Source organism: Leuresthes tenuis, unplaced genomic scaffold (assembly GCF_036924035.1).
Source record: "Leuresthes tenuis unplaced genomic scaffold, fLeuTen1.0.hap1 SCAF_2, whole genome shotgun sequence".
Taxonomy (NCBI): Eukaryota; Metazoa; Chordata; class Actinopteri; order Atheriniformes; family Atherinopsidae; genus Leuresthes; species Leuresthes tenuis.
The window spans coordinates 37,029,573-37,173,751 of NW_027325356.1; the positions used below are offsets into that span (position 1 = coordinate 37,029,573).

Sequence of the window (144,179 nt, forward strand, 5' to 3'; positions counted from 1 at the left end):
TCAGACAAAGTCTTTTGACCACTAAATATGCATTCTGAATACACTAAATCAGCAAGATGAGGTGATGGGAACTTGATGCTACTGGAACACAGTGGTGCCAGAGTGGATTAAAAAAGTCATATGTGTCAGGAAATTTACTGGCAGTCTTTTGCTGCTGCCTTAACAGCGGCATCTCCACCTCAGGCATGCTCCACTGCTGCCAAGCAGTCACACAAACACTAGAGGGCTCCCTCCATGGACAGCAGCACGGGCCCCCTCTGCTGTCATTCATACACTCTACCGCACTCACACGTTTAGAACCAACTACGCAGTGATGATCATAACCTTTTCAGTAACTGTCTTAATAGGGCATGTGTAACACGTTCCACTCTGTTCGAGTTTTAACAGCCAGAATTTTTTTTCCGTCTATTTGAAGATTTCCTTGATTGAAAGGATTTCCTTTCGAGCGTCTCAAACGCAAATAAATCAAACCATAGATATCAAGAGATCCTGGATAGTATAGCTCTTGGTTTTTCTTTCTGCCAACAGGCCACACCGCGTGTTTCCATCTGTTCATTGGTTAACCCTATCAAATTACTGTAAATGGGCAGCCTCGGCTCAGTTTCACTGGCCGTCTGGTCTGCTTCATTTTCACAATTAACCGGTAGTGAGAGGGGGCAGTCCCCCTACCCCAAATAAAAAAGAGTTGGGGAAAAAAGACAGTAGATGTAGAATTCTGTGATGAGAACATTTCACCTGCACGCACCATTTAAAGATCAGCTGTAAGCGGCGATGTGAGACAATAACCTTTGTGAGTTTGAGCCAGGGTAGAACAGCATGCATTCATTTGTGCGCCTGTTGACCCGACTCCTCATCAACCCAATGAGCGCAGTGGAGGGAGGCACTCTCTTCACCACCGTGCATCTCTCTTCCATCTCCTCCTCACTTTTCCAGGCGGCCAGTAAGCCTGTCGGAGCTCTTAACTACAAGCCTAACACTGTCACTGCTCGCAGGAAGGATTTTCTAGCCTCTGGCTTCTTCGCGTTTTCGCTTATTTTCCCTTCCTCCTCGAACGAAACCCAATGGAGTTGTTGGCTTATTTTGAGGTGAGAAAAGAACGATGAAATAATGCAGCAGCGGAAAAGGATCCGAGTCTCCCGAGTAAGTACAGCCCGACACCATGATGTATATAAACCTAACAGGTAGACTGTTAAGAATAATGCATGTGCGGTTGGACAGGACTTCTCGTCTCTCTACACCACGGAGCTTCAGTGCGACTTAGGCTGCCTTTTTTTTTTCTTTTTCAAATTCACCTTTACCCCTGCTTCTGTCGCGGTACAGGTCAGTCATATGCACGCGTTTTATTTTCTGTAAATTTCACTGTTTGTGTGCTCTGGTCACCACAATTGCTGCGCAAAGACGGTCTGATTCGAGACAGACAAAGGGTAAAACTTCAGAGAGGGCGAATGTAGTTAGTGATTGTAGGTGCCGCCGAGTATCTCAGAGGCATTTAAGGCAAGTAGGAGCCTAAAAAACTTTCTGCATTTGATTTTTGTTTTTTTCAATTATTAAAATTGTGTGGGGGGGATCAATTGCTCTTGCATGTGGCTTGCCGACCTTGGACAGCTCCTTCGCGGCCGGAACTCCGTTTGCGGCTGAGCTGTCAGCACCGGGAGCTGTCCATCCTCCCATGGTGCTGAAAAACTCGTATTTTTTTTTGTTGTTGTTTAGTTTTTTGTTACATTTGACATTGTGTATAATTATATGTATTGCCCTTTCTGTATTTTTTTCCCGTCTGCTTTTTATATACGTGCTCCTACGTTTTTTAGTCTCCGGGTCACATCAGCTGTGAACTGTCCCGCTTTATTATACTGCGGCTGACTCCAGGTGTTATTTGTTACTTCTTATTGTCCTTGGAAATGCACTGCAGTAACCGTGTGGCATATGACCACAGTGACACGCTGCTTGTAGTTAAACTTACCTGAAGAAGCAGTGACACTGCTGGAAGCAAGCCGTTCGGTGCTCTGGTAACATGTCCACCTGCATCAGTCTGAGCTGGAGACAACTCAAAGCCGACACTCTGTGTCTGCTTTTCATCTCCTTCTGTAGTAAACTGCAAATCAGACTGAGCTGGAAAATAGTTCCACACAAACTGAACTGTCTCTGATTAAAGGGCAACATTTACATTAGACTGCTCAACTTTAAATGTTCAAAAGGGGTTATTCTGCAGGATCTAATGTTTTGTTTGATTACAGATTGTGTCTTATAATCAACAAAAAAACCCAAAAAACTTTGTGTTCATGCTTATCATGTGCAACAGCAGCTCATGTGTAACTTCACATTTTGATTCAGTGAGTAAACATGCCTTGAAATAACTCAGCAATGATCTCATTCGGATTACTTTGATATCAGCGAGCTGCAGCACTGTTGACATGGTTCACCTGCAGAAAGACTACCTCCCTAAACCTGGCACTACTGCATGCATGCGTGGATGTCTGAGGATTGTGACTGGAGTCTGTGACACTCAACCTGACATGCATTGTTACAACATTATTCACAAGGAACATGTGATTTCCCAAAATCTTTCTGGGATAATCCCCTGAACAACAGATTAAAGCAAAGCAATCTGATATTGTGGGCTGGATCGCCTCAGAGTACAGGCATTCCCATTTGTTGTTAAGTTGTAGCTGAATAATGTGGAGACAATATTGTGATAAAGGTTTATAGCAACTACAGATGAGTCATTTGTAATGATGAAGTGACATGTTGATTTTCCCTTTTTTTGTTGTTTTAAAGATCATCTAGTTTTGCTTCCCTCATAAACAGATTTGTCTCCTTTCTGCCAGTCACATCTAACTTCAATGTTTATTTGACTCTATATTGTTATTCCTACCCCCCATCTTTCTTCCCCAGATCCTGCCAACTCCTCATAAGACTAAGAGACAACTAACAAACTGTGATTGCTTCCTTTTAGGTCTCCCCCTCGGAATAACGCCAAATGGACGCCGTGCTGCGAGCCTTACCCCCCTCACCAACTGTTATGGAGGCATGCCAAGCCATGCAAGTGACCTTTATCACACCATGAATGCAAGCTCCGCCGTTCAAAGAGGACACAAGTAACCTTTTCTTGTTATCTAAGAAGGAGCTGTTGATCTGAAGAGAGGAGGGGAGGGGAAGAAGAGACAGAGGGAGAAGAGTAGTCTCCTAAAACAAGCAAACAAACAAACAAGCCGAACACACAACGACAGGATGCCAAAGCGGTCCGAGGAGATGCTCATGGATGTGTGGATGTCCTTGCTGCTGGTGTGGATTACTAGTGTTCCCTCCATCTCTATGACTCCCATCACAGGCCAGTCCAGAAGTATACAAACTGGTGGGTCCGCAGTGGTGGCGAGCGGTCTTGGCGAAGGACAAAGATTACTGAGCCGCGCCAAGAGAGGATGGGTTTGGAATCAAATGTTTGTGCTGGAGGAATTTTCTGGACCTGATCCAATTCTAGTTGGCAGGGTGAGTGTTGTGATTGTCAGCATTATATTAAGCTCTCTTATCATGTGGAAACATTAATTCGGCCACTGCATGCTCCCTTCATTTTTTCTTTCTTTTTTTTTTTGTTCTTCCGCGATGGGAGGGTACTGGTTGTCAAGGGGAAACATGGTAAACGGGAGAGAAAGGATGGTTGGTGGGGGGTGGGGGTCACAAATTTCTTTCGAAATAATTAAACTACACTCAAGTAACAGTGGCACATTTATAGCTTTTGTATTTGGACACCCTTGAAAGAAGCACATTTTTACTATTAAACCACAGTTTTCTACAAAAAGAACAGCATCTCGACGATGCTGCTTTTCCTTTTAGTTTTTTCTTACTTCACCCTCTCTTTTGCCCTCTAATAGCACATACATACACAATGTACTTGCCATACACAAATAGGTATGGTCATATTTTCCATGGCAGCTCTGCAATGAGCAGAACAGCAAGGCTTATTCTGCAGCTCGGGGCCACCTGCTCCCTGGCCTGTGTGGAAGTGTCAGGCAGGCTTCAAGGGAGTGGAAGGCTGCTGGTCAGCCTGGCCAAAGCAGCTTGTTCACAGCTCTTTGCTGGGATTCACCTGGGGAGAGTCAGCCTGGCAGCCACGCTTGCATCCCTCCCTTAGAATATCATCCAGCCACTCTGGCATGGAAAGGCACGCAGGCCATCAAGCATAATATTTGATCTTGTTTGGTAATAGCTTTTGCAAACAGTTTATCGGCACCTAATATTTGATAATTGCTATTCCTTTGTTGTTTATGAAATATTCCCAAAGAATTTAAATGTTTTATTCAACCCCTCAGGCATGGTAGCTGGCAAGCAAGTTTATTTTTTAATTTTTTTATTGCACTAAAAAAATAAGTCACTCAAGTCCAAGTAAATACTTTAAATGTAACTTCCAATTGTTTCATTTGATTTGATTTTTTCTTCCAACCTGATCATTGTCATTTGGCTGCATCAATTAAACATTTGCTATCTTGCGGGAGTTGCACCTGTGTTTTCTGAATATTGCACAAACACAAAAATGCTGTTAAGTGATGCATTAATTTTTCAGGCGAGTCAATTAGGCAGCCTCTGCAGGATTCGACAATGGCTGCTCATCAGGAAGCTGGAAGAAACAAACACTCTCAGGGGCCACAGTGTCCACATATGAGTTTGAGGTTTTTGATTGCAGCTGTAAGATACTGAACATCACCGATTTGACGTATCACCTGGCAAAGTGTTATATATTATATATGTTATAACCTGTTTTGCAACAAAAAAATGTGAAAAAGAGAAAAAAAGATAAAACAATATGTGATTAACAAAGCTGTGGTTCCAATCCCAAACGCTTCCATTGAGGAGTTGCTGCCTCTGGTCAGAGTGGGAACTGTCGACAGAGAACTAGCGGTACCAAATCACGTTAAGATCGAACTTATGAACCATGTGTTCTCTCAGTGCAGTTGTTAGTGCAGTGGAAATGTGACTTTAGGACATGTTAGTCACAGGTGTGAGCAACATCTTCCAGTTTAAGGACAGTGCAAAGGCTGGGCGTGGGGTACGGGGGCGGCTCTGGAGGAGGGCGACCGCGGCTTGCCTTTTTGCAAAGCGATGATGATGGGTTGCGTTCACTGCAAGGTTAAGTGCTCATGAGTATGCCTGGCAGAGCCAAGATAAGTTAGACCAAGATGGCATTGCACCAGTTCAACACTATAAATCTGTCTTCCCTTTCAGTTCATCTGTCTCCTTTCCCCCTTTTCTATGTGTTTCTCACGCTTAATTAAAAAATTTATCAAATGGGTGGGAGGTGTGATTCAAATGGGTCATGCAGCTCTTTGAGTATTTTGCCCAATTTTCTCTACAGCGTGTTACTGCCTGTGTCTGAGGTAGCCGGTCCATTATCAAGGAGGTCCAGGCCAAGGTTGGACTCCTTCCATCTCATAGTTTTTTATTACTGGTGCACTCCGAGCTTTAATTATACTCGCATCCCCAATCTTTGTCTGCGACAAGACTTCCCTCAACTACACCAACAATGAGAAGGGGAGTAAGAGACGATATTGGTGAGAAAGATGGTACCATCGATTTTTTTTTTTTATGACGGTGTGTTATCTGTGGCGCTCTCCCTCTCTCTCTCTCTTTCTCAACAGAGCCGATTAGCATAAAAGCAGGAAAGGAGGGGGAAAAAGGGCGAGGTGGAGGCGGAGGTGTGGAAGAGCGAGAAGGACGGCCACAAGGCGTGACAGCCCCCCCTCCCCTTTGCCTTTTGCTGTTCTTCTTCAGCGCATCCTTTCTTGACATTGTGATTCAGCGAGCGGCGTGTTCGTCAGCCCCCGTCAGTCCTGTTGGCGTCGGGGAAGCAGACATGCAGTACCTGTTAAAGTGAAGCAGGGGAGACAGCTGTGAAAGCTTGTTGCTCGGCTGTAGCTTAAAAACCTACACAGAGCTGGAAAGGATTTTAGGATTACTCATCATGAGTCAAGGATGGTTCCGAAATATCTTGTCATTAACAGGAATAGGTAAACGCGTGGAGGTAGATAGCCTATAACTGTTCATATGCACAGGGCTTAATTCTAAAAACAAGCCGGAGCTACCAATGCTACATGAGTAAGTGTAAACCTTTGAAATGTATAGAGGGTCATGCTGCTACTGACGCACCTCCACGAAAAAATAATTGCTTTGGTTTTTCAATAAAATATAAGTTCTGGAGTAATGTAGAAGATCCTCTTTCACTTTGGTCTGAGTCTTATCCAAACAGCCATGTTTTCCCATATTTTTGCCTCTTCAGTCAAAGATACTTCAATTATTAAAACGTACAACAAAGCAACTCAATTACTTAGAACAAAAGACAAGCAGTGAACAAATTGCCGTTTTTGCGCCAAAGAGATATCAACATTTGTTTTCTTTGTAGTGAGCAGCAGATTCATGGCAGCTTAAGTTGGAATCTCTAATAGTCTCAGCCATGACGTCTTTGCACCCCATAACTTCGAATCCATTAACATATGGTCATATATAATTGCTAATGATGGATTTCAGTGCTGGAATGTACTGCGGATGTGGTATACTGACTGATCCTTTATCTCGTTGTCCAACTCTTTCATTCACCACAGCAATGTGTGTTTCTGAATAAAGAGAATTGATAATCAACCATTAATATTCATCCATTTAGACTGAACTGCAAGATTGCAAGGACTGACAGTCATACAGACAGAACAAAAAAAACGCTTTGATTACTGATTCAGCAAAGGAAACGGCTATGTCTAAGAAAAAAGGCTTTGTCTTTCCAAATGGATGCTCTTGGGGAAGGAAACACAAGATTTATTCTTTTAAACAAGCTGTTTGACAGGATTCTGAACAAGAGTAGCATCAGAGTGGTGGTGTAATGGAAGTCTGCTGGAAGTAGGCTTGCAGAAGATAAAGATGACATTATTTAGCAGTTTTCACCTCAAAATCAGAAGCCTCTTTTCTAGAACTGTGATGTGATCTCGTGACATACCCACATTTCTCCAGATCAGAAAATGCTGTATCACAATGAATGCCCTCAAACAGTACAGTTCCTACGTTTGGTTGTCTTTTGTATTCTTTAAGCTTTTTTTTTTACTCTTGCCTTGGCAATAAAGTAACTTCTTTACTTTACTTTACTTTTTTGCTCTTATCCATTAGTGGTTAATGTTCTGAGTTAAAAGTGCATATGGGGTTAGCAGTTATGAACATGGTTAGGGTTACTTGTTGAAAACGAGTTGAAAACAAGCTTGTGTTTGAAAAGTAATTTTTTTTACAGATTAAACAATTTAATACTCATTGATTTAGATTTGTGCTACATGAGACTAATGTTTCTCTATATAAACTGGTACCTGGCTTAAAAATGACTTATTTGATTTTTTTTTCTTTTTCTCTTTTTTCCATTAAGTGTGTTCGGCAGTAAGATTTAATTACTTCAATGAGTTTGTTGGGAAAGCAGGTGTATATCTATTTATTTTGCTGTGTGTCTCACACGGTGAAAAATTGCATGGCTCATGTAAGGAGATTTCTATTGCTTTTTTTTCTGTGAACCACTCTGGTTGGGAACTTATATGGATATACATATATATCTATATATGTATATCTATATATTGACAGATGATATTATAATATATTCATATTTATATTTTGGATTGTTTTCCATGTCTAATTCAAACCTTTTTTGTTGCTTTGTTGCTCACTACACTTTGGACTGCTAGTAAAAGATGTGGGACAAGAGCTGATGTGAGCTGCTTCTGCTCATCTGGATTGCCCCTCTCTGTCTCTGTCCTCCACCCCCGCCTCCTTCTTTTTCTCTTTCTGTGTGTGACGGGGTGATTATGGAGAGAGCGACTCTTGAGCCCAAGTAAGCCTGCCCCGGGGCCTGATGGGGTGTGGTACCGTGACATTGTTAAATTTTCTCCAAGTGTTTGGCGTCGGCAGTGTGAGGCGGAGAGGCAATGCTGAGGTGAGACTGAGCTCTGAATGAAGCGTGGGACTCTCTGGTCCTGCTGCTGCTGGTTTACAACAGATCAAAAGATTGATCGGGCTTCTTGACTTGAGTATTGCCGATTTGGCTCGTGACGAGTGCCGATGCCCCACCTCTCTCTCTGCATTCACCTCGTCTCCCCTGAGGTTGAGCTAGTATCTGGCTCTACCTTTGATTGATGGGTGAGGAGTGGGAGTTAATGAGAATAATAGCCAAATTATTGCCCGTGATTGATAGCCATTATGACACGTAAATTACAAGCATTGGCTCTGATATAATACATTTCTGAAACACAGCCCAAATTAGACACAGGTCCCGGTGCCACAGTGAGAGGGATGAATCAAAAAGCTGTTATTAAATCCAAGAAAAGAAAACCCATCAGTGTTTGTTGGACTTCATTCCATTTCCATTTGGTTTCTCACACCCACAACAGCTCCTGAAATACAAGTCTATAATCTCTTTTCAAGCAGCACCACACAGACCTGTATTGAGCGCCAGTCTAGCAGCAGCTACTCTTTCTCTCAGCCCTTAGATCTCCATCCCCACCTCATGTGTAATTTAGAAGAAAAAAAAAATCAACAAAAATGCATGCTCCTTTTCTACCCTCCCCTCTCCGGTTCTGTTACCACACTCTCCTCTTTCTCCCGGGCTCACCTATATACTATATCACTAATGCCAGCAGGGCCATTATATCAATGGACCATGGTCACAGTCTCCCTCTTCCTTTCCAATCTCTCTCTGTGTCTGTCCCTCCTGGTCTGCAATAAAACACTGGGCACAACGATGGCTCTGATAGAGCTGTGGGATCACATTAGTGCTGCCCTTGAAGAGCTTGACAGGTTGTCTATGGCTTTGTATTGTCGTCCTGGTTCCCATTAACAAGCTGAGTGTATGTATGCGCATGTGTGCGTGTGTTGCTCGGCAGCCCATTCGGCGATGTGGAGACTGAAATTAGATGAGCGGACACAGGCCTGGATGGAGACACGAGGGTTATGTGTGCAACAGTAAATACAGTGTGTCCGAGAGGCTTTATAGCTGGTGTATCTTTGCAAACATTTGCCGAAGTGTCGGCCTGGTCGTGTTTATGACAGATTTCTCTCCAAACTACACTGCATGTGCTGGGAGCAGAAATTGCAGGCTGAAATCTGTGGCACTTCAAATTTACAGGTGACCTTATCCTCACTGCATTATTACTTTTCCCATATGTTGATATCGTTTGTATCTTAAAATGTTATTGCAAAGTATTTTCAATCTTATCTTATATGCCTGTCTATGATGATTTAGTTGACGTGCTGTAGTGTTTATTTACATTGTACTTTTTGGCAGATGTGTCATCGCTAAAATATCCCTCACCCCACCTTTTTATGTCTTTTAAAACACCCCTACACTTATAACTATGAAGCTCATGCACCTAGCAACTGCTGCGTATTAAACTGCAGACTGCATTCTCTCTGTGCGTATCATAAGGGAGCTGAAATCATGTTTCAGCTCAGTGTATCATAAGGAGGCACATGACGCTTCTCGTCCGCGCTCCCCTGCCAGCTCTCCTGTGTACATGCATCAGCTGCAATAATAATTTAACAGGAAAGCACATCCATTCGCACGGTTTCAGAGTCCCTGAGCAAAATAACAAGCTTGCTGCTATCACTCACATCTGTGGCTCGGCGTGATTAAATCCATGTCATACAGTGAGTAGCTCATGCGGGGGCCACTTTTCCAAGCTTATACATCGCTGCTAATTCGAAGCAAATGGCCCCTTTATGGTTTTTACCCAGGACTGCGTCGCCACGATTAGCACGCTCCCATGTCACCGTTTGTCGGTCAGCTGCGTCCAACTCTTCCAAGCTGAAATCGAGAGAATTCCCGGCCTCTCATTAAGGATAAATCTCCACCCCTGCCCTCCCTTCTCATCTCCTCCCGCCTGCCTCGCTCTCCGTGGCTCACCGGGCTTGGCCTGTGCTGGCTGTGCGGAGGTGGAGCACTTAGTGGGCTAAATCATCTGGCTCTCTACCTTGAACTTTGCTCTAACTAATTTATAGGAATTAAAGCAGTTCACCTCAAAGGCTTGGCTGGTGCGTTGGCTTGTCTAAATTAATCTATTTTTTTCTCAAAATATGGGATTTTAGCTTTGTTTGGATTATATCTTTTTAAAGCATCAAAATATTCATTTGCAGTCTAACAGACTTAAGCCTCTTGGCTTTTGTCTTGTGCAGAGATTAGAATGATTGTTGATTTCTTAGGCAATACATTCCCCCATTTATAATCATATTGTAACAGTTTAAAAGCCTAAATTAAGAAAACAAGGGAGCAGAATGATGTTGGACACTCTGCTTACTTATGCATATGGACTGTATTTCCTTGTCACATCTCGGGCCAAGAATTAGTTGCTGTAAATGAGGTTACAATTATTCAAATCTGATTATTCAAATCAAAAGATTATGATTATCTGAAACCTGCTAATTGGCCCTTGCATCTGACATAGTTGTTGTGGGCATAAGCACAGCAGCAGAAGTAGCTACAGATTCTTGCTTCCTGTGCCAGTGTGCTCTTGTGAGCTCGATGTTTGGCTCAACTCCCCAGGAAGCTCCTCTCCTATGGATAGATCCCAGTGTATATGTAATGCTGCAGGCGGCTGCAGGCGGCTTATCCCTGCGCCTCTGCTCTGAAACGCGTCCCATCAGCCAAACTGGGACTGCCAGAGTAATCTTGTTAAGAATGGATGTTGTTATTGTGCGACTGGATGTGCAGCATTTGGCTTCATGGTTTGCAAGGAGCACACGTGGGCTGGAGCAGGAGAGACAATGGGGAGGGAGCTTTGGATTGAGTCGGGGGGAGGAGAGGGCCTATTTCTGGCACTTAAAAGATGACAGTCCTCTTTTCCTCTGCCTTTTTACTTTTCCTCCTCAATTCTCCCGTAGCTCCTCCTCACTCTCATGCAGTAATAGCAGCACAGCGGCATCAGTAAACAGTGGATGTGGCATTTACCTGGAGACCGGTGTCTTCACCTATAACAGGTATTAAAGATGATGATAATCATCACTGCTGAGTGGAATGCAGGGTCGCTCACCTCAATCAATGCGTTGACAATAAAAAAATAAATAAAGGAGAATCAATGGCCCTGTCCTTTGCACTTTTTTCTCCCTTAATGCAAAAACTCTTAACTCTGGTGTCTGGGTGCCAACAGACTATGGCTTTGACCTTTCTCTCAAATGAATTTTTTGGTGTAATGATCCTCTCTGCACAAAGAACAAAATGATAGCTAAAATAATAGGTATGGGGAGGGGGGGCACACCTACCTCCACCCCCACATCCTTTCATATGTTTCTTTTTAATACATATTCTTCAGCATTGCTTAGACTCCACCTGAGAGGACACCTGTATCTCTCTAATAATACCACTTCCATGTGTTTGTGTCTCCAAGGTGCTTGTGATATATCCAGGCTGCACCTTATAAATCAACTGACTTGAAGAAATAGTACCCCGGATAACGAGCAGGTGGTGGTGATGGAAAAAAATGTGTGCGTGTGTGTGAAAGTGACATCTTTTTAAAATTTCTCCCTACTTCAGTGTTTGATTAGTGTCTTCTTTTTTTTCCATTCACGTCAAAAAAATGGGGAGGGAAGTAGAGAGGATGGCGGTGGTGGGAGAGTGTCGGGGGGTCTGCATTAAAAATTCAAAACGTTATAATATAAAATCCAGATGAATCATGAATGCTTAATGGGAATCAGGGCCGAGTGTAGCGGATGTCGAAATTGTTCTCAAAGAATCGTATGTGTGTCATCTGCCAGCGCCGTATGCACATCGAGGGAGACGACATGTTACCTTGCCCCTCTCAGCTGCTCTCTCGATTGCAACAAAATGAGGTGTTGAGGGAGTGAATGGAAGATACCGGAAACATGTGAAAAGCTTTTAGGGGCTAGAGACCTTCTGTTGTTGGAGTCTGGCTAATTGCCTTCATCCCTTGTTGCAACTGCTTGTTGTTCTGCTTGTGGAGTGGACATGCACTGATGGTCTATCTGATGAAATATTAACAAATCTTTGCTAACACCCATCCTCCTCTGTTGTTGTCGAATGAAAGTGCCAAGGAAATCTTCTAATATTATGAATTATAGAATGTTCAATTAGTATAACGTTATGATTTGAGTATGATGAAAGACTCTTATCACAGAGGTCGAATAGCAGCATTGCAAAGCTAATGTACCCCTTGAGTACTTTTATCTAAAAAAAATACAAACAATGATGTGATTCTTAGCAGAACTTAGAGTCAAACTGAAATGTAAATTTGCTATGGGATATTAAGCCCTGATGGTACAATTGATATTTTGCAACTTATTTCTTGTTTTCCAGCACAGGGTTGGTTCTACATCTGTGGAAACAGTGTTTATGCTCCCATAGCAGCAGCTCATTGATATCAGAGAGCTTGAGCTGCTCGCTGACTGGGTGTCCATGGTGACCCACTGAGTGGTAAAGGTTATATTCAGTGTTGTTCAGTGTTGTTAAAAAAGCTCGATTTCTCCTTTGGTTATTTTGACTCAAATGCTCAATAACCAACTAAGCCCCTCTTTTAATTTATGTCCATGTAGAGTAATTTGATCAGTTGCACATTTCTCTAAAATGTGTCTGTCTGATCTAGAACAAACACTTCTCAGGGTTGGGCGAGGTGGTGTACACCCTGGACAGGTTGCCAATCCATCACAGGGCCACATAGAGACAAACAACCATCCACACTTACGCTCACTCCTAGGGTCAATTCAGAGTCACCAATTAACCTAACATCCATGTTTTTGGGCAGTGGGAGGAAGCCAGAGTACCCGGAGAATACACAGGGAGAACATGCTAACAGGAAGGCCCAAACTGGGATTAGAAGCAGGAACCCTCTTGCTGTGAGGCGACGGTGCTAACCACCACATCACCGTGCAGGTGTGTGATATACTCACAACACAGAAAAGTATGTATTAATGCTGATGAAGATGAAATCTCATGACTTCAGCAGGACATCTGGATTGAGTGTATGGCACGTTTTGTGTATTCGGTGGAAGGGGTGGGACCCGGTAGTCAGAAATCCATGGAATGGACATTTCGATGCAGTACATATGGTTTTAATACAAGCCATGATGTTTTAACCTGAACCATCTGACCTTAACCAAGTAGTTTGTAAAGAGTATAACAGCAATGAAACAGCCAGTGAGAAGGAAAGGAAAGAAACTGAGACTTAAGGTAAACAACAATTCAGAGTAAAGTTATGTGAAGACACCATTGATAAAAAAAGGAGATTTCTTTGGTTAAGTTCAGGTGAGGACTGCCACCCCCTCCGACCTCAGAGTGTGGACTTTTAAAGCCATTAAATGTGATGCAACAATCAATATGCGACATGTATCTGCATTGATGTGTTCAATAAACCACTATACACTTACAATGTCTGGACCAGTTACTGTAGTTCTGTAAAAAAAAAGCTTCATCTCATACTGGTAAAGTTCATATTCTGAAATGCCTGCTAAAATGTAAGGAACTGCAAGTAAGAGCAAAGTAGAAAAGTATAATTGCCGTTATGCAGACGTCTCAGTCTACCAATGTCTCGTATGAAAGTCTTTATAATCGGTTTGTTTACATGAGACTTGCAAAAAACCCCAGACCAACTCTTGGCTTTTGAAATATTTTTAAACATGTTAGTCCAGCTATAATTGTAAAAAATCTAGGTTCTCAAAGCCAGACTAACACATCTAGATCAAACATCATTCTTGCATGTGTGCACTCTCCTGTCCAATAAACAGAAGGAGAAACCAGTAGCAACAAACAATAAGCACAGGGGATGAAGTAGATATAAGTGTATTTTAATGTATATTGATACATCTGATTTCCCAATAGAACTGCGCTCATTCACAATATTTTGGTTTCTTTTTTCAGAGGGTGAAATCATCTGGCTCTCTACCTTTTTCAGAGGTGTTAGAAACTGTGACTGAAAATCAGACTACTTGTTTGCGATGACTTGGAACTTTTCCACACTGTCACTGTGCTCCAATAAAAAAAAGGGTCATCTGACAAAATCACCATTTAAGTAACTTAAATGCAACATCTGTGTAGTGAATTCAGCTATACTTTTATGTGTTAGAAGTTAGAAAAAAAATACCAAATGTGGCTATGATTCTCCCTGTGTTTCTACCAACATGACAAAGGGAACACAGTTAAGTTTGACTTCCACTTGAATGAACAAAAGTCTGACAGCTTGGCAAACTCACACAGATTTATACAGTGGAGGTCTACTCTCTAACTTCAGCAGTTCCTTATTTGGAGTTGATCATACATTATCCAAAGCATGGTTGTCTAGGTGTAAAAACCACCAGCTAGTTTACTGTGTGGTCATTGGAATTAAAGCAAAATCATTTTTATTCCTCACACACACACAATTTGTAACAATCAAGTTACATCATATTGTCAAAAATGCCAAAATATATTCCTGCTGGAGAACACTGTCAGAGCCTTGTTTGTTTGAAATGCATGGCTACATAAATTCATTCAAACATAGATAATATTCAATATTGATTTTTCGTTCAAATTTCCAATCTTAAAAAGTGTTATCATATGTAAAGACTTTCTGACACAAATAATGCTTCTCCTGCTCAGGGTCACAGGTCACAGGAGCCTTGGACCCCGCCCCAGAATGCACTGGGCAAGAGGCAGTAGATAGCCACCTTTACAGGATGACAATCTATCACAGTTGAATGCACACCCATACGCACAAACACATGCAACAGATTCAATTAATTCCGTCAATTTGGAATTGCTCATGCAACCTATGTGGGTGGAAACTGGAGAATGGTGCATCTTTTATTTATACATCTTATTTTTACTTTGAGGTCTTTTGGCTTTGTTTATGTTTATGTCAAGATATTGTTTGTGTGTGTGTGTGTGTGGGGGGGGGGCAATGAATGATTAATTCATTGAACTAATATTTAGTTTTGAATTATGTTTATAGAATTGAACTGAAAAAAAAACCTCAGCTTTGCCCACTATATCATCTCCTGCAGAGATTATAAATTCTCAGCAGTCAAATCAAGAGGCCTCTTTTAAAACATATGAGGAGCTGTGTCTTGGCAGGAAACTTCCTCTAAGTCTCAAGAGATGACTCTCGTCGCTTCTAAGAAAAGGAACTCTGCCAAATGGCACAGTGCCCTTTTATGTTACTTCCTGTACTTTATCTGCATCATGAAACCATGTTAGCGGATGAAGCCAAGAAGCAGCTGTGGTGAAGCAGCAATAATGGCTCCACAGATCTTTCATTGGTTTGCCATCAAGGGGGTGGGTGGGGGGTGGGGGGGGGGGGGGGGGGGGGTGGTTGACCTGGGCCAACCTCAAACCCACTGTAGCCTCCATCTGGATGGAAGAAGTCACACAGGTCCTCATTTCCCTTCATCTCAATCTGTGCAGTGCTCTCAGTGTTTACAGAAGCCGGCACCTGCTTGAACCACCACTTGCCAAAGATGTGGTGTGTTTATCAGTGTCTCTCTGCACACAGCGACACGCCAGGCCGTAAACACAGATGCACATGCAAACGCACGTTGTCTATGTGCCTCTTTGAGTGGACAGATAAGGAAACATGACATTATCTTTTTGTTATGTTTGCCACCATTGCATGCCCACTGACACACATGCAGTACATACACATCCTCAGCACGTGTACATTCAAAATGCTAATGCTGATATCCAGGGATGTGTAATTACTGCAGCAACACTCTGCCTCTTTATTAGTTTTCTGAAAATGGCCATCCCCTCGTCAACACTGAGGGTTGTGTGTGTTTGTGCATTTTGGTGTGTGAGAGGCTATTCTGTTGTTCGGTCTGCACAGTTGAATCCTAGAGGACATGAACAGTCCTCGTACTGCTAGTCACACAAATCTGATGAAGACAAAGGTATGTACATTTCAATATATATGTCAGTTTAGCTCAGCAATAGCAGTAACATCCATAGTATCTAATTTTCTATGCAGGTATTCATCTACAGGAGCTTGTTAGAAATAATCTCCAGTGATTCATAAATGGATCATATCCAGTCCGACACACAGATGAAAACAGGATGAAGGGATTTAACTGCGTAGATACCTGAGCGTGCTATATTACCCTACCATATACCACATCAGATCAAGTTAGGATTGGGATCAGGTGTCTTCAGCTGGATTTTTGCACACAATACATGAGCTAACATTTACAATGCAAAAGTAGGAACGGGATTCCTTTCTTTGTTGCATCACTGGTGCGGAGGTAAAAAGCATGTCAAAAAGGTGTCTGTGTATGCGTAATGGGATCAGGCTCTGCACCGGCTTGGCAACAGTCGATAAGAATCACACTCCCAAGGTTCAGCTTGGGGGATTAGGGCAGAGGCCGTTTGATCTTAGTGGTTTTGCATAAAAATTGCAAGTCTCTTGAATCCTGTGGCAAAGGAGCTGAGTTGGCTAATTGAGAGGTGCTCCAGCACGCTGGGGTGTACTAAAACCGTGCTTTACACAGCGTCCTCAAGATGCCTTTGACAACACGGCAATTACAGTTAAGTCAGAATTCTGTGTTAATGATGCTTTCAAAGTGAAAGAGAATAGAAAGGTATTTAGAGTTGTGGAGCAAATGACATGCTGTAACTAGACTTTTAAACAGAGCTAACACACACTCACTCAGCACTGTGTGCATCGGTCCAAAAGGGAATTTATCCCAATCACAGCAGGCAATCAGACAGGAAACTGAACTTATCCATCATTAAATAGGAACTGTGGTCAGACTAGGCATATGGACGCATATACTAAAATGCTCTGGAAGCTGCAGTCATGGTCCCCTGTGCCCTACATTCGCCTGAGAAGCCAACACAGCAAAAGTAGACCAGGGTGTGCCAGTTACGGAACATAATTGCTACTAATGACCATTAAGAGTTTGGTTTTCAATCTCCAGGGGCTGTAGAAAAGGCCTTCTGTCTTATCAGTTGATTAGAAACAAATAGACGGGCCGGATCCTGCATATTAAATAAACAGGGGGCTAAAATGGTGCTACTCTATCAGGAAGAAGCCTAATGGAGTGGCTGGGAGCCCTGCCTCTGCTAAAGTGTCAGTAAATGGACAAGTACTCACAAACCCCAGCTCCACTTCCCAAACATTGGTAAGCTTTTGCAATCTTACCAGTGGAAATTTTATCCAAATAAAAGAGGAAAAGAAAACAGCCAAAAAGAAAAAGAAAGAAAAAAACATTCCATCAGCCTGGGGCTTAGACTCTCTTGGTCAGACCTTTGTCCTGTTCTTTAGTAAAGGCACTTGTACTTCTTCAGCAGCATCCAGCTGCCACTGATGGCAGCAAAGTTGTTTTTTTTTCCTCTCAGAGGATTCATTTGCATTATGCAAATGAACAATTGATATGGATCTTCTCCCCTCTGATGAACATTTTGCACAGCAATTTGCCAGGCAAGTAATTACTTATTGACAGAATGATATTACACAGGAAATTGTCGTGAAAAATGGCAAACTCATCTCATTGTAATGATAGTAAAAAATAATAAGAATAAGAATAATAAAATTAGAAATCATCAGTTAAATGGACATGAGTTATGAAGGCTCACACTCATCACGCCTGTTCTCGCAGCGCTCTCCTCACCGCCACCTGTGGTTGCACTCTGGGCTCGTGGTTTTGCATTTTAATTAATTCCTAACATTATTAAGGACACAATTCACTGTCTCACTCTGCTGCACTACACAATGTAGTTGAGCTGCAGGAATATCAGCAATTATCCATATTGTGATGGAATATTTTTTTCTGTTTGTGTGTGTAACCTGCATGTCATATTGTGCTGTGACTAATGATAAAAGTTTTTTTTCTTTTATCATGGTAAAACTAAAGAGTTATAAAATATGTTGGTGTAAATTAAAAATTAAATCAAACGGCAGCAGTATGGCCTGAAACTGGATGTGTGCAAAAGTCAGTTACTCTTGCTCATGCTTTTTTACGTGATTCCCTCTGTTGAATTATAAATCACAGACTGCATCCAAAAAGATGTAAATGCATTTAGAATTTACTTTACAGTGCATATTTCATGAGCCACTCCTCAATTATTTTTACATTTCCAGGAGAACATGAAAAAGGTAAAAGAATTTATTGAAACAGGAAAATTCTTGAGCTTGCAAGTTGATGTTTGATTTGACCACTTTTATTCTTCAACACCGCCTAAACCCTCTTTGACAAACATTCTTGTTATTTCTTTAAGTGGGGATTTTTAGCCCAGTTCTTGTGTCATTTGTCATACCTCAGTTTTTTCTCCCTGCTTCCCTTTCTTGAGAATGGTTTCTTGACAGCCACCCTTCCATGGAGACAATTTCTGATGAGGCTTCAGTGAACAAAACTAATGGCCTGGTTGCATCTCTCAGGTCCTGTATCAGGTCTTTGCTAGACTTCTCCATTTCGTCAAGACTTTGTTTTCAGAAACTGTTCATAGCTTTTTAGACACGTCTTTTGTTCAGTTTTCTCAAAGTTTTTAAGGACACACCGCAGACAGTGCTGAGATAAGACACGTTTTTCAGGTTATATTTCTTCGGGAGTCACCTTGTTGTTGCCAAAATACTATTTCCTGTCTGTGAAGAAGCGTTATCTTGCCTATGGATATAAATCATATGTGACAGATCTTTTATGTGTACTAGTATGCATACACACCTGTTATTGGTTCTTCTCTTGAGTTAGGAGCCTTTTTATGGTTGAATGGTTCAAAGGTCATTGTGAAGCATCTTAATAAAAAAAAAGCAAATAAAAATAAAAACCCATACAAACACGTCTGAAAATGGTCAAGTATAAGGACTGAATAAAAATTTAAGAAAAAGCTGCCAATGTCCAAAGAAAAACTGAGAAAGACCTTCAGAAATCCTGGAGAACTATTGTTCAAGACCACTTTAAAAGACCAGAAGAAAGTCTTGCTCACTGGAAGCAATTTATGAATAAATAATAGGTGGCCTGATATTTTTTATATGGTTTTCTGCATCCATCCATCCATTTTCTATACCCGCTTAATCCAATTTAGGGTCACGGGGGAGCTGGAGTCTATCCCAGCCATCATTGGGCGAGAGGCAGGGTACACCCTGAACAGGTCGCCAGTACATTACAGGGCCACACAGAGACAAACGATACAAACAACCACACACACGCTCACACTTACTCCCAAGGACAATTTTAGAGACACCAATTAACCTAACATGCATGTTTTGGATGGTGGGAGGAAGCTGAAGTACCCGGAGAGAACCAACACATACACGGGGAGAACATGCATACTCCACACAGTAAGGCCCCATATGGGAATCAAACCTGGGACGCCTCTGTGAGGCGACAGTGCTAACCACTACACCACCGTGCAGCCCGTTTTCTATATTATTCTTTGATCATTTTTTCACAGTTGGTTTTTGTAGCAGTAGCAACTATATAGCAACCTTGACACAACACCAGAGTTTCCAAAAACAATAACACTAATATATTATAACCTCTGCTAAGACAGAAAGAAAAAAGTAAACAACACAAGTCAATAAAGCAATTAATATCACTCCAATAGTATCTGTGGACAATGACAGAAATGTGTGGGAGGCTTCTCTTCAGTCTTTCACTTCATAATGACCCAACTCACTTATATTCCTCTTCAATGGTTTCCACCTTTGTTGCACAAAGAAATGATTTCCCAGCATGTTTGCGTCAGCGCCGTTCCAGCTCTAATATCGAGCATCCCCAGAGTTTGGCACCTGGAGGAAAAGAAAAAGAAAAAAGGGCTAGTGTGCAGCTGCATTTTCTTCTTCAGTAATCGAATCCCTCAAAAGGGGTCCATTTTTCTTCATCTCCCCAGGTCCACAGGACCTTTAAACAGAGCAAGGCGCCAAAAGAAAGCACCATAGAACACAATTATAATTCCAATATAGTCTTGTAAAGAAAACGTAAACAGATAGCCAAGCTGCAAAGCTGCCCCCATTTCCCCACACGACTGGTAATAAAGTAGAAAAGATGTAATACTGGAAGAGGCTTTTTACCCCTTGTCCTTTTCTCACTCCAGAAATTGAAAAGTGTGGCTTTCTTCAATGATGCTGGTGGAGGAAGAGATGCTGAGAGATTTATGAGAGATTTAAAGGGGAGACAGAGGAGGGGTGGATTTTACCAGAGGCATTAATGTGGTTTTGCAAATGAACTTTAATGCACAAGTATTGATAAGAATAAATGGTGCTCAGCAGTGCGGGTAGAAGCTCTCTTTCCAGAACAGTAACTGAGCATGTTTTGTCACAGGCTTAATTTCTGAAGCCTCTAGTCTCTGACATGGGGACACAAACAAGCCACCATCCCCTAAAGAAATGTGAGCAAGAGCAAATTGGTGGCAAATTTTGATTTGTAAGAGCGTGCAGTTTTGCCATTGGCGAATCTTGAATTCTCAGAGCAAGACATTTTTATCCCTTTCCATAGAGTAGTTTCCCCATCTCTTGAATATTCCGTTTGTTGTGTGTTGTCTTGGGGGTTGCATTTGTTTTACGCCCAGTTTTGTTTTTTCGCTAGTTTATTCTCCAATCACTGGAATGCAGGGAAAACAGCACTAGGCTGCTTATGATAATTTCCTGGCAGTGGTTGCAACTGTCCTAATAATTATTACTGGTATTCTGTGGAAGCCAGTCAGGCACATAGCTCAGGGGTGTGTGTTTGTGTGTGTGTGCATACAGGACCAATTGAATGCCTGACATTCACAGCAGTCATCACAGTAACCTTAATGCAAATGAAGAATGTTATGTTTGTAGAGCAAGCTGCAGGGTTAAATGACATTGTCAGGTTTGCAGATATGTTCCACACTCTGTGACTTGTTACTAAACTAAAGAGGTTCAATGGAGGTTCACTGTTGTTCTGTAACATACGGTCTATGTGTCAAGATTTGGTAGCATGACAGTGAGCAGTACAGAGTAAATCTAGTCTTGTAGAGTAACTCACTTTGCCAGAGAGAGGAAACACCCAGCATTGGTAAGTAGATGACTGTGCGGCTACACTGCTTCTCGCTGAGTGAAAATCACAGACAGTAAGACCCCATATGTTTGTTCTTGTGAGAGTGTGAATGTATGAATATCTGTATCAATTCTTGTGTGCGCAAGTGAATCTCAGACTGGGTGGGGGGGGTTGGGGCCCCGGCAGGCCAGGAAGGCATGGAGGAGGTGGTTGTGACAGTTTAGTTTAGTGTGTGGGGGGGCATGGTGCTACTGAAGCCAGTCATCCGTCTGCTGTGACACCCCGCGTGCATGGAAAATGTCCCCGGGACTCTGCAAAGGCACAGAGGAAGTGTGGTTGTGCAGAGGAGTGAAAGTGTCACCCTTTCTGTAAGTGTCACTCTGTCGCTGCTTGGCTGTCTCCTTGATGCACATGGCCAGTGGGTCTGTGCTCCACACTTACTGTCGATTTCCGAAAGTCTGACCATATAAATGCATAAACACTTTTTTTATATCTGCTGAATCCTGGACTATCCCGCAGACCTATCAATTATGTATGTGTGCTATATGTTCTAAGCTGTTACATTTGAATAACAGCTCCTGTCGAGAGGGCGGAAACTGGCAGTGTTTCTTGCTCACTTTCAGTTGTTACTTCTTATAATGAAATTCAAGAAACTGATAAAAGGTTCCGTGCCGTCATTATGTCTTTTATAGATGAACGACTGCAGGCAGAGAACCACCGCCACCCGCCACTGCCTTTTCTCTCTTTCTCTCTGTAGGGAATTAATATGAAAATTCAGGGTGTGAAACTCCTGTGTTCTAAATGGTAATGGTGATTTCTGCCTCCCAAGACCCAAGCAAAGCCTCAGCATATTCTATTAGTTGACATGAGCAAAAATACAACATTTTCCACCCTTCTACATAGGTCATGATCTATTCTTTACATTTTCCTTGAACATAACTGTTTATGATGCAACAACATGTAGAGGGAAGCGTTCAATCATTGCAAACATAACACAGACATGAGGAGTGTCAGCGAAGAATAACTTATTGAAGAACATATTTTCAGTTGTTTTTGTCTTTAGTGACAGGAGACACAAACAAGGAACACGAGGAGAGGAAAATTACAAGAAAAAAGTTTCCTGTTTGGATAGCAGCGCGTCCCTGTAATGTCAAAGCTACTGATTATGGAATTAAAAGCATTTACAAAATGTGAACTTATTTGTTTTTATGTCTGACGATTTGAAGCATCCAACATACACGTTCAAAGTCCAAATGGAGAGGGATTCCTTATTCTAAATGTAAGAACTTCTATGAAAATATATTCTAAGTCTTGGATCTGTCAAACAGTATTCTCCTATAAAGTGGAAGAAATCATTTCCCTGTTCCGTTACATATCTTGTAATTTGTATATGTACACTCAGTTGCAGTTTTGGACAGTGCGGAGAGCAGCTGGATGACTTTTGATGCAACCAGATCACAATGTCAAAATTTTAAACTGTCAGGGAACCAAAATCACAGTATTCATTCTGATAGACAGCATTTTTACATTTTTGTTCCTAACACCTTGTCTGACTTAAGAATAATGTATTTCAGTGGGAAGTTTCCATCATGTCTGCACCGCATTTGGGTACGTTGCAGAGGGAGTGAGGTTGTATGTTGTGATGTGATGAAAAATCTGTTTTTAAGGCAAGCGATGATATTTTGTGAACTCTCTCCTTTTAGATCCTTATGTCTAAACTTAATCTTATAGCCACTGAGAGCATAAATATGTGTAGAAAGCGCGGGGTTGGACGTGGACAAACTGAATCGCTTGGCAGACAATTGTTTGTGACTAAAACATCAAATCCCTCCAGCCTAAAAACATGAACTTGTTGATAACCACTCCTTTTGTGACAGTGTTACATTCTACACTGAAACTAAAATCCTATAAACAGTTTTGTCCATGTGCACAACAAAAAACTGAAATTGTCCCAAAACAGATCAAATGCTGTAAGTTTCACAAGCTGTTATTTTTCTAAACTTATATCTAATATTGATCATAAGGCTGTACCGCAGTGTGACAATACAAACACTTGATTGACAAGTGAAAATCAGGCTTTTAGCACACAGCAATGTCCTGTTAATAAAATGTCAGTTAAGTATAAAAAGAAAAATTGTTAACCAAACAAACAATCAAATGTTAAAGTTGTCCACGTATGTCTGTGGCTGGGCCCCAGCACATCACCAAAGTGACAGCTACATCAAAAGATGACTTCACAAAGTCAATTTGTAAATTACATGCAGGATTTGAGGCTTGTTTCCTCCATTAATTGCTTAATGAAGCCAGCTGGTCATCTCAAGTTAGAAATAAACTGTATAGGATGTCACTTGGATATCTTTCCACATGTTTAGGACATTGGTGTTTTGAACACAATATGAGAATAAATTACACAGTATCTCAGTGATATATGCTTTTCTGACTGAGTCCTCGCAACAACATTAACTAATGAATATGAATCAGCCCACAGACTTTGTCTTTGTACATATTTCTCGATATTAATATTATTTTCTTTACTGGTAAATGTACATTGTTTCATTCTACACAGAAACGTGAGTGTGCACTTAGAGAAAAATATTATTTCTTCAGTTTTGCACACTCCCAACTGTCTCCGGAATGACTGATTGGTTGGTAGAACAGAGAGATGATCTTTTATATAGTTTGTCAAAAACTGTGAGTCTGATTTTTTTAATTAGTGCACACGTGGGCGTTACAACCATGAAACCACAGAGACCCCCACATATCAAGTCACAGTTCAATCTCTATGAACCACTAATATACAACTGTATCCATTATACACAAAAACATACTATATTTAAGTGTATTGCTTCTGAGCAAATATGTTACCTTACACGATGAGTGTAACTTGTTTAGTTGGTAATGATGAAAAAAAGGGTTATTTTATTTTTACTCATTTAATTCCAGTTTGCCAAGCCCTAACCATATTTTTCCATCATTACAAGCACAACTTATTAGCTGTGTTACCTTCAGTATCAAGTCTGTTGCAGGGGTGACCCAGTTGGGAGATGGAGAGAGACAAAAAGACACAGAGATACTGAGGGGGGAGCCAAAGTTGTCAGGATTTTAATGGCTCCTGCTTGCCAAGTGTGGTCATGAGCCTTCAGAGCACAGACAAGCCTAATCAAAAGCCTCACACCGAGTGAGTGACAGCATCAAAGTGCATCTGCATACTGAGGGGAATTCTCCCAACTTTCTGATTTCATCACAATTAAAGTGGGTGCGGGAATGGAAATGTAGGCTGTGATGATTTCTTTCTCCTCCTTTTTTCACCCTCTCTTTCTCTTCTTTTCCACCGTAAACAACATGAGTGGTTTTCCCCTTCTCCTGTTATGTTTGTGTACATTATTTCGCTACCCTCAGGAGACCCGGTGGAGTATTCTGAGACTTAGAAAGGGAGAGGAGGAGCTGGGGAGGGGGGAGAGAAAATGGAGGAGAAAACGGAGCTGCGTTTTCACACCATTACTATTTGAAGAACATTTTAGTATCATGAGAAACTACACTATGCCAAAGAAAAAAGAGAAAACAGTGCTACTGCGTGAGAACATCTCTCTGATACAACAGTGTGACCCACTGCAGCAGTGGTTGACCAACAGCTATACACACAACTTGAATGATTTTCCATTCTAAAAGACTTTACACAGTCACTTGTCTTTGTTCAGTGGCGTTCATGTTTCCCTCTGTGTGTTTATCTGCTGCTGCATATTCTGCCATAAATATTTCAGACACCACAAGCTCATTAAAAACTTTTTTTTTCATTTTTGGCATGGTAGGAAGTAAAAACTCCAGCAGGATAAAATGTATTTGTCAGGTTTATATTTGCTCTTCTCTCCCATTAGTGGATTGGCTACTCATGTGTTGTTTCCTATCAAGGGAACTGTAAAACTGCACAAACAAGAATGATGAAAATTACTTTTTTGTTGGGAACTAGTTACAGACCAGGCACTTTTTCACATTCAATAGCCTGCATTCAGCCTCTCCTTCATATTTTGGGTCGGCCAACTCAGTGACTTCTGGTGCTACTTTTAAGATGGCTGTGGCATTTTTCACTCAAATGACTCCTGAAATGGACAAACAGTTAATGATGCTAAATGTATCAATCAAGAATTATGGCATATGCCAAGTATGAAAAAGGAAAAAGGGTTCAGGCTTTGTTTCAAGCTAAATCCACAAGTACAAAGGCATTGACTTTATATTACATGTTATGTTACATATTGGCTGGTTGGACGATAATAGCACCCCTGCCTGTGTTCACATCTGTCACAGTTGCCATAACATCAGTATCAACCTTAGTTTAAAACAAGAATTTGAACAAGGAAACTAAATAGCCTTCTTTGTCATATTTTGACAATTTGATTCTGTGTAGTAGTTTGTTGACATTTAAACTTCAAAATTTACATTGACTACATTGACTGAGCTGTCTAACACTTAATTAAAGTACATCAGTGCTGTGTGCAAATACATACCTAGTTTGGTGCATTTACAAAGTCAAAAGAAGTGCTTTGTGACAAAATTTTACTTAGTTTTTGGAAACGCTGTTAATATTTTATCTCAGCTACAGTTACTAACTCTTCTTCCATTGTGCACATGGAACTTGTTTTGAATGTGTTGGCATTGTTTTATACGAAGATCCTGATATACTCAGAGTATGTCCTAACTTTTTCTACCAATGACTCCAAAGCTCTTCCATTTAGCTTTGATGTTATTAAATGACAAAACCTCAGATTTCCGTGAGTACACTGGCGCTCAATGGCAGCCTTTGGGAACACACCAAATTCAATTTATTTTACTGCCAGCCTAATGACGGTGACGACCTCGTAGAGTGAATGCAAAGTTAAACTCTTTTTGTGTCACTAGCTCTTACCGTAGAGATCATTCCTGATCCTGTGATGTCCTTTATTTTTCATCCGCCTGTACCGACAGCATAGGTCAATAGGTTTGGCCACCCCGTTTCTGTGTATGTAAGCATTTTTGCCAGCATCTGGAGCTGCTAAATGGAAATTGGAAGCTGTTGCCAGAGCCGAAAGAATGTTGGACAATGGTTGAGATTGATGAGTGTTTGGGTGCTTTCCCCGCGACCCCACCGCATCTGGCAGGAACAAAGTCAGGCAGGTGTGACAGCCAGCATCCATCTACTACTCAGCTGTAATAGGGAGGGGGCATTTGTACCTGAAAACGCACACACAATTACACACAAGCCAAAAACAGAGGCTGTGTTTTCCTCAGGTTTCAGCAAGTAAGGATTGCTCGTGTGCATCTTTCACACACACTCACATACGTATAATACATGCAGGAGAGTGAGGCAGTATGCCCGCATTCATTCAGGCACAAACATGTACAAACACACACACACAAATAAATAAATAAAAGCTTTCCTGGCAAGCCTCACTGTGTGTCTTTCCAGGAAGAAGTCGTTTTGCAATGCTGACTTCCCTCAAATGTCTGTGAGCTCTCATGTCTTATTACGGAAGATAAATGGCATGTCGTACCGACGTCGTGTCCCGACTCGTTAGTTCTGGACATGACAACCATCACAACACGTCTTACTGCATGGAGTGGTCTCCTTTGTTGGTTAAACATGTAAAACAGTCAGAAAGTACACATCTTTGGACTGGTTATGTATGTATATATATATATATATATATATATATATATATATATTCATAAATATATAATTTGGATATTAAGTTTACTAATACTATCAGTTATTTGTTTTCTCTAAGTTAATATTTATCCTCAGGTTTGCCTTAGTATGCTCTGATTTTGAGGCACCCAAATTTAAGATTTTAGCAACACAAGGAATGAGCTTTCTGTTTGTATTAAAAATTACCTTAGAAATGAGAAAACAATAGACATAGTCTTAGTTATATTGATGATGGGGCTGTGAACCACCCGTCATCATGTATAAGTGCACCTACGTTCTTACAAACTGTTCAAAATATCTGTTCTCACAAAGGCTGGAGATAAAACTTTGACTTTTAAGTGCATTTTGGAATTTTATTTTATTCATAAGAAGGACTTAAGAGGATATGCAAGGAATGCTACTTGTGATTTGATGAGTTTTACTGATGGACATAAACCTTTAACAGCTGAGTTATTATTTAACATGACTCCTGTGTAAAGGCCAGTGAATCAGTTCAGACTGATAGCAGGGCGTACAGTTTGAGTTTGGATTTCACTAGATGTGAAAATCTTTTACAGTCATTGTACATGTTAAACAATTGCTTTGAACTCTTCTTTTTTCTTTTTTGCATTTCATTCAAGTAACATATACTGTAAGTTGTTTTTCAATCCTGGGGAAAGCGTAATACAGTTTTTCACTGTGGCATTGTGGTTAGGGCTTAATGAGGATCTGAACTATGGATGATGGGAATATTGTTCTAATGAAAGCCTCACAAGGTAAATGCAATATTATAAGAGGAAAAGCCAAACCATTCAGATTACAACACTGCATTGGTTTACGTTTGGTTTGGTTATTCTTCCAGGCGGGAAAATGGGTCCATTAAAAGGAGGTAGGAGGCACATTTATGGAGCCTATGCATGAGGCATAATTAGCATTGTAACTGTATTTTCTATTTTTTTTGTGATCATCAAAGACAAAAACATGTTCAGATCTTCGAAACAGATTACTGAAAACCTTAGCAAACAAGCAAACCTATCTTCATTGACTGAAATTAGTTCTTCCCTATCACTGAGGTTGGAGGAAAAAAAAATCAAATTAAAAATGAAGTATTCAGTTTCTTTATTTTACCTACTTTAAGATATGTTGTGGTGTTTTCGAAGTGGGGTTGTGTGAGGGATTACGAGTGGTCAGTATCTTACCAGCAGTAGACAGCATAGTGCTCTTAATTTGGAGAATCAGGGAGGAATTATTTTGAGAAAGCGAAACAAACAGTTACTGAGAAATGGTGCCATTAGAGGAGTGAATTTTCACCAATATTTGAGTGAAGGCTATATATTTTGCCTTTATATTTTTTATTTTATCAGGTATTTTTTTTGCTTTTTTTTATGTTCTTCACCAGCAATGGCGACGAACATCATGAATCATTAATCATTAATCATTAATAATACTACTCGGACTGTTGCAATTGGAGCCATTTGTTACTACGGCCCAATTCAAGGAACAAAGTGACTGTGTCCACACTTTTCACCTCTTTTGGGCTGTGACTCTAAGTCTATCTAAATAAATGATTAGTTTCTGTATTCATTGTAACTATCTGGATTGGAATTAATACGCCTCATCAACGCCACTAGATGTAAGAGAATGTATCTGTGTTACCTTGATGTAGTCAAAACTCTATATGTATCTTCAAAATGGCCAGAAATGAGCAAATAAAAAGTTCAAGCCTTGAAAAAACATACCAGCTTCTGATGCGTACTTAATACTACCATACACAAATGTAGTCTGTACTGGAAACAACTCAGTCTGAACTGTGTGTTATCGGAAGGGGGTGGTGACATTTCAGGAAGCATCCATGCAGGTTTTGTTAGCTGTAAAAGCATCTCCCAACCAGGTGGTTGACGCCACCATTGTAAGAGTACCTTACTGCCTCAAGCCCCAGGACACTAGCTACCACCCCGTCCTCCACTCACCCGCCACCACTAACACCTTTACTGCTCCCCTTCCTTTCCTGGCTTGGAAAATCCCCCCCCCCGAGCCTCTTTTCTGATGTAAATCACAGGTAGGGTAAATATGAGGCCCGGCTGATGCATCGGCACTGTGCTGTGAAATCTCTGTTGACATTACCGATGGGTGATTCCAGAAAAAGACACACAGTGAGAGCAGGAGAGGAGGGAGAGAGTGATAAAGAGGGAAAGGGAGCGAAAGAGAGAGAAATGCGAGGAGACGGGAGTCACTTTTTACTTTCTCACATTTTGACTCTTTGCCTTAATTCCCAGAATGAAGGACTGAACTTAGAGTGCTGTGTGCTTGCACCTCAAAATCTCTGTGATTTCACGTCTTAAATATTTAGCCTTCCACTTCATTCATTCCTTTTTTTTACTTTTCCTGGGTAACCTTTTAACAGATAAATGTTGATATACCCCCCCCCCCCCCCCCCCCCATCAGTAGCTTTGTTATTTCATAGCAAGATGTAACTTGAAAATTGAGTGAAGTAAGGGGAATCAGGGAAATGGGTTACGAGAGGCAATTTCAGAGCAAACACTGAAAAGAAGAGTAATTTCTTTAGAGTAAGAAAATAATCAGTTGTACTCCAACTCATGGAGGAATTTGACATAATTTCTCTTGCTACTTGTTGGATGTTGTGCTTTTTAGATAATGCACTTGTCGGAAAAAGTTAGCCTTTTAGCCAAAAGATGTTCCGTAAGCAAGAGAGATGTTTGTCTGATGTATCAGAGGAAGGCTGGAGGACTGTGTCTATGAGCAATGTGGCACTGCACTCTGTGGTTGCCCATGAGGGGTGACGGGAGGGATGAAAGGAACGTGCCATTGCTGTCTGCTGCTCAAGACAAGATGAATCTACCTTTTTGTGCTTCTTTGTTCATTTGTTCTCCTTCCCCGCTCTCTGTCTCTGCACTCGGCAGTATGAAATGTGTAGCAGCATCATGACACACAGAGGGAGTGCTTGTGCTCATAGCTGCCGTCCACTCCAAGGTGATCTGACATCTTAAAGCGATGCTCAGCGCAACTGTACATTCACTTAGAGAAGCGTGTTGATGTTGCGGCCTAGCCAAAGGACCCTCCTGCACCCCCCAGCCCCCTCCTTATGCATCAGAAGCTGGCTGCCAAGTGCTTCCGCGAAGACGATGGCTTAATTGTTTCTGCCACAGCCATGCCTCTTCTTCATTTTTCTCTCTTTTCCTCCTAATCCCAGGGACGGGAAAATAGAGCTGTTATTTGCATGTCTAATGATACTCGATATCACAGCCCTCACAAAGGAGAAGGCACAGATGATTATTAATATAGCCAATGAAGCCCTCATTTACACTGCCTTTTGTTCTAAGGTCCAAATAAATACTGCTTTCCAATACCTTTCTCTTCTTAAAAACTGAAGACCGTGGTGAGATATATTGGTCCTTGTGCATCTAACTTTGACAATCTGGACACTGGCGTAAATTTCTCAATACAAAGATTCTTTGGTGTAGTTCATTTTTGTTAGTTTTTTTGACAGCAATTTGGTCTCATTACAAAACCTCAGATTCAAGTCACAAACAAAGATTTGAGCAATTATATTTTAGGCACATGAACCATTAACATAGTAGTAGACTAAGAAAAAAAAAGAAAGAACAGTTCATAGCCAGAGCTATCAAAGTCCAGTATCCAAGCCTCCATACAGAAAAATATTGTATATGGTACCTGAAGAAATCCTCTACACCAGCAATGCATGCCCTACCAGCGCCAGCAGCTGGCACTGAAACTAGCTCATTTGCAAGACTTCTCAGGTTGAGAACAATGACTTTGACAGCTCGAACAGGCACAGTGGAGCACATCTGCACTTCTCCGCAGGAATAAGTCTTAAAAGAATGGCTCTGACTGAGTGTGCCCTCCAATTATGGAAATTTGAGCATGTCTATATATACGCTATGAAATACGTCTTGAAACATGCTAATTGGAATGCAAAGAAAATCAAATTGGGATTCAAGTCCACTGCAGATTTGTTTGCCAGATTTATTTTCACTTTACAGTTTTTAATTTTTAATCATGAACTCACAATTAGATACCACATTCTGTTGTCTCAACTTGAAATGTGATATCACAACATTGTGTGGCATTGCAACTTTTAAGGTGTGAACAAAGGTTTTCTTTGACCCTTGTCCTGACTTTGAAAGACTGCAATAGCTTTTCAACACGATATGGAGGTTTACAACCTTATGACCTTTTTTTATTCATTTCTCTAATCAAAATCTTGAAATCTTAATTGAACTACGGTTTGCGAGAGTGAGAAATGTAATGAAACCATAAAAAGCTGACAAAGCTGCCCTCTGCATATGTCAAAGACCATCTTTATTATCAGTGATGTAATTAAGGGTTGTCTTTTTTTGTGAGTTTCAGTTTCATTTTACAAAAGCTGTGACTCGCCTTTCTTGCCTTTGTCACGTCTGTTCGTTTGTTATGTTTTTAGTTCTTGTTTTTTTCTGTCATTATTATAGTTTTGTTTTCATGTTTTACTCTTGCTCATCAGTTTCACTCACTTTACCTGTGCTTCCCCCCTTAGCTGCACTCCATCACTAATCAACTCCCTTCAGTATTTAGTTTCCAGGTTTCCCCTTGCACTTTGTCAGATCCTCACCGTCATTCATGTGTTCAGGTTGATCATGTAAAGTTTGTTCCCATATTTATTAACCACAGTATTATTTCACAGTTTTGTTTTCCAAGTATTTATTTCATAGTTAAGCTTTTTGTCTTCCGGCTCAGCCGCACGTTTTGTTGTTAATTTTTTGTCTGTATTTAAATAAATCAAGTTTTAACGTTAAAATATATCTGCATCCGGGTCCAAATCTCCACCACACCACCTCACCTTTTGTGACAGCTTTCAGCTCCAACATTTCCACCATGAAACTCACCAGTCGGAGTGTGTTGTTTGACATTTAACAAGATCACAAGATCGCCTGTTTGACGGATGAGTTTGTGATACTTATCCACATCAACGCACATTCACTCCAAAGATAAACTATGGATGAAAAAAAAAGATTGTGAAAGAAAGAAGGCGGGAGAGAAGTAGGGGGAGTAAAATGTTAAAATATGAATTACAAACCCGAGCGGCACCATCTGGACCGAGAAAATACACATCATAGTGGAGAGCTGGCGCATTGAATTAAACTTGCTACGGGATCCATCTGCACCTCGTGAAATCAATCTCAAATCTTGATTTGATTAGGTCAATCGCACAGAAGAAAGAGAAAACTGTTGTGCTCCTTGATTAAGCTTGTTTTGTTTAGCACCCCTCCAAAGCCACCCACCTTAGGCACGCTGTGTATACAGATGAGTTTAGGGACCACAGGTAGGGCACTGACAGTAGGTGAGGTTAATGCTAAAAATTCCCCCTCTATTTAACACACAGCAGGTGCGCCATATCCCCTGTAGCTTAACTTATTTGCACTTTTTCACAGCTCTGTCTCATTATTGTTCACAATGTCTTTTTCATTTGTTTGTTTTGTTGGAATTAAAGGTTTTTCTTCCAAAGGCTTTAAGTATGGCTGCAGAGGACACATGTGGAGGTGCCATGAAGACTTTTTTTTCTTGATGTTGATCGGCTGCCCAGCAACGAACAGTCTGATTGTACAGTGTAATGCTCTCATGTTTAACAATAGGATATAATGAGCAGGTACTAAAAATCTATACTGAAGGCAGCCTCCATACAACAGGTATTCTTGAAGTGAGTCTTGATGTAGCCGACAGCCTGGATGCATTATGCAAGATTGTTTTTGTCTTTCCGTTTCTCGCTCTGGCACTGCGACCCCACTGAGCTATTTCACGATTAAAATGTATGTAACCACGCTCACGAACAAAACACCTTTCATGGGTGGCTAAATCTAATTGTGTTGCCCTCTTCTGAAAGGTAGCTGCTTTGACTTTGACTTATTCTCCGGAAGCAATAAAGAGCCAATGGCAATGACTGCAGTACATGTGCCATTGCTCAAAGTGTAGGGATGGACATGGAACACATTAGCCTTAAATGACCTTGGTACAGATTGCACACAAATCCAGCAAGAATGCCCCCCTTTTTTTTCTTTTGTTTTTCTCAATAATTCGTGGTTGTACAAAGGCAGAGAGTGAAAGCTTGCAGATGATTTAGTTCTCTCTAATAAAAGAAAGAAATTGTGAGGTTTGTGTGTATGAGTGAGTGTGTGGAGATGATATGACACCGGGAGTCTCTGTGCTGATTGTAATTGCTGTACCGTTTCTGAGTGGAGTTGGATTCAATTACAAACCATCACCTTTGTGTTTGTGGGGGTCATGACACCATCTCTTTTCCATTGTCTCAATAAAGAAAGAGTGTCTGCAGTGACAATAAATGAACAAGAAAACATGTAAGGCACTCATTCCTCTTTTTGGCCTCCATTAATACTGTGATTAACCTATGAAAAAAAGCAATATTGATTATTGTTCTGCAGCAAAAGACGCTCACAAATCCTCATAGTTTCATATTTTGTGGCCAATAAAAGAGGATAACAGGTGTTCTCTAACATAGTCGTAAGAAAATTTATATTTTCTCACCAAAGATGTAAAAACAAGTGAATATCATAGCAGTTGAAAGTGTTTACCTGACACTTTTACGTTTGGCTTAATTTGTTTTTTTTCGACAAGTTGAAGAGCTAAGAATATTTCAGGCTGTATTATTTAAAGGTAAAACTTTTAATTTCAAGTGTCTATCACAGTATTACTGACATATACTATATGGTTTCTTTAAATAAAGTCTGCAGTGGTTGGTTCAAAACAGAAGGGAACTTTTCTGTCCAATTTGATAAACCGCTTCGTGCCATGAGACATACTGAGGGGAAAATGTTCCTAAGAATAGCTAAGTGTATCATATATCATGCATCGTACCATCTGTTCCGTACATTCAAAATGTTATTGCAATATTTAGAATTACAGATTATTCATGTAGGTGTAATTAACAGAGTCAAAATCCAACAAATGGGAGGAAGCTGCAATTAATTTGCAGATATATTTGAGCAGAATCTATCTGGAGTAACTATTTAGGCTATAGTTGCCGAAGGGTGCACAGAAGCTCTAATTTTATCAGTTTTGGCAATGAATTACCCGCTGTTGATTCCTCATTGCAGTATGAGGCCTTCTCAAATGAACTTTTTGGATTTGTTCTGTGAAACTGGATTACATTGACCAGATAAGAACTAGGCCATAATAACTAAGTGAGCTCAAATGAAAAAGGTCAACATCTGGCTGTTACAAAGGGTGCTATGTAAACTAGTTCAGATAGTGCATGGCCTTGGGGTTCCCATACATTTTACATAACAGCATGCATCTATTCCATTTTTAATGGTTAACATGACATTTCCCCCCTCAGTATGATTGCCTTGTCTGGTTATGCAATCAAACAAGACGACCATCTTTACCATGTCAGAACTGACAGCACGAATCATGACAATTAGAGTCAACACATGAATACAATATAAAGAGGCTTTCTATGCCTCTCTCAGCTTTTGCAACATTAAATGTGATCCAATGCTATATATGCTGTAAAAACTTTTCAGGTACTAATATTTTGGCCTCTTTAAACCTCTACTTATTTAATTTTAAAAGGTTGATTATATGTATGCAGTAGTACTTTTTACCTTACTATATTATTATGAAGCCCAGGTTGAGCTGAAATAGATATTTGTTTTAAGTGTGGTACATCACACCAAAACATACCACTAACCATCTAACTAAACAGGAATGATTAAAATATCCATCCATCCATCCATCCATCCATCCATCCATCCATCCATCCATCCATCCATCCATCCATCCATCATGTGCCGCTTGCGGGGCCAGCAGCTTGAGCAGAGAAACCCAGATGTGCCTGTTCCCGGCCACTTCCTTCAGCTCTTCCGGGGAGACCTCGAGGCGTTCCCAGGCCAGCCGAGAGACATAATCTCTCCAACGTGTCCTGGGTCTTCACCAGGGTCTGTCCTCAATGGCACATGCCAGGAACACCTCACCAGGGATGCGTCCGGGAGGCATCCTAACCAGATGCCCAAGCCACCTCATCTGACTCCTCTCGATGGAGGAGCAGTGACTCTACTCTGAACCCCTCCCGGATGACCGAGTTTCTCAGTTTAGAGATACTAAGGGAGAGCCCAGACACCCTGCGAAGGAATCCCATTTCGGACGCTTGTATTCACAATCTCGTTCTTTCAGTCACTACCCACAGCTCGTGACCATAGGTGAGGGTAGGGATGTAGATTGACCGGTAAATCGAGAGCTTCGCCTTCTGGCTCAGCTCCTTCTTCACCACGATGGGCCGGTGCAGAGCCCACATAACTGCAGATGCCACACCTATCTGCCTGTCAATCTCCCGTTCCATTTGTCGATCACTCATGAAAAAGACCCCGATATACTTGAACTCCTCCACGTGGGGAAGGATCTCGTTCCCAACCCAGAGAGAGCATTCCACCCTTTTCCGGCTGAGGACCATGGTTTCGGAATTGGAGGTGCTGATTCTCATCCCAGCCGCTTCACACTTGGCTGCAAACCGCTCCAGTAAGAGCTGACTTTCACGACCCGACGACTCTAACATAACCACATCATCTGCAAAAAGCAGAGAGTCCAACCCTCACAGGGAACACGTCCGACTTACTGCCGGCAATGTGGACCAAACTCTGACACTGGTCATACAGTCCCTATCGAGGCACCCGGCACTACCTATTCCCGGTGCACCCCCCACAGGACTCCCTGAGGTACACGGTCGAATGCCTTCTCCAAGTCCACAAAACACATGTAGATCGGTTGGGCGAACTTCCACGCACCCTCCAGGACCCTGCTGAGGAACAGACCTTACCAGAGAGGCTGAGGAGTGTGATCCCTCCGTCGTTGGAAGACACCCTCCACCACCCAATCTGCCATGCCAGAGGCATGGGCACTGTCCCCGATGTCCACTGCTCAACTCAACTACGTCCCAAGTTGAGGTCAGCAGAACATGGTTGAAGCTCTGCTGGAGGAGCGAGTTAAAGCTCCTGACAGGGGATTCTGACAGATGTTCCCAGCAGACCAGTTTAGGCCTGCCAGGTCTGTTTGGCATCCTCCCCCATCAGCGGAGCCAACTCACCACCAGGCAAGTGTCCAGGACATACGGCCATAAGTCCGACAATACAACCACAAAGTCAATAATCGAACTGCGGCCTAGGGTGTCCTGGTGCCAAGTGCACATATGGACACCCTTATGCCTGAACATGATGTTCGTTATGGACAATCCATGACGAGCACAGAAGTCCAACAACAGAACACCACTCTGGTTCAGATCGAGGGGGGCGTTCCTCCCAATCACACCCTTCCAGGTCTCACTATCATTGCCCACATGAGCATTGGAGTCCACCAGCAGAACAAGGGAGTCTCCTGCAGGATCACTCTCCAGTGCCTCCTCCAGGGACTCCAAAAAGGGTGGGTACTGTGAACTGCTGTTTGGTGCTTAAACACAAATAAAAATCAGGATCCGTCCCCCCACCCTACAGGCACACAGCCGGGAAGCAATGAGTATGCCCACACCTGCTCTGCACTTTTCACCACGGGCAACTCCAGAGTGAAAGAGAGTCCAACCCCTCTCAAGGAGACTGGTTCCAGAGCCCAGGCTGTGCGTTGAGGTGTGTCCAACTATATTTAGCCGGAACCACTCAGGTTCACGCACCAGCTCAAGCTCCTTCCCCAACAGAGAGGGGACGTTCCACGTCCCAAGAGACAGCTTCAGTAGTCGAGGATCAGACCGCCAAGGTCTCTGTCTTCAGCTGCGGCCCAGCTCACACTGCACTGGATCCCCTTGGACCTCCCATGGGTGGTTAGCCCATCGAAAGGTGGACCCATGTTGTCTTTTTGGGCTGTACCAGGCCAGGCCCCATGGGTATAGACCCTGCTGGGCCCCACCCCCAGGCCTGGCTCCTGGGGCTGGCCCCGGTGACCCATATCCGGGCAAGGGACAACGTGTTCCAAGTGTTTTTCTCATCATAGGGGGTCTTGTGAACTGTTCTTCGTCTGGTCCCTCATCTAGGATCTGTTTGCCTTGGGTGACCCTGACAGGGGCTTAAAGACCTGGACAACATAGCTCCCAGAATCAGTGGAACACACAAACCCCTCCACCACAGTGGGGTGACAGCTCATGGGGGGGATTAAAACAACAACAAAGAATATGAAACAGGTTTCAAAATGAGAGGATGTCAGAAGTGTGGCTGCAATATTTTAATTAAACCAAACTGCTGGAAACAGAAATTACCAAAGCAGACTACAGCTATTCAGTATTTCAGTCACCTTCCAGGTTTGGACTAAGTTACCAACATTGTTCAAATGTGAACCTTACATTCAAATGGCGGTCATGTTCTGCTTATCTTGAAGACAAGGTGTTTGTGAGGAGGCTAAGTCTGGGGGAACAGATTCAACCTGCTCATTTTACCCACTCATTTTTTTTAAATAACCTGGTGAAAGATTAGATGGGTGTTGGTTGCGATCCTCCGTTTATCTCTCTGAGTAGGTACGCTGCTCCATATTTTGTGTTGTGTGGTTCTTCACAAATATCTGCACAAGTATGTATGTTTCTCTGGTAAGTATATGCACATGCACTGAAAAATATTGGCTTCTCAGCTTTCCCTTGCCTGAAATACAAACTGTGCTGTATCACAGAGTCAGGATTCCTGACCTGCTCTGAAATTCTTGAGCTGAAAAACTGAAAAGCCTAACTCCACAATCTTTCAGTCTCTTAAATGTTTCACACAGTTATTTTCAAACAAGTTTAAAGTGTTTCTATGCAAACCTCTAAATCTGACTCTCACTGCTGCTACACCATGTAGTTTGATATCTTTCTAGATAAAAGTTTTCATTTGAATCAACACAACCTTTGAAAACATGTATTTTTGGGTCTAACAATGTTAAAGCGTGTGGGAGCAGGCCTCGGAGCAGATCAGGGACTTACTAGAGGGTTTATATCTCTCAGTTGGCCTGGGAATGTGTCAGTGTCTCCCTTGGAAGAACTCAGGGAGATGGCTGGGAAGAGGGAGGTCCGTAGATGAATGATTTGTCTGTTTCTCCAGTAGTCAAGTCCCAGATAAGCAGCAGAAAATTGAGCGATGTATGGCTTTATGGATGGACAGATGGATGTTATTATTGTATAAAAACGATGTAACGTTAACACAATCTAAAATAATGGCTTTAAAACAAGTGAATATATAATGAGATTCCTGATCCACAGTCAATTTTAACTGGTGGTTGTAATGTGATACAGCATTGTTTTTAAACCACCATGCAAACATGGAGAGCAAAGAAACTGTCAGTATGTGTGTTTACTAATTCTTTATTTTTTTCAGTCATTTATTTTATTTACAACATCATAACTTCTTCTGGGTCTTTAGTTTCACTTCTAAAACATTGAACACAGCAAACAGCATTTGCATAACAGTTATCCTGTAACTTGGGCCCAGCTAGGCACTTAAAGGCTGATTAGTAACTAATCATTTCTATCTGCACGTAGTCCACTGCTGTAGCTTCGGCTCTGCTGCATCTCTGTGCCAGTTACTCACACACATCCCACAACAACTGCATTACAGCCAGATTACCCACAATGGTACCTTCCTCAAGCAGAGGGCTCACCTGTAATTGTATTTAAAAAAAATAGCTGTAGCTAATTTGTAGTTAATCAGTCAAGCTCTCAAAACAAGCAACTTAACATTTTTCTCTGCATGGTGTATTAACAGTCCAATACCATAATAAATAGTAATATTCATTCATTTTTATGCCAATAGATAATACCTTTTTTAGTTAGACTACATTTTTTTCTGGATATTAAGACAATTTGAGTATGGAGGGATGTGGAATTTTTGCTTTTCTTAATACTTTTACCCCAGGGCAGTGTTAGAGATCTTCTTCCACCACTAACAAACAGTGAACACAGATTTAGATTAAGTGCAGCAAGAGAAGCAATTTCTGACCCGCCCTAAGTACTAACTGAGGAAGAACTAAAAGACAGCAGTCTGACATACTATGTGCAGTCTGTTCTTCATCACAGTGACAGCATCTCCTCCCTCTTGCTCCTCAATCCAGTCTCCCTCTCCTTCTAGTCCTGCTGATACATGCATAGGAGGAGCACACGTCTTATCAACTGTTTGCCCTGACAAGGAGCAAAACCATTAGTTCCATCTTTGGGGCAACACCGAGAGGAATCTAGTTCCAGGGTCGGGTCAGGGAGTTGCGAACAAATATGTGGGAGAAGAATGTGTTGAATCTTTCTCATTAAGATAGCGATTGTTCAAGTGATTGCTGTAAAAGCTCATCTTCAGCACACGCTGACATATTTCTTCCTTCCTTGACAGGGTAAGCAAGTTGCATGCAGTCCCTGACTGGGAGTTGCGGTTGGCAAATGGAGGTGTGCTCATGAGTGTGTGTTTGTGAGTGTATGTGTGTGTTTCATGATATAGATCACTGTTAAATACTGTCATGGGAAATTTTTTTCAGTCATCTAAATTCTTTCTTCATAAGTCTGAACTGCCGCTTGGAGACATAAAAAATTATGTCTTTTCGACTGCCAGAGTTATGTAGCTAAGGAAGGAGTCAGTAAAATGTTTTCAGGACACAAGAATGCCACCAAAATTTCAATTTTTTTCCCCTTTTTTTCACAGGTCACTGCTCTTTGTGTGTGCTCGCACCTTAAAAAGAATATCACGGTCAGAACCAATTAGAGGCAGAGAATGGGCAGGTCTTCACTTCTGACTCTTCACCAGTGTGTGCTATTAAACTGTGACCAGGACTGTGGGTTACTTTTGAGAGTGACACATAAAGCCAGCTGTAAATCAAGACGAAGGGAATTTTGCCTCCCATTACAGATTTATCTGATTCTAGCTCTGAAAGCCTGACCAACAGATCAACTGACCAACCCTGGCTAAGACGAAAGATGAAAAGGCCAAAATACAAATACATATTTATTTATTTAAATCATATATAACAAAATTTGAGTTAGAAATCACCCTCTTGAAAAAGATCAAACCCAGACATAAACAGTTGATGGCAAATATGTCACTGCACCTTTAATCCTGTTTACATTACATACCCATGAATATTAAAAAATGACAAAATGATAACTGTTGAAATACATTATTGTGACACTTACGATATAGAGAAATATTTGGTTGTACCTTGATTTTGTGGCCGTGCACCACTGCAATGAGTTGGTCTCGAGCCCTGCTTTTCCAGCCTGAACACACACTGTACTCACCGACACCATTATTTCAGCAAAGTGATTGATTATGTTTACTTTAACATAATAATAAAATGACTGCTTTCATTGGTTACAAACAGACTGGCTGCACACAATGACTGTACTGCTTTTCGGGATGATTTGAAGTCTTGAGTGCTTCTGACTTTACAGAGAGGTGACAGCCAACATCCATATTTTTATTGTTACTTGTCAAATACTAAATCAACACAGGCTCACCAGTCTGTGTATTGTGTGCTTTGTTCCTCCTGTGCTCAAAATACTGGATTGTTGCATCGTGACTCTGGGGTGCAGTGTAGCAAATAAATGTCACCTCAGTGTGTTGTTATGTATGTGGAACAAGCAGATAGCTTGTTTCCTGGATTCCACAGTCAATGACACTGATTGTTGGTGCTGTTTCAGTTGCTCTGGCTACTCACCTAATGACTAGGACCTGTGACAGTCTTCTTTTTTTCCCATCAGTAATTGTACTCTTTGATGACCAATTGCGTGGTCCAGTGTGAAGGCTGTCTAAGAAGTGGGCGACCACAGCATTCAGGACAGTGTTAAGAACTGTGGCTGGTCACAGCCAGTTCACCTCAACTTTTAGACAATTTCAAGATAATGCGGCAAGTGTGACTGTTCATTTTCAAAAGAAGGAACACAGAGCGACTTTTTGGATAGGAAATTTATTCATCCTCTGAATTTTTCTTGGTTTCCTACCATAACATGACACTGAGCAACCTTTCCGGAATGCTATGTTGAAAATTGACACCCTCTTAAAATGATGGCCTAAGTGATTTTTTTAAAGTTTTTCAGAAAGCACAAAAAAATAAAACATTCTATGTCACACTCATGACATAGGCCATTATACCACAGCAGTAGGAACACAATATCTGCTCAACTGAGGATGTAATCAATTTCACCAGAGGTGCCCAGCATCATGAGGAGATGATTTTGGAAAAAAAAATAGTTTTGTTAAAAAATTACTTTTTTTTAACGCCATTATTTAAAGAGGGTGACTAAATTTAGGGCACAATAACGATGAAAAAAAGTTTTTAAAAGTCTTTTGTCCACTCGAAAGTCTGTTTTGGACTATGTTATATCTTATCGCTGAACATAACGGTGTGTTCTGATTGTAACACCAGGAGATAATTCTCAGATCCCCTTTTAGGACTTTGGGAGTTTGCCATTGCTCATAATCAAACTGAGTTTAACCAATGAGCAGGATGTGATGCTTTGAAATTCAATCTTAATACAATAGGCAACTTAGAAAAGTAACATAAAACCTTGCATTTTGCATTTGACCACATTTAGAATGAAAGCTTGGAGGCAATGGAGGCATCTTCTATCATATAGTAAAGGCTTGTGAGCTGTTCCAACACATAATGTGTAGTTTTTCTGAGAAGAAATGAGAATGAGAAAAAAAATCTGAGAAGAATTGGGTTTAAAAGCAATGTAAAGTTTTTTTTCTTCTATCACATCTTGAAGGACTGCATTCACAAATGTGCCGAAAAGTAGAATTAAAAAATGGCCATCTAGTTCGTGACCAACTTATTTGCTGCTGATTGTTATTGTGTCTGTGGCAATTTTTTGTGTGACATCTTTTTTGAGTGCATTTCAGGCTATTGTGTTTTTACCACCCACTGCATTGAATTTGAATGCATAGGGTACCCCTAAACTGACTCTTTTGGATGTTTAGGTTTTCCCTTGCAGGTACCATGAGAGTTAGATGGACAGATGTGTTAAGATGGTAACATAGTGAAGCTTTCAGCAATGAAATGTATTCTACTGTGTTTTTTTCACATGTAACCATGATGAGTTTTAAACATTAACCTTCTTTGAAAGCAAAAATTGTTTGGGAATCAGATGTTTGTCCTTCTCAACAATTCAAAACAATTGTTAATAAGCAAGCATTATAGACTTATATTTAACAATTGCTGTTTACTGTTGGCCAGTGAAGGATAAATGGCAACATGGAGCTATTTATTTAATGTACTATGTTTTGAATTGGGAATGGGTTTGTGTTGCCTTTCAGAACTTTTCATACAAAATCACTTAATATCTATGACTTGATGTGGTGTGTGAGGATGTGACTGTATGTTTATTAGAATGCCTGGAATGCTGCTCATCCTTGTCCACTAGAATCAGCCTCCATCCATGCTCTCCTTCACCTCTTTATTCTTCATTCTTGGCCGTTATCACTGCAGTTGAGTAAACTGAATGTTTTGCCTTGCAATTGCATCAGTTACATTGCGTATCAATACATTTGTTGATTGAAAACATTTTATGGCACCTCTCGATTTTCTCTCTTTTTTCTGATCTCCCCATTTGCTTTTTCTTTTATGGGACATTCATCTTTGTAATAGCTGTGTACCTTGATTTGATTATTTCCTTTTGACCTCTGACTTTATTATTGATTGATACTCCCTATTCAAAATTGTTTTCCTCTTGTCTCCCCCACAACATATTTGGCTCATCTGGCATTTGGCAAAACTGCTAAGACTGTCATTGTTGAATGATGACCCCTCGACAAATACAATATTATGACTGTAACACAAAAACAGAAAAAACAACTAATTGATTACTTCATACTTTGTATTTAACTTTGGAAACAATAGATATTTTCAAGTGAAAGATCTGCTTATCAACTCTCGCTCATGGATCTGTAAACGTACTGTAAACTGTCCACAAGTTCCAGCACCTCTGGGAGTTTTCATGACTTGTTTCAAAGCTTTATTCTGGAAATGTTTTGACATTAACACTCCAACTAATTCCTTTTGAATGATTGAGTGTTTCCAAACTTTCGACTGCTAACATATATTCCAAAACATTTCACAAGTTTATGGGATAAAATCTTAAATATTTACGTTGTACAGACAACGATGTAACTCAATAGTTAATAGTTAATTTCCTCTGGTGAAAACAATGATATGCAGACATAATGTTAAGCTGCAGAAATTACATTACACACAAGAAGTCACATGTTTAAAAAAAAAGGAAAAAAAATAAGACAGACCATCATTAATTTGAGCTAATTTAAAGAGCTTCTCGATGTGCAGGATGTTGCAAGGCATTTGTGTTAATGAGCTACATCATTCATGTGAAATGATGGCACAATTAGGAAAACAAAAGTGCAAGGTGTGACAATTTAAGTGAATGTGCTTTGTCAGTGTCTTCAAACAACACCTCAGAGACAACGAAAGCATAAAAGCTGGCTTATAAGAACATTGCGGGGGGCTTTGGGGTTGGGATTTTTTACCGACAGATTTCTACCTTGCTTTTCTGCACCCCGACCATGCTCCCTCAAGAGTGTCTGCTGGAACTCTGTGGCAGGAAATTAAATTAAAGCTGCTGAATTCAGATGTTTTGATTCCCGCCCCCCTGCTTGGTGTGTTTTGGTGGCTGGCTGTTTTTGGGGTGGCACGTATGTTAACAAAAATAAGCCAAGAAAACAAGAGAGCTGTGACCCAGGAACACTGAGCATTGGTGGATTTATAAACGCCACCTTTCCCCTCCCCTCTTACAATAGACAAAGTACCCTATCTGTTTATGTGAATAAAACAAATTTCTCGTCTTTTTGTCAGACCATAACCCAGGAGTTTCTCTTTTCCTCTGCATCTCCTGGCCAGTTTTTAAATTCAACACAGTGGAAGCTTTTGCCTGTTCATATGTCCACAGATGTTTGAACAGCCTTGCGAGGCTCTGTCAGACTCATTAGTTATACTATTCCGTGCGGTGAGTGGGATCTAACCAATCAGTCTGGCACATAATGCAGCTTTAGAGAATTAATGAAACTGTAATTACAAAAATAATGAGGCCTGTGCAGCATTGTCCAGTAACTTTAGGGCTAGTTTTTTGGGAGAATGAAGCATGGTATGCAGAGTTTCCTTTTAAATTTTTTCCATTCTTTCCCAGTGTACATTCAAAACTCACCCAGTTTCTTTATTATGTGAATTTCAGACTATTGAGAGCAATATACCTTACATTCTGTGTATGTATGATGCATTTGTAATGTATAATGAGGAACAGTGTAAGCTATGGTCTATTTCCTGTGCTACTTATAAACTTATTGTCCCCTGCGGGCCTCATTTAGCACAGCACAGGTTATGTTGAGCCATCTTTAGTTTTTGTGCTACACTACTTTCAGAAAAACGCAGCAGCAAAAACAACACCTTATGGTCATGTTGCACACTTATCAGCATTTACTTCATGAGAACTATTTGAGTCTGCTGAGCATGTAAACTTGCATTCATTAAAAGCCCCAACCTGAGTCTACAAAGTGGGAGCAAACCAAGGACTCTGTTGCACCTTTGAACACCACTCTTATCTTGTCTCTTCTTTTGATTGCAGCTACACACGGACCTAGATGTTGGCAACAAGAACATCAAATATGTCCTCGCAGGAGAGGGTGCAGGCACCATTTTTGCCATCAACGAGTTAACAGGTGACATCCATGCCATGAAGAGGTTGGACCGTGAGGAGAAAGCAGAGTACACGCTAACAGCCCAGGTCGTTAACGCAGATACAGACAAGCCTTTGGAGCCGCCATCCGAGTTCATCATCAAAGTCCAGGACATAAATGACAATCCACCGCAGTTCATTGAAGGCCCATACCATGCATCTGTTCCTGAAATGTCTGCAGTTGGTAAGTCACTGTAGATGGAGCGCATTTCTATCTCTCTGCCTCACACAGCAGCCTAATCAGTGAGTGAGATTTCCAAGACGGCTGATCTCTAATGGGCTATTGCATAGAAATAATGACTGAAACAGAACAAGAGGAAATGAGTGTGCCTATTTACATGTTGGCTGCTATGAGTATTTTGGCAAATGAAAATACAAGTATGATAAATCAAATCAAATCACTGGGACCCCACAACTGGTGTCAGTGTCAACACGCACTTGAGGGAGGGTCCTCTACAAACAGCTCACGTACAAAGAGCTAACAATATGCAAAGCATGAGCAAATCAACAATGTATTGTTGAATGTAACAAAGAAAAAATCAGAGGCAAAAAATACATTGCTAAGCTTATACACTACCGGAATTCGGCATATTTCAGACATGCTATGGTAGCATCAACACATGCAGCTACAGCATATCGTTACTCTGGCAAGCATTCGTTTTGTGAAGTGAACCATTTGAAAAATGTACAATTTTCACTTCATTCTTTAACATTTTTATACTTGCTGCAAGTTATGTGCTGTAAGCGAACATGGCTAAACTGGCTTTACCAAATAGTTGCAGAAATATTTCAAAGTTGAGAAAAAGTTCTGGACCAGTTTGACAAAAGCTGTGAAACTCTTTTTGAGGTTCCTAAAGCGAGGTTTGTAGTTTACCTTTTATTTCACAACAGTCTTGGTCGAAATCCAGATTCCTCTCCTTGGTCCTGTCTTTGTTTTGTGGAGGTCAAGTGTCCTTTTTTCTTTAGGGAATCAGAAAAAGTGGTCACCTAGTCATGTAAATGGCTCCCAACACCTCCTTTGAGGGGCTAGATGAGCAGTTGATCCTCGGAAGAAATGACAGCTTAGTTCCGCAAAAAGTAGTGAGCCAAGGGAGGTACTGGGATAACTGAGATAATACTGTAGGAAAGTCTGCACATGAATCTTTTGAAAAGCAGCAAGAAAGAAATTTCCTTCCATTTGCTGGTTTGAAGCAAATAAACTAGGATGTGGAGTGTCACCACAGGCTGATAGCATTGGATATGTTGCTAATGGTTATAATTTCAGAGAAGTAGTTGTCTGAAGAGGAAACAAACTTTCAGGAGGGAAAACTGGTGGACATCTACAAGAGCGGAAAAAAGAGAAGGCTGGTGAGAGCTCTTCCTGAAAATTACTTTAATCTTAGGAAATATATGGGATATCACATTATGTTTGTGAAGATACTTGAGTTACTTGAGTTTTTTGTCTTCCAGCTCAGATCCTAAACGGCGTGTGACTCATGTTATTCAAACTTTTGCAAAGTCAGTCACATTGCCACTATCTGCATCAATTCTTCTTAGAAAGAGAATAAAACCACGAGCTTATAAACAATATTTGTACATTATTGTTTTTTTACCTTATTTTTATCATTTCAGTCCATGTTGTCTCCATCACGTTTTCAAAATACAACTCAAACACAGCAATGGAAACCTGGCTATTGAGAAAGCAAATGATTCCATGCAGCGTCTCTATGTACTTCTATACTTGGTGGTCGTCTTTTGTAGACAACTACAAAATACAACCACCAAGTAGCACTCAAGCAATTGAAAATACATTCCAGTGCACTGTATGATAATGTATTCATATATTTTCATATGTCCTTACTTCATTCATGCATTTAAATGGCCACTATGTGATATTAATTTATCATTCAAGCAGGATTGGCAGAAGCCTGCCAGTGGATCGTTACAGTGGGTTTTTTCGTCATAGGAACCTCACCACTGACCCCAGAGCAGCAGGAGTCTTGTAAAAAATGTTTCCATCCATAGCAGGAAGGACATCACAGTTTGGCTTTATGCTGTTTTGACATTGGAGGAGCTCAGTTAGAAGGCTGGGGTCTGTTGCTGGGCGGCATGCGCTTGTTATTGTGTTTCCACATTGAGCTGCCTCTTGTTACCTGTCAGGAAACTGGCACAACATGCTGGGGCAGATGGTGTTAGGTATGTAATGGAATCTGTTTTGTAAATCCCATCTGTAATATGCAGCCTTTGCTTTGGTTCTTTGAGGCAGAGATGATTTAGCTCCAGTGTTTCATGATGACTGTCACTGATTCTTATTAGCTGCTGATGCGGTGGAAGCAAAAAGGAACAAAAGTATCAGTGTAAACACAAAATAACATTGAACTCTTCTTGTTTGAACTCTGTTACGTGATCCTTGCTGCTTACTCCTTTGGATCTCAGCTGAAAAGTACTGTAGCTCTCTCAGGGTTTTGTAAGTGCAGAGCAGGGACAACCATAGAGATGGGGTAGAGAGAAAAGTGGTAGTTGACAGCATTCTGTGATTTGCCAGTGGGAATAATGCATAAAAAATGGAAATCAGCATCTCTTTGTTGACTGTTGTTCCCTTTTGTCACTACTGATTAATTAAACATTCACGGATCTTCAGTTCTTTGTTTGAAAGCCTTTTTTTTCTTTTTTTTTTTTTTAAGCAGTGAGTTTTCCACTTGTGAAGTTTTCATGTACTGTTCTGTTACGGGGAGAACTAGACATTCCGGACAAACAAACAAGAAGTCACACATCTTTCTCTCATCACAAATCACCAGTTTCTTTCCTGTAGCATTTCATCTTTATCATTCTGAAATGAAAATGTGAGTGGAACTCAGTGGATTACTGGAAGTGTGTTGAACAGTGAATAAAGGATAAGGTCCACAAGAAAGGTAGCTAAAATAGATGTAGGTGAAGTGTGCTGCATATGAGAAACTCGGAAGCATTCAAATTTAATTATAGTGCATGGAAAAGATGTTGCCCTATATCTGGTACTGAATTCAAACAATGCTGAATGTGGCGATGCATTTTTCCTTGGCATGAACCCACCTACGTCGAACAATCAAGAATCTAATCCAGACCATAACAGGCTGCTTATCCTGACAATGTTATCCACTTATAGAGCTTGTCAGTTCCACTCCAGACTTCATCAATGTCTAAGCAGCTCTGTGCTTATCATGAGTGTATCCACGCAGTATCAGTGAGACCAGGGGCAAATATCAACACCCAGCTTTTATCTGTCAAGGACTACTTCTAGATAGAAAACCCTCATATTGAATGTCACCATCCCCCATAGGAAGCGATCCCCACAGCCGGATGAGATATGTGACATGGGCCACTGAGGTTGCCATGTTTCCTGTGTGTGGAGGAGCATAGAGGTTAATGGGAAATGAAGGAGAAAGACCTTTTGTTCTTCGTTTAAAAGGGCTAGTCGGATAAGACGTGTGGCTTTCTGTGACTTTTCTCTGACTTTCATCCTCCTGAATGACTGCGAATGGAGGTGACTCTCATTTTAATTGTTTAGTGGAATGTCCCCTCTAAGTACAGTGCAACAATGAGAGGAAGTGAGGTGCAAAGGTGTTTGCGGTGCTGGAGGAAAAATGGCTTGTAAGAATAGGATTTTATTTCATTAGAGTAATCATCCGGTGTAAGTCTGTTATCAATAATGTTTTCATGAGGGTGTTTGGCACGAGCAAAATTTTCTAAATGCTTTTCTGAAATTGTAACATTAGAGAACAGTCAAATACTTGGCTAAAAGTTTTACAGGGGCTGCAGAACATTAAACTCTAATTTCAGGTTAATTAGGTTTGATTTATTAGGCGCAATGCTCATGCTAACTCTGCATTGTCCATCTATGCTAGAGACATTGAGGAAAACTAGGGCTAAAACTAACACTGCATATATAATAGCAAAAGGTGAAAGCTCCCAACAACTATACAAAATCACTTAATTCTTCCATCTATTTTCTATACCCACCTAATCTAACTCAGGGATGCAAAGAGGCTGGAGCCTATCCCAGCTGTCACTGGGTGAGAGGCAGGGTATACCCTGGACAGGTTGCCAGTTGAGACATACAACTATCCACATTCACACTCACTCCTGGGGACAATTTAGAGTCATTAACCTAACATGCTTGTTTTTGGATGGTGGGAGGAAGCTGGAGTATCTAGAGAGAACCCAAGCATACATGGGGAGAACATGCAAACTCCACACAGAAACCCCCAGCTGGGAATTCAACCTGGAACCCTCTTACTGTGAGGAGACAGTGCTAACCTCCACACCACCGTGCAGCCCCTAAAACCACTTACATAGCCTGAACTACTTAAAACAGATGGCTTAGACAGCTATTTAAAACCATTTTCACACATGAACTATTCAAGAAATATTCTGAAACATTCATTCTGGACTCAGTGGCTCAGATGACTGAGATATTCCGGAGCGTTTGCTGCTCCTGAGCAAGTTAAATGATTGTGTGTGCTGATGAAACAAGCTGCTTCCTTTTTCTTTCTGCTAACCTGTTTAATTTCCACTTGCTTCTTTTTACTGTGTGTGTATTCAGATGCACATGGTATCTATATCAACACACTAAAGGCATCAAGCAGCCTCACCCACTCAACCTTGAGAGAGAAAACAGCGATATCCACACTGTACTCACGCTCTTATTTTCACATGTCGGATTCTCTCGCAGAAAGTCTGCCTCTGTGAAGTGCCTATATGAGAAGTAACTACGAAAAAAAGCCGGACCATAGTTCACACACATTCTCCTGAACACCGGATGTGTAAAAACTGACTAAATACTGACTAAATTTAAACTGAGTTTGGGGTGTAGATGCATCAAGTTTGTCAAGACCATGACAGACTGAAGTTTGTTCAAGTGTCACTAACATTCATTTTGTTTGAACTTAAAATTCCGGAAACTTTTATGAAAAACAGTGACAAGCAGATTTAACAGGCATAAAGGACAGAGAGGTATTGTCGTCTGTAAAGCAAGCAATCCAATCTTGTCCCATCTTAGCCAGAGTTTTCCTTTCTGGTTTATGTTTAATTAAGCAATTGAACAGGTTTAGGCATTTGTGATTGCTTTAGGTTCAGTTTGGGGGAGACACTTAAAACTACTAGTTTTAGGGTTAGGAAAACATCATGGCTTATTGTTAAACTTAAATTCTCATGAGGCACTCTATAAGAAAAACAAATATTTCTGCCTATCTGGTTTATGACTCCCAGCCCATCTGCAAAAGACAGAAAATATGCAGGAGACAAAACCAACATCTCCCACTGAAATGCATTACTCTGAAAACCATGCTGGGTGGCATGACAAATAATGCATAATTTGTGTCCATCAGCAGGAATACAGATATGTTACTTTCATGACCTCTGTTGAAGTTTCCCCTCTCAATGAGGACCAGAGTTGTGAGCACAGCAGCCTATTTCCTGGTTTATAGTTTTCTCTCAGGATGCTGTGTTGTCTTTCTGACTAAGCCTCCATGTGTTGCCTTCCATTTGATTTAACAGTAAATGTGCTCTGTATCGATAAAAACAACCAACCATCCTCATAACGTCCACAATAGTCCATGGAATAAGCCGTTGCAGTTCCTTTAATCCTGTAGCTGTGCAGCTTTGTCTAATTCTTTAAGAAACCTCAGCATTAGCTCAGATCATTTGTTCATCACTATGAGAAAGTCTTTCCACATTACACATGCTAATTTGATCTTTTATTAGTATCAAAATATTAATTATCCTCATCGAGTGATTTTTCAGGTTATCAAGCTGATTTTTGTTTTATGTGTTTTACAAATCCGAGGTTTGTTTAATATCCTCCGCTTGTAATCCTCAGGCAAAAAAAAAAAAGGAAGTCAGATCATTATCAGCTCATTTCATCACAGCCGATTAATATTTGATGTACTATATCTCTTCTTGTCTCAGTTATATTCTTAGCTATATAAATACATTAATTTGATAGTGTTGATATCATTTCAGTTGAAGTGAGTTTTTAGCTTCTTTGTGCAAACGTGGCCATGATAAGAAATGTGATTCTTTAGCACGGACTGCAAAGATCTCACAGGATTAGTAGTTCCTGTTTTCCTGTTAATGGGGTCTTCGACTTGAAGGCCAGTACAAGCTGACAAATTCCCTTGTATGTCGACCATATGCTGGAATTATGAAGCTCTGCCACCGTCTGCAGCTAACAAGGGGATTGTGATGTAGATGGAAATTACAAAATATGCTTGAAGTGACACTTCAGGTAATTAGAAAGAGGTCGCTAGACCCTCCTCCCTGTGTTAAGGTAGGTGCGATTGACAATAATTTCTGCACTGCGAAAACAAACTCACTAAAAGTTGTTTTGCTGCATGGAACTCGTGCAAGAGACGCCCCAGGAGTGTTGGGACTGTGAGCGTGCTTCATTATCAGGGCGATTAATAAGCGGGCGTGTAGACAGATGCCCCATATCCCCCTCTTATGGGCCGTGCTCTCTGAAACCGCAGCAAAATGAATACCTGCATTGAAGCACATATCCTCGCCAAATGTGTCAGGATTTGCTAAATTGGAGCGAAGACATAAAATTGAAGTGACATTAACAGATTACCTGGAGTTGATTTGCATTTTCAGAGTTATTATGGGTGGGGTAACAGGACTAACAGGCGCAGCCGTCTATGTAGGGTTTTAATGATGTTTTTGATTATGCTCTCATCACCACCGTCAGCTGGGAAAATAAGTAAAGGCTTGTCGTCCCAGATTTGGACGATGAATGAACAGTCTTGATCAAGAGAAGACATATGGAAATGAGCAAGATGCAGACCTTTATCAGAGCTGATCGCCCCATGCTTCCAGCATGGAGTTTCAGGCTCACTGTGGTCACATACAATTTAATACACTCTTAGCTGTATGATTCATACACAGATACATAACCCTGCATGAATAAAAAATGCTGTTAAATACGACTGTATGTGTCATCAAAGTATGGGTTAAACCCTGTTCATATTCACCTACAGTACTGGTCAAAAGTTATGAGCTACTCATTATATCTTTATATTTTGCTTCCAAGCATCCAAACTTTCTTAGACTCTTTTAAGGTGGTCTTTAAAAATAATTATCCAGGCTTTCTGAAGGGTGATTCAAATTTTCTTTAAATCGATGTATTTATTTTATTTGCTGCAGTTCCAGTCCAGTAATTGCACCTGATGATTTTCAGATGAATTTATTCTTAATTATTGTCTGTCTGTCTGAGATATTTTCAAACCACTTCATGTTCCACTCAGGCCAGAACCCACTATAGATAAAAATGATCTTTCTTAATATACCAAGAAATATTATTGTTCTATGCTGATCTTGCAGTACATTTTGAACATATATTGGTCTTGGAAAGTCTGAGCCTGGAAGCATTAAACACGCAGCTAAACTTGAATAGACTGTTGCAGTATTTCAGGGTCACAGCAGCCCACAAGTAAAAGAAGCACATTTATAGTGCATCTTTTATCTACCATTTCTCTGTTGAGCTTTGAGCTGAGAGCTAAAAGGGAGGCTATGTGGTGTTTGTGTGTCTCTCTTCTCTGATCCTAGACTCTGGTCTGCAGCTTGGCAGATGGACTGAGTGGCAGGGGGCCCCTGGCCCTTTAACACAGTGGGCATCTGGGCCAGAGCTGGACCAGTGCAAGGCTGCAGCACATCTGATGTGCATGCTTCTGGGCTGGACAGGGATGTGGCAGACTAGGACTGTGTTGATGGTGGTGGGTGGCTCATAGGCTGAGCTGGGGTGAGAGGCGGGCAGACCAATGAACCTGGCCAAGGCTTCGACTCTCTCAGGCCTGTCTAAGTGCCAGCGCCTGTGTGCCAGCCTGCCCTTTTCTGCCCATGCTAAATGGGGATAGGACAGGCCCCCGAGGCAGAAAGGATTTAACTGACATGCTGGAGTTTCTCTGTAAATAACCTGCTACTCCTATCTATCTCACCTCATTTGGCAACAGCATCTGCATTAGTGATCCTGTGTGAGTGTGTGTGTGTTCAATCCTGTGTATGTAGTGTACTTGTCAGGCTTGTTTTTAGTCACCTCTCTTTGTATCTCCAGTACTTGTCAATTACTCTTGTGCATTCTTTTTTCCTGCTTTAGTCTGTATCCACTGGTAGAAGTCTGTCAGAATAAAGGTAAATAAATAACTCAGTTAAAAAACATAGTATAGCAAGATTTTTTAAATGTAACAATGTAACCTGTATATTAAATAGACATATGATATTTTCAAGGAACAAAACTGCTTAAAATATTTTCTGAAAATTTAGTTAAGTTATAAGGATTTTTATAATGTGTGGACTTTCTTTCTCCACGGAAGTGTGGAAGTTGCGGCTACTCTGTGTCCACCGCAAGGTAACGAAGCAAGTCTGGTTGAAATCAGAAATTTATTTTATTCTACTGAAAGATGTACAGTTTCATGTCTGATACAGCCTTTGGTGTACATAGACCTTTAAAAAGTAGGCACTTACTAGAGCACAGGTCCTTCTGCATTCACCGACAACGAGGAGCCCTGATTTATTTTACTCCGACTCGATCAAACCAAAGAAAATGACAAAAGAAGTCAGATTTCTTAGTAGCTAACTCAGGAGAGGTTAGTCAAACCAGACATTTGTATTTGTATTAGATTCCAAAATGGCAGAAGAAGGGATCCAAATTTTTCAAGACTTTATGGGGATTCCTTTTCGGTCTGTATTTAGGACAAATACTTTACATCCATATCATATTATTTTATGTTCTATACTTAAATCATTGTCAATGACATATTGAAGGCGGGGAACTCTCTTTATCCCTGTGAGAAGGGTTCCAGACCCTCACTGTGTGCTGCTGATTTTCACTATAAATGTATCCAAAGCTAATTTGTTTCAGACTCAGACTTCCAAAAAAGGGAAATAAAGTATTCTCAGAGCTAAGCATATAGTGTGCAGGAGTTGAAATAAATGAATAAAAAAAAAAAAAAAACACACACACACACAGTCACAGATGCTCAATATCACACACAAATGTGCATTACTAATTCATCAAATGTTATTTATTAGCCAATGTAGCTCTGAATTATGTATGTAACATCATCAGTCACTGGTCCAGATACAGTAATATGAGCTCTTTAGAAGCCCTTGGGGTATTATTTTTTTCCTAGTGAGTGCATGAGGCATGCATGCTCACAATGTATACTTCTCTCCTGCACACACACCAGACCCGTGTGCACGTGTGCTGTAAGACACATGCTTTTTCTGCCGCTGCGTAAAGATGCTGTTGCACAGGTGTGATATGTCTCTTCTCCCCTGTGTAACCCCTCATGCGCACACTTTCCACCCCTCCCTTCTGCTCACCACTGCTCTCCTTTGCTAAGCTAATGCTCTCTTTCACCCTTCCCTTGAGGGAGAACAAAATGTAGCTGGTTTCTAGGTAATGAAGCCCTTCAATGTGATCTGCATAAGATTGCCTCTCTAGCTGGTGTGGCTGCCTTGCCCCAATGAATAGCAAAAGACTCTCAATGAGACTAAGGACAAAAAGCTGCTTTCTCCTTAGCCACGGTGTCGTTTTTCAAACAAAGTCGCCTTTCTGTCACTTTTTTCGAGGCATGCCCAAAAAGAAGCTAAAGAAGAAAAATGAAACTGTAGGAGATAAATAACAAACAAAGTTCATGGAGGGTAAAGTAAATGAGTGCGTGTGTGTCTCAAGTTTTCTTGTGCCTTTTTTTGTAATGGAGAAAAATATGAACAGCCAAGGCTGTCACAAGTGCCTCCTTCAGTGCTGTGGAGGAGTGGATGTGATTAAGTCAATTTAATGCAGCAGGGTCAACACTTGTATAATGGGGCATGAGAAAATCAAAGGTTAAAAATGAAATTTGTTTGGCTGAATGCATGTTTTTGTAATATTTATGAGGCTATGGAATTAATACATGGAAAAAGCTTTTTGTCACATCCCCAAGTTGCCGTTTCCTCCAATTAAGGATTTGTTCTGAAAGGTTTTTTCAGCTTTGAAATACACGAGTCTCTTATTCGGTCATACTGTCACACACTGCCGATCGTTGCATCAAGGTCAGTTAATCAATCTGAGAGTGAAAACAAGGACAGCGCATCCTCACTTCTGTGGGGGAGGAAAAGAGCTGATTCAGTTCAGCATTTTATCCGAAGATGCTGTAAAGGCCACTAGTGGGCAGTTAGGCTAAAGGCAGTAATATGGACGAATGATTTGTCATGTCTTATTATAACTTATTATAACAATAAGTAATGGAAAGATTACTGCAAGAATATAGCCTTTTTCTTAGCTGTAAAAGATTCCAGAGGATATTTCAGCAATTTTTCCAAATGTAAACTCAAATTACTGCTAGATGAGTGGAATGTTTTTTATGAAAAAAAAACAAACAGCTGATTAACCAGTAATGAACATCAGTTGAAGCCATAAATACAGCCATCATGGTTTTCTTTACTCGTTCAAACTGGATGGTAAAGCCTTTGGATTTAAACGGACATGGTTCTGATCAGTCACTTATGGCAATATTGGAAACTGCTTGCACACAGTGAAAGAACAATTTCATAATGTGAATTAAACAATAGTGTTCTTGAGTACTTTCAGTATCAAAGACTACAGCAGGCATGTAGCATTGCACAGCTATCAACTGAAAATGTAAAAAAGAAAGAAAAAAGAAATGAAAAAGATAATTTTTTAAAGAAAAGAAAGAGAGGGTTGTGATAACCTATTGTAAGCTTAAAGAAAAAAGTGTAGTTTTTATAATACCACTTATCACAGTGTTTACTTACACCATATTTCCTGCTTAACAAAACTCCTCCATTGTGACACAGGTCATTTTGTGCTTGTGTTTCCAGTGCTCCCCTTGACTTGCTTTTTGACTCCAACATGAACAAATCAGTGGAGCATTCATTTAAAATTAAACCTCAGCGCAAACCCCTATTAAAGTCCTTTTCCATTGTTTCGTTAATGATAAGAACAGCCTTCATTGTTCATCCATTAAGTGAACTAGCTGTGAAAAATGTTCTCTTCTGTGAGGAGCAACCAGCTTCCATTCAACTCTTTGGATGTTGTGCTGGCAGGGATGACTACTCTACGAGGTGAAATCTTTTGGAACACCATGGTTCAGTCAGTATTTAATCAATCTTTAATGGCTCTGACCCATTTATATGTAATACTTTGTGTTTGTTTGTGTCATACACAAGTGGCTGTAGCTCAGGAGGAAGAGCAGTCGCCCACCAATCGGAAGATTGGTGGTTCGAGTCTGGCTTCCCCAGGCTACATGTCGAAGCGTCCTTGGGCAAGACACTGAACCCCACGTTGCCTCCCAGTGTGTCACTGGGTATGAATGATTAGAAAAAAAAGCAGGTAGTTAAGTATCGTAAGACGTGCTGTATGAATGTGTGCGAGTGGGGAGAATGTAGCATGTAGTAAAGCACTTTGAGTGGTCAGTTAGACTAGATTTGCATTTTGTGTCCCAGTGCAGCATGTGAAATACTTATATGTACCTCTTTCAACACATAAAAGTTGCACTGAATATGAGATGAAGACTCAGTCCTTTGTTTCCTAATTTGAAAACAACAGCTGAAGGCCAAAATGAAAAACGACCTGCTTAAATAGAGTGGGTCATTGAACACAGATGATAGTAAAGTAGATGTTCATTTCCAGCTTGTGCCCTGCTCTCCCATCTTTTTGGATCCAAATTACTCAAATGGGCAAAAATGTTTAATTGAATGAGTTTGCCATTGACAGGCTGTAATTGTAACATGCCTGAAGTTAGTGCTAATTGATTGAGGTCCGTTTTCCATTTAGTGGGTGTTACCACAGTAGAGCTGGGAGCAGAACAGAATTTATATTGTCTCCAAGTGTCCAGTTTATATAATACAATTTCAAATGACTGTCCTTTTTTCCTAAATTGTGCCCATGGGTTATATGTTCCCTTGCAGGTGAATATGACTCTTAATTACGATTGACGAATATGTGACCTCTAGTGGCTATGATAATAACCACAAATGACTTTGTAAAAATGGCATTCACGAGGGTTAATGCCACATCACAAAAAGAGTGTGAAAAAGTGTAGACAACCAGGAACTGACAAAGTTTGTCACAGTTTGATTTATTTAAATATAACCAGCAAAATGGCGTCCGTGGTGTCCAACAGCTTTTTAACGCTAACCGACATTGTTTGTGTGTTAACCCAAGCAGGAAGTGATATAGATCAACCCAGAAGTGAAGAAACAGTTTTCATATGTTGGTCTCAATCTCATGTTACACAATGGCATATGTTTAAAAGGGCTACGCGTCGCTGCACTATCCAACAACCCTTCCTTCGCCCTATGAACACTTTGTGGCTTCTTCAACAAAAAAACTCAAGAATGACTTATTCTCTGGTTTGGAAATCCTCATATTAGTCATATTTACTAACTGCAAAACTAACTAGAAGTTAGTGCTTTATTCCTAATTATGTTGTGGATATTAAAGTAATTTGCAGGAATCCAGAGCAGATAGAGCTGCTTATACATTAGTTGTATGCCCACAATTTGGATTACTTTTATCTATAAGGACACATGGACTCTTTTCAAGCATGGCATCTACAGGTATCTATTGTTTTGCAGTAACTTTAGCAACCAGTTTTGCCTCCAGTAATGATCATTTGCCACTTGCTTTATCTTCTGTGAACTCTGGGTTCAAATATAAATGCTGACCATTAAACTGAAATCACTTAGTATCGTCCTTATTATGGTTCATGGGGTAATTCATCATTACATGTAACTGCTGCTTCCAGAGAGTCAGTTTCAGTCTGTAAACAAACAGGCATATACATGTATGAAAATGAGTCTGCCAGAGATTAGGTCAGCCTGCGAGTTGCCTTGATCGTGTGGCAACAAGATGGCTGTGTAAGGTGGCTAATTTCCATATTTACTGTCAGTTACATACTGAGTCTGTCTGATACTTATGATATCCCCTGATGACTATTGTGTATTCTATTAATATTAATAATTTTGGCAGAAAAATATGCAGAAAGATATACAAGAATATTCCTTTAAGGGATTTTCTTTTTTAGGCTCAGAAAGGGCTTGGCCAACTGATGCTGGCAAAAGAAGGGTCTCATAAGTACATTCTGTTGCAGCTTCCTCTATGATCTGAGAAGTTTGCTGTGAAAACCACCAGCTGCACTCATTTACATCATGTACACTGCATTCTTACTTGAGATGAATATGGTGTATCTCAGCTGAAACAGTCAGGAATGCATGCCCCTGATATATGATGACGATATCTTATGGACCTCTCAACTTTGTCACTTAATCCATTAATATCACTCTTGACATTCTATTTATTGGGTCTGTGGAGGTATTCAGACTTTTCCTTGTGTGAGTCTGTGTACGACTGTGTCCTCATCAGCTGTGCTCTATATCGACCAAAAGTAACAGGGACTGTTTGAAGTCAGGCTGGTGAATAGGAGGTCCATTCTGCATCATTACTTAAGCAGAAAGTTTGCAGCTCTGACTTGACAGATGCTTACTCATATCTGTTAAGATGCCAGAAAGCTTTCTCATTCGCATTCCTCAATACACAGCCAAAGCTCACCTATTAATTATGTAAGAGGAGAGTTGTAGATATTTAATGTTGTGTTGTAGGGCCTTTTCTTGGTGCGCTTTTCTTGCTCTGCATTCATCCCTTTTTGCCTCTTTGTTGTATCTTGTACTCTCACTTAGCATTTTCTTTGAAAAGAAGAACAAGCAAGAACTTCTGCTCTCTGTCTCTGCAGTCAAAAGTCAACATAAATATGTGTGTCATGCTTTAGGTGATTTTACAGAGCTGAACAGCAGGGGCATGGAACCTCATACACGTCTGCATTATTAATTGTCTTAGATACCAACCACAGCTACTGTATTTGAAGCCAGAAGGCACACCGGGCTCAGAACCCAAAATTGAATCAGCAATTGGTTTCCAATGAAAGCCATAATAATAGCTTTTAAAGTTTAATTTGCTCCTGCAAAATGGTCAATGAAACTACAATGGAAAACAAAGGTAAAAAATATAGGAAAGTGGGACTTGGTGTCTACATTAGCAGTTACTGTATTTGGCTGCTTGATAGTGTGAGTAAATGTCGACTTGGCAACAGGTAAGATTTGTGTGATGTACTGTTGCTGGTGGTTGAGAAGGATTGGTGAGCACAACATAAATGGGGATGGAACACATTTATCAAGGTGGCAGAGATTTCAGACTGGAGAGGTCCATCCAATCACCAGCAGAGAATGAAGGGGGAGAGGCATGAAAGCCTGTACAGCAAGGTCATTTGAAAAAGAAGCTGATAAGACGAAAAGGATCAAATCTCCAGTCCGGACGAGGCCCTCCTCTTGATGTCTGTCCCATTAACTAAAGCCCTCGTCTGGCTTGTACAGTCTATACCAGTCTGACACAATGAAGATAAAAAAAAGAAAGGAGACTCATATGGCATAGTTTTACTCCTTTGTTTTTGTCCTCAAAGTCCACAGCTCCACTTGTGAGTGTGTGTTTCTTTATTCTTGTTCAGAAATTGACGTAAATGTTGACTGTCATGCAGGAGGCTGATTTGTGGGAGCTATCTTGTGCTCCGCGTGTTTACGTACCGAAGCATTGGCTGCTGTATTGCTCTCAAAGCTGCAGTATGGATTTAGTCAGTTTGTGGTTTTACCACAGTCACAGCCTGGTGTCAACACGCACACATAAACCACACACGCACACACAGTCAATCCTACAGCAGATTTGCTATGTCACACTGGGGGCTGCTGTGTAATTGGGTGAATCTGCTCTCCAGCACGCTGCTTCGGAGATAGCCCTTTAAAATTTCACTTAACTTCTGTGAGTGTAAACAAACCTTGGGATTGCTGGAAGTCCAAGCTCCACCATTTCTGTCACTCCTTCTCTGTCACTTTTTCGTTTGTTGGCTACCCCCTTTTTGAAATGGGTTTATGGGCGTGTTTCTAAGTATTTGTAATTAGTGACAGTCAGCACCTTAACAAGTGCATTCATGTGTGTCTATCAGCATAACGGATGCATGCACTTGTCGGCCTAAATCTGTAGGTGCTCGCTGTTGGCGTGTGTTTTAGTATGTCTGTTGTGCAGACTCTTTATGTAGCTGCATGCAGCTCTCTATCTGTGTGTTCTCTGTGATGGATTGCTTGTCAGATGGAGGGAGAGCACCGCTCTCACTGGCTGACGGAGACATTAACTTCCAGTCACGTATACGAAGTGCGTTTCAACATTCCTGAGGGAAAACTCTTTAACCCTTCTTGCTCCAGGATGGCTGTCAGATGACAGTGTGCATTACTTAGAAAGTACTCACTGTTAAAACCGGCAGCATGGTGAGATTCTGTCTTAGTGTCTTAATGTGCTTGTGTAGGAGGTGAAGGACTTCAGTCCACCATTACTTTTGGATGGGCCACTTGCTGGTGCTGTGGGCTACAGAATATATCCCACAGCTGCCACTCACATGTGTATCATTGGGGGTATGAATGTGTGTGAATGATTAGAAAGCACGTAGTTATTTGTATCTTAAGACGTGCTGTATGAGTGTGTGTGAGTGGGGTGAATGCGGCATGTAGTGAAGCACTTTGAGTGGTCAGTTAGACTAGAAAAGTGCTATACAAGTACAAGTCCATTTACCATTTAAAATATGTGATTGATCCGATCATCTGGGGTGGTCCTGCTGAGGGACAACTGCACTGCTTTTCTCCAGCTTGGTCCTTTCTTCAAAATGGGATTACCTTATTTCCTCATTATGATGTTAGTAATCCAATATTAGTAATCCAATACAAAGTTTTTTCAAAGCAACATGTAAAATTCTTGTCTAAATAAACCATGGCTAGATTTTACTCCCTTAAATTAGATTGTGGCCGTGTAAACAAACAACCCTACCACTGGTGCAAACAGATCATGCAAACGTGCAAACTCCACACCAAATGCCCTTGCTGCAATTCAAACCAGAAGCCTTCTCTGTGTGAGGCGACAGCGCAAACCACCACACTGCCGTGCAGCCCCAAACCTATGCTATTGGTAACAATTGAAAATATTTGATGAAAAATCATTGAGTTGTGATAATTTTACCTGTAGAGGCATCTCCACAGATAGAAGTGTGGGGAGAAGTCTCTTTTTAATCCAGAAGTAAACCACATTCAGTCTGGTTAAAATTGCAAATGTTTCTTATTCTTCGAGAGAAGTAATGCAACATATTTTGTCAGTTTTGTGGCCCATAAACCTTTGCAAAGTAGCTAGAGCTCAGGAACCTCTGACAAACAGAATACCTCAAGTGGAATCATGGGGATTTCAGAATTTCCAAAGTCTGAATGGACAAATCAAAGAACACGGCACAAGAATCCTGATCTCCACATTGGTAACTTTTGTTATCTTTAAATTTCCTAAACAGACAGCTTAACACTTGTCTGGAAAAATATTTAATTTGCTAGTTTTGATCTAATAAAACATTTGACAATGTACTTTTAGAGCATTAAAATAGCTAATTTCTTTCTTCATTTAAGTGAGATGTATAACAGGAGCTTTTTTTTTGGCCTGTTATTTTTCACACTTTGTATATTAAAGATTATGCAGTACAGATTTTCAACATCACACGTCTGAGGTACTTCAAATGTAAACTTTATTTTGAATCTGTAATTTGCACAAATACTTTCAATGCATCTGGGGTTATTTCATATTTAACATGAATAAACTGCACACTGAAATATTCAATGGGAACAACTTTATTACACTCAAGGTGGGTCCTGACCCTCACTGTCACTCTGATCCCCACATTTAAAAAATCTCAAACATTGGAGAATACCTGCTTAATATCCAGCACATTTTATTGTTTTAATCTCCACAACTCAAAGTCAGCAGTTGATGAAAAGAAATGTGTTTTGAGGGCCTTAATAATATTGTTCTCAAGCTTAACACTAACACTACAACTCAAGATCTGACCACACTCCACACTGTGGCAACAATTTATTTGTGGATTGCTTTGGTTTGGCAGTGTTCTTCCCCCTGCGTTGAATCAGTGAGGTTTCTTCTTGTCTGCACAGTGCTGTCTCGTCTTTCTTTTTGTCTGGCTTTCACAGGTAGATCACTGAGTTATCCGCTGTTCTTTTTCTCCCTACTGATGTGGCCTGACGGTTAGCAGAAAGATTTGATCCTATCGTACTGCGAGGAGCTTGAACTTGATAGATCAGTTGGGAAACTTCACAGTCTGCGCTTAAAAAAGAATTCTTGAAGAGAATGTTTAAGAGGACAGAACCCAGTATGTACACAAAGAGACATGCAGCTATACAGTATATATATATATATATATATATATATATATGGCCATCGTTATGTTCCCAGTTGCTTGATCCCGCTTGACATCAATGGTCTGTAATAACAATTTGTATTTCATATTCTTAACTGTGTTTCCTCTCAATTCTTTATCACAGTCATATCGTACTAGCTATTAGAATGCGGGTGGTAACATAATATACAAACCCACACACTGGGAGTTGTCTACAGCCTGCCACTGAGTAGCTCAGTTGGAACAGAATTGGCCTGCATGCCTTGTTAAAGTCATCTTTGCATTAGTAAATAATTGTGTAATTTGTCTCTTGCATTAGGTAATACATTTGATCCCTGGTTTCCACTCTGAGGGGCTGGTGCTAATGTTATGCAATAAATTTCCTACCACAAGTTCACTTCACACCACACGTTTTCATTATGCGGAAACTTTCTATTATTTATTTATTTTTTAAATTTATTTGGAAGCATAATTCACATTAAACACCTTTGCCCCTGTGGTAGAGTTCTCAAATTAGGCAACATTTTGTTCATTTATCCATGATAAAGTTGTTCATTAGACAATATACTTTGCCTTATTCTTTGTTATTACCTTACCACTGCAAATGCCTTGGGAGCAATTAAACATGTGAAGTGCCCAATTTTCCGTCCTCGGCTTCCAGTCCTGAACTCTATCTGCATGTTGCACACATTGCCTATTAACTAATTAAAGCGAATCAATGACACAACCCTTAAAGATGGCGGCATATGTCACGGCCATCAGTGGGGAACAAAGGACCCTCTTAATTATTTTGTTCCTGCCGTTCCTGTAAATGGCTCGTCAGACTCAGAAGCTGACTCCCTGAAAAGGGGGTGTCATGCACACACCAGACACACGCTGTGCTCACACACAAACACATACACAAACACTGTCCTAGGGTTCTCTGTGACGGCTCCCTCTCTGTCATATAAAAGACTAGTAATTGTACTACAACAATGACAATGTAAGTGCTAAAGTGTGACGGTCCCCTTACTCTTCAAAAGTGCAGTGTCCCTTATCCATCATTGGCTCTGGGGAACAATTTCTTGGATGCTGACAACCATATCTTATCTTTAAGATATATTTTTTTCATTGTTTTAAGCCCTCCTCTAGCCCTGTTGGATTTGGCCCAGTCTAATTTTGAAAAGTGTGTTACAGCCTGATATAAACACATATATCCTTATTCTTCAGCCTCCGCAGGGTGTTCCTCATTCATTTGCCCAGATCCTCAGCTGCGTTCTGCTACCCTGCTGAAACATGCACTTTACCATCAGTATGCATTAGTCCAGTTATGAAGAGTGATAGGCTTAGGTGGATCATGTTTTTCTTTTCCTGCCTTGCAATTATTTAGTCTGCCTCCATTTTATCTGAAACACTTCCTAGTATACAAAACGATCCCATTTTAGTGATAGCAGTGGATGAACATTCTGTGGAAATTGTGTACAAAAAGGGGTGGTGGTGGCTGGGGGTTGAGCCTGCACTGGCATTGATAATAAAAGTTCACACTTGCTAGCTGTTTATGAGCATGCTTATTTGTTTGAGGGTTTCCCTTAATGCCCATCTGCATTATTGCCATAAATGCCCATCTGCAGCCCAGGAATCTACAACTGGCACTGACAATTGTAGGAAAATTGTCTGGCAGTGTTCCAAGTATGTCATCCTGTCCTCTGAGAGAATAGACAGGCGGGGATGGATGTATGTATGAAAGGATGCCTCGACACGCTTGTTTTCTCCACCTCGTTACAACCATTTTCTGTGTTATCGAGAGCTTTGGCCTGCTACATGGCAGCACAGCACTACACTTTGAGTTTGACAATACTTTGCCTCTCAGTGCTAATCGCTTCTTAATTCTTGCGTTATTCCCCATCCGTGCACATGCATTTTAATCACATAGGTACTGTCCAAAAATAGTGCTGGCGGCACTGCCTGGAGAGATGGGCTGTCAGTCTCCATGTCTGATCATGAGCTATTATCCTCTCGGCCCACAGACAGGAGAGAGAGATACACCAGTGTCTATGTGATTGTGATCAATACATAATCACTTTCCTGTCACCACCATGGAGCTATCAGGGGACAGTCCCACAGACCAGCCATTTTCGAAAAAGACTTTTGCACGCTATCTTTCTGACCTAGAAAAGCAGAGTGTGAGTTTGTGTGTGTGAGTGTGTGTGTTTACATTTAAACAGTCATTGTCATGGGAGTTTTACTTTTTCAGTTTACTTGGATTCATTACATTAGGTTGCCAGAACTGTTTTAAGAAAGTTGACACTTATGAGCCCCTAAAATATTAACTTACCCAGACAGACAGACTAGTGTAAAATACTGAGTATATTTATGCTGCAAATAAGACTCCATCGGGTGCTCACCTTAATTAATTCATGCAGAGAGAACGCAGGCAGTGGAGTTTAGCACCAGAGTGTATTTTAAATGACATGCTGGTGTTGCAGAATCAGAGAAGACGACGGTTATTTAATTTTGTTTAGCATCGAGACGATCATAATTTGTCTAACATCATGGTGGTGGTGCTATTATTTTTCATGAAACAGGGATATGTCTCACTTTCAACAATTGATGTTTTCTAAGTTCAACTGTGAATAAATATATTGGTTCATATAATTTTTTCATTTTGCTAATCATTGCCCCCCGTTTTTATTCATACTTTACGTGTCCCACCTTATTCTGAAATGGGGCTGTGTAATTACTTTTAAATATGTAAGGTGGTGATGACCAGAAAAGGAATGCTTGAACAAAAAGCTAATTCACCAGCTAGCTTTTTCCATCCATCCATTTCCTGTACCTACTTTGTCCAAGTCAGGGTAATGGGGGGCTGGAACCTGTCGCAGCTGCCATCGAGCCAGAGTCAGGGTACAACCTAAACAGGTAACAAGTCCATCACAGGGCCAACACATAGACAAACAAGACTAACAACCATACCGGAAACACTCACACTCACTCCTTACAATTTAGAACCCCCAATTAGCCCATCATGCATTCTTTTGGATTATGGCAAAGAGCCCATCTTAGATTCAAACCAGGAAACCTTCTTGCTGTGAGGAGCCAGTGCCAACCACCACATCACATTGTGGGCCAGTTAGCTTTTTCTTAAGTTTCTTATAAAAGTAAAAAAATAACTTGGGTTCTATTAAACTTTGCCATAAATAAATTAAACAAAAACTCTGTATCGATATCTGTTTTGTACTGTAGTAACAAACCACCCAAAATGTGAACTGTTCTCACACTACTTCCCTTGTACCCTGTACTCTATTCATCCATGTGTTTCTTCCACTTTCTTTTGACCCCTGCAGTGAAAAGCCAGCCAGACATAAACAGTATTGTTTTACCTGGGTAGGGCTCACAGCAGGGTACTGCTAGCCCACGCCTCATGCAGCCCACAGCTCTCCCCATGCCTCAGTGATATCCCCTCTTTATGGCTCAGTGCTTGCATACATATGAATGCCCCCTTTCTTCTACCCTTCACGCTTCTGAGCTGGTTGAAGCTGAGAGCAGCTGAGATGTTACTGCCATGCTCACTGGACAGAGGGATATGAGGGAGAATTGTTGCATTCCAGTGCTAGTAAATTAACTATTTGGAGTGATTATAGATATGACGGTACTTGAGGTAGGTGTGCTTCCCTGTGATGTGGTTTGCTAAGTTGTACTAAGCACGCTAAGGGGTGAATTCTGGGTATATTTGGCAGAAGAAAGCATCTCTTGCTCTTAAATCTGTTGGAAAATGGAGCAAAACAAGTAACAAAGGTTTATTTTTTTCATTTTAGATAAGACACTTTTTAGACTATCTTACAGTTCTCCTTCTTATTTTGAGGCGGTGGAGTTACTTACAGGAAAATAATTATATTTAATATAGTAACAGAGCTGACATACATATTATAAATGTCTGTGAAAAATCTCCTTTTCTCAACAGGAAGGTGCATTGTTTAATTTGCTAATTCACTTCCATTTTCTAGCAGTGTTAGACTTAGTGTGCATCTCCTCCTGAAAGCTCCATCTGTATAACCTCTTCCTGTTTGATTATCCCTGCAGTACATGTAATGAAATGAGTACACTCTAAAGATGAAGCTGTGTTGCAGGATAAGCTGCAGTGTCCTTCCACAGCCATTGTGTGTCACATTCCGCTGCATGCCTCCCAATTTACACCCTCTCTGGTTCAGGGAAGATACCTATTGATTTGTTATCACTGAGCCAGTGTGCAGAGTAAATGGGTAGCGTGGTTCTTATTTCTGTCGGTTGATGAAACATAAGGCAAACCCCCATGTCTTTATTATGAAGCCCTTTTAACCACCAAATGCCCTTCAACCAAAGAGCTGCAGCTGTAAATTTGATGTAAATAGATCACATACAGTAATGACATCCTTTGAAAATGATTTGTGTTTAAATTATTGCAGTGGCATTAAATTCTGTGAACTTCAGGACATGATGAATTAGATTACACTTAGCATGGGAAAACAACCATAAATGCGGGCTGTATTTTCATTAATGATTAATGTGTGTCACCCTGAAAGCCACTGCCCAAACTAACAGAGGGAGATTTGTTCCCCTTAGAGAACGTTCTTTCAGTGTCTGGGAATCTTCTTGACAACAGGAAGAATATGAAACAAATCCATTTAGGGATGAGATCGCGTGATTGCACCTACTTCAAAATTTCAGATTTAAAGCAGTACAGGGAACTGGACAGCTACTGCTCCCCATACAGTGTACACTATTAGCTTTTTACATGGCTAATTCTTTCTTTCATGTCTTTCGTTTAAAAAAAAATCCATTTAGGTTTTTCATCCCAGGAAGTTTATTTTGTAGGTGTTGTGTTGCTGTTATTGTAATCATCACAATGCTATAAGCTTCAAATAAAAGCCAGAGACAATAGTCCTCCTTCAGCTGACTCTCTGCGCCCAATGCCCAGTCTACATCTGCATCCATCTCTACCGTGTCCCTGAAATTCTTTTGCATTATCAACGGGAAGGAGAAGCTAATCTGCACTGATTTGAAATAGGACCAAAACACAAGCTTTCCTAATCCTTCATTTTTTATTTCTATTTTTTCTTATCAGGGGTGGTGTTGAGCATTTTACCCCTGTGGGAGGGAAAGAAAGAGAGAGTTATTTCATGCTTCACTGATTCCACTGTTTTTATGAAGATTTCCCCCCCCCTTATCCTTACTTCTGCACTTCAATCCATAGTGTAACTGAATTTCTAAAGCCACTTTGCAATAGTCAGACACCTTCTGAAAGTGCCAAGGTGCTTTTCGTAATTTGGGTTGTGTAGATGGTTGCCTTCTCCCTCTCTGGTAGCAATAATTTAGCTTTAAGGCAGATAAGGCTTTGTATCTCTGAAAATGGGAGGTGCAATTTCCTTAGTCGTCTTTCATTTCCATTCATTTGACAATTGACAAATACGTATGATACAAAGCATATAATTTGTTGGCTGGAAATACTGCACGAGTGCATTTTTTTAAATTAAAGCACAATACACTTCATACAATTTCATACAATTCTAAATTCTTACAATCAGTCCCCCAATTTCATCCTGAGGTCTAGTCCCTTTATGATGATGACGAGAGATTTTTCAATAATGTGCAGTTTCTGTAGATAATAGGTGGACTATGGCTTGGTGTTCATTTTATATCAATACGAATAGGTTATCTGAGCTATAGTTCAGTGAACTCAAGAGGAAAAAGTCAGCAGCTGACATATAATGTTTTTTTTGTTTGTTTGTTCGTTGTTAGTGCTGTAGCGCAGCAAGCAGAAACAGAGAGAAAAAGAGCTCATTGATCTGCCATGATCTAAACACTGCAAAAAGGCACAGGGTAGAACAAGCAGTACAAAATTTACAAGGTAAGCCTTGGCAACACAACAGCATGGGTCATCATAAGACTATGAATTACTGGAACACCCCAGTCTCAGAGGACCACTTGAGGCTCCCTCACTGTGAAATAATTGGGTTGCAACGGTGAAACTGCTTCTCTAGTTAGAGTGCAAAGGTGGCTTTTGCTATGTTTTGCTGCTACAACACGGTAGACACAGCGGTGACTATAAATCAATGGTTGACACGTGTAGCTGATGGCACAGGAAACTGGATGGAAGTCCAAAAATCATGTTGTTTTTTTTTTTAAATGAACTTCTCATAGATTAGATTTAACACTTGTCAGATGGCTAATTTGTGGCTTGCACACTGTAAACTTTGCAGAATCTGTCACCACATCTGGCACGGCAGTTTCTTTTGGGTTTTTTTTTCCCTTTCCTTTTAATTCATAACTGGACTGTCAGAGTCACGATGCTGGAACTGAAACTCATCCTTGCAGAGGTCTTTACAGGCCACTCCATCTGCAGCGGACAGATTTAGGTGCCTGTGGCAGGACTTGTGCCGTCTGTGACGGGGTACATCTCCCTTTGTTGTCAGAACACCTCTAAACATCTTTCACAGCAACAATTACCATACCATCTGCAGATTTCTTCCAGCATGTCGCCTACTGTCAGTGTGTCAGCTTCTTGTTTCTCTTTCTTTCTCACCCTCTCTCCCTTAACGCTGAGATGACTGAGGAGCTGGGTCACCATTAATTAAAACTGACTGAGCTTAATTGCATTTGTTATATTTTTCTATTCTGATTTTGAGTGGGTTTTTTTTATTATTATTTTTGCATATACCTTATAACGCAGCTGTAAATGGTGGATTGAATTGTCACTAATCTCTTTTCTGACTTGCCTGGAGCACTTGGTAGAGATGGAATATTGATGAGGGTCCATGCATATATTTTCTGCAAACCTAATAAAGCTGTTTTAATAAAGAGCCTGATTCATGCTGCACTGAGTATTGTTGATGAGAAAGAAAGGAATAGTATCCATGACATTTGGTGTATTCTCATGTGATATACTATAAATCAGTATATATATGAATAATTACATGTTTCAGCAGTTATATGAGCTATGTAAAACTCCAAGGAACACTATTTACAGAATACAATGTATTTTCTGGCCATGTCAAGGATTCAATTGATATTCTCATGCTTGATATCAGCCATTGAATGTGTTTATCTGCACAGGCTTGACTTATAGATCCAGTGTACATGCATGGGAGGATAATCAAGTTATTAGCCTGAGTATGTCCAGCGCTGTGACGGGATTTTATGACAGATCATAAAATACATGCACAGATCCATGAAAAAATACAATAAAGGCAGAAAAATTGTAGAGTATCTATGTAAAAAAAAAAAAAGAGTGAAGATAGGGTGGTGGGAGGCATCCAAACCTGTGGAACCTCACCACAAAGTGGAAGATCGCTGGATTAAATCCCATCCTCCAAAACCTTTTCCTCAGTCTGCTGGTTTTTCTACTTCTGTGATTATCTACTTTTCTACTTCATTCTTTCCAACTAACGGTTACTGTTAGGAGTTGAAGGTATATGGTGAGGGTTGTACTCGATTTACATTGTTAGGTTTACATGTTAAAAAGAATACATGGTTATAGTGAGAAAAACATGACACAATTGTTATGAAAATGTTCTCATCTCACAATTTTGAACCCTTAATAGTGAGACTACTTGCTGGATGTGTAGACAAATGTTCATATTTCACATTTTCTACTGAAACTGGACTGTTTGTGTTTAGCCTTCCGACGAAAAAAAAGAAAAGAATGACAGTTCTTTTAGCTTGGCGGTATCAAACACACTTAACCAAAACTGTTTTGACAAAAATATGTCCAATGTCCTTTGTGGCTATTTTCTCTTTGCTAAAGGCCTCTTCTGTATACTGGATGGGAACATGGATACTGCCTACAGTACCTTGGCTAATTTGAGTCTAACTGAACATATGCATGCAGGGGATTTTCTGGGTGTGTTAGTTCAGCTTTTAGAAGATCTGTATTAAATTATTCTATTTCAGTTTTGATAAGACTTCCATTTTTTTTCGAGTTTAATTTGAATATACATTATATTGTCAAAAGTATCCACTCATCTGCCTTTACACATATATGAATTTAAGTAACATCCCATTCTTAATCCATAGGGTTTGATATAACATCGGCCCACCCTTTGCAGCTATAACAGTTTTGACCATTCTTCCAGAAGCGCATTTGTGTGGTCAGACACTGATGTTGGACAAGAAGGCCTGTCTCACAGTCTCCACTCTAATTCATCCCAAAGGTGTTCTATCGGGTTGAGGTCAGGACTCTGTGCAGGCCAGTCAAGTTCTTCCACACCAAACTCGCTCATGCATGCCTTTATGGACCTTGCTGTGTGCACTGGTGCGCAGTCATGTTGGAACAGGAAGGAGCCATCCTCAAACTGTTTCCACAAAGTTGGGGGCATGAAATTGTCTAAAATCGCTTGATGTGCTGAAGCATTCAGAGTTCCTTTCATTAGAGCTAAGGGGCCAAGCCCAGCTCCTGAAAAAAAAAACACACCATAATCCCCCCTCCACCAAACTTTACACATGTCACAAAGCAGTCGGAGAAGTACCACCTGGCAACCATTAAACCCAGACTCGTCCATCAGATTGCCAGATGGAGAAGTGTGTTTCGTCCCTCCAGAGAAAGCGTCTCCACTGCTCTGGAGTCCAGTGGCAGCGTGCTTTACACCACTGAATCTGACACTTTGCATTGCACTTGTTGATGTATGGCTTGGATGCAGCTGCTCAGCCATGGAGATCCATTCCATGAAGCTCTCTGCGCACTGTTTTTGAGCTAATCTAAAGGCCACATGAAGTTTGGAGGTCTGTAGCCGACCTCTGAGCACTATGCGCCTCAGCATCCGCTGACCCCTCATTTTATGTGGCCTTCCACTTTGTGACTAAGATATAGTCATTCCCAATTGCTTCCACTTTATTATAATACCACTGACAGTTGACTGTGGAATATTTAGTAGCTATTCCATGACTGGACTTGTTGCACAGGTGGCATCCTATCATGGTACCACGCTGGAATTCAGTAAGACCCATTCTTTCACAAATGTTTGTAGAAGCAGTCTGCATGCCTGCAGTAGGTGCTTCATTTTATACACCTGTGGCCATGGAAGTGATTGGAACACCTGAATTTAATTATTTGGATGGGTGAGTGAATACGGCACTATAGTGGCAATATAGTGTATTAATTCTAGGGAATCAGAATGTTTGCTTGGAATGCGAAACAACCACTCAAAAACTGGCCACAAATACCTAGGAATAGTTAGCAAATTATTGCAAAAGTTAACTCATTTGAAATATAAAAAGTCTCACAGCAGTTTGAGTGAACACTATAATATGGATTTTTACAGCACCTCACTTTTATTTCAGACAATTACATCGAAAAAAAAACAACAACATATATATACATATATATATATATGTATATATATATATATATTAAAATTGTTTCAATATTTGCTAAAATTGAGAAAACATCAGACTATCTTGTATCCTTTTAGATTGGATTTATGTTCTTTGGATTGTGTGCTTACAATGTACAGGTATGAAAGAAAAATGGCTTTGAGAAGCATGAAGAATGATTTGGTCATCAGTAGATGCAATTACTTTGCATGTTATAATGGAACTGTAACACATCCATCACTGTCATATCAATTTGCACACTAGCTAACATATCCAGCAGAATCTGGCACTACAAGAGATTAGACACCTAATCAACACTGACATGGCTGGTTTGCTCACTTTGGTCAAACCCGGTAACATCCTTCTCCTGAGATCATGTCACACTCGTCACGAGTACTAGACACTTTACAAGGTGAACTTTGAACTGTCTAGACAAAATAGGATGATGAATAAAGAGTATGGGGCTGCGCCTTTACTTGCTCTTTCTCTATTAAAGGGAGGATCCATTTAAATGATTGATGAAGCTGAGAAAATACTTTTCTAAGTGAACCACAAAGTTCATTTTCTTACTTGAAACAGGATGGAACAAATGGGACCTGATTTTTGAACCAATCAACCCCACATAGGGTTGAATAGTTTAATCCTGATTGGTTCAGAACTTTCACATTTCAGTTTACAGTTATGCAGATATGATTGCCTATAGAGCTGCCGTCCATAACCAAATGTTTTTTCTGTACCACAGGTACCCCAGTTACCAGGGTAACAGCCACAGATGCTGATGATCCAGTGTATGGGAACAGTGCTAAACTAGTCTACAGCATACTGGAGGGACAGCCATATTTTTCTGTTGACCCAAACTCTGGTAAGTGCAGTTGTCTTCTTATTAATAATTTAGTATGTGAAGTTAAATCCCAACACATGTTGAAAAGGTTGTTGGAATCCACTTAAATTGAACAACAAAACATCACATAATGTAAACCATCTCAAAGTATGTAATAGCTTTATGTAAGATGTCCATGTCAAAATGCTCTTCCTCCCAAACACAACATGCACTTAAAATACATCAGATGCTGCACACACAGTTCACTGTAATCACTGTGCAAAATGTTGCTTCATTAAAATTAAAGAGACTTTTTAAATATAGTGCAGGCTCTTTGTTAGTATCTAACAAGTAGGCAGCATAACATCTTACAAAATGTTATGAATGAATGCCACACCCATAATGAGAAAAATAGAAAAAAAATAGGGCTTTCACACTGAGACAGTGATTACATCTAAGGAGCAGTATTTTTCTTGTAGACTGGGCCAGGTACATCAGGTTGAACCTTTAAGTATTTAAACATTTTCATGATTTTCATAACCTGCTTCTTGTCTGATAAATGAGCTTACAATGTCACTTCAGGTCATAGTATGGGCTATCAAGATTTGACTGAGCCTCCAGATAAGTTAATCTAACTTAAAATTGGAAATAAACTTTTTAAATATATGGTTGAAGTGTTTTTAACATAAAATACATATTGTGTTTTGTGTTATTGTGTTTGTGATTAATATAAGACTTAAAAATCATGCAGACTTGAGTGCAACAACTGCATATTAAAGCCTAAACAAATTAATTGTGTTTGAGACTAGGTTTGGTCATTTTATACAAGCAATTTACTGTGGAACACTATTATATGAGGTTGTTTGAGTAAAACGTTCTCCCCCTCACCTGACAAGTAGATACAAATATTAAATTGAAGCACAAACAGCTATTAGGTAGAATTAGGACTCTTATGACCTGTTGACTAGATGTTTACAAGCATTTCATTTTCAAAAGAAGACTTTTTCATGTAGTTGGAAATTATGGTAGATTTGTCTGTGGGTGCCACAGACAGGTTGTAGATGTTCTGCAGGTGGAGATGCAACAGCTTCCCTACCTGTTGTCCCGCTTGATGTGATCTCATTTTGTTGGTTTACATCCAAAGTAGATTTGGTCTCTGAAAGGATTGAAAAAAATGAAGATAAAAAGAGTCATAGTTAAACACTTACCAGATGTGTGGTATGTTGATGAATATGTTGTTCAAACACTATGTCAACACAATTATTTCACCTCAGCGGTTTACAGCAAGCCCATAAGGGACAACATTATGAAACACATGCTTAAGGGGAGCTGGCAATGTTGGGTGTTGCTTGAAAAGTTGTATAACAACAACAGCACTTCAGGTAACTCAGCCCATCTGTTTTTTGAAACGCTTATAGATTATCGCTGCATGAGGCTGCTGCTAACTGAGGCTGCTAACCCCCCCCTCCTTTTTTCTTTTCTATTGCTTCTCTATGCAGTTGTTCACTCATGCATGCTTCCAAACATAAACCACTACGCCCAGGGAAACACATCCATTACGGGCACACTGTAACTAAAGTGAGGACTGTACAGGTTAATTGACACATAAAATGTGAATATAATGCAGTAACCTGGTACTAAAAAGTAAACATTTTGATTCGGAGAAAACACACAAATCATTTTCTGAGTGAACTGGAAAGACATTGCACACACACTGTGGCTCCTGGTATATAATAGATAAAGCAACATTTTGCTCTCACTGAGATATTATTTAAGGTTTGTTAATGACATCACACATGAAAAATGTGACACACTCATACAGTGATTGTAATCTATAAAATAACACTACCTCTGACAGTGAGACAGTCAGAACAGTCCTGACTAAGACTGACACATGCATAGCTTTTCACTACAGGAGCTATAGATTACCCGTGTAGGGGGCTGAGGACAAAATTATGCAGCTTTTAAGTGGAATCCATGAGGACACACATTATGTAATTGGTAGTGTTTGGTCAAGTTATGATCATTTTAAAACAAAAGAAATTTAGCATATATGCAAAAAGAAGAAAAAAGCACATCAACCTGATGTTTTATGATGCTACTATTCCTTCCCCCAATACTGAAAAGATGTTCCATCATTAAACTGCAGAAATGGATGGATATTAACAAATCAAATTAAGTTTCTGAAACAAAATTTGAAATATCTTGGCTTTATTCTATCAGTTTTTGGCACTTTCCATACCATCCCAACTTTTTTATTTTTTATTTTGTAATTGTAATTGTAATTGAGTACCAGTGCTACCTTCTGCTAACTGTTCATACTACATGCTAACTACTAGTTAAAGTACTATTTCTCATCATGCTGCTGCGCACCGCAACATCACCGAGTGATGAATTCTAAATAAGTGATAATAATAATTGCTTCTTCCTTTCATAAGGCAAACTCAGACTCAGCAGCGTCATCATGCATAAACTTATCTCAAAACAGATTTCAGATTGGATCTTTAATTGCTTTTCCAGCTGACTTTTTAACATGTGTCTGTAAGCAATGTGATTAAATAATGGTGAATTTACATTAATAAGGAATGAGATGGAAATTGACGGCTCATAATTTTGGAAAACAACGCATGATAAACAACTTCTAAGAAAGGCAGCCCCAGAATTTATGTACATAATTAGAACGAGCACGCCATTCAACACTTTGAAATTGGGCACTGCTGTAGGGTAGGTGTCACAGCATCTGTAGCCTTTACATGGCAAAAGAAACCACGCTGAACGGACATTTTAAAGGCTCAGAATTCATGTTTGAAGTGGTTGAGGAGCGCTCACAGATGGCTCATTCAAGTGAGCCAGATGTTTTAATGAATGCTAATGAAAAATAAAAGGTAAGAAGAAAAGAACCATTACAATGTGTTTGACACTTACAGCACCACACTGGAAATGAAAAGTGTTCAATAAATAAATAAACATCATGCCCCAATTCATCACTTGGTTAATGGTCGGTGAAAAAAAAAAAGTTGAGTCAAATATCTATGGAAATGAGTGTTTGTCTATCCTCCCTTTTCAGTGATTAGGAATTAATTTGAATAATTAACGATGATCAACAGAGATGAGAGTGTTGCTCCTAGCAGGAGGACTAAAGTATGTTTATGAGTGAGTGCATGGGTGTGTGCGCGTGTGTGTGCGAGTGTTAGACTGAGTGCAAGTACCTTGCTTGACGTGCTCTTTTACTGACTGATTCACTTGTTTGGATGACTGGAGGAGAGGCAGAGCTACCCTGTTGTTGCCAGTCACAGCCAACACTGAAATCACACGTGCTACATTTCAGTGGGTACAAATGTTGCTAATGCATACTTATATACTTTTATGCAAACCTTCTATGTCCTCTTATCTACCGAAAAATAAACATCACAATAAAGATGGATAATGATTTAAAACTTGCAGCAAAAATGACTCAATAGCTTAGCAAGGCAAATTAGTCGGATATCCTAAAATAGTTGAGAGGCAAACTTAAAGAAGTACTACAATAGTTTCTGTACATCGGTTTCTAATATGTTACAAAAAGGATCCCCTTCTGTTCATATGTTTCATTTGAAAATGGTATGTTTTCTAAAATACAACAGTCATGTAGAAACCGAAAGAATGAGAAAGTTTACCAAACATAATCAAGGCATAAGACATCAGGGCATCCATCCATCCATTTTCTATACCGACAGTCCGTTAATCGGGTAGCGGGTGGGCTGGAGCCTATCCCAGCAGTCATCGGGCGAAAGGCGGGGTACACCCTGGACAGGTCGCCAGTACATCACAGGGCCACATAGAGACAAACGAGACAAACAACCATGCATGCTCACACTCACTCCTACGGACAATTTGGAGACACCAATTAACCTGACATGCTTGTTTTTGGATGGTGGGAGGAAGCCGGAGTACCCGGAGAGAACCCATGCATACACGGGGAGAACATGCAAACTCCACACAGAAAGGCCCCAGGCAGGGCTCAAACCTGGAACCCTCTTGCTGTGAGGTGACGGTGCTAACCACCACACCACCGTGCAGCCCCATCAGAGCATCGTTTCTACAATTCGCTGTCTGGCACCACATGTGAGCAACTGGTCCAGATCTATTGTTGAGTTCATTCCACAATCTAATCAAGATTCAAAGGAGGTATCTAAGAGCAGACAATTTACCACAATTTTCCTTCCCTCAATGCAGTCTTACTCTTGGGGTGTCTTGCTCTTCTTCTTCATTTTCTCCATTTGTTGAGATCATCACTGTTGTGTGTGACCTCCAAAACCAAAAAAAAAAAAAAAAAACTTAAATTGTGTACATCTCAGAGGACAATCTATGCCTGGAATAAAATGCAGGCACAGACAACAGCCTCACCCCTCCCATGTTTTCATCACAGCCAAGCATTGTCTGAGGCAGCTCAGGACCAAGGCAGGGTGTCATGCCAAAGCCTGGCTTTTATGAAGGGTTTTATATTCATTTGATGATCCTGCGGGCCTCTGTTTCCTAAGTGGATTATCCGTATATGCCAGTACTGAGCCCTTTTTATATTCAGCACTGCGGCAGAGTCAATAAAGTCAGTTCTGCATACAATATTCAAGATTATACAAGACAGACAGCATAATTCACACTCAATCAGAATACAAATGATTGAAGACAGCAGAACAATACATTGCGAAACAAACACAGCTGATTCTCAGGGCTGGGACTGGTTCAGTCACCTTGCAACACTCACACAGACTGTGCTATTGCAAAGTATATACCCACAGAGACTTATTTGCCCCTGCTTGGTTTGAAGTCCTTGTTTTTTAAAAGTCGTGGTCTGAATTTTTTTATTCTACAAACTGGGGAGTAAGGTGGTGATGAAGGTTATCTTAAGCCTTCTCTTTTGTTGTGCTTGCTTGAGCTTACTCACACGAGCATCATTAAAGTGGTGTGCAGAGTATATCAGTTATGTTTTTAATTACAGCTATGTGTTATGAACTGTTTCCACCTCCAGCAACCATAAAAATTGCTCTCCATGGGATGGATCGGGAGATGAGAGAGGAGTACCTGGTGGTCATTCAGGCTAAAGACATGGGAGGTCACATGGGTGGCTTGTCTGGGACAACAACTGTGACCGTCACACTAACAGACATTAACGACAATCCACCAAAGTTCTCTAAAAGTAAGTAACTTCATAACGTCAAAAGTCCCAAATCAAATAAAGACCAGGAACAAATTACTGTTGCACTACATGAGTAATTCTCATAATTGGGAAAATAAATGTTATGCTGTAAATTTCATCAAACTGGCTCCTCTGAAGCTATTCCAATAACTGCCGTAATATATCATGATGATTCACTTTTGTATAATTTTGTTATTTTTGATCAACATTACCAGACACCAAAAAGTTATGTGTGTTCCTCCCCAGGTTTGTATGAGTTTGTGATCACTGAAGATCTACCGATAGGGAAAATGGGTGGCAAGGTGAAAGCAAATGATCGAGATATTGGTGAGAATGCCAAATCAACATACAGCATCATAGAGGGAGATGACCAAGGAGCGTTTGAGATTGTTACAGACACACAGACTCAAGAAGGGATTCTCAGGCTGAAAAAGGTAAGGCCAAAAAACCTTTGGAAAAATGTTAACTTTATAGGTTTCAAGGTGAAGGAGTTACTACGGTATGTCACCATCAGTTCTGGCTGCTTTCAAAATGTGATCTATCTTCTTCAGATATAGTGTCAAGCTGCACTTTTGCAAATTTGGTTACTTCCAGCTAAAACAACCAAGATGGTAATGTTGAAAGACTAAATCAAACACTTTACAATGATAGTTGGCAAATAAAAATGTGATATAACAGTGGCTATTTATTATATATTATCTATGGTAGCTGCCACAAAGCTAATGCTATCTTAAAATTAAGATGCTAGCAATAGCAGCTATCTTAAAATAGTGGCTTTACTGTATAAAGGTTGATATTTGATTCCACCACTATGCTAACATATGCACATAAACTTATGTTCTTTTTCTTAAGAAACTCTATTGGATAAATGTATGAACTTAAATATACCTTCTTTGTTTTTTTTCTAAAAAGCAGATTTCGGACTTTCAGAATGTGAACATTATAAAGCAAATATGTTGGAACACAAAGGTGGCTTTGCTTTAAAAAAGTCATTTTTTGCCTGTTTATCTGTTAAAGCTTTAGCTCAATGCTAATTGTTGCACTCTGTAAACTGGTCCAACTTACATTCTAACATTTGGTTTGAATTCACTTTTGCTGACACTCACTTGACCATGAAGAACAGATGAGCTATGGTGAAAGTTGTAGTGCTAACACATCCATAAGAGAGAGGTACTAATTGGCTTCTATACAACTGTAGTAAAGCAGATACTTATTGATTGTCTTGCTCTAGGGAAGATTGGATGTAGTTCAGAGAGAAAAAGACAATGATATTTAAATTTGTTTACTAAGATATGCCCAGGTGTATTGTCCAGGGGAGAACAAACTAGCAACATTCCTGTTAGAGAAGTTGAATATTTCACCCGGAGACAAACAAATTATCGCAATGCCATGCCACCCTGTTGGTGTTTTAAAGATAATTTTCAGTAGTATGGCAAAAAAAGACTTGATTTGCTGGGTTATTTGCTGGTGCTGACAGAATAAGTGCAATCTGGATTTTTTTTACACAATGTCATACAAAGTAGTATGTTTGTACCAATGCAGTATGAATATTTGCTCCAGGATAAAAGCTTCAGAGGTTTGCATCTGGATGTCATTGCTTGCCTGTGGGCATTTAGAGCACCCAGCCCCACATTGTGCTTGGTACAAAAGCTTTCAAAATTTACATTTGAAAACAACAATACATTTTAATAACCCTGTGACCTGCAAGTAGGCTGAGATGCACCTGCATCACAAGTTTATCTGTGGAAAATCCAACTTGAGACTGGAAAACATGATATCAAACACAGTGCAAGCTATTTATATACGTATGTATGTATATTATGCTCTACTTGTTTAATGGAAGGTGTTTGCATACTGAATAATACCCACGACTGATGGATGAGTGATCTTAAGTCTTGAGTCACGGCTGGTTCAGTGTCTGCCAAGAGCAGCTATACATCACTCATTTGCACAATTCCATTGTGCTGTCATGTAAAATGACATTACCCCAAGGACATGTGGTGTGACTTTGTTAAAGTGTCAACAATGAACTGCGTGGGAGGTGGAATGTATAAGAGCTAAGGAAATCTATTGGGACGATAATTCGGTGCCTCTAAAGAAAGCATCAGAGGTACAAAACAAATTTGACACAAACTCATAATATCTCTGTTATATCAACTGTTGACAAAGCAAATGTCACGTGTTACATTTGCAGGAGTAGTTTTCCCTAAAGGACTTTAGGGAAAACTACTCCTGCCGTCCTGCTGAGAGACTCACTCTTCCCATGTCTGCTCAGCTTTCTATTTGTGGCCCCAAGTTGGCTGCCAACAAAAGTATGCTTGATAATATGCTGGGGAAGTAGCGAATTGCTCACAAACTTTTTTTTCTTTTTCAAAATTAATTGGAATCAGCAGTTGTTATGCTTTTGCTAGAACTGCACTTGTGACATCCTGACAACCTGTCCCTGTCATCAGTTGTACAAGTTCATGTACTTCCATCTTATGCAGGATTTAAATTTATAAAGAACTGTTGTGGCAAGGTTAAAACATATTGATCTAACTGAGGCCGGAGAGGCACAAACCAGGGCAACATTTCTTTGCTGTTTGAGTTTTAAGCTTTTTATCAGTTAGCCTCCAGGCCTGTGGAAGGATGTTAGTGGGATGCTGAGCTTTCACCCCTGCAGCCTCTGGTGAACTGTCAAGTCTCTAAACGGTCTGTGATTACTGATTTGATGCTAATGTTTGACTGAGACAGAAGAATGACACAGCTGTGTTACGGGTTTGGATGCATAAGAGGCTTTAACACATAAGACATAAGAATGTATTTTTGGCTCAGCATGTAAGTCTGACTTATTTTTTTTAGAAATTTAGACTAAGTCAGGTAGGTTATGATGTTCACAGACTGCATGTCTGATAACACCACTGTTTTCTTTTTGCACTCATGAATATCTCAACAATATGCAGTAGCTGTACAACAGCGCCACCATGCATGCTAATAACAATCTAATCTCCCTGGATTATTCCGTCCAAGCACTGTGTTAGTGTATTGAATCAATCATTTCAAAGGGTCAAAATATGACTTGTATTCTGATTCCGTGACCAGGATATTATACAGTACAATACAAAGAGCAGCTTGCATAGATGCTTTACTTGTAACTGATACTGAAGATGATTTTAATTAAACTCAGTTTGTGTAATTAAAGACACTGTTTACCACTATGTTTTTCTTGAGGTGGATACGGTGAAATTGAATTTGCCAGAAACACTCTAAGCCTCCCCTACTTCCCTTTCCTTTGTCTGTTAGGACACTGGAAACAAATGTAATGAGTTGTTTCTGTACATTGTCATATGGGAATAACAAGAAAATATTTTCATATCAGGGAAACAAAGCACGATGAGCCACTTTTACTGAGTCAGTTTAATGCAGTACTTTCCTGTACATATATTAAGATGACAAGCAGTTCACAAACATATTCTAGTACACTTAAACATTAGAAACGCAGAATGCTAAACCTTATTACAGCAGCCAAAAACTCTTTATTACATGAAGATTTGGTGGAGTCATGATGATTTCACGAGAGTGTGCAGCTGTTTGGGACTTCCATGGAAGTTTGAGCTTACAAGTCTCTGCTGGAGCGAGTAAGGTTCCCAAGTCCTTCCTCATTGAATCAGCCATGTTTTGTTAAAAAGGTATTCATATAGTTTTGTTTTTTTTCCAAGATTTAGAGATCTATAAGTTGTTTGAATGGCATCGTGTGCGCACGTGACACCCAGTGGCTAAGGTCTTATATTACCCTTTTAAAGTTGTGTTAACAAGTATTACATCTGTAGTATATGTAATGTAATGTGAAAGTGGTTACTCTAAGTTGCTAGCCCACACATATAAGGACCCAGTTCTTTCAAACTGCTGGATGGAAACCAACCATGTACACCGATGTTTGTAATATACAAGCTTTTTCATCACAAATGATGATTCTTATTAAAACCGCACCTCCCTGCACTCCGCCCACTCTAAGACCCAGTCGAGGGATAGTCCGCATCCCAACACGGGAGGGAACTCGCTTGGTGGCACTATTAAAGCCTGGAGCGATACTCACTCGTAATTACGTGCGAATAGAGCAATATCAATGTGCTAGCTATTAGCTCCAGTTCTATCTTGTGTTGGGTTTAGCTACTTCCTTTATTAGCTGTTACTGCTGCTTTTGTCAGTTCTGATGATGACCCCTTGTTAGGTTTTCATGGTTTTATTGTTTTTTACTTGGTTTACTTTTCATCAGCTCCTAGTTTTGTGATTGATAAAAAAATTAAAAATACATTTTTGTTAGTCATTTCCTCAAAAGACACTGCTATAAATTAATTAATTACATATTACATTTGGTTTTTGTATTTCACCTACCAGCCTCTTGAGTAAACCGTTATATGTGTTTTCTCCTTTGAAATGTTCATGATATTAATTCTCCACAGCTTTGCATATCATAGTGCTACCCATTGGCTCCAGTTCTAGCTAGTTGCTGTACTTTCTCAGCACAGATGGTCGGATCAGAGAGAGAGAAACGAACGAAGTGAAGGAGGGGGGGTAGGTGTCAAGTGAGGAGGAAGATCAGTTGGAGAAGAAGAGGAGGTTAATAATGAGTGTTCCAAAGAGCTTCTCCGAGTGTAGAGGAGTGAGGCTTGGAGTGGCTTCAGGGGCTTTGGTCTCTCTGCTTGTGCCCTGACACCAGGACTGCAGGAGTGTGGAAGCCCCAGGACCTCTTCAATGTCCCCTCAACTGCAGCAAGTGTCTCATAGCTGAACCCCCAGATGCCCCTCCTCCCATCTGCCCCCTCTGTCACAGAGCTCTCAGCTCTGGCCTTGTCTAACCTCGGGGACAATTTTCTCTTGCAAAAAGCCCTCTTTCTCTAACTGAATACATTTCTCGTTTTGTTCATCCTCCTTTTAGTCCTCCTCTCTCCCCCAAGCCAGCTCCTGTCCCCTCAAGCGGCAAGGCCCACTTTTGATTTCCCTATAAATCCTGGTTATGGAGCGTGGAAGTGACTTGATCCCATTATTCTAGTAGTATGAGAACGACCAGAGGTGATTCAGAATAAAATTGTGACGGTCCTCAGAGATGCCAAGAAAGAACTTCTGACTTTCTCTCTCTCTCTCTTTCTCTCTCTCTTAAATATTAATGATGAGCCGTCAGTAAAGACAATACTGCATATTAGTATGGAAAAAAATGTATTAAATAGATGTACCTAAGTACCTATTACCTGTATTTAAGCAAAAATGAAATATATCCATTTCCTAATAGTCTTAAATAAACACTTGCTGTATTTTCTTTTTTTATATTGACTGGTTGTTTGTAGAGTTAAAATGCAAATAATCCACTGTTACTGCAAGCATCGGCAGGAAATTTGTTCTCTCAGGCTTACAGAAGTTGGATTTTTTTTTTTTTTTATATTTATGCAGCACTAAAAATTGAAGGCATAGTGACTAACTGATCTTAATCCAAACGATGGTCAAATCACTCCAGACATTTAGTTGGAAATATTGATCAAAGTCAGGACTTTAAGGTTGTGGCTTTTTCCTCTTGATCAAGCTTACTGTAGCAGCTTTGTGAAGATGTGTTTTAGTCTTTTCAGACTTTTTATATTTGTAGAAAAGGAACTGAGAGAAAATCATGAACGTTTTCCATTTCAAATAAGTTAAGTGAAAGTGTATAAAACTTTTTACAAATAAAAAAAAGGAAAGGTTTCATAGTCCACAGTGGACCATTTTTCTACTATATTATACTTGATTATATTTTATCATATATATATATATGTGTGTGTGTGTGTGTGTGTGTGTGTGTGTAAATATGTATACACATACATATGCACACCCCCCTTGCTTGTAAAGCTTTATGAAAGCTTTATTTCTGACTGTACAAAACAAAGATAATCCCAATGAAATGATCAGATTATGTATGGGGCCAGTATATGTTACAGGATAAATAATACTTTTTTTATGTCAAGTGACAGGAATATATATTAAAGTCCCCCTTTAATTCAAAACAGTGCACTTCATTCAGCCTTATGTCAAGACAAACTGAAATAGTCACACAATGAAAAAAAAAATGTTTGTGTTGATTCCCAGTGATCCATTTCAGTGAGTTTTTTTTTTTTTGGTGTGTAAAAACAACATTTTGCACTTTCTAAATAGAGAGCCTCGCTCATTTAGATGACCCAATATTCAAGATTTTTCTTGTCTATTTTAAAGGTTTGTGTTTTCTTGTGTTTTTTTGTTAGTGAGTTGTGTGAAGTACTTCGTAGTGATCAGTGTCCTATCAGCAGTAGACGGCAGTCAGAGCACTCTCAGTTTGGAGACTCGGAAAGCTTTAAGCTACTTGGAGAGGGGCCATGACAAGAGCACGTTTTTTGCCATATAAAACAACTCAAACCTAAAACTTCATTGTGACTCTAACGAATGCTACATTGTGGATTTTTACTCAGAGTTACTTCACATGTTTTGTCCATGGAACATTTTCCATGTTGCCACATGGCGTTGCAACCCAGACTGTTTTAAGATGAGGCACAGTGTTGCAACACAGAGCTTTTATGGTTTAGAAAATGTACCAACACTTCTTCAGGAAAAAAAAACTGAAGATCCCTTTGAGACAAACCATTATGTTCCCAAAACAAATACTTTTTTAATGCCTAAACCTGACCAAGAAAAACATAAATCTCCACATAATGTGAGAGCAGAAAGAAGGCAGTGAACAAATGTGGGTCTGCTGGTTGCTCTGGGTGAAACCTTCAGCAGCCAGAAGCATGAAATACCCACTCACTGTTGGAAGTGAACCGTGTTCTGGTAGAAAGCAGACATGTGTCTCGCTGTGTCTGGGACTGAAAACGTATGATCTTTGTCACAATGCTCTTATCTTAGGAATGCTGTCCATTCCGATGACTTCTGTTAGGAGATTGACGAGAATTAGAATTGTGCAGTCCCATATATAACTGAACAAGCACCTGCCTTCATTAGGAGCATGGTTTCTTTATCACTTGAACAGGGATTTCATGTGTCCGGACACTGACACTGTCACCCAGTTTGAATCTCTCTAGTTCTACATCTGGAGTCTTACAGCTTTTAAAGCTGGTATTCACTGTTTTAAGTTTCACAAAAACCAGTGAGATTGCCATGCTATATGAAGTTATTTTTAAGTTAATTTGAACAAGAAAAGAGAGTTAGAACAAGAACAGTTTCACACCTATGAGACTGCATTGTATATTGTCAGGTACTTTTGAGCTTTGTATGTGAAATTTTGAAAGTGCATAGATTCCAAATTTATATGGTTGGATCACAATTAACTAACTAACTCTAAGCAAAAAACAATAAAATCAAAGCTGTACTATACTTGAGTTAATGTTCTGTTAATGTTAATGTTTCTATCACTGAATTGTGTAATTAATCTCCTTTGAACTATTATAAAATGAGGATGCTAAAGCAGCGTTTGACCACTTCTTTATTTGCCTCTTTACAGCCGTTAGATTATGAGACCAAGAGAGCGTACACGCTGAAGGTTGAAGCTACCAACATCCGCACGGAGCCCAGCAGCAGCGGCCCCTTCAAGGACACAGCCACAATGAAGATTGTGGTGGAGGATTCAGACGAGCCTCCTGTTTTCTCCAAACCCGTGTACTTATTGAAAGTGAACGAGAACGCCCCCATCAATACTGTCATAGGGACAGTCACCGCCAGAGATCCAGACGCATCTGGAAGCCTTGTCAGGTAAGAAGCAATTAACAGTAAGGTCTTGACAGAACTTCAGACTTTACTGCTTAACCATCTGCTGCTGACTCACCTCAGCAAGATGGCAGCGAAACTTGCATAAGAAAAAAGCTCTTCAGCTTAACTTCAAGAAGAACTGGAAAGGATACTGTGGGTTAACAAATGGGTCTTTTCAGGTTATAATGACTTCTTTTAATAAAAGGGTTGACACAGAGGCATGCAATTAAATCTCTTCTTGTCCCTGACCTTTGGAGACTGCGGGAGTGTCTTGTGCAGCGAGGAGGCAACTCAGTGATTGCTCTCATTTCCACAGATGAACAAAAAAAAGTAGATTATGAGTTCAAGAAAACACAACTTTCCTTTTCCTTGTGTGACCAGCCATGCTATAGAATAGTGTACTCTCCTCTTGTGTGACTTATTCTTGGAAATACCACAAGGGCACCTTGAGGATAGGTTATACAGGCAATTTCTCTCCCTCCACCTTGGCATTTCATTAATTCTCCAGTGACTTGCTGACCGCATTCCCGGGACAACACTCAACAGGTGTGTGTAATTGCCTGGTGAGCAGAGAGCAGGCTGGGTTTCAGAGAATGGTTGATGCTATAGAAAAGGACCGGTTCATTCTACCATTCCACTTTTTTTCACTTTTTTTGCTTCTCTGGCTGCATCCTCATGTATAATGATGAGATTGCCAGGAGGATGAATTGAGCCCCGAGGTTACAGGATGCTTTTTCTCTTATGTGTAATAACATATTTTGCCTGTTTGTGTGTTGATGCTAGTCTGTTTTATTTTTTTATATAGATGTGTGACAAGGTGACAGAGGGACAAAATTAGTATTTTTTAGCATTGAATTTGTCCAGCTGGCAAAAAATATGGATTCACGAATGTTAGATTAAGCTATTTTATTTAGTAGAAATCAAATGATGAAAATAAGTAAAGTAAAATATTATGGACTATGCATTTAAAAAAAAGGTACTTGCAAAAATCGATATATTTATAAGACCCCGTGAAACAGTGGGGAGGATTATTAAACTCCTTTAAGTGTGGAAAAAAGATGTTGGTTGTTCCCAGTCTGATGTGTCTAAGATTTGGAGCAAGTACAAACAAAATGAGAAGGTTGTAAAGGGGAAACATACAGATCTTCCAAGGAAGACATCAGAGCCACAGGACAGAAAACTGAAAGCAATATGCCTGAAAACAGAAAATGAGTGTAACATGAGTCAAGGTTTATGACTGTAAGAAACTGGCTGAACGAAATGGACTTTCCACCCAGAGAAGCCAGTGACAGTGGGCTCAAGAGAAGCAATCATGGACTGTGGATTATTGGATAAAAGCGATATTCAGAGATGAATCATGATTCTGCATTTGGCAAGGAGATAATGCTTGTTTGGTGCCGGTCCAGTGAAATACATAAAGATGACGCTGAAGAAAACAAGCAAGTTCCCACACTGATTGACGATATGATGTTCATATCAGGTACAGAGCCAGGTGAGATGGCAGTTATTACCTCTACGGTGAATGCACAGTCACATTTACACAGTTACAGACACTTTTTCAATAGACCATACATTTGGTCATGATGAAGTCCACTGCTATACTAAAAAGTAAGAACTTGATTGATGAAGAATATTGCTTTTCATTAGTGAAGTCCATGACTTAAAGTCATACAAGCCAGTGAAGGGGTTACATAGTACTGTTTTTCTCCTCTAATTAATGAAGAGAGAAATTTGCCATAGATTACAACAATTTGATCATTGATCAATTGACAATTCCTTAGTTGTTGTTTTTTTTTTCACCACAATTTACAAGCTGTTAAAACATTATGTGATATGTCTGATTATTTTTTACAAAAAAAGGAGAAAAAAAACCCCAAAAAGCTGCAGAATGAAAATCCTCCAAGAAATGTAATTCCACATTAGTCATCATCTTCTTACATCAAAAGTATACATAAGTTCACTTTGTTTTTAAATGTAATCATATTAAAATGTGCTAATGGACTCTGAAATGACATTTGCTGCTAATACTGTTCAGATATTCTGTCTGAGCACTTGTAAAATGTTTTGAGCGTGATGCAGAGTGAACTGAGTCATCAGCTGCTGTCTCTACAACCGGTCACTTGCCTTTTTTGCAGTTTATTTTTCTCTTTCTTTTGCTTTCAAACTTATTCTATTCATGGTACCCATTCAACTTTTAATCACCAATTTTATTTATATAGAGGTTGTTCTGTAGAGAGAAGTGTTGCTTAAGGGCTTTGCGTGACTGTCAGGCTAAAAAAAAAGAGAGAAAGTGAACTGAGCCTTTTTAGAATGTTCTTGAGAAAATTTGCAGTTTTATTCTTTAGTCTTTAGTCATATTAATTATTTTCTCCTGTACAATTGCTGATCATCAGAGGAAATGTAAGTCTTCCCTAATCGAACACACCACCAGAGATTCACTCTCTAGTTTCTGTTTTGTTGCAAAAACTGCTTTATTTGTTGGGATTTGAACATTTTCTGTCACATATTTTTACCTCCACCCGCCTTGCATATCTTCAACATGATCTATCAGTGATGCTGAGTGCTTTCTGTGGTGGTGTGTGTGTGTGTGTGTGTGTGTGTGTGTGTGTGTGTGTGTGGGGGGGGGGGGGGGGGGGGGGGGGGGTTTAAACAAAGAATTGTCATGGAGGGCTTAGAATGATGCATCACCCTAAACCTCAAAGACTCTTTGATTGTACTTAATGTCACGGTTCGTATTAGCCTTTAACTCTGAGCTCTGTGCTGATAAAATGATTGCTGGCTGGGAGATTTTAATCCTACAAAATATAAGGGCTGAAAGAGGGTTGTAGCCTTGTTGATGCCTCTTACAAAAATTGCAAGTATTTCTAAATGATGAACAACTTTGGGTTGAAGCCTCACCAGACAACAAGCCAAATGTAAGAACTTCACTTATTCATCACTGAGTAGTGTTTTGGTCAGAAACATCACAAGAATAAAAAATGTTACTTTTCGACTGTGAAACAAAAAAAAACTGCTTTATATATTTTTCAAAATTTGTTCATGAAACATAAATAAGCTGAGAAACAGGTATTTTTGTAGAAACAATACTTGAAAATGGGAGCTTCAACTTTTTCAGTATGTTGGCCTTCACACTTGAATTAATCATAAATTACCGTCAGCTAACAATTTCCTCCTACCGCTCTATCTGTCCAGTTATTTATGAACTTTTTTGCTGTTTCAAAAACTGAAAAGAGAACAGTTGTCCCAGATGGAAGCTGTACTTTGTGAAGATGGATCTATCGCAATTGTGGAGTGGCAGCAGTAATAGCAGCATTGATGTGGATGCGCTCCTGCCACCATTTCAACAAGCTCTCGAGTCGACCCTGCTGATTAGAATCACTCTCCGTCTAAATCCCCACAACCTACACCCTCCCCTCTTCCCCACATCCCTGTCCGACCGGACCAAACCAGTCTGAGTCTAAAACCACTCGGGGCGAGTGCTCTGGTGGGCTGCCATGTCCTCACTGCACTCAGGAGACAAACAACCCCTTAGCTGTACTTAATGCATCCAACCAATAACATTTCAGGTGCACTCATGAAATGCTCCCTCAGTGTTGCTTCTCTCTGGAGCCTGTGCACTGTCGTTTTCTACCTGACTGATCACAGATAAAAAGCAATGTGACATCTGGCAGTCACTGAGGTTGTCTGAAACGAACTGCTGGGTTTCATAGAATAGCTGTGAGTGTATTTTCTTCCAAAATATTGATACTGTGACAAGAATAGCCTAAATCTGCTTTATGTTTTATACATATTTTGTCACTTTTTCTCATTTTTGCTTATGTTTTTGTGGAAATTCCATGGTAGCTTGTTTATTTCGGCAGGCTTTGTTATGTTTTTAGGCTATGGCATAGCTGACAGCTGACATGCTGCATATGGTAATACAAACAGTCGTGGTTTTGAAATTAATGGAAATTTATTGTCAGTTTGACCAAGGTCTTCTATTCCACGAGGGTTTATTTTCCTTCTCTTCTCTTCTTTTTCTTGTGTTTTGTCTTTTATGTTTTATTATTTATAGTATAGATTAGTTGGGACCTTTCAAATGGCTTGGGAGCCAACCTGAATAAAATGTGGTGAACAAACACAAACGGTCAGCATTCAGTGGACGGCTAAATTAGTTCTACATCTGTGATCCTCCCAGTGGAATTACTGACCTAATAACAAGCAGTAATGTCAGAGGCATTTTGTTCTCTGTGGGCAAAAAAAAAAAACCTTTTTAACCTCCTCTTCCTCCAACTTATTCAAGCACTAACATGTACACATTCACTCTCAAAAAGACAAGAGGCTCACTGGCACAAATGCACAAACCTTTCCATCGCTGCTTAACCTTTACAGTTTGCTGTGCACATTCAAATCAGTGACATGTTTAACATTGTGTGTTATATCTGTGTAATGTACTGTATGACACCATTATCAGAGTATATGTTAAGTTATATATGAGATAACATGAGCAGTGTTGTCACCATGTAGTTTGATCACTATAGAACACTACTAATGGCTTTCCAGCTTTACAGGCCTGTCTTTCAAGTTTGATCAAATTTGAAATAAATTCACAATAAATCTAAATTTAAAATGTCATCCACAATACCAAAGTGCCTCATATCTTTATATTGGAATGTTGATATCAAGTTTCTTAAGGCATTTTTACAAAGGGCCTGCTGTAGCTGACCGGGCTAAATAGCAGGCATTTAAATGATGCTAAACACCCAACATTGACCTGATATTTATATGTTGTGGCTCGACTTTGTGCAAAGTCAGTGAGTGTCCTTGCCTTTGTTCATTACAATGCCATTTACATTATGAAATCCAAGATACTGCCTAACACTGCTTTTTTTGATTCATGATTGTCATCTTGGGATGGCCTTGCTCATTAGTTCCCCTAATTTTTTGAACATCATACCAAACATAACGTTAGTTTATAATACTGAGAGGTTAACAGCACTTGTATTAGGTCAGGCTTACAGAAGATCACCCTCTGCTGAATCACATGGAAAACTATTTCTAACGGCCTGTTCTATCCACCTATATAGCTTATTATCTGAAGCAAGAACATTTACTGACCTTCAAAGTTTCCTCAAACTGATGTTGAAACCTTGAAGTAAAACTGTAATCCAAGCCTAGGCAGCTAAAACTTTGGATATTGAACTTTTTCACCATGTCATAGAAAACCAGCCATGTGCCCCTCACTAGTCTTGGCTATAGTGGTAATTTTCTCAGCTCTGTAGAACTGTTTGTTCACTCTCTCTCAAATGTTTATTAATTCTTCATGCAGTTGATTTCCCAATAAAGCTACCCTCTGCTTCTGCTACCAGTAGAACAAGTCTTATTTAGTGACAGAAATCAGGCCAATTTATATGACAAGTTGCCATACAAGTCATTTTCCATGCTGCTATTCTGCAGTTGTCCATGTAAGATAAAAGCAATGTCAGCTGTATCTATATGTAGAATTGGCAGGACATCTTTTTAACATTCATGCCAGCTGCTGTGCGGTCAGTGTACCTCTCTATCACCTATCGAACTCTGAAAAGGGCTTCTGTGTTTGTTGCATTTAATTTTTTACGTGTAAAAGTTGAGCTTGATTCCATCCTAAAGATACTAATGCTTGTCTTTCGCTGACATAATCACATGTGGCACTACAGCATCATGATTGACATGAGCATAACATTTGAAAGGGGAAGATATTGTGGATTGCCACAACACTATTTGATACTATTTCAGTCATAGACAACCTTTGTTTTTTCTTCATTAACAGTGAGTATGTTTTTTCTGTAAAATGAACTCTGTGATGGAAAAAAATTAAAGACTGCAGTTAACATGAGCAATGATGGCGAGCATAGCTAAAGAGACTTAAGATTACCACCCTTAGAAACTCAAACAGAGAAGATGTACTGGTCATACTGTTTGATTGACAGGCAAACTGTGAGAAAGGCAGTACAAAGATCTGTAAGTGAATGGTAAAAAGAATAACAGTCTCACTGATTACAGCTTATACGTTCTCTTTCTGATATACTCAGAACAGCTCCTGTCATACTGCTGCAGTTTGATAGGTGTATTATCTTCATTTCACATCAAGGCTGAATGTTGTCATTGTGTGAGGCGTCTTTTGAGGCACAAGCAGCCTCTGCGTTAATGCTCATGTCTGGCACTGAGGTCAGTCCAATGTCTTTTAAAGGCTCCCGAAAGAAGAAGCAAAGCTGAAACGACTTGATACAAACTCACGCAGACACGCGCACACTCAGGAAAATGTGCATGTATAACACTGGATATCATTTTTTTATTTGCTTTTAATTCTTTTCACAGCACGTTGTCAGTTTGAGTGACAGGTGGCAGAACATTTCAGGGTCTGTCTCCTTGCTTCCACGTGAGGCTGTCAAGAGTTTGACTGGGATCCACTCAGTCTGCAGGAGAGAGGCTGCTCCCAGGTGGTTTGCTGCTGTCTGCCTGTCTTGAAAGTGCTCTGCGTCTGCAGGGCAAGAGAGAAATAGGAGGAGGGATGGGGGTTGGAGGGGGGGGGTCCTGGTGGACCTCTCCCAGCCCGTCGTCTAGAGGATTTTACACCATTTCATCTCAAAAATGAAAATGTCACGGCTTGGTACATCTCCCCAACAATTGGAATCTGGGCCAGTGGTTTATTTATTTCATTTCCCAGCATCCTTGTATAAGCAGCACCCTCCTTCACGTAAACAGTTGTTGCGTCTTTGTCTGGCACTCTTTCTCTGTTTCTCATTCCCTCTCTTTGCATCCCCACCATCCTCAGCTAACTTTGTTTCCTTCATACAAATAATGCAGGGTTCCTGCCACCAGGTCTGCACTGATAGGGACGAGCAGTTCCAGCATGAGATGGTATGAGACCCAGGGTGAGCGGGGCACCTGGTGACAGAGGGGGAACGCCTGTGTGCAGAAGGGGGATTGCAAAGAATTGGATAGGGGGATTGGATTAGGAAGAGCTTGAGACCCAGCTGGATGGAAAAGAAAGGGAAAAAAAAACACTTCTTCACTGAGCGAGTGGGAAGAGATTGTGAGGGAGGACAAGAGAGCGAGACAGCGAGAGATGAGCAAGGAGTTTGTCCCGGAGGTACGGAGATAGATGTGCAGTACATGGTGTAATTAGCTCACGTGAATCACAGCGGCCTTGCATTTCGGGTGAGTAGGTTGTTTATGACAGTCCCACACGATGTCAAATGAAACGTGTGAAACCAAAGATGACCCATAATGACAGCCTCTTTTTTTTTTTGGCATTTTGTGTGGGCATGTCCCAAGAAATGGAGCTGTGCACGCTACAACATGAAAGAGCAATTTCACAGCTTCAAATGGCATTGGAAATTTCTCTTTTATGTGCATTCCAATTTCATACCTTCTGCCTCAGTCTGTTCAGGATTGTTGTAAGTGTTGCTACTGTATTTTAAAGTTTCTGCACATCCCAGAACGTTAGTGTGTTGCAGGCCGGGTTGCAAAGAGCTAGAGCTAGATATGGATTGTTAGTCAAAGGTTTTTAATGAAATTTAGGAGAAAAAAAATGGAATTGACCCAACAAACCAGACAAGGACACTCTTAAGACATAGGCAGTTCATCTCCATTACATTCATTACCCCCCACCCCCCACCAAACCACCACCATGTTGTGCTGTATGTGACACAGTGCTGTCTGAACTCATTAATGCAAAGCCTTCGGGAACCATTGAGTGTTGAGATGCCAAACAGGGTTAACAACCCCACATCTCTTACCCTGACATACAGTAACATGTACTAATGGCATTTTTTTGCAGGGGGGGGGGTTCACCCTGATTGTATGGAGGCTTCTGAGACATTATTAGGCTGTAATACTGCTCATATGAAGGCTATAATTATTCCTCAGATGATAATTATTGATTTTGTACTGTTTTTAATGTGCATTGATCTACAGGTTTCTCCTGATGAATAAGGCTCAGCACCCAGAGGATTTCAAAAGATGCTTCAGTGGAGCAGCTGCTAAAGCGATTTGGCTCAAATTTCTAGTGTTTGTTTATCTTTGCAGGTACTTCATCGATCGCCACACAGATCTGGAGAGGCAGTTTAACATCAATGTGGACGATGGGAAAATCACGCTGGCCAAACCGCTGGACCGGGAGACAGACATGTGGCATAACATCACTGTAACCGCTACAGAAGTCAGTAAGTAACCCTGACTCCATTCTTTCGTGCTGTGCACGTAGTGCCTCATGAATTGTAATGTCCTTTAAGTCAGCATACTATTAGACATGCACTGGCACGCATGGTTTAAAAACGGGTATCTGTAGGAAGGCACGCACCGTTCTGTCCTCCTCTGATTGACTTCATGAGCTGTCTCAGTCAAAGGAGTCACCGACCTGCTACACGTGGTCCTCTGTTCAACAATTTAACACTTTTTAAAGGAGCATTTCTTAAACGTTCTGAGAGTATAACACAAACAATTTGCATCGGAATCTGCAGAGGCATTAAACACGCTAATTTGCTGAGTTTTGATTGAATTAAACAGCTCAGTACTCAATTTGTGGAAGTGCAATAACATTAAGACATATCAAATAAACAGTTTTAAAGACAAGCTCCAGAGTGGATTGCTCCAACGCCAGCATCCATTACAGATTAAAGAACATCTGCGCACCACAAAACTCCCTGACTATGTAGAAAATCTTGCCGGCAGGGCTACATACAGCTCCAACCATATGTAAGGCTTTATTTGCATACAGATTGTTTCAGGGGGGCTGTATGATGTGATAAAGCTTAATGTACCCCTTTAAGCTATTGGAATAGAAATTTACACAGCTTATAACTTTTCTGTGTGCTTCTGCTGCATCTCTCCCTCTGTTTCTTTCTGTGTCTGTCCCGTTCTTTCTTTAATCAAAAGAAACATTTATTAATTGTAGGAATAAATCCAAGCGCAAACACTGTCGGAATGTTTTGGCTGTGCAGTAAAGACAAATCTAGCCATCGAAGCAGCCCGTCAGAGACACTGAGCATGTTTTTTTTTGATAAGCTGCTTTCCTTGTCACATTGTGCACCCATACATTGAAGGCATGTTTTCATGCTTCTTGGCAAAGTAACTGTCGTTTGAGATCGTGGCATCTCTTAGAGCACCTAATAGGAATTTGCCAAAATAAATACAGCAGTTTTGCTGTTCTTCACAGATGGAAAGTAGAAGGCGGTGCCCTCTCTGGCGTGAAAAGGAATAGATGTGTTCCTAGTTCTATCCCGATGCCATTTGCCACCCAAACGGAGGCTCGTTCTGCCGCCTCGCACCAGTTGACATCTGACTAATCAGATTCTATTCCCTGTCTGCTGCAGGGGGAAAATCACTTCTGTGAGGAGGGGCTGTGTCTCATCCTCCCTCTGTTCTAATCCATCTATCACTGTCTATCTGACTGTCAATTTCCACTCACTTCACTGTTTACCTCTTTTTCAACTCATCTCCTGGAAGAGCTGAAGACCTTGAATTTTTAAGGGGGTTCCTTACTTTAACTGAAAGGATGTAACATTTGTGCACATAGCAAAAATGTATCACAGTATAGGTGCAGAAATTGTAAGATAGTAACATTTTACTTTGCCGAGTGTTTTCTATTACAAAACCTGTAAATCTTAATATTTAGGCCTAATCGTATGGTTTTTAATCCTGACGCTAACCATTATTAATCTTTATGTAACCCTAAAATTGTCTTTTTTTATATATTTACATTAATTTATTTTATTCAATGACAGACTAAAGTTCTAAATTCTAAAGTTTAAATTGTATAACGTTACACTTGACCAACCTATTGATTACACATTCTGGAGTTAGACAGGATTGACGTAGACAGAATTCCATATTACCTGCTACTAAATGTATATTTAATTGACTTCTCTGTGGAAAATATAGCATTTAAAATCTGATAATAACATTTCTAGATCCCAGTTTAATCCTGGTTCATAAGCAATGAAATCCAGCCTGCTTTATTTTATAGCACACATGATTACAGTGTGGCCGGTACCTTATTCAGTTAGAGAGGTTTACACTAGTGCTATTTATCTGAAACTACTAGGTCATTAACGGCTTTACCTCTCTTTTACTACGTTATATCTTCTACACAAACTTTTCTGTGACTTAGATGAACATGACAGTGTTTTTAAAGTTGCTTTGGATTTGACAGATTGTGTTCAGAAAGGTTTACTGTATGTCCATCGTGTTAAGGCAATGTTCTCATTTGAAATAAAAACAAATAAATCATATAACAGAACCAAAAAACTACAAGTGCAATTGACCACAGTGACATAGCTCTCTTGGGACCAAATTAAAAATTAATTGCCTGAAAAATTGGCAATTGCTCCACTGATTAATAAATACACCAGTTCACAGTGACTCTCGAAAGGGACTGTCAGTTATCAGTGATGCATTTTTCCACTCAAAATCACCTAATTATATTGCTTTTTATTGTCTTTTTTTACTTCAGTTACCAGTGAGTCATTATTATGAATGTTTTAACTCTCATGTATTAAACATTAGAGTGTACAGGAGATTTTTGAAAGCACTTTGAAATGTTTTTGGTTTTTTTCCCTGTTGCCTAGATTCCCGTTTTGCATTGTTGATACCTGCTGAAAAAAGATTGATGTGGCTTATCACTCATCTTCTTATCAGCTAAGGAAATTAGAGGAGGGTATGAAAATGGGAAATAAAGGAAATTAAAACTAGGTCACTGAATTTACCTGCACTTTCATGTATAATCTTGTTTGTCCAACTCACTGAACACTACTTTTCTTTTCTCCTGGATTCTCCTTCTTTTGGATCTATCTATCTATATATCTATCTATCTATCTATCTATCTATCTATCTATCTATCTATCTATCTATCTATCTATCTATCTATCTATCTATCTATCTATCTATCTATCTATCTATCTATCTATCTATCTATCTATCTATCTATCTATCTATCTATCTATCTATCTATCTATCTATCTATCTATCTATCTATCTATCTATCTATCTATCTATCTATCTATCTATCTATCTATCTATCTATCTTTCTATCTATCTATCTATCTATCTATCTATCTATCTTAGGAAACCACAGTCAGATATCGAGGGCAGTTGTGGCCATCAGAGTGATGGACATTAACGACAATGCCCCTGAATTTGCCACCGAATACGAGGCATTTCTGTGTGAAAATGGAAAGCCTGGACAGGTAAGGAAAGAAATGACTCATTCATCAAAGCAGTGATCTGTCACTTTCTTACTCTCTGTCCTTCTCTTTGTCTCTCTCTCCTCCCCTGTAATGATTGGCCACAATGAATTATAGGCTATTTATTTCACTGAGAAACCACAGAGGTGGGAGTGCGGTCCTTTTTCTCTGAAACAGTTCTCTCCTCGCACAATGTGCACAGAGCAAAGGGGAAATGAGAGCAGTCAGGATTGATCAGAGTGGATCATAATTCAAGACAGTCTTTCATGTCTTCCTCCAGATGGCACAATGCTTTCCCCAGCCAAAAATCCTGGACAAGTACTTAGCATTCTCCTTCTCATCAATCGACCTCATTCAGGGGACCCGCGTACATACAATAGGAAGCTTTATTGAAAGGGCGAAAAAAAGGAAACTGAAAAAAGGGAAACTGTCCTGCAGGGCCTGAATTCTAATTTCTAATCAATCATAAAGACATATAGTTTGATAAGACCTATGATGACATATTAAAAGATAGAGCTGGGAGCCTAAAAATGTGCCAGAATAGACAGGACCTCATTGATAATAATCTCAAACCCCAGGAATGAATAGGGCATATATTTCATCAGGTGTGATCCGGCCATTTTTTCACTTAGGCAATCTGCAGTGGCAAAAACACAGTAATAACTAAGTTGCCTCTTCTAATGGCTTTGAGTCCTCCTCTGTTTATCCTATTGTCTCTGTTTTCATCACAGGTAATCCAGACTGTCAGTGCTGTTGATAAAGATGACCCAATTCAAGGACACTACTTTGACTATCGTCTAGTCCCTGAGATGCTCAACAACCCCAATTTCACCATCAAAAACAACCAAGGTGAGAAACAAAATTAATTGGTAACAAACAAAGGTTTTTTGTGGCTGAATGACTGCACGTTCTCTACATTTTTACAATGGCTTTCCAGTCTCGTCTCTAACCTGCGGCATGTTAGCCAAACCGGAGATGAAATCTGGTGGATCAGGGTAGCTCACAGTTAGTAGATATAAAACTGTCTGGACACCAGTTTCTTTTATTCCTCTCCTGTGCATTTTGAGGGAAGCTAAAAGAGTTGGATCCAAATTGCAGGGTGACTTCCTAGGAGTTGTTTCATCATGACAGATGGTCTAAAGTCTTTTTGCAAAATGTTAAATATTATACATTATTAGTAATATTACTCATTTATCTGCCATTTTTCATTGTCTGTATTCCATTCGTCTTCTTCTGCCTCCCTTCCACTACTGACTGACCAAACTGTGTTCAAAATGACGTTGTGTAACGTTTTCAGCTTGGGGCAAAAAAACCTTCATATGGTACTAGCCTTCTGTTTCGATGTTGAGGCTGCAGGCTAATTTACTGCAGGAGGAAAATACATAAAAATCAGGTCATAAAGTGGACTTCCTGTCCTCAGCTGAAAATAAAAACCTTTTACTTTTGAAATAGATACATTAGCAGGCAGGAACATAAGAAGTCAGTGCAATCACAGGAAACATAAAAATAGCTTGGGTAATATATCAGTCTTCTTTTGACGCATCAAGAGCATCTGATATTTAAAAGGCCAGAGAAAGAAAAAATACTTTTTCCTGTCAGATGTGCAAAAAGAAAAATTCTGTCAGAAAAGAGTAAACCAAAAATGAAGGATGTTTGACTCAGTATAAACTCACTGCAAAAAAAAAAAAACTGGCCTTAACTGTAAATCAGTCTGAACAGGGCCTGGCACTCTTTTTAACAGAAAACATAAAAGTATCCTAAGATAAAGAACTAGAACCTACACAACCCCCACTAGAAAAGCTCCAGAACTGAAGAACAGCCATGCATTAGACCAAACAACAAAGAGCCTTCATTTTTCCTCACTTGCCTGAAACCACAGTAAATATGTGTTGTGGTGCAGTGTACAATATATCACATACCACACTTTTCTATTATATTGTTAATTCCAAACAGAGAAGGCACCCATCCCACCATATCCCCCAGCACTTCAGCCACTGTTTCTATCTGAATTGGCAGCTGTGGGAGACACTTCAGTGAAGAGCACCAGGGTCTCTGTGAGCCTCTTTGGGCAACCTTTGTTTGTGATGATGAGGCTAATTGTAGGGATTGCGCAGTGAAGAGGTTAAGGTTTTCCTGCCATGGGGAAAATGACTGAGGTTCTCATCTATTTTATGCAATATATTGAGCACTCTTTTCAGAACACATGGGTTGTAATGTACTACAGCATTCCATTTTAAGTACCAAAGACAAAATACTCATCATGTTGCCCAAAAATGAAAAATGAACGATTCAGATTCTCTGATTTACTTAAAAATAATTAGCGTTAAAACTATAAAGCTCTCCACATTAGTAATTTGCCATTAGCTTGGCCAATAGGAGATATTGCCTCAAAAGTAACATTCAGAGACAATGCAATAACTAGTACTTCTCTGTTTGTATGCTAATCGCAGGTAATGTTTGAAACTTTACTATTACAATTTCTAGTTAAGTATTGTCAAAAACATTTTGAGACTGATATTTTTCTGAGCATTATCTGCAACTTCTTAAAGCTTCACTGGGCAGAGGGGTAATGATGGGGTATGCTTGACTGGCCAACTGCAGAACACAGCTACACTAAAGTGACTTTTAGCCATGGTTGGTAGCCTAATGAGATAGTTAATAGCATTTTAGCTGCAGTCCTGTCTTACAGTGTTGGATGATTTTCCAAACTCATCTACTTTTTTATCAACTACGTGCTCGTTTAGTTGTAATTTTTACAGTAATCTTTCATGTCAGGTTTATATGACACTCGTTCTGGCTTTGATCATGTCAATACACAGAGTGATGATCAACGCAGTGCTCTCTTCTCTGGGAAAATGAATCCACTGTAACTCCTGTCAGTATGTCCACACAGAGGCACCCTACAGCAGATGGCCTCCAGCTGCTGGCCAGAATGTGCCATGTCTACAGTAGAAGATGTAGCTCCCCAGAGCAGAAAGAGGAGATAGTACAGAGAGTATATGATAAAGGGAAAGTAGTGGATATGGTAGATAAAAAAATTATATTAAGTTTATGTTTATGTTTATGTATTTAGCAGACGCTTTTATCCAAAGCGACTTACAAATGAAGTAACTTAAGTAATCAACTTCAACATGTGCTGTGTTTTTCAGTAATATCATACAGACCTATCTGTTGTTTCTTCACTCCACACATCCATGTTGTTATAAAGTATTGCTTGTTTTGATAAAATGACTGTCCCATATAAAAAATGAACTGGTGATCTGCCCAGGATGTACCCTGCCTCTCGCCCATTAATAGGCTCCAACCCCCCCATTTGCTTAGCGATTTGCTTCCTGTTGTCGCTTCTGACTCCCGTATCATGTACTAATTAAGTACACTGAATAGCCAGCTTGAGCTCTCTAACTGACAGACAAGACACCAATGCTACATGTTGGATCAGTTGAAAAATGGAACTCAACAATGGAGAGAGAGAGATATTCACCAACGCCCAAGATGGGCCTGAGTGCCAACTAGCAGCTTGGTGTATTATGCCAACAACTATGGTTTAAGATGGTTAACTTAGCCTTTCAATCTATGAAGCCTTCAATCTGATTGTCAGAGCTGGTCTGTAGCTTATCCAACATCTGTAATACCACGTTTCAACTTCACGTCTTTCACTAAATTAATCCACTTCTTCTTCTTGTCAATGTTCCTTGGCAAATCAAGTAAGAATTCCAAGTTCTGCAAATTCTGACATTCAGAGAAAATGAAGCTACATTGGTTCACAGTTAGATGGAATGTTTGGCTCATCCAAGACTAATGGTTCATCGGAGGCCTATTTATAACACTGTGATGTTAGGGACAGGGACTTTTGATCATTTTAAATACCTACTCACTGCGTCATGAATCCCTGACTTTAGATGCACTCTAAAATCCTGAAAGAAAGAAAAAAAAAGATGAAGAGCTGTTCAACTGTGAATTTCAACATTTCAGTGCAACATTGCCCTCAATCCTTTTATATCTTTTAAGCAGCTGTTGTTCATATCAAACACAAAATAGGGTCAGTAGTGAGAAAGTTGTCCATTGGCTGGAAAGCACTTATAAATGAAGATTTTTCTCCAGACAAATTTGGACTGACTAACATGACCTCTTTCTCAAATCTTCCCATCTGAAGTTGTAAAGCATTTAAGTTGTATTGACTTGTTATCTATGAATGTTGCAGTGTTTAGCTGTCCAGATAATCCTCAGACACCTCAGAAGTTTTACTGTCATTACTGTCATTTGTAGCCTCCGACATACTGAGTTAATTATAGCCAAAATCTTTATTTAACGAAGCCTCTGCTTTTGACAGGGTGACAGTGAATATTTCAGTGTACATCAGTACCCAAAAGTCAGTAGTTCAAACACTTCATGTGGCCTAAAACACAAAGGACATTAAAACCAGCATTCTTATAACAGTGAACGCTGTCTGTTTGAAAGTTATCTACACAGCTATCCCACTCTTTGAGGATACGACTCCTTCTGCGGATGGGCTGACAATCAGGAAATGCTCAGTTGTATTTCTATCACCAATATTAGCCAAGGAAATGAGAATGACCCGTATACAAGGACGTGTCCTGATAGTTTACTATAGTGTAGTTGATTCTTGGATGCTCAGTATGCGCTGCCAAATGATCCAAAAGATGTAGGACATATTGGTGCTCACAAAGCAGAGCATACCACTTAGTTGCAGCATTTGTAAAAAAAATAATACATCTGAGCATATGTTCACATCAATTACAGATTGTGCAAAGCAAGTGATTCTATCACAAAGCATTCCATCTTTTGATTAAGTTTGCTCTGTCAGTACAGACGTCTCACCATGGCGCTTTTCTTTATCCTGTATAGTTCTTATTTTCCCTCCGTCTTCAGTGTACCCTCAAGCAATGAGGCAAAGGTTAGACTATCAGACATCTTGTACATTTTCAATAAGATCACCAGGAGTAGATTCTTATGGGAATGCAAGTGTTTGATAAAGTGAGCAGGGTAAGGAGTGCCAGCTAATGAGCAGACAACTTCACAGAAGTGTCATCAAAGAGCAGCTGGCACCTTTCTGGGTCGACGTGTGCCACATCTTCTTAGCCAGTGTCGCCTGCCATGGTCCCTTCATTTCCTCAGATTTCTAAAGAGAAATAGCAAACTTGGGCTGGTCTTCCTTCAGAATTAAATATCACTGCTGAGAGAGCAAAGAAGGACAAAAGGAAGCCATTTACAGCAATGGAATATGAGAATGCTAAAAAGCCAAGTGATGATTGATATGAAATTAGTTTACCCTCATGCTGCACTGATCTTCACACAGTTTATTAATGGGAATTCAGTCTGTCGCCACCATAAATAATAATGGACAACCCTAGCAAAAATTAATTGCTGGATTTACCTCTGTTTGACAGACAATTCAATCAGTGTTTTAGCCAAGCACGATACCTTCAGACGACAGAAACAGGAGATGTACTTCCTGCCCATCATTGTGACAGACAACGGGAATCCACCGATGAGCAGCACCAACACCTTGACCATCAGAGTCTGTGGGTGCAGCAAAGATGGAATTGTTCAATCTTGCAATGTGGAAGCCTACGTTTTACCTATTGGGCTAAGTATGGGGGCTCTCATTGCCATCCTGGCCTGCATTATACTCCTGTTGGGTGAGTTAATGAGTTTTTTTTTTTTTGTTTTTACATTTTACTGTCTTGAACCTGACCTTTATGAATGATCTTCATGTACTGAACAGAAAATCCACTTGTTAAAAGCTTGACCAAGATCTTCTTCTTTTATCTTTTTATCCCCCTTTTTTCCCTATCTTTCTTTCTGATAGTAATAGTAGTACTATTTGTGACACTGAGGAGACATAAGAATGAGCCTCTTATTATCAAGGATGACGAAGATGTTCGAGAGAATATTATACGATACGATGATGAAGGAGGCGGTGAAGAGGACACAGAAGCATTTGACATTGCCACGCTGCAGAACCCGGACGGCATCAATGGTTACCTACCACGTAAGGACATCAAGCCTGACTTGCAGTTTATGCCACGGGCGGGCCAGCACTCAGGGCCAAATGGCGTGGACGTGGATGAATTCATAAACGTACGGCTCCATGAGGCAGACAATGATCCAACAGCACCGCCTTATGACTCCATCCAGATCTATGGATACGAGGGCCGAGGATCCATTGCCGGCTCCCTCAGCTCACTGGAGACAGCGTCATCAGACTCAGATCAGAACTATGACTATCTCAGAGAGTGGGGCCCACGCTTCAGAAGACTTGGGGAGCTCTACTCTGTGGGTGAGAGCGACCGTGAGACCTGACCTTTGATTTGTTAGGAAAAAGACTTTTGAGATTTTTTTTCCGTCCACATACTTGTGTATTAAACGCTAGGGGGTTGGCTGGCTTTTAGAAACAAGTGTCTAAAAGAAAAAAAGAACTGTTAATAATGAGGGGAGGCCACCTTTTTGTATTCTTTTTAGAGTGAGATATAGCAGTTGTCATCCACTACGTCAAGCGCATTGTAACTGTTGAGCAAAACAATGTCTTTATTAGGAGATCTATGATTCTTGTGGAGTGTAACTTAGATTCAGTTGTGGAGTGTCTAGCAGTATTTTGGGTGTTAGTCATTTACTGTGACTGCCAGTAGCAGAAAAATACTGGCATCTCTGGTAGTTACCCAATGAATGGAAATTGTTGGGTTCTCTGAAGCTTAAATGGACACCATACTCCAAGGACACCAAGATGGAACTATAGAAGCTGCAGAATGACTCTTCATACATCTCCCTAAACCAATAGGCTGATGAATGAAGGGACACTAAATGAAAATGAAAAAGCAATATGTGGTCTACATTACAAAGATGAATGTATATGGTCTGGGGAAAAAAGAAAAAAAATGCAAAAGGACAAAGCAGTATTGGCTTTAAAGTAAATTTGTCATAATTTGATATGTTCTCTGGTGGCCACATTTATAAACTATCTAAAGCCCAGAGAGGCTTGCTTTATACAACTCTTTGTATTTACATGCTACAAGTGTGGGTCACGAGTGTTATTAGCCTATAAAAGACTGATGTAAAGACAAAAAAGAGAAATGTAGAAACTCTGAGGCCTTCTTTTTACAGAAGCAACATTAAATACAATTGTAATCTACTGTTTTTTGACAAGAGATGTGTTGATTCTTCATTACTGTTCTATCAGTTTTTGTATATCTGTTCTTAAGTATTTTTTTCTGTGCTGACTTTGAAGTGAGTGTGCTTAGATTATTTCACATTCAGCTTTTTTCAACCACTTGAACATTATTTCTTAATAGCCAAACCATATCATGAATTCAATGCAGTTTGTGATATAGACTAGATGCAAGCAGGCAAACAAGAGCGCCAAGTTACTCAAATAATACAGATTGACTAAATAATTGGGACTGTGGGACAGGGACTTTTCTTAGACATGCTAATTCTGTGTAAAATACAGCTCGTACTATATTCTGGGGTGCAGCCAGTAAGCTTCTGAGCACAATGGTCCAATTTAAACCGAAGTATGTGATTCCCTCTAAACATCAAACCCCATTTAGGAAACACAGATTGCATTAGCCCAAGAAAAATGAGAACAGAAATTGAGACCATGTGCACATTGTGCTTACACTGTATGATACCAATAAAAAAAAAAGAATTGTACTGTACATAGAGTTACTGCTAACGTCATTAGCTTTCAATGAGGTGGTAGGTTTTGTCTCTGCACGTTAGCTCTTGCACATAATGACAATTTCAATGGCACTACAGCTGTGTGCATACTCAGTTTGTACTGATACAGTATTATGGCAGTTCTCAGTAGACTAATCAATATATATGGAATAGTCCTACAAGCAGATCATATTTTCTACTGTGCTTTAATGCTTATAAATGTGTATGTTCAATTATTTACTCCCTGTACTGTAATCTAAGATACCCTGTATTGTTTCCTACTTTGTGAAATATATTTTTATAAATATTGCTGCATAGTCGTGATTCTTTATTTCTAAATTCCGGTGAGAGGATATCGACGATGAAAAAGATTACGGCTGATGAATGAATTCACCTCAGAAACTTGTGTCACAGACAATGTGACAAGCTTAATCGATGCTATGAATGTATTATCAATATGCATTTTGCAAGTTCCAAAAATTTATGATCGTACAATACAAACTGCTCTCCTGAACTTCAATACCTTTACTACTATATAAGAATATATAGACTATGAATACACCAAAAAAGGTTCTCCCTGTTCCTCAGTATCAGTAGGTCAGTTTGGCAGTCTTGGACTTCAAACTCACTTGATTAATTTCTCTAATTATAACTTTTGACTGAATCTGCACCCCAAAAGCAGCAACATAATATGAATACATGCTATGAAGAACAAAAAAGGAAAAATGCTATTTATTCTCATTTTCCTGCAGAGTCTCTGTTGCTTAAAAAGGGGCCAGGTTTTAGGACAGCGTTGCATTCGTAAAGTTGCTGTTTGCCTGTTCAAGAAAAGATGCTGCCTTAGAGATATGATTTACCTGTTAAACATCATCATGATGTTCAAGTCAATTTTGAGCAGAAAGTAGCTAAAAATTTTGCATAATTGAGCACGGTTCCATACCACTAGAAAAATAACAAATCATATCGATAGTCTGAACAAAACCAGACTTTTAGAACACTTGTAAATGTGTTAGTCCAACCAAATTCTTACGTATCAAAGCTCTGAACTTATACACCCAGATAATGCGGCCAGGGCACTTATGCATGTATATGCTCAACTAGATGCAAGCTGGCATCTGTGCTCCACACATGCTCTAAAGTTGAACCTCTTTGGTTAAAGTCTATAGATTATAATACATTATCTCACTCTCTCTCATTCACAGATGGCTAAGAAATTTCCCTGTGATTGAAAATCACACTATACGTCAACTCAACTTACAGACTGTCATTCTGCTCTAATTAAAATCCTGATTTTATAACCAGTGTCATCTGACAAAATTAACTTAGTTACAGGCAGAGTCTGTGAAGTGAATTCGGCTGTATTTATATGTATGATCTGTCACAGAGAAAGTTAGCCTTAATGCCTTAATGTTTTCTCACACAGTCCACAGTGGCGTGGCATAGGACATACTCCAGACAATAACTCGATTCTGCTCCACTGCATGTATATACGGACAAGGATGGTGCATGTAACTGTACCAATGGAAAGTCATGAGGCTATGTCACCCTGATCAGAACAATCTCACTTTTATATTACGTATAATAGCTACATTGGACAACAGCACAATATGTGGCAGTTTTACAATGAAAGTAGGAAAATTATTAAAAATGATTAACTATCATCTGCCTTTTAGAATTGTAACATGTCTACTTCCCAGGCCTTGAGAACTTCATATACAGACACTTTATATGAAAGATTATTTTGTACAGCTATAATATGTTCAAAAATACTTACAAGGATGTAGGAGAGGGTGGGGGTTGGTGTTATATAGTGGATTTTAATTCCACAGAATCAAGTTTCAACACCATTTGATCCAATATTGACCAAGGATTTTTCACCTTTCAGCTCTCCTATCAGTCACTGTTTGTTAGGGTTTGGTTAGCTTTAAAAAAAGCATGGTTCCAGGTTGGCTTCATGTGGCTTGAACAGTTTCCTCTACAAAATATTTGTAAAACGAAAACCTCACATCTCCCAATTTCTGCATCTTCATGTAGACAAAATCATGTTTTGGACATGTGGACAAACAAACCCACCATGTCTCCGTATGAGACCTGATCTATTTAAGATGTTGTAGGCTTTTTAAATGTGGTCACAACGGTGACCAAAGATGAAATCAATAAGCACTGCAAAGGAAGAATGTCTTGTTGGCACCAAGTTGTAACTGTCCATGATAGTGTACAGCCTCCACATTTTTTAACTACACACGACAGACTCATAACATCAATCTGACCAGTGAAGCCATCTGTTATTTCCCGAGTCTTGGAGATTACGTTGAGGTTATTGTGTATTAATAATGATTTGTTGTTCCCAGCTTAGAGGAACATATACCCAAGGAGATGAAGATTTACATGAGAAAGTCTTGCACAATGTTAATTAGTCTGAATGTAAACTGAGGTATTATGTTACAGTAATACCCATCTGCCTCTGTCTTATTTATTTCTTTTGAGTACAGAAGATTAGATATAATGCTATTTCCAATTTTCTTGCCTTTATTATTTTCCCTTTCCTTTTCATGTACCTCCTTTTGAACATTATATCCTCTTTGTTAAACTTGTTGAAAGATTATACTTTTATAGGGCTTTATTTGATACAAAGGTTTCTCATAAGTAACAAAGGCTTTTGATCGTATCAATTACTGACAGTGCCTCCCTGAACTGAGGCGCACAAAATCCCTTTAATCCACATATGCTTATATATAGAGCTTTTACAATAGTACGCTCACACATATACAGTTCATAGGCTAAAGCTGGTGGTAATGAAAACTGTGACATAGATTATTAGAATATTAGAATCAGCAACATCAGGTTTTATAAGTATGATCCCCTCATTCACTTTGCAGCATACATCTGCCTAATTTCTTTAGACTTACTAAAGTGGTGTTGGTGTCTAAGTTGCTTTTGGCCTCTGGGACTGGAAGTGTTGGAAAACCCTGAGACTATTATCTTTATGCACCTGATCCATTAGTCAAAAATCAGCCATGGACCACATTTTAACCACCTAATATCTCCAGCTAAATGACAGCACAAATTGTTTCTCAAATTCTGGAACCCTGGAACCCCCCCCCCCACACACACACACACTGTTGCATATGGCTGCAGGTCTGACAGAGGTTTCCTAACTAGACAGTAAATCAAATTACCTACTCATTTTTGTAACGTAATGGAAGTGTCCCGCGGGTGACAACCTTGTGCTTGTTGTTCCCCGCTGATATGTGCCAGATACTTTATGGCAGCCCTGTGGCTCCAGCTCATATGGTGTAGAAACTGTAATTACCATTGCTTGGCAGAGATGCCCTCAATTAAGAACAAACTTTGGTGAATTTAAGAAACTTAAGAAAATATGTCTTCCATTCTGAACACATGTTACTCTCTTAACACTCATTCATCTTTCTCTTTTTATATAATATCGTTGGATTGTTTATGATACAAAGATGAAGGAGGCTGCGGATGTCTTCTGACCCCTGCTTCTCTCGCTCTGTGTTTCCTACACATACTTTGGCCCTTTCAAGTACCCATCAGGTGCATAGCACATGGCATATTAATTATATTTTGCTCAAAGCTCCAGAAATTCACCAGTCCTCCTGAGCTGAAATTATATCTGGCCCTCAGGTTCACTTTCCGCCAATTAGTTTGTGGTAATTCTATTAAATGCTAATTTAGCAATGTGCGCCATGTAAGTTTGCAATCAACAAAAGAACCCATAGTTGTAAAACAGAACTATTGTACAAATAAAAGCTTCAGGTATTATGTTTTATGTATCATATTAATTAGCTAATAAATTATTAGTTACAGTTTCCATGTATACATACACATATGAGTGTGTGCATGATTTACTATTCTTTTATATGTGTAAATGTTAGTTAATTTTAATTTTTAGTCCATATCGAAACATCATTATCAATATAAATCAACGGTAGTTCTAATTTCAAAGCAGCATAATGATTAGTTACAGCTTGTTGATAGTATGATTAGGAACACACTTTGTAACATAAGATGGAAAAAATATGATTCAAAGAGAGAAACTAAAATAAACTGTGTTAGAGGGTGATGAAATTATATGAAATGTTATGCACAAAAGCGAAAGGTACAGAGACATGGGAGAACTCACTGGTGATCAGACCATATTGTGACGTTGTAATTTCAAGGAGTTGATTATGCCTTGACTTGTGAAGGAAAATCCCCCCATGGTGGTGGAGTGGTTGTTAAGAATGATTACAAGGATCTGGATCAATGTGATGTTGTGCAGGACTACTGATGAGCTCAATGGAAATCCTTGTAGTCTGATGAAACTTGAGGTGAGAGGGGTGAAGGAGCGTTGCACGAATTTGCCTCTGAAATTCCAGTAGCAGAGAAGGGAGTCATTTTTACACCAACAGCAATGCAGTGATCGAAGGGAGCTTCATTATGAGGAACACAGTAAAGAGCTGATGAGTATTAAAAAATCCTTTAAAAAATCAGTTTTTAAAAAGTAGCTGAGTTGCTACAGTAAGCTAAATGAAAACAGGTATTCTGTTTCTTTAATACTTTTTGAACTTTCAGCATTTCAGTACTGAAAATTTCAAAGCCCCAGCAAATTGAATTCAAGCTGCATCACAAGACCTCTCCAGAGATGGGCGAAAAAAACTTCTTTAAATGAAACCTATATTCTTTGGAGTATTTATCTATTTTTCACTGTGTTTACAAGATACATATAGAAATATACTAAGTAATATAGCAATATAATAGAATAGAATAGAATATGTCTTTATTGTCATTGTCACAGGTACAACGAAATAAAAAAAATTGTGATGCTTTTTTATGCTCAAACATTCATTAATACTCTTTCTTCATATGACAGAGGACACAGATGAATAGCATGTCTGAGAGTGATATAATTGTGACAGAAAAAGGATGGACAGTCATATTCTAGGTCTGTAATAATGATTTTCAACTTAGTTGTGTCAAGTTTCCGTAAATTCAATTATTTAATAACCAGATCTGAACCTTATCTGAATAGTTGGTGGTTGATTTAGGGAGACATATAAAGCTGTCTCATCTGTGTATGAATTGGAATTAAAATAATTTGCATGGATTATATGTATAAGAAGAAAAAGAGGGGGCATAGGGCTGACCCCTGAGGAAGTCCAGTGAATAACGATTCCATGCAAGATCTTCAGTCACCAATTGCATCACTAAAATTCCTTTAGTGGAGAGATGAATAAAACCAGTCTTAACACATAGCCAGAAATGGACGAGGATTCAATAATTCAATTATCTATATTATCAAAGGCAACTGTAAGAGCGGGGAGGCTTAAAAAGAAGAGGGACAAGAGAGCCGATAAAAATGATAAAAATAATGATGTATTATTGGTACAGCACATATCATAACAATGTTACTTAGTGCTTTACAAGAGGAATAAAATGGGGGAGTCTTGACTGATATCTGTGTACTGATGAGTTGCTGAAGTCAAGGTGATAATAACATAATAGAATTCATAACTTTGTGTGCAGCTGAAACACATTCCAATTTTTAATTGTTGTTTGCTGGAAAAAATAAATCTTACATACATACAAACTGTGTCTTAAATGTATGTTGATGTGTGCATTTCTAGAACCTTGAAAGGTAAAAAAAAATGCATGTGTCTCTCCAGTTTGTAATGGGTTAAGAAAAGGAGTCTAACCTTTAAATTACACAGTCCATGTACACACATGTATTTCCACTGTGAAGGTATGCATGCATGTGTTTGGACTGTGGCAGGAAAGCTAAACACCTGGAGAAAACAGGCTCAGCAATGATGATAATGAGTAAAATTACCTATATATAGGTAATGTAATTCACAACAATGCATTGTAGTAGTTCATTATCCCTAAAACATAGTGTACTGCTGCATAAAAAAGGGTATATGTGCAGTTTCTTCAAGACAAATACTTCTATCGTTCCTGCAATAACAATGTCCCAACAGATTTTACAATAAACCCATTTCTTCATTATAACAGTTCATTCCCTCATTATGATTGAACTTATTCAGACAAATATTCAGATAACCTTAACTGTAAATTTTTAATTATATTCCATCAAACAGTGTTTACATGTCTAATTTAGTCCACTTTGATCTTCTGAGGTTGCTGCACAAAATATGCCACGACATCATTACAAAAGAAAATCAAAGTAAAAAGTGTACAGGTGCAGTTTCAGGCAGTGGAATTACGTGGACATGTACAAACGGTAGACAATAAAAGTCATCCAAGATTAAAGGCAGGCTAGCCTAAAGTTGGTTTCAACGGTGAAAAGAGAAATTCTTTTGGTTCTGTAAATGTTCTGTAGTGGGAGAGAATCACACTAATGTTCCAACTAATCATGTGTCTTAAGCATTGGTTCCTAAACAATCAAACCTCTTAAATGCCATACAGTCTGACCTGCTGGTCTAATTTATGCTGTGAGCCGATTTTAAAGTTGTGTTGACAAGGAGGACAGCACAGCTCAAAAAGCAAAGCTAAAGTTAAAAGTTTGATTTTCTCTGTTTTGCCTGATTTGTGGCAGTCTGTAAGAAAAGCTACAAAAACAACTTCTTTTTTTTTTCTGACAAGAAGGAAAATCAAGACACCGGAAATCTGGGCATACATATGCCGAATATAGCTGTGTACATCACCATCAACAAAGGTAGAAAATATAGGTGGGTGGGGGCTTTAAATAGAAACTTAATTGTCTTGCCATTGTAATGTGTGTAAATGTTTTGTTAAGTGCAGACTGGAAATCAATTTTTGAGCACCAGATATATTGAGCATGAATCCACGGTTTTGAGTTGCAACCATCTCCTTCCCCTGGAGAAATATTACTGGCACTTTGTGCAGCAGGGAAATAAAATCCCTCTTATTGCATCTTTAATTCACCACCAATACGTTTTTGCATTGTGCTTTCTGATGAGGAGACGATAACTGTTGTTTTGACTCATTGGTCACTAACGCGGTGGTCCTAATCAAGCACCGTGGAGGGTTTAATTGACCCCCTCTTGCAATTAGCATTAATTAGCACCTCTGTTGGTGGACATCGCAGCCAGCAGACGTGCGCCACAAATGTCTTGCTGTTTCTGCTGTGCACCGCTGTGTCACTTCAAGCCAAAAAAACTCCCTGAATCGAAATCAGCTCCTGAGCTGACTGGCCCCCTCTCAGCTGCTCATGGTATAAAGGCATCTTGGCCCTGCTGGAACACTGAGCTAGTCTCATGAGCAGATGCACAAGGCTGTGTTTGGATTATCTTTGTTTGACACCACTCTGTTGGAAGTTATTATAGCTGGTTACTTTGCAGCTACATCGTGCCATAATGGATTTCCTTTTTCCATTTTATTTTCAGGGAAAATGAAGTAATCCTCAATAACCTTCAAAGCTGGATAAATGGATCAAAGAATGTATTACTGTAGTCTGCTGTTGGAGACATGAATCAAGCTAAGATAAATCATTTCCTATCAACATCAAAAGACAATGTATAATGAAAAATGCTGCTCATAGTTATCAAGACACAAATTTGTTTTTCTTCATGGTTTTGTTTCTGGAAAGAATTTTAGTATTTTTGTCTAGTTTTTATTGGTTTCCTAGCCTTCAACATTACATTTCAGTCCCTGTTCTTCCATATTGTGGTCGTCAGCCATTGCGGACAACCTTTTTTTCTGAGTTTGCATACTGAAAGCTAAAGAAAGCTAGATTAAATTGATGAATAACAATGCGTTGTCCTTTTTTCTGTTTGCTTGTTGTTGTTAACAGGTAAAACATAATTTTGAAGGCACTTTACAGAGAAAGTACAGAAGCTCAACACTAGTCCAATTAGATACAGTCCAATCCAATATCCATTGGTAACTAATCCGCTGTTCATTTTAATTGTTTTCATATTACGACAATTCATAAAAAGTTACCACCTTTGACCAAACTTTTGGTTTGAGTTGAATAGTCTTAAACATACATAGGACCCAAGGTGGAAAGTACAACTCCCTTCAACAAGAAGAGACATTAAGCAGAATCAGACTGAGTAAGGCAGTTCATCTGCCTTGAACAGTTGTGAGGAGGCAGTTCTTTTCTATATGTTGGGTTGCCTTTAAACGGGTCTTCCAAGCTTTTATTGGAAGACCATCTTGTTCATTAATTGTCAGGTTAGAGGTTCAATCCTGGCTCCTCACCTAGAAAGCTTCTCAAATTTCCTAAATGTGCGTTTTTCTCACCTATCATATCTAAACTTCTGATGCGCAATATTTTATTTTATGTTGCTGGGAGCAAATGGTGTCAGGCCACTCTGGGGTGCTTAAAAAGAGTCCTCAGAAGGAGGTTGTGACATAAAGTCACAGAACATAATATCACGAGACCTAAATTGAGGTTCAACTTGACTTTTTTCTTCTATTTCAGCTACTCCAAAAATTTAATCAACTATAGAGGTCTTTTGTCTGTAAAATATGACACAGATGAGCATTTCTTCAACTACAAGGATGAATGTTTATTCAAGAGCGCCACAAAAGCTGCCAACATGTCAGACAACAGGAAAAGCTGTACAAGTGACAGGAGACATCAGTTTTCAGCTCCCCATTGTCTTTGACTTGGGTTTAGTTATCAAAACTACGCAGTTAGAGTCAGGAATCAGAAGTACTTGATTAGGGGGTGGAAAAGAATAGCCTATTAGGTAGAAATTGCTAGGGTGACACATCCCCAGGAGATTTCACAGGCATTTGTTCACTTGACCACTACAATTTTCAAATCTTTGAAACATAAATATAGGTTGCAATAACCTATTTTTTTCCCTGTAGGAAGACAGTCTCTGGTATTAACTTATTGGCCACTCCATTACCAGGTTAAGGTATTAAAGCTAGTTTTACGGGTTCAAGAACCAAAGCTACTTTGTAAGGGTTAGACAATAAGTGGTTTTAATCGTATTTTGGTTAAAGATACACTACTCACAATAATCTGACCTCCCCAATGATTTGATTTTGATCCTGAGTTCCAAAAATTTGTAGAATGTGATGCCTGTGGAGAGAAAGCAGGTTGATTTATTTCTGACAGAATGTTGGACCTTATTGACACCACATGCCTAGAAGACATTTGTTAAATCTTCTCTCAGCTCTGGAATACATGGATGCAAGGCTGTGGTTAGAGCAGCTCCAAAAATCTTTAAAAACACTAAATGGTATAAGTGACACTCATTTTGAACATCAACAGAGGTGGTGAATCAAGACTTTTACAGTAAAAGAAAACTAGTTACAGCTTGACACAAAAATTACATATGGGGTTGCTGTGTTAGACGGTCCATTGGTTTAATACAATGAATATGACTAGAAAAACAAAAATGTTTTATGAACTGCCACAAAAAATATGGCGATTTTATTTTATGTACTAACAGAATTTTATCTTATTCTGAACTGTGATACTGAAATGTTAACTGTACATTTATTACACGAGTGAGAAATATATAATTTGCTTTATAAAATTGCCAAATTAAATGAATGGTTTTATTTCTTTTCATAATGTTCTTCAGAAAACAAGATACATCTGTGCCAGTAATTTATAAAACTTAAACAGTTAACACGAATACTTAATCAGTGTTAAGATTTTAATGTGTAGACGGCCCTTTTCACCCTACACCAACATTTTATAATTGTGAAACTTTTGTCATTATAAACTTGACAAAACAGAGACAAGGACCCTGCAGTGTGCTCCTGTTAGCTTAGGCAATAATTTACAGTAAGAGAGTTTAGGATTTGACAGTTGCTAAGAAAACATGTGGTTTCTGTGGGGTTGTTTTAAGGGAATGGAACTGAGGTACATGATGAAATAGTCACCTTTGTCTTCACAGTGAAGTATACGAGTTTGCAACCAATACTTCCAGTTGACACCTTACTCGAGGGGAATCAAAAACAGTGTGTGATGGTAAAGTGATCATGAAGTGATGATGTTTTCCCAGTACTTCTCAGAATGAGAACTACTTTTAATTAAACACACACACTGAAAAATGTGCTAGATTCGGAACTAGTCACAGGCTACTTATCAGCTTCTTTAGTGGTAATCCTGAGTGATCCATTGAGGTTGTGGTCAGCATGTATGATGTAATCATTAGACACATGTTTATCAGAATTATAGGTTGCAGTTTACTCAAACAATATGCCACTTGTCTTGGAGATTATTCAGAAACTACAGCAATATAAGTATGTACCCAACACACAGTATACGCAATACTGTTATAGCATGTGAAGTTTAAAGAGAAAAACAATGTATTCTTGGAGCCACAACGGTCAACATAAAATGGCTTCTATCAGCATTGTCACTTCAAAGTGTGATGTACGATGTTTGTTGTGTCTGTCTGTATCAGGATCTTTGGCAGAGAAGTATTTAGAGCTGCCTTTTGCTTTCAGTTTACCTAACTTATGTGACAGATGGGTGCAGTTTGCTTTATGGAGCATCTCTTTGAGAGAGTTAAAGTTTAGACAAATGAAAGAAAAGTCAATCAAAAAGGCTTCCTCTTTGTGGTAGCTTATGTGACACTACTGAATTTAAACAAAAGTAGCAAAACAATATAAACTACAAAAGACAGCCCGCATGGATCCAAACTTTCAGCAAAAGATCATAATGGTGCTCTGTTGGAAATGTATTCTTATCATTTCTGGTGGCATGGGTAACAGAGATGGCAATATTGAGAGATGGCAGTTGTGTGGACAATCAGTTGTCAGACAGTTGGACATATCCAAAATTCATTCATGATGTGGAACAGTGTGGTATCTGATACTTTTTTAAGATTTTTAGAGATAATTTATTGACGGGTACTATCAGTATATTCAGTACCAGTCATTGTCCCAGATTGAGCTCCTGTAACATGTGTAACATTATCTTACAGCAGCAGTAAACTGGCCTTGTCATGAACATTTTAGAATCGACTTACTGAGTGCTGTGACACTCACGTTACCACCAGGTCTTTCAAAAATATTAACTTACATGTTACAGTCTCATATTAAAGCCATGAAATAACATTTATGGTAGACACCTTCCCTTGTTTACTCAACATGTTTACATGTGATGCAACTGGTTATTTATTAGAGATGTTTTTTTACATTTTTTCTGATAGCCACAAAGGTGTCACCACATGCCAAGTAAAGTTTGTAACCAAGAAACTCTTCAATATGCCAACACTCTTTGTAAGCTTCAGAAAGGTCTGCCACTCTCTTAGCTGTGCTTTGGATGGGTGCTCTGAAAAAGACAGTCCAAATGTGATAAAACAGCCCTGATACCGTAAACAGGAGGGGGAAAAAATGGTAAGGAGCGATTCACATTACACTGCTGCATTCAAGCCAGGACAGCCCTTTGCATGAAGAGTATCAACAACAACAACACTGTTGAATTAAGAAATCTATTTCTTCAAGGTGAGTTGAACCTTTGAATTCATGTGGCAGTTATGGTCAAAAGAGTCAATAACCAACAGCTTACCGGTGTTTTGTTGGCCCATCAATCAAGCCCAACCTCCATTAGGTTAAATTGTAGCTCAGTAACTTCGTCACCTCACTCCTGCTTTGGTCATTACTATGGCAACAAAGAGTTTTTGTCATAGTTAAAAAAATAACAATGATGCATAATTAGCAGTTTCTCTTAATTTAGGAAGAAGGACATTTTCCACAGTTCCTCTCAAATTGTGATAGACTCTTTCATAAGCTTCTGTAATATAAGTTCCTTAATGATGACTCTTTTTTACAAGCCTGTATGCTCCATCTGAATATTTATTCTAAATATGTGTAAACTATTTTGTGGGCTTTATGCATATATGGATGTTCCTGGCTTTGTAATCCTGCTGGTTTAAACCTAATGTTCCTTCCACTCCAAATGCATTATTCATCCTGTAAGATGTTTTGATGTGTGGAATGAAAGAGCTGGCAAGCTTCTGGATCCAGAGCCTCAGGTAAAAAAAAGATGACTGTAACTTATCTCCAGCTGGGCTCTGTTATAAACAATCAATACCATTACATTCAAATCAAAATCAAAGGATCCAAATCAAAGTATGCTCTCTATGTGTATAGGAAAAAGATAAACTGGCTGTCTTCTTTAAATCACTCACTCACACACACACACACACTTAAACCCTCTCATATCCACAAATCATCCTCAAATGATGTTGTATATGAGTGATTTATTTTTAACATTGCAGCTTTGCACAATGTGATTCACAGCTGCTTGGAGTTTCAAGGAGTGCATCAGTTCCTGGTTGTGAGCTCTTGTAGAGATGCCGCCTCTCTTGTCATCACCTTTGATCGTGATATGCATATTTCATGGCCAATGTAATGTCAATGAGTCCTAGACTAATCCACCTCCGAGCCGCTGGGAGCACACCCAATGATAAGGGTGAGTGAACTCAAACAGGCTGAGATAAATATTGTATTTTACGAGAGGAGGAGAGAAAGATGCAGTGGAGCCGAGGGACCCCGAGTCAGTGGGGGGTGAGATAGCAGCAGGGATAGTCAGAAAAAGAAGCATTTGAAGAACGAGACAAAGAGACAGACATAGAGATGGAGAAACAAGGAAAAAAGGGATGGAGGGCTAAGGTTATTGCGGGCAAATGTTGCTGTCAAGAGATACTGAACACTGGTTGAATTTCTGTCAAGTTTACAATTTCCCTGCTGTGTTGACCCTAAAAGCATACAGTATTCAGGTCAATGGCAGCAAGATACCATATTGCCTGATCTCAGATCCATCCATCATTAAAACCTGCCAATTTCCTCAAACAACCAGCAATGGATGAAACAAATGTAAAGTACAGAAATGTGAATCTTTTATACCTGCTGCATGTTTTAGTCATTATAAATATGTTCACACCCCGAGATCAAGCACTTTCCAATATGGTCACTGAGAGATAGATCTAAAGACACCCCGGTGAGCTGGCAAATGGCTCATACCTACCACGCTACTGAACAGCAGTGGTCCACAGGAACCAAACCGGCAGCTAGATTTAAAACTATTCATAAGAAGACAGAACATATGAGGCTGACTAATTTGTCAGATATGCGGGCTTCCTTTTCCTTCTCTTCTTTCTGTCTCATAGTTCCTCCACTTTGTTTCCCAATCCCTGTTGCTGCTCGAGCTTGGAAATCATGGTGCATCTCAGTAAGACATTCCCATGGAAATGCCATTGATTCTTAGAAGCCTTTGATGCGGATGATTTCTACTTCTAAGAGTCTTGTCTTATGCCCCTGCACAGGCTCTCTGAAAGTGATGTGACACCACATAAATGATTATGTGGTCCTCAGTCCCCCCGGCAGTGAAGGGGGGAGGTTATGTGTTAATTTACGAAGAGAGGTTGTATTTCATGTTCAATGATTAGCCTTCTTAGACCTAATTATGTCCCTGGGGACATCTGTACTCCTCTCCTCTTTGCACAAAACCTTATCCCTTTTCTCCTTTTTCCCTCTTCTCTTTTTTCCCTCTTACTCCAGCGCCCCACCCCCAGCTCCATTTTTTTCCCTCAGTTAGATAATAGACTCTAGATTTTCTTTTCTTTCAACCCTCACTGACTCTTCCTTAAGTAATCCAAGTCAGCCTGAACTGTCTAAAGTGGGATGTGTAAATGTGAAAGAGAAGTACGAGAAGGCAGACAAGAGGGAGGTAGCTACATGAACATAACTGATTTTTGGGAGCAATAGAGATGAAGGAAAAGAGAATAAAAGAGACAGGTAGAGAGAGAAATGATTTCCACTACACTGAAACTCTCCTCCCTTGATTGTGCATCAATCCTTTGCTATCTCACTGCTGCAGATGGACGTGAAGGGAACCCGATTCTAAGTCTGAAATCTGAATAAAACATGCTCTCTGCTTTACAGTTCAAGGCCACTATAAAGGCACACAGGCTTGTCTAAACTTGTAGAAGTGGGGCTCCCACTCAACAGATGCCAGTCTGGGATGCTGTTTCTGAGAAATGGGAGTACGATGGTGATCAGCAAAAGAGTAAACACGATACCTGATACTCTGATTCAGGTTCAGGTTCAGGTTCAATTTCAATACAAACATCAAAATAGCGCTCTGATTGTACACAAACAGTAAGCAGTATCTTGCTTGGATATTTGTGCTATTTAGTCTCTTATGATTGGCCAAATTCTTTGAAGTTTGATTTGTGCCCTGTTAGCGTTAGCTGTTTCTGTGGTAATATTGTAAAAGACCATTGTCATGTCTCGCGCTCTGTGAAATTTTTTGCCATGTATGTTTATGGAGCGCTTGTCTGTTTCAGGAACCAAACAACCTGTTACTGGAACAGCTTTTTTTCTCAGATACTACGCGGTATGTTTGCAGCTCAGCATCTGCCACCATTTCACTCTAAGAGAAGTTCGGTCAGAACTTTTACTCACCAGTTAGGTCTTACCTCCACTAATCTAAACTAGGGAAAAGAATATTCAGTCGGACTTACCTTCGACATATTCCTGACGGCTTTTCTGCAGAGGCCCATGTTCTCTTTTGTGAAAATCATCTCTGATCACTTGCTGCCTTTGTCTCAGCAATTAGTGTTTGTAGAAGCTATGATATTTTTAAAAATTAAATAAATCCTGTTCAACTTGCTTTCTGCGGTCAGTCTTTGTTTAAGGTGTCCTTGCTTTAATAAAGAACTAAAGAAAGATACAGTCATGGACAAATGTTCAAAACAAATGTATCAATAAATGCAAAAATTACTACCGTCTCACAAACATGGAGCGATACATGGTGCTACATTTGGTATGAGCAGTTTGAATATTTGGTATTAGCAGAGGTTATCAGTAATGACAGATTTGTACTGAATTATTTGTTTTAGATAACAGATGCCTGAAGCATGTTTTCCAAAATTGTTTTTTCCTCAAACCATTGCACATCATGTCTCTTTCTTATCTTCTATTATTAAACAGAAAATAATATCAGAATACTTGATAGTAACTAACTGTAGGCTGTTTTTTCCACAATCTAGTCTTGAAAAATATTTCAAAAAAATATTTTTTTAAATTACAGAAAAGAGGACATATTCTACAGTTTTAACCTCACAAAACACACAATTGTTCTTGTCAATGTTACATTTTTTCTTTAAAGCTTTTTACAAAGATAAATATATTTTATTATACTTAAATTAATGTGTCTCATTTCTAAAGGAATAGGTACAGGGAGGTTTCCAGTTCTAAACCTGAGTAAACTCTTTCGGGAAGTTTTTAAAATGGATTTTTCTGGCAAGATCTTGCAGGAGAAATTCAGACAATCTTTGGTTCAAATGTCAATTTTTCTTTTATTACACTGTATTTGGGTAAAATCCCAGTTGGACTTAGTGTCCAGGAAAACAATCTTTCCAAAGTGCTCTTGGCTGCAAGTAAGAAGGCCATTACAAGGAAATTGCTGTAGACAAATTTACCATCAAGGAATGACTGGATTACCATTGTTAATGAAATACAATGCATGCAAAAACTGACCCTCACCTTAAGACTACGGGCAGAACATTACACAAAGCATTGGGAAAGGTGGACTTCATATTCTTTAAAATGTAATTCCCTGTCTGTGTGAATAGTCACTCCAATTTACATTAATGTACGGCCTATGTCAACCCTGTCAACCTATCTGCTCATTAATATTCTGTTTATTTTTGTTCTTTCTTTGTTTTTTGTTACAGTGATTGTCTTTAAATGTTGAAAATAACCCTGGAAACTTAATAGAAAACAAAAAAAGTCCAAATCCTTAATGCAAAATGAAGACTTGTACAGTTAACAAGTCATACATTAGCATACATTTGATCATATTCACCATTATTTCTTGTATAACATTAATTAATACTGATTTTCTTTTGTGTGCACTTAACTTTTAATGGACACAATACATTTTTGTACCCAAAACGGTTCCTTCAAGTATCCTTAACATGTACAATAGACCAAATTCTGCATAAAGACTTGCTATTAGACAAAATAAATGTGTCAGTCCAGATTTTTGTTGAGTGAAATTATGTTTATAAAGTAGTTTTCAGTACAGGAGGACTGATGATGAAATTTTGACAGTTTAAAAGGAATTTTGGTTAGAAAATCTATCCCACATTTCTAAGAAATTATAGAAGTAAAAATAATCCAATAGCAATTATCACCTTTATAACTTCCATAGCCACTTTATTTGAATAACTTATTCCTCTTTTCAAAGTTGAGATAACCACAGATGACAGGCTAACTGATTATCATGTGTTACACATGGCAGGGAAACCTTCTGTCAGTCCAGGCAGAGTTGGGTCATCATAGAGGTGAAGAGCACCTGCAGCTCTTTATCTGTACTGTGTGCAACCACCTTGGCCCAACAAGGCTTTAATGTCACATGACAAGGTGATGTTCTCAGGTGATGTTCTCAGGTGATGTTCTCAGGTGATGGCAAAGGTTGGACAAAATACCAAAGCACTGTCCATTGCTTGAGGACTGTCATGCATCACATCAAGCTGCCTCTGCATTACCCTCAGCTTTTGTTCTGAACCTATCAGGTTTGAGCCACATATGGGTTCTGGTCCTTTGTGCTATAAGCCAATCAGGTTTGAGCAAAAGTTGTCTGTGTCCTCTTAACAAACTCAGCCTGGAACATGAGAGGAGTCGTTTATCTATTACTCAATTCACCTTAAACATAGAAAAAAGAAAAATTGTCTCCGAACACATTTTACATCTACAAAGCCTAGATTAGAAGTTTGTTCTGATTTTCCTGTTTCTGTTTGGGTCACAAAATCTAATGGGTCAAAGAATTTGCTGTCCCAGCAAATGGATTCCTGGTTCAAATCCCAGCTGGGGCCTTTCTGTGTGGAGTTTGCATGTTCTCCTCGTGTATGATTGGGTTTTCCTCGCAATGTCCAAAAACATGCATGTTAATTTTATTCTAAATTTATTCTTGTCGTGATTGTGCATTGGTTGTTTGTCTCGTTTGTCTCTGTGTGGCCCTGTGATGGACTGGCATCTTGTTCAAGGTGTACCCTGCCTCTCGCCAAATGGTAGATGGGAGACTCCAACCCCCCCGGAACCCTGAGTTGGATTAAGTGGGTATAAAGAAATGGATGGATATATGGAATTTGCTGTTTAACCAGATATAGAGTCAGGTGTGATTTTCAAAATTAGATTCAGGTTTTGAAAATGAAATATTCATTTATATTATAGACACGGTGTCTAGATTAAAAGATTTTGCTGAATGTTTAATACATGGGTTTCAACTGAAATTTCGAGTTGGATTATATAATCTGAGAGGTCACAGAATCATCTTTTGTACTGGAGGTGTATTAAAGCATGTAATCGAAAAGCAGGATTAACAGGTAACAAGTGACAAACTGCCTTTTGGTGTTAGTGTGACATTCTGAATGGGACAGAAAACGGGCCCTCAGGGTATCTCCCCTTTCTGTATCCCAGATAACTTCCTCTTGTTTAAATCAACCATGTAGGGAAATGACTGGACTTTTGGGGTCTAATTAAACAAACCTGTCTCTGTTTGTGTTCGCACATATACATAAAATCCCTCATTTTAACGATCGTTTTTCAGTAGATGTGTGTTGAAATACAACAAAGTGATAATCCAACCAACAGACAGATATATCTAAAACCCAGAGGCTTTCTGAACCAGTTTTAATTTGTAACCACATCTATTGCCTTATAAAGACTAACTTCTAACTTAAATGAATTATAGTTTATTTAGGTGTCATGTGGATATTGTAGGAATAACCACAAGATAAGATGACAACAGATGACATGGAAATACTGATAGAAAACTAATTTATTTCCCCTGTGGACAGTATCAGTTTATTGCTATGCCTCCAATAGTACAGCTCTCCACTCTACGAGGAAAACTGAAATATAGAAAAGATCAGAAATACAAATAAAGAAGAAATGGCTGAACAATACTGCAATAATGCAGCAAAGTTACCAGTTTATTTTCAAAATCTTGGTTTGAAAACTATTTAAAAACATATTTTCATAATACAATTTATCTGTCCCTCTGTTCTATATACATATATATATATAAATATAAACACAACTACTGCTGCCATTAGCCTAGTCTTTCTCCAGTAGTAGACATTCCTGGCCTGGTGTGGAAGCATTTGTTTGTGTCTCTATCTTGTCGGTGATTGGGTTGTCGTCTCACCTTCCTAAACTGCCAAGGCAGATCGCCGCCCTCCCTGAGTTTGGTTTTGCTGGAGGTCTCTTCTTGTTGAAAGATAAGTCTCAGAAGTTATTGAGACTTATCTTCTTTACTTTTGTCTGCTGCACTGTGCATGCTTATTTGATTTGATGCAGCTTGTTGGTGTCCATAGCTAGGCTAGTTTTTTAGTAATTAGCATTATCGAAATATAATTTGAATTTATTGGACTGAACTGGATTGAATGAGACATTATTTAGTAGAACTTTCATTGAGCTTGTGTATTTTCTCTTTAAAATAGTTGTGAATTAGAGGTATTTCAATAAATTTAAGTGAATTGAACAGTGTCAGTGCTGTACAGTGGTGTGCTTGTTGGCACTGTAGCCTAACAGCAAGAAAGTTTCCAGTTCAGTTCTCAGCTGGGGACTTTCTGTGCAGAGTTTGTATGTCCTGTGCATGTGGTGCTTCTCTCTGGGTACTCTGGACACGAGATGACTGAATGTGTATGGTTGTTTGTCTCTTTGTTGGACTGGTGACCTGTCCAGAGTTAACGTTGCTCTCACATGACTGTAAGCTCCTGCAACCCTGAATAGTAAAAATGAAATGGAAAATGATTGAATAGTTTGAACATTTTCTTATCTCTAATTGCCTGAAAAAAGTAAAAGTGAAACAAACCAAGATTGCCCTGACACCAATAGTAAAATATGAAGCTGTGATGATTGCAGTTTAATTGCTTTTTACTTGAAATCTGATGATTTTGTCTGAGGTTGGAGGAACACACAACTCCATCAAAATGCATCTTTCATTCAACATTCATCACGTTGATCACTACACAAGGGTAAATGACACATAGGGAAACATAAAGAGTTTAACTTTGCACTTTAATTTTAATTGTGTTGTTCTAGCTCTAAATAGCACACTTTTCCTAAATGCAGCTCTTGGAGAGTGGAAGATGCAAGTACTAACTGATTGCTTAGAATAAATGCATTGGTACGGTAGGCGGCAGAGTAGAACTGAAGTGAGCATTCACTGATTGACTAAGTATGCAAATTGATTATGTCTGTAGTGTTCTGTGCTTCATACACACCCAGTTTCATAACATACACTATATTGCCAAAAGTATTCGCTCATCTGCCTTTACATGCATATGAACTTAAGTACCATCCCATTCTTAATCCATAGGGTTTAATATGACGTTGGCCCACTCTTTGCAGCTGTAACAACTTCAACTCTTCTGGGCAAGCTTTTCACAAGGTTTAGGAGTGTGGTTATGGGAATTGTTTACCATTCTTCCAGAAGTGCATTTGTGAGGTCAGACACTGATGTTGGAGGAGAAGGCCTGGCTTGAAGTCTCCACCCTAATTCATCCCAAAGGTGTTCTATCGGGTTGAGGTCAGGACTGTGCAGGCCAGTCAAGTTCTACCACACCAAACTCGCTCATCCATGTCTTTATGGACCTGTTGTCATGTCATGGTCATGTTGGAACAGGAAGGAGCCATCATCAAACTGTTTCCACAAAGTTGGGAGCATGAAATTGTCTAAAATCTCTTGGTATTCCAAAGCATTCAGAATTCTTTTCACTGGAACTAAGGGGCCAAGCCCAGCTCCTGAAAAACAACCCACACCATAATCCCCCCTCCACCAAACTTTACACTTGGCACAATGCAGTCAGACAAGTATCGTTCTCCTGGTAACCGCCAAACCCAGACTCCTCCATCAGATTGCCAGATGGAGAAGCGTGATTCGTCACTCCAGAGAACACATCTCCACTGCTGTAGAGTCCAGTGGTGGTGTGCTTTACACCACTGCCTCTGATGCTCTGCATTGCACTTGTTGATGTATAGCTTGGATGCAGAGGCTCGGCCATAGAAACCCATTCCATGAAGCTCTCTACGCACTGTTCTTGAGCTAATCTGAAGGCCACGTGAAGTTTGGAGGTTTATAGTGATTTACTCTGCAGAGAGTTGGCGACCTCTGGGCACTATGTGTAGCGAGGAAATCTCACGACTGGACTTGTTGCACAGGTGGCATCCTATCACGGTACCACACTGAAATTCACTGAGCTCCTGAGAGCCACCCATTCTTTCACAAATGTTTGTAGAAGCAGTCTGCATGTCTAAGTGCTTGAATTTATACATCTGTGATCATGGAAGTTATTGTAACACACTAAAAAATTTGCTGCATTGTGAGATGCTTTTCTATTCCCAATTAGCTTTCTGTCCTGCTGAAAATAAACCTAAATAGTTCTCTTTTACCACCCATGTCATAGCTTTCTGCATTCAGTCTTGAAAATTATACAGTGAACATCATGGAATCCGATTAAACAACAGAATAACACATATTATGACATATAATTTCTTTAGTTGTCCAAATTCTAACTAGGATCAAATTAAAAGCTGCACTTCTTATAATGGCTTAGGGACGAGTTCAGACAAACAGAGGTCAGCTTCTTTTACAATAATACTGGCTTGGCGAGGCAGGGAGAGAGCATGTGCACACCAAAGACAAAAAAATCAGTACACTTTCATCTATTCAATTCAAGGAAATAACAATGTTTTACATTGTTGTACATATTGCTATGCTGGATTTAGCATTTGTCAAAGTTGCTGTTTGATTCCCTGATGTTATATATCTTTGGATCTTTCTCTTTGTAAGCTGGTGCATACAACATGGATGCACATCATTTACATTAAAGGTCCTGCAAAGAGCAAGGGCTTTTCTAACCAGTTTAATCAAGGAGGGATTTTAATTTGACAAGTTTCAAATGTCTGGCACATCTTGCCTCAGCCTTTTTCAGAGGATATGTATACAAATGCGGTGTATGTAAACTAAAACAAGTTTTCTTGGTTACAGAATTTGATGAGTTCTCTTTCTACTACTCTCAGATGGATGTTTTAATTTTCACGTTTGAATTGGGTAATGGAAACAGTCATTGTGCAGATGGACACAAATCTCACAATTTACTTTTTCTGTGATCTCAACACTTTTTCAAAATGTATGTATTTTACTTAGGGGTTTCTTGTTCACTTGCATTATGTTTGTGTCTTGTAGAGGGGATGGTGAGGAATGTTTCTAATATGTAGTAGACTTTACACTCACCGGCCACTTTATCAGCTTCACCTGTTCAATTGCTTGTTAATACAAATAGCTAATCTGCCAATCGCATGGCTGCAACTGAATACATTTAGGCATGTAGAGGTGGTCAATACAACTTGCTGAAGTTCAAACTGAGCATCAGAATGGGGAAGAAAGGGGATTTAAATTACTTTGAACGTGGCATGTTTGTTGTTGCCAGATGGGCCGGGCATGAGTATTTCAGAAATTACTGATCTACTGGGATTTTCACGCGCAACCATAGGGTTTACAGATGCACCATGTCACAAAGCTCATATCATCTCAAACTGGTTTCTTGAACATGACAATCATTTCACTGTACTCCAATGGCCTCCAATGGATCTCAGTCCAATAGAGCACCTTTGGGATGTGATGAAATAGATGTGCTGCGTGATGCTATCATAGACCAAAATCTCTGAGGAATGTGTCCAATGCCTCGTTGAAAGTGTGCCATGAAGAATTAAGGCAGTTCTGAAGGCAAAAGGAGATCCAACCTTTTGCTTAGAAAGGTATACCTGAATTTCAAATCCTAAACTTAACAAACATCAGGTTAAATTAAATAAAGAGTTAAAAGTACAATGTGCAATGGGACTGTATTTCTCAAAGCAGTTATTTTCATATCCATATACAAAAAAATAAAAAAATCAGTATACAAAGCAGCAGATTACGTTTGGTAGGATTATGGTGGGATTAACAATTAAGGTCGGTGAGGATGGCTGAATGTGCATGTTTGTGTATTTGCTGTGAATCTGTGAAACTTTGATAACAAGCTTGCTGTAACATTGATGTTCTTAAGAAAAAGCTGAAATCACACATTGAGGATGCAATTAGATCTTACAAAAATATTGTTATGCTAAATAAATTTGGCTCCCTGTTTCTCATGCATTCCATATGTCTGCAATTGTTGAACCTGTAGCTACATAACATTAATTACAATCATCTAAGAGAAACCAATTTAAGTACTGATGGTAGCTCTGGGCTTGCTGTTCTTTGACAAATGAGATTTTGATGATCAATACAGCATCAAACAACTATTTAAGATATACAAATTTATGGCACCTTTACCATAGAATTCTGTCTCACATCCTCTATGGGTCTTGAGGATTAGGATGTTCTTGTCAAATGATTTTGTCCTCAATACCTATCCCAGTCATTTAAGATGGAGCATCTGCCTATACTGAGTATCAATACAATACTGAAGCACACAGTTGCAGTTAGAAATTGTACTTCATAAGCACACTCAAGGCTGCATGGTGGTGTGGTGGTTAGCACCCCGTGTATGCGTGGGTTCTCTCCGGGTCCTCAGATTTCCTTCCACCGTCCAAAAACATGCATGTTAGGTTAATTGGTGACTTTAAAATTGTACTTAGGAGTGAGTGTGAGTGTAAGTGTGTGGTTGTTTGTCTCGTTTGTCTCTGTGTGGCCCTGTGATGGACTGGCGACCTGTCCAGGGTGTACTCCGCCTCTCGCCCGATGACCGCTGGGATAGGCTCCAGTCCCCCGCGACCCGACAGACGTATTAAGCAGGTACAGAAAATTGATGGATGGATGGAAGCACATTCAATTATAAAGTCAATTCACCGTATTTGTACTGTGTATGATTGATGCGTAAATACTTCTGCAAGTTAACAAGGAAAACAACATTTGCTTATGCTGTTCATGAGTTTTTTTAATTACTATTTTCATTAACATTGTAAAAAAAAAAAAAAGAAAGGCTATGTAATACTTTTTACACTTCAACAGTGCAACATTGTTTTTCCTTTATTTTTGTGGGGTTATATGAAGTATTCAGTCTCTTACCTGCAGGGAAGGGTGTAGTAGGGTTAGTCAACTTACAGCAACTCAAAACAGAGACAGTAAAAAGAGCCATCTAAATTTGCCATCTAAAACAGCTCAAGCCTCATAACCTTAGAACGTTACGAGCAAGCACTTTATCAAAACATAGCACTACATCTTCTCAACCAAAGAACTTATTGTCTTGGTGGCACAAGGCCAATGCAGCGCATTATTGGATGTTTTTCAGTTGAAAAATAAAGTGCAAATGTAAATAGTATAGTACATACAATAGTATGTTTGCTCAAACTGCTATAATTTTGTGAAGTTTGAGTTGTTTTTCATGGTGAAAGTCAAATCATCTCCTGTGTCTGTTTTGAATAGCCGTTAGCTTGGCTAAAGTGTCAGGGAAGCAAGCATTTTTGGATGTAAGGCAAGGCAAGTTTAATTTTAGAGTACACAAGGCAATTCAAAGTACTTTACAGCTACATAAAATTGCAAGAAGGCAAATAAAATCAATAAAAATAATCATTAATTAATAAAATAAAAAGCAAAGAGTGCAGATAAAATATTTTCAGTTGTCATATGCAACTGTTTTCAGCCTGGATTTGAATGTTGTCAGAGTTGAGGCCTGTCTCACATCTTCTGGAGGACTGTTCCAGATTTTAGGAGCATAAAACTGAAACGCAGCCTCACCTTGTTTAGTCCTGACTCTGGGCACCGGCAGGAGACCCCTCCCCGAGGTTCTAAGAGTCTGAGTTGGTTCATTTGATTCTAACATGTCAAAGATGTACTTTGGCACTAGACCATGAAGAGACCTGTACACAAGCAGAACTGTTTTAAAGTCTATTCTCTGAACAACAGGAAGCCAGTGCAGAGACCTGAGCACTGGACTAATATGGTCGTATTTCCTGGTTCTAGTCAGGACTCGGGCAGCAGCGTTTCTGGATGTACTGCAGCCGTCTTACAGCCAGTTTAGAGAGCTCAGTGAGTAAGCCAATACAGTAGTCATAGCCACTAGAACATATACACTCATCTCACCTTTTTATTTATTGTCATTATTATTATCAAACGTCTGTAAATACTGGACTGAAACAGAGGCAAGCAAAATATCAAGATTTTCCCTAAAAGTCCCGAACAGCAAAATTATTCCTTCCTCATTGTTTGTTGTCCAGAACCTTAGCAAGAGAATGAAACTTATTCACAGCATCTTAAATCTTATACAGTATTCCCATACAGAGAATACCAGAGGAAAAAAGAGACACATTAACCCTGAATTATCCTTGCATGATCAATATGTCAAAGCTTTGGCCTTCGCTTTAATGATTGGGCTGTGCTAGTATATTAGCTTGATGCATTATGAATCCCATAGCTCTGTCTGCCACTGTGTATGTGTCCCAACATGGCAATAGTGACAAAATCACGAACAAGCATACTACTTAGTCTTTATTTTCAACATGGACTGTTAAAGAAAAAACAGCAATTATTAATATTCGTCTGTGTGAACATTGAATGGCTTCATGCCTTCCCTCTTTTACTGCCCTCCTCTGCTGTCTAATTAAATGGGGCGAAACAGCCCTGTGTTTCACTTTTATGTGTTTCAATTTTGTCAGCAAGCTTCCCCACAATGTACCCATCTGAATTTCAAATGATGAATGAAAATTCGGCTCTTAGTGAAGTAATTCCATTAAAGGTCCACATTATGGAAATAAAGACAAAAACCAACACTATGTAATTCAATTTTCTGTGTTTGGTTTCTCATAGGGACCATAGTGGATGAGACCATCTATCGAATTTACTAATATTTAAGTGCCTTGTCTTTCCTGAAAACCACATTACACAGTGCACAAATGAAGCATTTGCATTGCACCATTCCTCTAAAGTGTATTTTCTTTTTACTTTACTTAGCCTGCATTAATTAGATATTTGGAATTTATTTCCACAGTAACCAAATATCAGTCACCACTGCACCACATCCTGCCCCAAGTTAAAACCTCATCACATTTGAAGTCTAGTTTTGTGAGTTTTAAAGTGGCAACCAACCTCTGCATTGTTCAAAAGATTGATGAAACCCATCGTGCAAGTTTGAATAATGTCAAGACATGACAAAGGCCACAGCCAGGGGTTATTTTTGTGGTCCTGGCATTTGTTTGGCTGCAGTAGTGGCAGCCTTAACATGGATATGGATCTCAGCCCGGGGAGATGTCTCAGCCTTGCTGTGGGATCATTATTCCGATGGCCAAAGCCTCGGTTATAAATAGGTTCATGGAGTTCTTGGGCAGCACACTCTTTGTTTTCAGCTGGCCCTATTTGTCTTATCGATCTGAATATGTGTGGCCACAGGACTGCAGTGGAGAGATATTTAGGTGGCGTTTTAACTTTTTTTTGGATAATCATTAGCATATTGTCATATGGGAATTATTTGACTAATATAACTTAAAATTGGGTTAAGCTAGAATGATGTGAATTTGTCATAAGTCAGTTTGTAATTAAGTTAATCATTTAACAAGGCAGTCAAATCCCTACATACTAAAGGCAGGGTAACATATATGAAAAAAAAAAAATAATAATAATAATAATAATAATAATTAAATAAAAACTGCAATACTAGTCCTTGCACTAGTAGTGGTCAAAAACTCCACAGGACACCTCTAAGTATGACAAAATATATGAGCAGATATCAAATTATTCTTATTCTACATGAATGTGTTCAACTGTTCCGTTTGTAATGTCTTTGTGAAGACCATTTCACCTACAAAGTCAACATGACCTGAGGAGAAGTATATTCACTCAGATCAGTCTCTCTTTCAGCACAGAAAGTGTGTACTGGGAACATTTGTCCATGTGTCCAAAGTGTAGTCATGTCACAATTCAGGGTTGAATATTGTGAGATGGCAGCTGGTGTGTAGGCAGTTGTTTTGTGTAAATGACTGCAGTGCATGAATATGGAAACATTTGAGCACTAAGTACGTGTATTTAGTTTTTTTACCCAAACCAAATTTTTTATGAAGACCTAAACCTAACTCAGTCCGTTCTAACACTGTCATGTACGTTTAACTCCTAACCCTTGCAGTAAATGAGAGGGTGAAGCAGAAAAGTTAAACGACCGTAGAAAACATTGCGTTGGAAGGATCTTGATAGTTGTTTCTACATCATCCTCAACTCTTCCACCTCTTGATAAGTGAGCAAATCAACATAGTGTAGCTGTGTCTTGTTATGGAGTAAGAATTTTCACCTAAATGACATCATTGTGTAGTGATACGTACCAGTTGAACATGTGTGAACCTACATATCATCACATAAACTGTGGCTCCACATAAAGAAAGGGAAATGAGAGTGAAGAATGTTGTCATGGTTCAGTCTTTGAGGCGTTGTGGTTAAATTACAAGTCTGGCTGCCATAGACCAGTGTGGCTATTTTACTTTCTTTCAAGGATCCTACAACTAAACAAATGATCTTAATACTAAAACAAATTTGTGTTTTGTGCCATGCTGTAAAATATAATGCATTTGAAATGTGTTTTAACTTTATTTTTGTTATAATGTTAGTGAATGTTTTATTAGAATTATTATGATCAGTTCACTCCAGCCAGTGCTGCCTGGGGTCTACCTGTCAATAACCAGAACGTCAACAGCAGTGTTCAGTTACCTCATCATATTCATCAGAATATTACTGACACTTAATGGCTGATTGTAAGTAAGCCCCTGTGTTTGAACTCCTTCCTTAGCTGTATCCTTCTTTCCCAAACAGCTCATCATCACATAACCCACAATGCCACTTTCTTCTTGAAAAGACAGAAAAATCCAGGTTTTAGGTTGATAATTCTTCATTGGATCTACTGTCTCTAAGGAAATGCCAGCTTACTGACAGCACCTTGCTTTTAAGATGAGGTTCTGTATGATTCCACAGTTGTAGTGCATAATCCACACCCCTCTCTTGCCATCTGCAGACAATCCATGCTTTCTTTTTCGGAGACAGTTTTATCAAAAGAGTGCAGTTTCACCCCTCGAAGAAAATCTGCAAGGTCGCTGTCTGGAATGGTCTGGAATGCACATCTTGCTTTTACAATCTCAGTCATAATATATTCTGGAAGGGCCAACAGATTCAGAGAAAGAAACTCAAATACAGAAAACATAGAGCGAATGGACTGGCTGCCTCTGCATTGTATAGAGAAAAAAACACACAAAGGGAGTGGGACTCCATCAATACTAGACACCTTAATGTACCTTAATTCAAAAAGCTTCTGAATTAATGTTCAAAATCTCAAGTATCGGAAATTGAATCCAATTGTGACTGGGTTTTATTCCCCATTTTGTCTTAAACAGCTTCTGTAACCCACATGGCTTATCATAGCTGAATTTTCACAAGGCTACATTTACCCCATAAAGACCAGAATCAGCAATAAGGCAGTGACATTAAAAGAATATTTATCTCTCCAGATGGTCTGTGCTTTCTGTGATATTCATTAGAAATACAAAGCGACAACATGCAAGCTTGGAGGTGGTGATATCATCGTTGATTTACTTCAGGCATCTACTTATTTGAGTTCTGTACTTAAAGATACTGATACCAGAGATTCGTGAGGAGGAATAAGGCAAATCTGAAGCTAGGTTTAGGAGTAGCATGCGTCACTTTGATACTTTGCAGTAGTGCAGATCATTCATTTTTCAGGATGAGTGGAGAAACATGACAAAAAAACTTTGTGGTATTTGTGAAAAAATTAGTTCTAATTCTAACCCTCTGCCAGTGTGTACAAGAGTAGGTTAATTTCTGCTGCGCAGCATGGTCTCAGTCAGGGCTGAAATCACAGATGTGCTCTACGGGGCTCCACATTGTTACACCAGCGTCAGCAACTTTCCCCACCACCTAGCATATGTGAAAAGTCAGCCTGGAACCCATCCATGAGGAAGAGAGCAAAGGAAGCTTTGCTGACCCCAGACAAAATCAAATGGAGGGAGGTGAGGGATGAAGAGGGGGAAGGAGAATGGAGCTCTGTGTGTGTGTTTGTGTGTAGAGGGGGGTACGTGCGTGTGTACATGTGGAGAAGGTTGAAGCTTCAGAGGATTAAAACATGTCTATAAAAATTGAATAATTAGCTGCCTATTGACTAAAAGACAGCTGACTACTAGTATTTACAGCTCACATTAAAGGGAAAACTATGCGAGCTGTAAATGATTTAAGGCGATATTGAAAATGTGATTTCTTTTTCTGTAAACACTATATCAATGAAGAAATATTGGCACTAAAATAATAATAGGGGCAAAATTCAGCAGCCAGAGGACATTTTAACTTTTTGTGTTGATCTGTTGAGTCTGTATCCCCATGAAAATACATAAATCCTTCACAACAGTAACACCGCCTGCCTGTTGTGATGGACCCTGAGCTCAATAAAGTAGAATTTTCTTCAGCCAAAATTAAGTTTTAAAAACACAACCGCAATGGATGGAATGAAGTGGTGGGCTGAGAGTAGGTGCTTCTCAGTACAAAGCCAGGTTGACAGTCTGGCTGCAACTCAGGGTTGGATCATCCCACTCAGCCAACTCTGCCCACATACAATTAAACTTGTTAGGATTTGGGTAAATGGTAGGTTAGATGTTTGTGGGTGTGGCTTCTAAATCAATGTTAAAAAATACTTGGATATGAGCAAAACTGGATAGTCCATTTGGACCCAGTAAGGATTTTTATTTTTTATTTTTTGATCCCATTAGTTTATTCTGTTCACTCCACACTAAAATTATTCAACTGCTGTTCAGCTGTTTATTTCCTTTAATTAACTTATTCATTTTGATAGTTTGGATATATCTTGACCAATGCAGTAACTTACAGCTTCAAGGGGTTGTGCATAAATTTCCCATTTTCAGTTTGAAAACAACAGCAACAGCCTATCCCAGTGGTCATTAGGTGAGAGGTGGGGTACACCCTGGACAGGTCGCCAGTACATCACAGGGTCACACAGAGACAAACAACAATTCACAATCACACTCACTTCTAGGGACAATTTCTAGAGACACCAATTAACCTAACCTGCATGATTTTGGACAGTAGGAGGAAGCCAGAGTACCTGGAGAGAACCCACGTATACATGGGGAGAACATGCAAACTCCACACAGAAAGGCCCCAGTTGGGAGTTGAACCTGGAACCCTCTGAGGCAATGGTGCTAACCACCACACCACCGTGCAGCCCTGTGCAGAGTTCCACTCAACCTGATATCACTGTATGAGAAGGCACCCTCATGGGTGTCAAGCATTGTGGAAGAGAAAATGCAAATCTGCCTGAAAGCAGCTTTAGAGCTGACTTACAGAATAAATGAGATCTGTTCATTAGTTGGTGAGCTTCAAGATTAGATAGATGGAACAACGTTAAAGCTTTTCAGTTTTTGGTGTTAGTTTGTTTTCATGAGATACTTTCATGAGATTACATGCATTTCTGGTATGCATTTAGTTGCATTCATATACTTCAAGGCTATTAGTTGTGGCCTAACAATGGCTTTCAACATTTATTCATCACAAAAAAGCACGGTAAACAGACATAGTAGACATGTAACAGTGTGTTGAAGACTGTCAGAATGTTCCTCAAACATTACGAACCTGTGATCACCTTGATCTGTCATTCTGACTAAAACTACAAGTAATATTACAGGACTCCGCCAAATAGATGAGAAGTAACAGCACAGACTTGCCTATAACCAAGTCATTTAACTGTACATTTGCAGTGCTCTGCCTACCATTGAAAACTTCCCACTGTGATGAAATACTATCATTCACTTTGTACCAGCCTCCTCCATTAAAATAAAAATGTTTCTTTACTCATCACAACCTCAGATATTACCCTTAGGCTCACATCTTTTCCAGCAGCCACACAGAGTAATTTTTATTACATGTCCATGACTGGACTGTAGGCAGGAAATTGTCTTGTGCTCTAATGATGCTGCAAAATGAAACTGTGCACTGAGGTTTAACACAAGCTGAAACAGACATGAAAAGGGATACATTGATAAAAGCGTAGACAGCTACAAATGCAGGATTTAATGTGTTTCTATGTTGTATGTGTCTGAGTAAGAATCCATGTTTATTCACTATGAGTTTGTTTGTGTGCATGCACGTGAGGAAAGAGTTGGGCGACTGACTGACCTTTCAGTAGACCTCCCTCACTGAAGCTGTCCTGTAGTGGTATTAACATTACCATTTCAATACACTGCCAAGCCGAGGCCGGCAATAAAATATTCAGCTGACCTTTAAGGCAAAAAAGACTTTGTTAGAGACTGTCATATAATTTAACCTTAAGACTGTATGGTGTAAGTGTGAGCTGTGTTGCTGTGTGCCCCTCATTACTGGCCACACTCTGACAGAGTTGTCTCTTTAACTGAAAGCAAGCCTGTGGCAAAGGGACCAACCTACTGTTCCCACTGAGAGCCAGTTATTCCATCCCTTCCTCTGAACATTTGGCTGCCAAATTGAAGACTCAACAGACAGTCTTACTGTCATTTACATCCAAACTTATTCAAATAGATGTGAGGCACATACGACACTTGTCAACATTGCATCGAGTCAAGGTTGAAAGGTTATTTTTCATCCAACAATTAAGGTTTGAGTTATCAACATATTTATTTATCTTCATTTACATATAATCTCATTTTACCAGGGTGATTTGTTCAAGCTCAATACATTTGAAAAACAGAACATATTAAAAGTAAAAAAAAAATGTTGGTAAAAGTGATAACACAAATGAATAAGAAATGCAGCAGAAACACAACAGAGAATAATATATAGACATATAACACTCATACACTCACTTTTACAATACATTGTTCTGCTGGAAAGGTTTTTCTGCATCCTGGGATGCACGTAAATGTTCTTTTGACATTTGCCACCAGCCGATACATTTTTTCAGACCCCTAGAGTTACATCCTCCTCAGCAGGAGAGCATCAAGCCCTGATACAAATGCTTAGGAAAGGCACAAAGGACACATCAAAAGAGTTTGAGGCATTCAACCAGCCTCCAAACTACCCAGACATCACTCTGATGGGATCTGATGGCATCAGTGGGAATCAAGTTCAATCCACAAAGACCCCACCCCAAAACTTCCCCAAAGCATCTAAGGCTAATATTCTCCCGTGAAACACACTAGAGACCAAAAACATACACAATGCATACACAAACACTTTACATATGCCTTGTCCTACACGATGTGCAATGCTTTAGGCTTCCAAACTTCCATCCATCCATCCATTTTCTATACCCGCTTAATATGTCGGTCTGATCGCGGGGGGGCTGGAGCCTATCCCAGTGGTCATCAGGTGAGAGGCGGGGTACACCCTGGACAGGCTGCCAGTCCATCACAGGGCCACACAGAGACAAATGAGACAAACAACCACACACTAACTCCTAAGGACAGTTTTAGAGTCACCAATTAACCTAACATGCATATTTTGGGACGGTGGGAGGAAGCCGGGGTAGCTTCCAAACCTGTTTAAGAAAACAAAAATGAAAATCTGAAACTACACTGTTTTATGCATGTGTCCTCAGGACCCCTCAGATGTTGTTTAAAGAAGACTATTCAGAATTGGGCACGTGGTTATCATTGCACATCCTGAAAAAGTTTTCTTTAGATCTATTTAGATTTTTTTAGACTCATTCACGTCCAACTTTATCATAATACGCAACCTACAGTTTTATAAAGTTACTAATGAGGGCGGATTGTATTGTGACTGACTATAAAAAAAACACTTTCCTGAAAGACCCAACTTTGATAATATTTGACCCAACGATAATATTTTTCTTCTCTTGTACCCTGGATATCACTGTTTCACTCTGTGTTCAATTACGTCCCTGGCATTTCTTCCCTTCTCTTAAAATCTCTTCATTGGTTACATCTAGACATTGAGACCATTTGGTTTGACTTGGAAAATTAAATACTTGACTAAATTAAGACATAAAATGCCTGGGCTGAGATAAACAACATAACCTACATGTTCTTTACAAACATTCACTCTGTGTCATTTGGTGACCCAGACAACAGGCTCCTTTAGCAGAGGAAAGTACATGATATGGCCATGATGATGTAATTGTGGTTTTCAGAAATTTTATATGGCTGCATAATTCAGCAAAATCTGGGGTCGTTACTTTGTAAATGTAGAAAATAGTCCATTCAAAGATACAGATGACTGTGAATCATGTGTTCTTTCCATTTCAAATGAGGTTATCTGTAAATGAAATGAAAATCTTGGTTAAAAAAAGTAAAATATTTATGGATCCTGTATCTGTATGTGTGTGTATGCACAACTGAGCGACAGGAGAGTAAATATGAGTCTAAAATGACCCTGTGTCTTAGTCATCATAACCATAGGTTGGGACAATTAAAACTACACAAGTTGTCATCTATCTGTGTCCATAAGGTTAGCAGCCTATTGTCCTGTCACTTTGCTCTCTTTTGCGCTATGGTGTACTTCAATAAAGAAAAGATTGCATTCAGTTTTAAATGAATGATAAAGATAAGATGAATTCAGTAGACAAATTTCTACTCCCTCCTGTATTATTTTATGATAATATAAGTGAACTGTTTGCAACTAAATAATTATTTTATCAGTAATTCAGTCATAATTAAAAAAAAAGAAAGTTGCATTAAAGTCAATTTAATTCAAGGGGTGTTCTTAAATTCAATGCTGGTCCTACTGTTTTCAGTTTGCTTTGTTTGCTTGGGAAAGTTATTAACAAAATAAAATGACTTCGAAGTATCAACCATGTTAAGAGCTGTTTTAGGAACGTTTTAAGAATTTTCAAAATACTAAGGAAAGGAGCTGCAATGCAGCTTTTATTATCACCAGTAGGAAGGTACCATTGGGAACACAGAGCCATCCTTTATCAAAGAAAGGAGATAATTCTGTCCCACACATTCTCAGGTGTGAGTGGTCACCATGTTTTATAAAAAGAGCACATCACATGTTTGGGTATGTGTGCGATAATATGACGAAGTCAGTATTTGAGGTTCCGATGTTCATCAGGTTGGAAAAGCTTACAAAATCATCACTAAAGAGTTTGGACCCCAGCGATCGTCAGTCAGACTGTGTGCATGCCAGAAGGCTGCTGAAAAAACCCCACACATAAAGGCCAAAATAGAAGTTTTTTGGTTTGAATATAGCCTAGTTTATGCTTCTCCATCACACCGTCATTGAGCATTTGAAGTTCTGTGCCGAGGGAACACGTTGCTCTGCAATTCACCGTGCCGCTGGGGTGGTGTGGCTGTGTGTTTGTGTGGTTTCAGGGGTTATAGCTGAATCCTTGCTGTTTCTTCCGGTCACAGTTAACAACAGTAAATAATGGCAACCGAGGTGGAGCGGCTGTAGAACAAATGCTTATATTGTAAATGTTGACCGCTAAACAGGTCGAGGCTGGGAACGGGTGAATTTACAGCACTGGTTCACCCTCTGAGGGACCTGGATGAACAAATGCTCTTTCGATACTTTCGAATGTCAACGTGATGATTTGATGAGCTTCTTCGCCATGTACAGCCATTAAGACCAGAAGAAGCAACTGCCGGAAATTACGAGCGGACCAATCACAGCCCTTACAGTCTGCGTCAACTCGACGCGTAGTTAGATTTTTTTGGAGGTGCACGTCAAGCTACAGCGTCGAAATGACAGAGAAGCATAAACAACATGTAAGAAGCATGTTTGGAGAAAAATTAAACACTGCAGTCTAACCTCTATGTGTCTATGCTTGTGACATTGTAGCTGCTACAAAAGATGTTGCCAAACACAATTTCGTTGTTTTCTTGCACGATAAAGCTTCTTCTTCTTCTTCTTCTTCTTTTAACCTATCCCTGAAGCACAGTGATGTTGGTTTCATAGGCTGTGTTTCGATTCTGCTTTATATTATTCACCCAAGATATAGAGTTTACAATACAGAGGACTCACCAGTCAAATTAATTTATGCAAAATAAGTCAACAACAAGGCGATTAAACATGCAAAATAAAATGTACAATGAAAATTAAGAGAAAAAGGTGAGTATAATACAGAGTAAAATGTACAGCACAGAGAAAGTTGTCTATCGAAGTCGTTCAGTTTGATTTAATCAAACAGTGGCAAACAGGAAAGATAAGATCAATACAAAGCAAAAGTTGATGCAGCTCTCTGAGAGTTTGTTCCATGTACGTGTCTAAAAAAAAAAAAAAAAAAACACAAAGCCACCAATGTTTAGTTCAAGCTGTGGAATCAGAAAACAAACATTTTTCAGATTAAACAAGGTTGGCTGAAAGTTTCATAATGTACCAGAAAATCTTAAATGTTTTTTGACACTAAAGCCTTTCAGCCTTTGCAAACCAAAAGCAGTATTTTAAAATCAACACTTTAATGGACAAAAAGTCAGTGTGGAGACCTTGGAACTGGACTGATAGGACCCTCTTTTTTGGTCTTATTAATCCAGTGCATAATCATGAAGGGGATACCCCAATCTATTTCATGATTCTGGGGATATGAGTAGCCAGATCCTGATGCATTTTGCACACAATTTGAATGCAGCACTGGTTTATAATCATGAAAAATATGAACACAATTACTTGTCACTTAAACATAAAAAGCTGTCAGATAAGGATCGCAACAAATCTGAGGGGATGGACAATGTCACTTTGCTGGTTTTGCTTGAGAACATCTTGTAACCTCTCTAGTTATACTATATACTTTGGAACTGTATGTACAGTGCTTTGCAAAAGTATTCACCCCCATGGCTTTTTATATCTTTTGTTACATTCCAACCTGTAATTTAAATGTTTTTTAATCTTATTTTCTGTGATAGATCTGCACAAAATACTGTTGGTGAAATGAAATGAGAAAAAAAAGTAATAAAAAATAATAAAAAACTGAAAATTGGCATCTGCTAAAAAGTTCTGGCGCAAACAATTACCTTCAAAAGTCCCAAAATTAGTGAAATGAAGTCCACAGGCAGCACAGAGACCAAAGTTAACCCTGAAGGAGCGGCAGAGTTCCACAGCAGAGACTGGAGTATGTGTCCATAGGACCACAATGCGCCGTACACTACAAAAAAAGGCATTATTTTGTGTAAAAAATAAGAAGGCACGTTTTGAATTTGCCAAAAGGCATGTGGGCGACTCCCCAAATGTATGGTGGAAAGTGCTCTGGTCAGATGAGACTAAAATTCAACTTTTCGGCCACCAAGAAAAACACTGTCTGGCGTAAACCCAAAATATCCCATAACCCCAAGAACACCATCCCACAGTGAAACATGGTGGTGGCAGCATTATGCTGTGGGGATTTTTCAGCAGCAGGGACGGGGAAACTGGTCCCAGTCGAAGGAAAGATGGGTGGTGCTAAATACAGGGATATTCGTGAGCAAAACCTGTGTCAGTCTGCCTGGAATTTGAGACTGGAACGGAGGGTCACCTTCCAGCAGGACAATGGCCCGAAGCATACTGCTAAAGCAACACTTGAGTAGTTTAAGGGGAAACATTTCAATGTGTTGGAATGGCCTAGTCAATGTCCAGACCTCAATATAATTGAGAATCTGTGGTTAGATTTGAAGATTGCTGTTCACAAGTGAAAACCATCCAACATGATGGAGCTGGAACAGTTTTGCCTTGAGGAATGGACAAAAATCCCAGTGGCAAGATGTGGCAAGCTCATAGAGACTTATTCAAAGCGACTTTAGGGGGGTTGTCCTATTTGTTGTTTGCTTTACAATAAAAAAAGAAATACATCTTCAAAGTTGTAGATATGTTCTGTTAATGAAATGGTGCAAACTCCCAAACAATCCATTTTAATCCCAGGTTGTGAGGCAACAAATCATGAAAAATGCCAAGGGGGGTAAATACTTTGGCAAGGCACTGTATAAAGCAATTAAATGTCCAAACCAAACAACTATAAAAATTGATTTTAGAACAAGGAGGCTCCATTGTTGTACCTACCCTGCTGGCATTAATAAGGAGTGATCAACAGTTAAGATTAGATCTTATTATTGCTGCACATGACGGTCATGCTACACTTAGAGCAAATATTTGCATACCGTTGACTCTCACCAGTATGTAATCTAGGTGAATTTTCCTTAATAAATAAATGCCTCAGTCAAATAATTGATAATCTTTTTATCTGTTTTTCTGGGTTCTGGTTGCAAAAATCTGTTGATGTTTTAGGTCATATTTGTACAGAAATTCTGAAATTTTTAAACTTTAAAGCACCACTGTATCCTCATGGAGTAACAGCAGCCAAACACACACACACACACACATACAGAAAAGCGAGAGAACCCATCTGCTTGGAACAAACAAAATGGATGCATGCCCTTTGGGAGTCCTGGCAAATGAATACTGTTGACAGAACAATTAGCATCTTAGAGACAGGATAACCTTTACTCAATACATCATCTTTATTATTCTCGACCTTCATTCTGGCTCCATTTTACAGTGTTCCAGCATTCGCCTGTGAATGCTTGTGAGAGTCTGCTTGCGCACAGCCATCTGTGTGTATGAACACTTTTCTGGGGCTGTGTGTATAAGTGTAAAGAAGGGTGTGGGGCTGGGACCCTGAGGAACATGTGAAGTGTTTAATGTGGTGAAACAGGTGCAGTGAGACAGAAAGGGCAGCCCAGCCAGAGCTGGTAGGTTAGTCACACTTTGACCCTCGCATCACAGAGCTGGCAGCGCTGTGGGCGGAGAAGTACAAATTGCTCTTTCCTTTTCCCTTTCCCCTACTATCTTATCTCTGCAGTCTTTCACTTAGACATGCACTCAAACACACAAGTATTACCATTTTCTTTAATAATTTCTTACTTTTACACTGATAGTTTGATATTTGCTTGTCCACAATGTGTTTATTTGGATACAGCTATAAGTGAGTGCATCTTGTTGTCATACGCAATTGGAGATTTTCACCTAAACAACCATCTCAGCAGCTGTCCAAGTGTACTGCCTCATGTACACAGGTTACTGCTGTGTTGTGTTGCCTGGTTAGTTTTCTTATAACCCATTTGGTTGTGGCAGTGCTGACCTGATGTTAACTTCTGATTAAGACTGGCCAGTAATATAAACAACTTAACACTTGCAAGCTCACAATTTGAGGAGAGGACTTTGCAGAAAACACCAACTGATGTTTTTATGTTGGTGACACATTAATGCAGCAATGGAGCCGCCAGGGCACAACCGTATGTAGATATTTAAACTAGGGATTCTCTAGAAATTGTGAAATTGTGGGCGAATACCAACGACAATTGACTGATAGCCTAATTTCTAGCCTGTTAAAACTTTGCCAGATAAATAATTTTTCAAATCTTACATAATCCCTGCATCCATTTTTTTGGAATTTGTTGTTTTTGTTACCAACAAGATTAAATATGCATTAAATTAATTCATTTTGGTTTATTTTCGTTTGATGTTGCTGGTGATTCTGAATTTCTAAATAGCCAAATAAATAAACAAATAAATAAAAATTATTTACATTATTTCTTTATCTAAGATGAAGTCTCCTGACAATAAAATGTGCAATAGGTATGACAGCAAACATGAACCAAACAAAAAAAAAAGGAAAGGAACTACTTGAGACAAAAATGATAAACACACGCTGAGTGGCAGATTGTTTCTGACAGCTGTGATGGAGCTGAATTCTTTGTTTCTCGGCTGTAAGCTTAGAAAGTTCCATCAAACATTGACAAAAGGAAGTGGCACCAACATCTTCAATCTGTCTCCTGTAGATCTTGTCCATTGCATTTTAAACCTAACGGCGTGCACTGATAGCAAGATGCAGGAATGTGGACTTGGAGCTGCTTTGAACTAGAGGGATTATTTACCATGGACAAAGAAGTGATCTAATAAAGTTTTACGCACCTGGAACAAACTGTATTCTATTGCATTGTGTCCTTGAAAACAAAGTTCTCTTTGTTGTCATGCATGTGGGCATGAAAACAAGAACATACACGGAGTTAGATAGACTCAAGATGTTTTGAAAGAGTCTCACAACACGTCTGTGGGGTTTGATGGTGAAGCTACACACAAAACAGTCAAATAGGAGACCTGCATTAATTTTCTCTGTAAACCAGAGCTTTCAAAATGTCGGCTACTTTAGTTTTAAACTTGTTTTGCTTTTATTTGGTTTAATTATCAAAAAAGAAAAGAAAAGTAACTTCTTCTGGTATGACTAAAGAACAGGAGAACATCTCTCAAAGTGTAGACTGTCCTGCTCTCTTTGTCAGAGACAAAAAACATGCAGACATGAGTGACATCTCTCACATACATCATATGCTACTTTAAGAACATTCTGACTCACACACACAAAGCGCAATGCAAGGCTTTCAGTATGGATATAAAGCTGTTTCATTCTGGGACAATAGTCAAGGTTAATCTAACCCATAACTGTCACCTAAAGTTGTAAAATAACACTTGAAAATATGTGAACTTACATGTAAAATGTGCTCTGGGTGGAATGCATTTAAAAAGTAAAGCCTTGACATCACATCAAGCTGTCTGCAGTGTTTCTTATCTATGAGCACTGATATTTATCAGATTTCTTTTCAACGACTGAGACACTCTTATGGTGATATGGTGACCACTGATCAAAGTATTTCATTTTTTTGGTGTTCTTAAAATGGTAACAGTGGTGGGAGCATCTAACATGTAAATCTACAACCTTTTTGTAAGCACTCAGTTAGTGTAAGACCTATTGTCTAAGTTACATGGCATATAACGTGATTCAAACTGTTAAGGTATCCTCCTTGGCCCTAAAGCATTTATTACATTTTCCCAGGTTTTAACTTTGACCTGTCAGCAATATTTGTTCAGAGGCAGCTTATAGAATGTAAGAATCTTGTAATGCAGATAAAGCATACTTGGTATAAAGTTTAATCTACACAAACTGGGACCTGATAAGAGTTTGCTGCAGATCCTAATTAACTAATCATATTTAAAATTTGTGAATTTTACAAAAAAGGAAGGAAAATTCAACAAGTCTACCGTAGAGAAGAAGCAAGACAGATCTGAACACTCACTTGGTAAGATATCGTGATGAAACACAAGCCAGCACAAACTGCAACAGCACACAAGATAAAACGAGACATTTACGATTTTTCTTAAGCGGATTAGCTCAGGAGGAAGAGCAGTTGCCTGACAATCGGAAGGTCATGGTTCATTCCTACCTTTCCCGGACCACCTGTGGAAATGTCCTGGGGTAAGACACTCTGCATCCATGGCTGCATATCTCTGCCTGTAACACTGTAGACTGAGAAGTGTGTGAGTGTGTAGGTGAATGTGCCTTGTAGAGCAAAAGAGCTTTAAGTGGTAAACAAGACTGGAAAAGCGCTTTAAAAGTACAGTCCATTTACTATTTCTAACCACCACTTAGCCATAGCTCAGAGAGATAAAATGTAATTACAGCAACTATTGTCTGATTTATTGCGAAAGATTTACAGACTTACAGTGTGGTGGAGTGTGACTGTTTTGTTGACATGATACGGTGCATACATTCGAGCTGTGATAAAAATGTAAAAAAGGATACTAACGAGTATTTCACTGACAAATAAATGCCAGTGAAAGGACTGCACAAAGCAATAATAAAAATATGTTCTCCCCCGGTCTTTAATCAAATTCATAAAATTTGAATTAGTTGTGTTCACTTAACACAGTTAAGTGTTATGTTCTTATTTACAAATGAAAATTAATATCTATCTGAAAGAAATGTGAAAAGCTGTATCTGACTGCATTGAACCTGATGGTAATTTTCTGTTTGAAATTGTCCCTGAATCGTATCTTATCCCATGTGTCTGGATATGTATCAAATATCAAATTGTCTTATAAGGGAGAGATACATGCCCCTAATGTTTATTCAGAGGTGAACTTTTCTTGAATGTCTAGCAAGCAGTTTTGCTCGATAGTTGAGATATTACCATCAGTGGCACCTACAATGTCATTTAACAGATACAATTGTTTGAAGTAGATTATTAAAGAGCCAGCACAGCTTTTGTGTACAGCAATAGGTGTGTCGTAGCTGGACAAACTAATTTCATCAGCTCCTCTGAGGAGATATGTTATCAAGCAAACACATAAGAAAGTACAAAACTGATTCAGCCGATGGCACCATCAGGGAGACAGTCTACATTATTCAGTTGGATTATTCTTTTTTTCCCCCTTTCATTTAAACTTATCAATCAAGTGAATTGTATATTCACAGCACACCATGGTTTTCCCAGAGGAAGCTGGGAGAATAATCACTGTTTATTGCACTGCATTAATCAAGGAGGTGCAGATGTATGATTTCATTTTCTTTTAATTTAGTTGTCAATGAAATCCTTAGAAAGCTGCCTCTCTGTTTGTGCTTTATGGCACGTTCTGTCTGTCTCTTTTCAATGTCACAGGAAATTTTAGAGCTTTGAGGCTTTTATATTTGTCCTTTAATGTTTTGTCCTGACACGGAGGTCCTCAGGATATAGAAACAAACATGCCTTAAAAGCACTCTCCAGACAACATTACATCAGCTTAAAAACTCTCAGACACATGTGGTAGAGTCTTAAGTCTACTGATTTTATTAAATACTCCACACAATCGTTTGACTTACACGTGAATGATTTTCTAACTCTATGAGCCATTTTTTTGTAGCATTTAACTACTTACATTTATTGAAGCCAGCAATTTCCATTTCTTCACATTAAACCACCCACAGGATGACTTCAGCGTTTGAGGGTTGAAAATTGGGTG

General features: G+C 39.5%; 1 protein-coding gene across 2 annotated transcripts; it reads left to right on the forward strand.

Annotated features, from left to right (window-relative positions):
* Window positions 1-867: 867 nt before the first annotated feature.
* Window positions 868-103,796, forward strand: cdh8 (cadherin 8). 2 transcript variants are annotated; one of them, XM_072381001.1, is made up of 12 exons: window positions 868-1,140; window positions 2,954-3,486; window positions 44,181-44,475; window positions 71,634-71,753; window positions 76,720-76,887; window positions 77,134-77,321; window positions 84,364-84,611; window positions 92,658-92,794; window positions 95,694-95,815; window positions 96,544-96,661; window positions 101,221-101,472; window positions 101,649-103,796. In XM_072381001.1, exons 2-12 carry the CDS (start codon window positions 3,229-3,231, stop codon window positions 102,134-102,136), a joined length of 2,394 nt encoding a protein of 797 aa, XP_072237102.1. In that variant the 5' UTR covers window positions 868-1,140; window positions 2,954-3,228; the 3' UTR covers window positions 102,137-103,796. The 2 variants fall into 2 exon arrangements, with proteins under 2 accessions (XP_072237102.1, XP_072237101.1); XM_072381000.1 differs by having other exon boundaries at window positions 869-1,140; window positions 101,643-103,796.
* The last annotated feature ends 40,383 nt before the right edge of the window (window positions 103,797-144,179 follow it).

What these genes read in the sequence shown, in the direction of transcription:
- cdh8 (XM_072381000.1), top strand. Translation starts at nt 3,229, where the DNA reads ATGCCAAAGCGGTCCGAGGAGATGCTCATGGATGTGTGGATGTCCTTG. An exon ending in TCCACCAAAGTTCTCTAAAA is followed by an intron (nt 76,888 to 77,133) that starts GTAAGTAACTTC and finishes GTTCCTCCCCAG; the next exon opens with GTTTGTATGAGTTTGTGATC. An exon ending in CACCATCAAAAACAACCAAG is followed by an intron (nt 96,662 to 101,220) that starts GTGAGAAACAAA and finishes TCTGTTTGACAG; the next exon opens with ACAATTCAATCAGTGTTTTA.